Source organism: Convolutriloba macropyga, chromosome 4, assembly GCF_964194025.1.
Source record: "Convolutriloba macropyga chromosome 4, txConMacr16.3, whole genome shotgun sequence".
NCBI lineage: Eukaryota > Metazoa > Xenacoelomorpha > Acoela > Convolutidae > Convolutriloba > Convolutriloba macropyga.
The window spans coordinates 74,836,536-74,958,747 of NC_134471.1; the positions used below are offsets into that span (position 1 = coordinate 74,836,536).

General features: G+C 36.7%; 3 protein-coding genes across 3 annotated transcripts; all 3 read left to right on the top strand.

The window, feature by feature from the left end:
* The first annotated feature begins 21,442 nt into the window (after positions 1–21,442).
* On the top strand, positions 21,443–23,231 carry LOC142338676 (universal stress protein YxiE-like). Its single transcript, XM_075388542.1, has 2 exons — positions 21,443–21,615; positions 22,707–23,231. Exons 1-2 carry the CDS (start codon positions 21,540–21,542, stop codon positions 23,126–23,128), a joined length of 498 nt encoding a protein of 165 aa, XP_075244657.1. The 5' UTR covers positions 21,443–21,539; the 3' UTR covers positions 23,129–23,231.
* Positions 23,232–24,839: 1,608 nt separating this feature from the next.
* LOC142338171 (synaptotagmin 2-like) lies at positions 24,840–26,287 on the top strand. Its single transcript, XM_075387808.1, has one exon. It carries the CDS (start codon positions 24,840–24,842, stop codon positions 26,205–26,207), a length of 1,368 nt encoding a protein of 455 aa, XP_075243923.1. The 3' UTR covers positions 26,208–26,287.
* Positions 26,288–45,501: 19,214 nt separating this feature from the next.
* On the top strand, positions 45,502–119,840 carry LOC142338677 (uncharacterized). Its single transcript, XM_075388543.1, has 5 exons — positions 45,502–45,667; positions 61,959–62,088; positions 69,925–70,076; positions 98,233–98,360; positions 119,443–119,840. The coding sequence occupies exons 1-5, from the start codon at positions 45,637–45,639 to the stop codon at positions 119,695–119,697; spliced, it is 696 nt and encodes a 231-aa protein (XP_075244658.1). The 5' UTR covers positions 45,502–45,636; the 3' UTR covers positions 119,698–119,840.
* The last annotated feature ends 2,372 nt before the right edge of the window (positions 119,841–122,212 follow it).

Here is a 122,212-nt window from a genome sequence, read left to right on the forward strand (position 1 = left end):
GAACAAAACAGAAGTAACAGTTCGGCCGAATACCCGCTTTGATTTCAACCTTGAAAGTAATGAAGATAGGCGTTTTACACAGTTTTTAAACTCTCAGGATCGACCATCATCTGTTGAAGAATGCAATTTTGAGGACACGGTTGCAAGAAACAGGCACGCGGACAAGCATTGGAAATTCAATCAGTAGCTGTTTACCAAAGTTTAAGTTGAAAAAGTTTTCAAGGAGGCACGCTGCAGAGCCCTGAATGGTCTAGCATGTTATCGCAACAGTCAATAAACGCATGGTTCTCAAATCTGACAAATTGAGCGATCTGCAGACGCTGCTAAACGACAAAGCAAAATCCAAAATCTCGGCAAGGAGATTTTTGGGATAGTTTTACATTGCTTCTTGGAGCATTCTAGAAAAAAAATTTGGATGATCACAAGTAGATATAGATGCGGAACTCACAAGCTTGCAAAAAACAAATCGAGTGAAACCTTATGAGTAAGCATGCTTTATTCAGTTTTCTCTTATTTTTTCAAACTTTGGTGGACGTACTTAATGAGTGCGAACAGATTGGTCCTCTGCAATCAAGTTCTACATTGTGCATGTCAGTTGATAGGCTGCCACGGATACTCAAAGATAATCGGTTATTCCATAATGATGAAAAAAATGACGACTGCTTTGACCTAATCATGTTTGAAAATGACTAGCAGGAAAAGTCTCTGTGTATGAAAGATTCTCAGATTTCAAAACTGACTGCAAACAAGAAGAAAGACGCAATAAAAAGGAGGAAAAGGATTTTTGAGGACATCAATTTTCAGTGCAATTTCAAATTGAAAGATGCGGAGCCAACACAAGGCAACCCATGTCCTCTAACTTATTGCACTTGTCGTATTTTGACTACCCCATTATATGAAAAGGAGTTTTTACAATCGATATGAAGCAGTATAGAAGCAACGCTAATATTATGTGTGTCTGGGGACAAGACATGCAAAGAAAAATTGCAAAATCAACGTTTGAGGCATCAACTGACGTACCAGAAATTACAACCAATTGATACACTCAGGAACGTTAACGGACGAGCGCAATCATGGGCTCAAAATAGGCGCAGCAAAAAAGAGAAAAGTAACGGAATAAAATCTTTCTTCAAAATTTCTTGTCTCAATTCAGAGGGGTACGAGCCAACTGCACACATACGTTTTCTTCGATAGCGGATCATCTCATAAACTTTTTTAGATGAGTTGGAATGAAAACGCTTTTTGAAACTATTTACAGTTGAAAACTATTTCGAATCTCACAAAGCTTTTGAAAAGAAATAGGGTGTCGCTGCGAAGAAAAGGATTTTGGTCATTACAAACGAATGTAACGCCAGACAGTTTTTGAAGATTGCGTTTATTGTCTGCTTGACATGTAATGGATGGAGAATCAAATTTTATTCCCAAAATAACCACCCCTGGTTTTGACAAAATTGGTGTTGTTCAGCAAAATGAGTTAGATCTTAAACATTTTTTAGAACTGTTTGCAGTTTTAATTTTTTATTTCGAATATAAGTTTCCGTATACTTTCTTTTCTTTTCTTGAACATGATTTTCATCTTACAGAGTTTTTTGTTTTTATCTTCCAGTAATAGAGAGTTAGCAAATTGGTTTTCAAATTTCGGAAAAAATTTTGACAAAGATCTAATATTTTGATGTCAATTCCTGTTTTCGGGGTCAATGCGCGTATTTAATTGTGGTGTCAAATCATTGATAAAGATCTCTCTGGGAAATAGAGCGCAAATTAGGGTGCAAATTTCAAATCACAGTGGTTCAATTCAAACATGAGAAAGGTTAGAAATGTTTACGAACTGAATCCTATTGCTACGGTAAGACCATAGCGGATATACAATTATAAAAACGAACTTTAAAAACAAAAAATCCGGTCTTAATTTGAACCCTTGATACAAACAAGGCAGCGTAGAGTTTTTCTCCTCGTAACCTACTGAAAAAAGCAGCTGCATTTGGTCCGCCAACTTCAACAGTGAAATACAAATTGCTGTCCTGTATTTTTAAGAGATTACGAAGTTCACTGCTCTTGTACCCGCGACTATCTCCAAAGAGTCATGCTGCTGCATCGACTACAAAAAAAAGATTTCAATAACCGATTTGCAGTAACTTGGAAAATCAGTATATGCAGAGCAACGTTCAACAATCAATCACTCGAGATGGCTACGACATATATCAAAACGATGACCAAGCCAACAAACTCAAAACAACCTATCAACAAATACAAGCGCATGACAACAAATTTGAAAAACTTTGTAATAATTAAAACAACATGAGTTTCTGGAAACTTAAAATTGGAACAACAAATGTTGGTCAAAATTCTAATTGACGATTGATTTCCAAGTTTTTACGGACAAGAAATATGTCAAATCAACAAAAAATTCAACTGTTCAAATATTTGAAGCCAAAACGGCCCGTTTTTGATTCATTGCCGGCAGATAAAAAAACTCTGCGTCTCAGATTGAATTGATAACACAATTTGAAAAAAATTTGCAACTCAAAAATAGAAAATTTGACAGAAGTAGGCTGAAGCTGGAAACGCGGACAAAAATAATGGATATGCAGCATTAGCTTTTGGAATGAGAACTAGAGCTAGAGCGCAAATTGAAAATAACAACATCGGAGAAGAGTGGTTACCATTCTCAGTAAACGAAATCTCCTTACAAGTCACCTTTCAATTTGACCCCAAGAAATAAAGACTTCACGGAGGGGACCAGTGCAATGAAGGAAACAGAAGCAATAAATCTGCCGAATAACTGACCTGATGTCAACTTTGAACGGAATAACCATATACGTTATACACAGTGTATAAACTGTCGGGATCGACCATCAACTGTTGAAGAAAGCAATGTTGAGGACAGGGTTGCAAAAAAACAGGCACACGGACAAGCATTGAAAATTCAAGCAGTAGCAGTGTACCAAAATTGAACTTGAAAAGTTTTCAAGGAGGCACGCTGCATTGCCCTGAATGGTGTTGCATGTTATCGCAACAGTCAATTAGCTTATGGTTCTCGAGTCAGAAAAAATGAGCGATCTGCAGTCGCTGCTAACAGAAAAAGCAAAATCCAAACACACGGCATGGAAAATTATTGGATAGTTTTACATTGCTTCATGGAGCTTTCTAGAAAGAAAGTTTGGATGATCGCAAGTAGATATAGATGCGCAATTCAAAAGTTTGCAAAAACAAATCGAGAGAAAACTTATGATTAAGCATGCTTAATTCAGTTTTCTCTTATTTTTTCAAACTTTGGTGGACGTACTTATTGAGTGCGAACAAATTGGTCCTCTGCAATCAAGTTCTACTTTGTGTAAGTCAGTTGATAGGCTACCACAGATACTCACTTTTAAATGATAATTCTAGGTTGATGAACAGAATGAAATTTTGTTTGACCAAATCATGTTTTAAATTGGCTAGCAAGAAAAATCTTTGTACATGAAAGATTCTCAGCTTTTAAAACTGAGCGCAAACAAGAAGTAAGCCGCAATAAAAAGTAGGAAAACAATTTTCGAGGACATCAAACTTTAGTGGAATTCCAACGTAAAACTGAGCCAACAAAAAGCGACCAATGTTAGCTAGTTGATGGCACCCATGTACATGGATTTGCCCATTGTTAACAAAGTGGATACTGACGATCGATCTGTAGCGGTAAGGAAGTAACGTTTATGTTTTGGATGTCTTGGAAAAAAGTGCAAATAAGAAATGCATGATCAAAGTGAGCGTTAAACCTGGTGTACCAAAACGTTTAACCAAATGATACACTCAGAAAGCAAAACGGATACGCGGTCAACGTAAGCGCAGCAACAATAGATCAAAGTAACATTCTTACAAGCAATTTTCAATAGTTCCTGTCCAGAGTGGCAGCAACCGACTTAAAAGATATGTTTTCCCCAATAGTGGACGAACGAAATCATTTCTCGGTCAAAGCGTCCAACAGAATTTGCAGACTCGAAGCAATGATGTTACGCTTCCGTTAGCTGGCATTCACGGAACAAAGAATCTGAGCAACAAAGAAACTTCCTCTTAAGAGTAAAGTAACCGCATTTAAAAGTGCTTTGGTTTAGAACGTTTTTACACTGAATTTAATTGGGAAATACAAACTATTACAACAAAATGTTGAAACACAGTTTCCAAGATTTTTGCGTTTTCCTAAGTTGAGAAAATTTTCGGCCAATATGCCTTTGAATTACGATAGACATTAGATTTCAAGATAGGTACACAAAGTGATGCTGTCGGTATCCTGCTTGAATAAGGGTAGGTAGTATATGGGCCTATGAGGGGCATGAGAAGCAAATGTGATTTCATTTGGCTTGCACAGATTAGGTGAAAAAACGGAGCAAAATCAATCCTGGTGGGACACAGATATGTATGCTTCTAAAATAACCGTTGTCAGTCAGTCCATGAAAGCTTTTCAAGCAAAAAAGCTGATAGATCTTTTGGATGTGAGCGGTATGAAGTGGGAAGAATGTGGGGCGAAACAGAACCAACAATATTAAACAATTACAACTCAGAATTGTGTCAGTTTTACTCATCGCAGCGAAAATTCCAAAAGAGAACAAAACCTAAAAGAGTGTATGAGCAGTCAATAGGTACGGACGTTGAAAAATTAAAAGTGAGGAAATTTAACCAATCAGATAGCAAAGGGACTTTCGGGGAAAAAAGGGTATTTGCCACATAATCCAGTGCTAAGTCCAAACAAACCCGGTAAAGTTTGATCCATTCTATGCTGCATTGAAATAAAACAAAGTATAACTGAACAACAAACTACTGGCTGGACCCGATTTACTGAAAGACTTTACTGTAAAAAATTTGGGATTTCTTGATGGAAAAGTTGCCTTTAGAGCGGATATTCTACCAATGTTTCTGCCCGTACAATTTCCTGAACAAGACAAGAGTTGTCTTAGTTTTTTTTAATGAAAACCTTTTATTAGAAACCAGTCAAATTTAGAAGTACCATCGCCTAACTTCTGTAGCGAAAAGCTCACTAGCATGCGCAAACTGCGCCCTCGAATTTTTCGCAATCAATAAAGAAGATGGGTTTCCTTTAGCAGCAAAAATAATCCGCAATCGACTTCCAGATTGACCATTTGATCAAATCAGTAAAAAAACTGAAAGAAGCTATGGAAGCAACCAATGAACTTCAATCTTTTTTTTCTCAACACATGGAGTTAAGTTGAAAAAATGGCCAGCAACAGTGATGAATTAAATGCAGTGATACCAAAAGATTAAAAATTAAATTGAAAGACAAGCAAGACAGACAGGCCAGCCATATATAGTGGGATAATTGGTACTTGGACTTTAATGGAATGCTCAGGCTTGCAGAGGTAACATCAAGTAACTTGAGGCTCCCATAACCAAAAGGAAGATCTTGTCTCGTGTTTCTTCTGTGTTTGACTCCATTGGGTTATTTGCTCTGCTCAGCCTTCGCTTGAGACAATCACTGAAGAACATCTGTTTATGATCATGTGTTCATCTTGGACAAAATATGGACAAAAAATGAAATGAAGCCGGTGATGAAGCAGATTTCCTGAGGAGCAAAATTGAACTTCATTTACCTTTTAATGCATCTGAAGACACAATGTGCTCAATGGCTGATCGAAGTTCTTTGCAAATTTAATTCTCCTTAGAATTAGAATTTTTAATTGGAGAATGCAGAGTAGGACCGATGAGGCATCTTTCAATTCCACGCTTGGAATTGCAAGAAGCGTCAAGGCAGTGACATCTAAAGAAATGATCGTCAGAAAACGAGACTTCCAGATTCAAAGTTGCTTTTCTTGGTCTGACTCATGTACCGTACAACAATCGATACATAGTTCTCACCTAAGTATATAGTTCTCAAGTAGTGTTTTTGGCCGACTGAGTGACTGAGAGACTGGATACAACTAATGTTTCATAGTGCAAACTTTTAAGCAGCTGATGATGGTAGCGGACAAATTACAGTTCAGGAACTCAAGAGAAGCAAGTGGATTACCGGGCCAGCCTAGTAAAAGCAACCCAAAAGAGAATGGCTGGAAAGAGTCAAACTTGTCGTTGCTTATGACGTAGATATCATATCGGCCTCAGACTTCATGACGAAGGCTGAAGAAGAAAAATTTTACTAAGTAAGAGCTATCCAAAAAATTGAACTGACTGGTAAATACAATGGCATTTGTCCAGCGAGCATTACACCAAAAGCAACCAGCGACAAAGGTAATTGTCAATGGCAGAAAGAAAATGCTATGGAATCCATCTTGAAGTTAATATCGCAAGAACAGTTTGCTGAAGATCTGAAATCTCTCAATGCTGAAAAGACAATTCTAAAATGCCGCAAATTTTTGCAGTTTTCACCCTTCAGTGTATTGCTTGAGAATGGCTTGTGCGATTCAAACTTGTCTTTGCCTATGACGCAGATATTATACCAGCCTCAATCTTCATGACCTAGGCTGACAAAAAAAACATTATTAAGTGTGAGCTATGTAAAAATTTCAACCAACTGGTGAATACAAGGGCATATGTTCAGCGAGCATTACACCAAAGGCAACCAGTGACAAAGGTAATTGTCAATGGCAGAAACAAAATGCTATGGCATCCATCTTGAAGTTACTACTGCAAGAACACTTTGATGAAGATCTGAAATCTCTGAATGCTGAAAAGACAATTCTAAAATGCCGCAAATAATTGCAGTTCTCACCCCTCAGTGCATGGCTTGAGAATGGCTTGAGCAATTTAAACTTGTTTTTGCCTATGATGAAGATGTCATACCCGCCTCAATCTTCATGATGAAAGTTGAAGAAAAAAATATTATTTTTGCCAGCTATGTGAGAAATTGGACCGACTGGTAACTACAATGGCATATGTTCAGCGAGCATCGCACCAAAAGCAACCAGCGACAAAGGTAATTGGCATTGGGAGAAATAAAATTCTATGGCATCCATCTTCAAGTTACAACTGCAAGAACAATTTGATGAAGATCCGAAATCTCTCAATGCTGAAAGGACAATTCTAAAAGGCCGCAAATTATTGCAGTTTTCACCCTTCAGTGAGAAAATTGGTCTTTCTCGCTCCAGAAGACGAATGGGCAACAAAAATTGAACTTCAATTTCAATTACAAAGCATTGCATTTTGTTACATTGGAAACATCACGTGGTCATATTAGTCTTGCAGTACGAGCACAAGGAAAACCACTATGAGGGCAATAAAGATGTGAGATTCATTGTTCAGCAACGCTGGTTTTTCGGTGTGAGAAATGCCCTACGTTCAAAAACAAATGAAAGCATCAATTCCTTGACAACTAATGGCTCTGGTGATAGCGGCGCTACTTATTGAATGTTTTAACAGCCTTTGTATATCTTGGTGTAGACTACTTTTGCCCTTTTACAGTAAACGTTGGGCGTAGAACTAAAAAATGATAATGTTGTTTGTTTAAATGTCTCACAGTACGAGCCGTGCATTTAAAGATACTTTCAAAAGTTACTGCTGACACCGTAAAAAGTCTTATCGGAAATATGGTGTTCATAGTTTGAAGAGGCAAACAAACATCAAGGATCTGAAACAATGAGACAAAATTGTTGTGGGCAGACTGAGAGCTCAAAGAATTTTTTGCAGCATGAAAAAAAGAAAGAATTGAGCAATGTCTTATACAACAATTGATCGGATGGATGTTAAATTCACCTTCATCTCCTCATTTTGGAATGGTGTGGGAGATACGGGTCGGAAATTGCAAGAACGCAATGTATGCAAGTTTGAAGAATTGAGCAATTACGGAAGATGCCCTCCGATTGACAATGTGTCCGGTTGAGCAAGTTTTGAAAGAAGTATCACTGAAGAGACAGTCAGTTCTGATGCCAGTCAATTGTAAGCTAGTAATAATAGTAGTAGCAGTGAGAGGCCCAATTCGTGTTTAGGGAAAACATAACGCGTAAAATTGAACACAATGACAAATTTGCGAAAACAAATGTAGGACAAAAAACTAAAGACCTGCAAAAATTTATATAATAAGAGCACGATGATGAGGGAGAGATTGATCAGAAGATGCACAATACCACAAAACTACAAATCATCTCCAGCTAGGCAAAAAAAACTTGTCTACCATACATGTCAAGCGCAGAAGATTTTGTGAACCATCGAAAGCTCTTCGACAATCAAAATCGTACTCCAAATTCTTTTGGGAGAGATTCTGAAAAGAGTACTTTCCAATTATAAACATGCCAAAATACAGAAAACATCAAAAGTTCTGAGCGAGCATTTTGAACCTCAAAGACTCTATCAAAATTCGAGTCTACTAGATAGGAGCATTAAACAGAGAAGGAAAAATCTATATTATTAGTTATTCAAATTTATCCACCTCCTCTTGTCATAGCAAATGTTTAGTCATAGTATGGTCTCCGTTCCATTTACACGTACAGCAATAGACAGGTGCTATGAGGAGTGAAAGGGAAAAAACAATAGCAACCCAACTTCCACTCATCTAAAGAAGCCGCAGAAAACGGCTTTCTGTCTATAACTCTTCAAAAAATTGCAAGGAATAATTATTGAACAGTAAGCAAAGTGTTACTGAACCTTGCTTTTTAAACATTTTAGAAGAAACCAATTTGTCAAATTAAAAATTAAATATGATATTTCAAATAAACGTTTTTTTATTTTTACGTTATTCAGGTTAACTCTTTCAACAATTGTTGAAGGATAAAAAAATTTATATACTTTTGTGTGAGACCACAATTTGGAAAAATCCAAAACCGATTTGAAAAAACAAAATACAAAAGGTTTTCATAAATATAAAATTTAGCCCATTCACAACTCATATCTACTTCTGTTATCAATTTCCTTAATACATTCCTATTCAGGGTTTTTTTTGAACCTGAACGTGCTTTTGAATTTCTTAGTTAATTCTGAGTTTCCTCTAGACCTAAGTACCCCTCTTGTAGATGTTTTTTAAATTTGGTTTTGTCAAGCACAAACAGATTGTTCGCACTATTTTTATATCCCAAGTCAAAATTTTGATTTGAACTAATATTTAAGCGTGTGTTGCCGCCACCTATATTTATTGCGTGTGTTTATTCCCGACTTCAACTTGCTGATTTATATAGCTTCAGTGGTCGTATTTTCTCTACTGAGCGACAGGCATCCGCAGTTTTCCATTCAATGTCTTTCGTGGAGCCACAACATTCACTAATATGTTTTGCCACGTGTGAATAATTCTTTTGTTTTTCTGACATCCTAGTGGTAAGAAGTTGGCTTGTCTGCCAACATAGATGAATCCGCAATCATTACTTATTATCTCAAATACCACAAGGGATTTCAGGTCTCTATCAAAAAAAATTTTTAGGGTGGGGAGGCTCGATCTTAATTTTCACGTTATGATTACCACTTACAAGTCGCAAAGTTTCTTCAATTTGCGTAAAAATGTTCGCGTAAAGTTGCCATTGTATTATATAAAAGTTGCTGGTTTATCATGAGATATAGTCTTGCTTTTTTATGACTTTTTGGTTTTGCATCAACGATCTCTACTCTCAATTATTATCTTTTCTAGTGTCTGGTTCACTATTTTTGATGATCGTTCATTTGGATACCGCTTTTTTTTCGGAATGTCTCGTACTTTTCAAGAGTCTCTTTGCAGGCCAACCAGTTAAATTTTGCATTAAAAACCCTGTGAACCGTTCGATGAATCACATTTTTCTAAAAATGTTGCAAAATTGCAAAAATTCAGCATTAATCCTGTGTCAATTGGTTTTTGATACAACTGACAGGTGATAATAAAATTTGCTGTTCACAGTTACGTTGGTATCATGAAAGGCAAATTTCCCTTCCAAGTTCACTTTTTCTAAGGTAATTTGCAAGATTTTACGTCATGAATTTGAAAATTTTAGATACTCGTCCGGGTCACCACGAACTGTGCAGATCATGTCATCCAAATACTGGATCCATTCTATTCCCCCCAGCTTAGTGAGCATAATTCTTTTTATGACTTCTAGACGCACGTGCTATTTTTTAAATTAGAACGTTCTATATAACAATATAGAATTTGTACCTCGGGGCCATAAATGGCGGAGCTACTTACTGAATGTTTTAACAGCCTTTGTATATCTTGGTGTAGACTACTTTTGCCCTTTTACAGTAAACATTGGGCGCAGAACTAAAAAAAGATTATGTTGTTTTTTTAAATGTCTAACAATACGAGCCGTGCATTTAAAGTTAGTTTCAAAAGTTACTGCTGACGCCGCAAAATGTCTTAACGAAAATATGCTGTTCATAGTTTGAAGAGGCAAACCAAAATCAAGGATCTGAAACAACGGGACAAAATTTTTGTGGGCAGACCGCGGGCTCAAAAAAAATTTTTGCAGCATGAAAAAAAAGAAAGAATTGAGCAACATCTTAGTCAACAATTGATCGGATGGATGTTCAATCCACCTTCATCTCCTCATTTTGGAATGGTGTGGGAGATACTGGTCAAAAATTGCAAGAACGCAATGTATGCAAGTTTGAAGAACTGAGTAATTACGGAAGATGCCCTCCGATTGACAATGTGTGCGGTTGAGCAAACTTTGAAAGAAGTACCACTGAGGACAATCATTGGTGATGCCAGTGAAATGTAAGCTAGTAATAATAGTAGTATCAATGAGAGGCCCAATTTGTGATTAGGGAAAACATAACGCATACAAACTGAACACAATGACAAATTTGCGATAACAAATGTAGGAGAAAAACATAAGACCTGCAAAGTTTTATATAATAAGAGCACGATGATGAGGGAGAGATTGATCAGAAGATGCATAATACCACAAATCATCTCCAGCTTGGCAAAAAAACTTGTCTATCATACCAAGCGCAGAAGATTTTGTGAATCATCGAAAGCTCTTCGACAATCAGAATCATACTCCAGATTCTTTTGGGAGAGTTACTGAAAAGAGTACTTTCCAATTAAAAACATGCCAAAATACAGGAAACATCAAATGTTTTGACTCAGAATTTCAATCCTCAAAGACTCTATCAAAATTCAAGTCTTCTAGATAGGAGCATTAAACAGAAAAGGAAAAATCTATGTTACTAGTTATTCAATTTTATCCACCTCCTCTTGTCATAGCAAATGTTTATTCATAGTATAGTCTCCGTTTCATTTACACGTACAGCAATAGACAGGTGATATGAGGATTGAAAGGGAAACATCAATAGCAACCCAACTGCTACTCATCTAAAGAAGCCGCAGAAAACGGCTTTGTGTCTATAACTCTTCAAAGAATTGCAAAGAATAATCAATGAACAGTAAATAACGTGTTGTTGAACCTTGCTTTTTAAACATTTTAGAAGAAACCAATTTGTCTTATTAAAAATTAAATCTGATATTTCAAACAGACGTTTTTGATTTTTACGTTATTCTTCAGGTGAACTCTTTCACCAATTGTTGAAGGAAAAAAAATATGTATTTACTTTTGTGTGAGACCACTTTTTGGAAAATTTTGAAAATTATTTGAAAAAAATTTAAATACAAGATCTTTTCATAAAAACAAAATTTAGCCCATTCACAACTCATATCTATCTCTGTTATCAATTTCCTTAATATATTCCTATTCAGGGGTTTTTTGAATCTGACCGTGCTTTTGTATTTCTTAGTTAGTTCTGAATTTCCTCTAGACCTGAGTACCCTCTTGTGGAGGTTTTGTAAATCTTGTTTTGTCATGCTCAAACAGATTTTTTGCACTATTTTCATTTCCCTAGTCAAAAATTGATTTGAACTAATTTTTAAGCGTGTGTTGCCGCCACCTATATTCAATGCGTGTGTTTATTCCCTACTTCAACTTGCTAATTTATATAGCTTCAGTGGTCGTAATTTTCTCTACTGAGCGACAAGCATCCGCAGTTTTCCATTCAATATCATTTTTGGAGCCGCTACATTCAACAATATGTTTTGCCACGTGTGAATAATTCTTTTGTTTTTCTGATATCCTAGAGGTAAGATGCCGGCTTGTCTGCCAACATAGATGAATCCGCATCCATTACATGATATTGCACATACCACGAGGGATTTCAGGTCTCTATCGAAAGAAAATTTTAGGGTGGGGAGGCTCGACCTTAATTTTCACGTTATGATAACCACTTACAAGTCGCATAGTTTCTTCAATTTGCGTAAAAATGATTGTGTAAAATTGCCATTGTTTTGTAAAAAACTTTCTGACTTATTATGAGATGTGGTCTTGCTTTTATATGCTTTTTTGGTTTTGCATCAACTGATCTCCACTCTAAATTATTATCTTTTCTAGGGTCTAGTTCACTGTTTTTGAAGATCATTCATTTGGACACCGATTTTTTGTTTGGCATGTCTTGTTCTTTTTAAGGGCCTCTTTGCAGGCCAACCAGTTAAATGTTGCGTTAAAAACCCTGTGAACCGTCACATGAATCACATTTTTCTTATTATGTAAAATTGCAAAATTTCAGCATTAACCCTGTGTCAGTTGGTTTTTGATACAACCGACAGGTGATAATAAATTTTGCTGCTCACAGTTACGTTGGTATCATGAAAGGCAAATTTCCTTTCCAAGTTCACTTTTTCTAAGGTAATTTGCAAGATTTTACGTCATGAATTTGAAAATTTTAGATACTCGTCCGGGTCACCACGAACTGTGCAGATCATGTCCTCCAAATACTGGATCTATTCTATTCCCCCCAGCTTAGTGAGCATAATTCTTTTTATGACTTCCAGACGCACGTGCTATTTTTTAAATTAGAACGTTCTATATAACAACCTAGAATTTGTACCTCGGGGTCATAAATGGCGGAGCTACTTACTGAATGTTTTAACAGCCTTTGTATATCTTGGTGTAGACTACTTTTGCCCTTTTACAGTAAACATTGGGTGCAGAACTAAAAAAAGATTATGTTGTTTCTTTAAATGTCTAACAATACGAGCTGTGCATTTAAAGTTAGTTTCAAAAGTTACTGCTGACGCCGCAAAATGTCTTAACGAAAATATGCTGTTCATAGTTTGAAGAGGCAAACCAAAATCAAGGATCTGAAACAACGGGACAAAATTTTTGTGGGCAGACCGCGGGCTCAAAAAAAATTTTTGCAGCATGAAAAAAAGAAAGAATTGAGCAACATCTTAGTCAACAATTGATCGGATGGATGTTCAATCCACCTTCATCTCCTCATTTTGGAATGGTGTGGGAGATACTGGTCAAAAATTGAAAGAACGCAATGTATGCAAGTTTGAAGAACTGAGTAATTACGGAAGATGCCCTCCGATTGACAATGTGTGCGGTTGAGCAAACTTTGAAAGAAGTACCACTGAGGACAATCATTGGTGATGCCAGTGAAATGTAAGCTAGTAATAATAGTAGTATCAGTGAGAGGCCCAATTTGTGTTTAGGGAAAACATAACGCATACAAACTGAACACAATGACAAATTTGCGATAACAAATGTAGGAGAAAAACAAAGGGCCTCTTTGCAGGCCAACCAGTTGAATGTTGCGTTAAAAACCCTGTGAACCGTCACATGAATCACATTTTTCTTATTATGTAAAATTGCAAAATTTCAGCATTAACCCTGTGTCAGTTGGTTTTTGATACAACCGACAGGTGATAATAAATTTTGCTGCTCACATTTACGTTGATATCATGAAAGGCAAAATTCCCCTCCAAGTTCACTTTTTCTAAGGTAATTTGCAAGTTTTTATGTCATGAATTTGAAAGTTTTAAATACTCGAACGTGTCACCACGAACTGTGCAGATAATGTCATCCGAATACTGGATCTGTACTGTTCCCCCCAGCTTAGTGAGCATAATTTTATGACCCCCAGACGCACGTGCTATTTTTTATATAGGAACGTTCGATATAACAACATAGAATTTGTACCTGGGGGTCATAAAATCACTGGGGGGCCGAAACAATAGGTGCCAAATACCTTTTGAACAAAATCAGCATCCAAGTGAATGGTGTTCAAAACTAGTGAACCAGACCCCTGAAAAGATGTTAATTGGCATTAAAGATCAATTGAAAGCAACACCGGAAGCATCAAAGAAGCAAGACTTGATCTCATGATTCAGCAACATTTTTTTTACAACAGAAAGGCAGCCTTACAATGGTCCTCTGATAGAGACCTGAAATCCCACGTGGTATATGAGATAAAATGTAAAGGATGCGGCTGCATCTATTTTGGACAGACAAGCTAGCATGTTGCCACTAGGATATCAGAACAAAAGAAGGATTAACAGGGTGGTTCAACATCTTGTTGTTTGTAGTGGCTCCACGAATGGAAAATTGTGGATGCCTGTCGCTCAGTAGAGAAAGTTATGACCATTAAAGCTATATAAATCAGCAAGTTGAATCCGGAACTAAACACACGCGATGAATACAGGTGGCGGCAACGCATGCTTAAGTTTTAGTTTCAATCAAAATTTTGACTTGGGAAAAGAAAAGTAGGGCAAAAAATGTTTTGTTCACGACAGAACGAAATTTACAAAACCTCCACAAGAGGGTTACTTAGGGTAAGATCAATTTCAGAATAAACCTAGAAATACAAAAACACGGTCAAATTCAAAAACCCGGAATAGGATTATTTTAATGAAATTGATAAGAGCTCTAAATATGAGTTGTGAATGGGCTAAAATTTGTGTTTATGAAAACATTTTGTTTTTAATTTTTTCAAATAGTTCCTAGAACTGTTCAAATTGTGGTTTCACATAAATGTAATTACATATTCATTTTATCCTTCAACAGCCCCCCAAATGGTGGGAAATATACCATAATGGGAATTTAATTTTGTGGGCGGGGGATTAAGGCCATCTGACAGAAGAGCCATACAGAAAAACAAATGGAGACTAGGGTAAAGTAGTTGTTTTTCTTCACAGAAATTGTAAATAGAACATTTTGCTTCGAAGAGGTAAATTTGTGTTTAATTTTGGCTGGTTTCACGTCAATGTGACGCTACTAATTCATTGCTCGGTACTTAAAAATCGAGGTCTTAAGTAATATGAACATGTTCAAATTCATTCCCACCAACATTTAGGAGCTGGGCTTTGTCGTATTTAAAGGATGAAAATTTTTGCTCTTAGACGGATGGAAAATTGAGAGACCATTGATTTTAGCCATAAGATATCTTTAATCACCACTGGACTGCAATGTAAAGATCATCAGTGCTTAAGAAATAAGAGCCGTAAGCGGGGACATCAGATCTGTTAGAGTCGTGCTATTTATCAGTCGATTATGCTGCTCATACATTTTGAAAAGGTTGTAAAACTCAAGGTCTTTTATTAGTTTTATCAGGAATAAACTTGTTACTGAGCAAGTTATCGTTTGATGCATCTTTTTTTTTGATATAAGGACGTAGCCATTTTAACACGTAGCATTCATCTCATTGTGCATAATTAATTGCTCTCGAATGAAGTTTGCGGTAATTTTTGTAAACATGTGGGTGTCTTTTTGGTTTTTTGATATCCTAGTGGTAAGATGCCGGCTTGTCTGCCAACATAGATGAATCCGCATCCATTACATGATATTTCACATACCACGAGGGATTTCAGGTCTCTATCGAAAGAAAATTTTAGGGTGGGGAGGCTCGACCTTAATTTTCACGTTATGATAACCACTTACAAGTCGCATAGTTTCTTCAATTTGCGTAAAAATGATTGTGTAAAATTGCCATTGTTTTGTAAAAAACTTTCTGACTTATTATGAGATGTGGTCTTGCTTTTATATGCTTTTTTGGTTTTGCATCAACTGATCTCCACTCTAAATTATTATCTTTTCTAGGGTCTAGTTCACTGTTTTTGAAGATCATTCATTTGGACACCGATTTTTTGTTTGGCATGTCTTGTTCTTTTTAAGGGCCTCTTTGCAGGCCAACCAGTTAAATGTTGCGTTAAAAACCCTGTGAACCGTCACATGAATCACATTTTTCTTATTATGTAAAATTGCAAAATTTCAGCATTAACCCTGTGTCAGTTGGTTTTTGATACAACCGACAGGTGATAATAAATTTTGCTGCTCACAGTTACGTTGGTATCATGAAAGGCAAATTTCCTTTCCAAGTTCACTTTTTCTAAGGTAATTTGCAAGATTTTACGTCATGAATTTGAAAATTTTAGATACTCGTCCGGGTCACCACGAACTGTGCAGATCATGTCATCCAAATACTGGATCCATTCTATTCCCCCAGCTTAGTGAGCATAATTCTTTTTATGACTTCCAGACGCACGTGCTATTTTTTAAATTAGAACGTTCTATATAACAACATAGAATTTGTACCTCGGGGTCATAAATGGCGGAGCTACTTACTGAATGTTTTAACAGCCTTTGTATATCTTGGTGTAGACTACTTTTGCCCTTTTACAGTAAACATTGGGCGCAGAACTAAAAAAAGATTATGTTGTTTTTTTAAATGTCTAACAATACGAGCCGTGCATTTAAAGTTAGTTTCAAAAGTTACTGCTGACGCCGCAAAATGTCTTAACGAAAATATGCTGTTCATAGTTTGAAGAGGCAAACCAAAATCAAGGATCTGAAACAACGGGACAAAATTTTTGTGGGCAGACCGCGGGCTCAAAAAAAATTTTTGCAGCATGAAAAAAAGAAAGAATTGAGCAACATCTTAGTCATTAATTGATCGGATGGATGTTCAATCCACCTTCATCTCCTCATTTTGGAATGGTGTGGGAGATACTGGTCAAAAATTGCAAGAACGCAATGTATGCAAGTTTGAAGAACTGAGTAATTACGGAAGATGCCCTCCGATTGACAATGTGTGCGGTTGAGCAAACTTTGAAAGAAGTACCACTGAGGACAATCATTGGTGATGCCAGTGAAATGTAAGCTAGTAATAATAGTAGTATCAGTGAGAGGCCTAATTTGTGTTTAGGGAAAACATAACGCATACAAACTGAACACAATGACAAATTTGCGATAACAAATGTAGGAGAAAAACAAAGGGCCTCTTTGCAGGCCAACCAGTTAAATGTTGCGTTAAAAACCCTGTGAACCGTCACATGAATCACATTTTTCTTATTATGTAAAATTGCAAAATTTCAGCATTAACCCTGTGTCAGTTGGTTTTTGATACAACCGACAGAAGATAATAAATTTTGCTGCTCACATTTACGTTGATATCATGAAAGGCAAAATTCCCCTCCAAGTTCACTTTTTCTAAGGTAATTTGCAAGTTTTTATGTCATGAATTTGAAAGTTTTAAATACTCGAACGTGTCACCACGAACTGTGCAAATAATGTCATCCGAATACTGGATCTGTACTGTTCCCCCCAGCTTAGTGAGCATAATTTTATGACCCCCAGACGCACGTGCTATTTTTTATATAGGAACGTTCGATATAACAACATAGAATTTGTACCTGGGGGTCATAAAATCACTGGGGGGCCGAAACAATAGGTGCCAAATACCTTTTGAACAAAATCAGCATCCAAGTGAATGGTGTTCAAAACTAGTGAACCAGACCCCTGAAAAGATGTTAATTGGCTTTAAAGATCAATTGAAAGCAACACCGGAAGCATCAAAGAAGCAAGACTTGATCTCATGATTCAGCAACATTTTTTTTACAACAGAAAGGCAGCCTTACAATAGTCCTCTGATAGAGACCTGAAATCCCACGTGGTATATGAGATAAAATGTAAAGGATGCGGCTGCATCTATTTTGGACAGACAAGCTAGCATGTTGCCACTAGGATATCAGAACAAAAGAAGGATTAACAGGGTGGTTCAACATCTTGTTGTTTGTAGTGGCTCCACGAATGGAAAATTGTGGATGCCTGTCGCTCAGTAGAGAAAGTTATGACCATTAAAGCTATATAAATCAGCAAGTTGAATCCGGGACTAAACACACGCGATGAATACAGGTGGCGGCAACGCATGCTTAAGTTTTAGTTTCAATCAAAATTTTGACTTGGGAAAAGAAAAGTAGGGCAAAAAATGTTTTGTTCACGACAGAACGAAATTTACAAAACCTCCACAAGAGGGTTAATTAGGGTAAGATCAAATTCAGAATAAACCTAGAAATACAAAAACACGGTCAAATTCAAAAACCCGGAATAGGATTATTTTAATGAAATTGATAAGAGCTCTAAATATGAGTTGTGAATGGGCTAAAATTTGTGTTTATGAAAACATTTTGTTTTTAATTTTTTCAAATAGTTCCTAGAACTGTTCAAATTGTGGTTTCACATAAATGTAATTACATATTCATTTTATCCTTCAACAGCCCCCCAAATGATGGGAAATATACCATAATGGGAATTTAATTTTGTGGGCGGGGGATTAAGGCCATCTGACAGAAGAGCCATACAGAAAAACAAATGGAGACTAGGGTAAAGTAGTTGTTTTTCTTCATAGAAATTGTAAATAGAACATTTTGCTTCGAAGAGGTAAATTTGTGTTTAATTTTGGCTGGTTTCACGTCAATGTGACGCTACTAATTCATTGCTCGGTACTTAAAAATCGAGGTCTTAAGTAATATGAACATGTTCAAATTCATTCCCACCAACATTTAGGAGCTGGGCTTTGTCGTATTTAAAGGATGAAAATTTTTGCTCTTAGACGGATGGAAAATTGAGAGACCATTGATTTTAGCCATAAGATATCTTTAATCACCACTGGACTGCAATGTAAAGATCATCAGTGCTTAAGAAATAAGAGCCGTAAGTGGGGACATCAGATCTGTTAGAGTCGTGCTATTTATCAGTCGATTATGCTGCTCATACATTTTGAAAAGGTTGTAAAACTCAAGGTCTTTTATTAGTTTTATCAGGAATAAACTTGTTACTGAGCAAGTTATCGTTTGATGCATCTTTTTTTTTGATATAAGGACGTAGCCATTTTAACACGTAGCATTCATCTCATTGTGCATAATTAATTGCTCTCGAATGAAGTTTGCGGTAATTTTTGTAAACATGTGGGTGTCTTTTTGGCAAATTTTTTACTTGACCATTTTTTGTCGAACATTCTTTCGATAGCATTTCTCGATTGACTATTTCACGCCTGACTTGATTTTTGCGTGACCTAAATTGCGCTTATTCAGAAATTAAGTTTGTTATAATCTAGGCTATCACGAGGCACTACTAGCCGGGGTGCATATTATACCGGTAGGTCTATTATGTTAATTCTGTCAATAATGCCTTAAGACAGGGCTCGAAACCATTCTAGGTCGGAAATTTATGCGCCCATAATAAATTTTTTAGGCTGCGGCCCCCTCTTAATTAAATTGCCCCGCCTGTGGTTTGAGAGCAATTTGCCGAACGTTAGTTGGTTTTATCTTTATCTGGATCTTTTCCGTTTGTGATCACCGTACGATATGCCCCCCCCCCCGTTATGGCACGTGCTCTTGGGAGGTCCAGATAATATGCACCCACTAGGCTGGGCACAAACCGCAAAGTTTTTTTATTTTTTACTTTTTTAGAAGTTATGTTAATTGCACTTTTTGTTCATTCTCTTCAGCTTTATCCTACGAACAACTTGCTGGCCATTATTCTAGAAATAAGCTCATGTAACACCTGTTCACAAGAAGGGATTAAAGTCAGACATTGAAAATTATCGCCCTCTATTTATCCTGCCACGACTTTCCCTTGTATTTGAGAGAATTATTGTTAATTATTTGTATTCGAAGATCCGACACAAAATTAATTCAAATCAGCACGGTTTTCAACAGGGTCACTCAACAATCACGCAACTCGCTCTCTTCGTAGACGAATTGTATGCCAATTTTGACAATAATTGGGAGCAAATTGTACTATCTTGACTTCAGTGAAGCATTTGATACTGTCAATCATGCAACCCTGATTAAAAAACTGCCCTATTTTGGATTAGACCTCGAGTTTAGAAACTTAATTAGATCATATTTGGTTGATAGAACGTAACGAGTTTGTATCCATGGAAACCTTTCTGACATTGTATCTATAGGTAGTGGTGATCCCCAAGGAACTGTTCTGGGACCACTGTTGTTTTTGTTTTATATAGACGATATGCTGTCACTTCATAAAAATTCCAATTGTTACTGCTTTGCGGATGATACCAAGTTGGTATGCTCTTCAACAAATGTTTTTAGTGATAGTCAAGAGGACATCAATCGATTGTATAATTGGTCAAATTTTAACAGCTTGTAGTTCAATACTTCAAAATATTCTTGTATCCATATTTCAAAGAAAACTACTGGTGATTTGTTCTTAAAAAACGAAAAACTGCGAAGAGTGGAATCAACGACCGATCTTGGCATTGAAAAAACTAGCTGTCTAAAATGGGACTTTCGCATTCGATCGAAGCTAAACAAAGCAAACCAGAACTTCAATTACTTCAGACACAATGTCACATACAGTTTGCCCAACAAATTTATGTTCAACCTGTATTGGGCTTGTGTTTTGCCTGTCTTACTGTATGGTTATCCTGCCTGGCATGCCGGTTTAACTCACGTGCGATTACTCGAGAAGTTTAACGAAAATTGTTTGCGTTGGTGTTTTGGTAAAAAGAGCTATAGATTTATTGTTGGCTGCGGATACGATTCCCATTGCATACCAGCTTCTAAACATTGATCTGAACCTTTTTGCTACCATTGCTGCAGGAAAGAATTGTATTACGTTCGAAAAATTTTTCATTCTTAAAAAAAGAACAGATCTCCCGCAGTGAGAACAAACAGTACTTGGTTTCTAAATGCCCACGCAAATCGTTCACTGAAACATCATTTTTGAACAGAGTAACTCTTTTGGTCAACGATTTTATTGATTCTAGTGATATAAACATTTTATTTCCCCCTACAAATATTACATCGCTCTTAAAAGGTTTCTTCGTCAGTCTACGTGATTAAAAATACCATTTATCAAGAACCTGTACACGGTTAATCAAATGTCGCTGTGCCGTTTGCAGACCTTGAACGTATCTTCTCAGCTCATATTTTTTTACCGCTACCTTCTGTAAAGATCTTTTGTTTAGTACTGTCAAAACTCCTTCAATGGTAAATTCCAGTCTTTTTACTACCTACTACTAAATTTATTGCCTTAGAATCACCTTAGATTTGGAAATGCGGATTTTTTGCAGATGATAAATTAAGAGGACCCCGGACCAGTTAACATTTGCGCAGTGCTGGCGTGGGTCGTTTTTAATTTGAATTGTTGTTACAAGTATACAGTGGAATAAAGGACAGGTAGCTTAGTGGATGGACATGTTATTCCTCTATAAGTCTATCTCAATTACACGTTAAAGAAATCCACTTTTCTCGCTGCTTCGTCATGATGCGCCCCATCTTTGCCCGTCTTATTTGGAGAACGGTTAATACAACCAGTCGCGGCTGTACCAGCCACTTGAGGAAAGACAGACAAACCTAGTAATTTTCCTAGTTTGAAAAATAATAATGCTTCACGTTGATCAGTTATTTAAAAGGGGGCAATGGACCATGTCCCACCAATCCTACCTGTTAATTGTAGCTCCGATAGGCATCCACTACTGCATTCAATATAACCTTGCTCAATGTTTTTAGGTTGGGTATGTTCAACGGAAAATTAATCACTTAATTTGAAATTTTGCTTTATTAACCCGCATCACCCGTTCTGAAGATGGCTACGCAGCGTAAAATACTTGTCTGCATCGATGGATCAGATTGCAGTGTCAACGCCTTGGAATGGTACTTAGGTAAGTTTTGTTTGACTAAAGTTTTGTTTGATTAATCGTTCTCAAACGAAGTTCAGGTCCTTTGGTCTTCTGAATGCAATTTCTGCCTGTCTTTTTGTCCTCGGAAAGGGGATAAAATGTTAAAGCATGCGAGCAATCTAAGTTGCTTTCAATTCACTTAGAACTTTGCTACTGTCTTAGTATACGGCTCACAAAAACTGCCAAAGAGGAACATTCAAAGTAAAACATTCAAGTAAAAGTTGTTGGTTGAAATCCAATTATGGTCCATTTTTACAGCAGTTGAGCCTGTTTAGACCCCTAACACTGTTCTGTAATGCCATTCTATTTGGAAGGTTAATGCATTTCAAACGTTTTCTAAGGAATATTAAAACACTCACGTGCACATTTTAAAATGCCGAAAGTCTGCAGTGCCAGAAGTTAAAAAGCCCGAAGTTGCTACTTAGCCAGAAGTTGAATTTCGTTGACTTCCGTCATTTTAAAACGTGCGCGTTTCTTGTTTTAAGCATGGTGAAGTGACCCGGGAGAAGTCACTTCGAAATTCTGACTTAATATCTCGAACCGTTTCGCGGTTCTCGATAAACGCCAGAAGTTCTCAGTGGCTTCAAGAAGAGTCACTTAACCATTACTCTGAAGTCTTCTGAAGTCACTTAATGAACTTTTTTTATGAACATTTACTGGCATTTTAAATATATACCATTTAGCATGGCTTTTTCAAACAATTTTTGCAGGCACAGCTGAAGCTGTTTTGCCGTCAACGCCCCCTAGTAATGCAAATATCCACAACTTTGCGAGAAAAGGGCATGAAGTGTCTGTGTCTATATTAATTTTTCAACGTTGATTGAAATTCCTGCCCGCTATCGCGAATCTTTTATTTAGAGGGGTAGTACCGCCAGAAAACAGGTTTTAGTGCTTGATATTTGTCAGAAGTTAGGAACTTTTTTAATGCTATGAGATTGAGATTTTAGAGGTTGAGCTTGAAGGTAAGTATAGCGGTGACAACTATGGTATCAATTTAGTGGACTATTAGAAAGCTGTTTTATGTGACACGGTTTTGATTTTGAGTTTGGATAATTAACGGAGCATTATTTCAGGCAACTTGAGAAAACCCGACGACAAAGTGATGCTGCTTCAAGTCACATCCAAAGGCGTGGGAGGAATGTCTCTCCCCATCGATGCTCCAGTTGATGTGCCCCAAGGCAGCTTCGACCACATCGTAACTGGCAGCAGCTCCGGAAACGAAGACGTCTACATAGCAGAACTACGCGAGTCGTACTCGGGTATCTTAGAGGACTACAACTGTGACCCAAAAACAGCTGTGTTTGAGAACGTCAATGACTCTAATCCTGGCAGTGCTATATGTAAGTTTGCAAAGGCCCAGAATATCAATCACATAGTGATCGGCACTCGAGGATTGGGCAAGATCAAGCGGAAGATTCTGGGGTCAGTTAGTGATCACGTGATTCACAACAGCAACATCTCGGTCTCTATCGTGCCAAACTCGAATCCCACCTAAAGCTAATTAATAATTAATTATTCAACTCAATTGGCGGATCCGTTTCCTTTAACCCCCTAATAATAAAACCCAAACAATGTTTCGTTAGCCCGCTTATGATAAGCATAAGTTTTTACAACTGCTTTGATAAAAACCTGAGTTTGACCTAAGTTTCATATGAGTATCTTGCGTAAACTTTGTTTCATTAGCCGGCATTTGATGCAACGAACGCCAAAAACTTTTAGAACAAAAAAATTTTTGATCGACGACATTTTTGATCGAAGACGTGAACCAAGATATGTTAGTGACCCCAGTAGCAATGGAAAACGAACTGATTGTCTATGATATGAATGTGTTCGACTATTAAATCATTCAAGGAAAGAGGAAACGGATCCCAACATGCTGCTCGCAATAGTCTGTCACTCTTTTTTTAAAGCTTATTTAATTGATTTGATAATGCAATTAGTTTGTAACTTGGTTGTCAATTGTTCCGACCCCAATTATGGGGTAAAAAAACTTGATAATGGGGCCAGTTGTCGTATTTAGTCAAATTTGGTCTATCAGTCGCATTTTGAGATAATAATTGGTACAATTAAAACATGACAAAAGAGCGATTCGCAATTTTCAAATATTTTAAATGCTTAAGTGTGTTCAGCGGACAGGAAAAATAGTCATTCAAGAAGAGAATTGAAACTGAAAACTAGTTTTGGGGGATTAAAATATTAGAAATGTTATCTTTTTTCACCTCATTTTTGCTTTCATTAGTAAATTGGATTGCTTTTCGATGAAATTTTTAGGAAAATCACGCATGAACTGGTTTGTTACTCAAGGCAAGTAATTATAGTAATGAGGGTTTTTTGTAGTTTTTACCTTAATTTAAAAGTTGAATTTAGGGGTCGGAACTAGGTGTGCAAACGCACATACTTACAAGCCTCCTTATTTTACTTGTAGTTAACTTGAAATAGCTGCCAATGCACAATTTAATCTTTTTTTTTCATGCTTTTCCAGTTTTTGAAACAAGAACGGTTTGAGAGTTCGAGGAAATTTACCAAATATGATTATGCAATTTTTGGCAATGGCCTCCGAGGCTTCTTCGACAGTAAAATCCTGCTATTTATAGTTTGGTATATGAGTACCAATTGCTTAAATAATTGTATTAATGTCTGGTGTTGATAGAACAAGCCATGACAGGTCCAATGCAAGTTTTAACAGCGCACTTTAAGTATTCTCTATTTCCTAAGTTTAATTATACACGAGAACAGGAGCGATTAATATTTCTGGTTAATTATTTTTTGTTCAAATTATTGTTATTTTTGACCTTAGCGATTATCATGCTGAGTTAGTCTGGTGTGTAGTCATTAACAAATTGCCAAACAGATCAGATAAGGCCACCTTTACCACTATTACTAAAAAGCCAAGAGTTCGTTAAAGTTGATGTAAAATCTTCTTCTTTGACCAGCTGTTACATTATAAACTAATGCAACTCAATTTAACTGTGAATGTAATCTCACTTTGAAGAGATTTAGAATTTGAAAAACGCTGTTGTATTAGACTATTCTCTGATAGTAAAATGATACTTTAATAGACCAGGTTCAAAAAAGTTTATTCAATTAACGAAGGCAAGAAAGGCGAATTTAAATTTTATTGAAGACTTCAAGAATATTGTAAGTCTGTTTTGAGGTTAGTTAAGTTAGCTAGCTATTCATAACTTGACCGCTGCTTTTCACTGAAAATGAAAACAAAGCTCAGACTTAGAGACTTTCATAATTCTCATAGATCGTCTCCGAAACTTCCGCCCCAAGATAGAGTTTTCCCTTTTCCATACGCCCGGAAGTCCGTCCATTCCTTAAGTTTGCGCTCAAATGATGAACTCAGATTTTCGTCAACTTCACGACAAATCGAGAATTCGGAACTGTTGAATAGCACGTCCAACAATGGAACAGAAGATTCAGCTAATTCGACCTTTTCCTTATCCAGAAACAACAGTGCAACTTTGGGCTCTAACGCGGGGTTCGCTGCTCTGGAGAGCAACACTGGATTGCGACATGGGTCCAATTTGACCACCGATTCCGAGAGTTCGAGTGGGGGTATTCTGGACAAAGTTACTTCTGTACCTATTTACGTTTACATAGCTTTACTTGCATTGGCGCTTTTAGTCATAATTGGCCTCGTGTTATTTTTTGTCCGTCGATTTATAAGGAAAAGGCAGATGCGAAACACATTGCTGGAAAACTTTGAAAAAAGTGGGAAAGGAAAGAAAAAGACGGTGGGGGAAGTCCACTACGTTGTGCATTACAACTACATCGAGAAGGAATTAAAGATTGAAATTGTCCAAATAAAAGATATCACGATACTGCGGAAGAGAAAAAAGGAAGTCGACATGAAAGAATTTGCAGTCTATGTTAAGGTCTCGCTGATTCCGGGGTCAAAGCGAACGTTCGAAACTGAAGTGGTAAGTCAGACGTTAAATCCAAAATTTGACCAGAGTTTCAAGTTTAAGTGCTCGATTGAATCGTTGACTGAGAGCAAAGTTCTGTTTCGCCTTATCCAACACCACAAGTTTCTTCGTGACATGCCTATAGGTGACGGTGTCGTGGAACTGTTCGATGAAGACTTCAGATTAGGTCCAGGATCCGTTCCCATGACTTCGTATAATCCTGCCCTTGACGACCCCCTAGGCGAGGTATGCGTCACTCTTCGCTACAACCCATTGAATTGCAGGCTAAGTATCACCATCATCGAGTGCAAGCAGTTGAAACCTACGGATTTTCGAGGCAAGGCTGATCCATACGTGAAGATTATTGTCACTGTCAAAGATAAAATAATATTCAAGGATAAAACTGAAATTCAAAAGGGAACTTCAAATCCTTACTACAACGAGGCGTTTACAGTTCATATTGCGCCGAATCAACTTCCTTTAGTAGACTTGTTGATAATGGTGAAGGATTATGACATGTTAGGGACGAATGACGAGATAGGGTCGGTGCGAATGGGAATGGAACCGGATTCGGAGACGGCCGAGAAACAATGGGACCAAATGATTGAGAACCTGAAGAGACCTCAAACAGCCTGGCATCATTTGATGCCATCACAGCGCTGATCACTCTTTCACAAACTGGGTTTCGAAAATTTCGGTTAAAAACAATGGGTTGTGCTTTGTTATCGTTGTAAATGTTCATAAGCAATCTAGATACGTTTATTAATTTCTATTATGTATTAGAATATTACAATATTTATGAGAACATTTTTTAATCTAACCACAATTTTTGTCGAATATGACAGTTTTTGCCTGTACTGTTTGAGTCTGGACGAGTTCTTGAGTGTCTTTTTCACGCTTCGCTTCTTCATTTTGAGTGAGGTCGAGAGCTCTCATTTCGAAATGAAGTTTGCTGCTAATATAAAAGCGATTGTTAGCGGTTGATTCCCAAAGGAGTTGTAGCTTAGAGTTTAAGATGTCTTAATACTATCCGTGAGGTCTCAGGCTCGAAACCCTATGGTCTGAGTTTTTGCACCCATTAAAGAAATTTCTAAGCTACACCCCTAAATTAAATTGCCCCGCACCTGTCATCCGAAATGAACTCGTCCGACGTTAGTTGGCTCATGTTTAGTTAAAAAGCGTCGATCATCTAATTTCTTAAAACAAAGAAGATAATGATGTAAAATTTTTTGAAACTTATTAAAAAACGGACGAAGATTTTGAGAATTGGCCAGCTACAAGCGTTTTGGAGTTAATAGTTTCCCTGAACTCAATAATAGGTGATAATCAATATTTGGAAAGTGAGCTTATGAGATCCCTGTGAGAATAACTGCATTTCCTATAGAACCATAATTGTTGCTACCGCAATTGTGGGGGAGGAACTATATACTCAAATGGGTTTTTTTTGCTCAGACAATTTTGATCGATATATTCATGGTAGAGAAATGCAAGTGGTATCACTAAAAAGTTCGTCCAGCGTAGAGTTTGGAATTTAAAAGATTCCTTCGGATTCGAGGAGTTATCGAGGTTTAAAGTTTTGTGTGAACTTGTGATGTTTGGCCTGATTTTCTTCACTTTTAGCGTAAATTTTGTTCAAACTAAGATTTTTTTTCTAGAAAAATATTAATTCAAAATTACATTTTATAATACAAATGAAACAATTTTGTGTTTCTAACAGACGAAAGGACTTTTAAAAGGCTAGTTTTTGTCTCATAGGGAAGTTTACTAACAAGAAAATTCGATTTCTATTAAGAGCTGTTATTTTAAAAACCGGTTCATATTTTTCTTTAAGTCACTTAGAGACTGGTCACTTTTCAAATCAAGGTTCTGTTGATGACAAACCTCATTTACTGTCAAATGATGCCCAATGAACAGATGATCAGTTTTCAAGGATTCGCTCATGTTTATTATGGCTCCGACTATGCTGTTTCGCAATTTTTTATTTAAATTTAGATTTTTTTGAGATTTTAGTAAGTTGTTGTAGTCGTATGACACAGACTCGTTGACTAAAAGTGCAATAGGTTTCGTGATGAGCGTTAGGAGAACCTATCTAGAGCTTTGAGTAGACAGCTAATGGCTCTTAAGACTTTAAAAATAATTTATCGGAAAACATTAACAGATGTTAGACTTGTTTCTGTGAACTTTAAGTCAGTCTGACTATTGGCAGGGCCCACATCTCTCCTCCTTCAAACAAAATTAGTCTTTTTAGCGAATTTATCTTCTATTTTCCTTATGACTTCGATGTTACGACTTTTCATTTTTTTATTTTGGTTGTTTTCATAATCTTGGTTCCTTTTGAGATCTTATCACATTATCCTTCTATTGACGATTCCCATTGGCTTAGAGAAGATGTTCAATTGATCAAAGATAAATTTGTCAGAGAAAAACGTATGGTTTTTGCTTGTATTTTTTATCATAGTCATACGACTCTTTGTGAAGACTTATTGTTTTTTCGACATGATTTATTAAGAATGACAAATTATTACCTTCCCATCGAGGCGTAATTTATTATAACTAAGAGCGGAAAGAGCGTTTTTGAAACAGTATAATGTTCTGGTGTACCGATTGATTCGAGTTAATTGCTACTGTGGTCAGCTGGCTTCATCCTTAGAATGATGCTGGAATTAATCCGTCGTGCTAAACTTGAAAAATATTATTTCATTATTTCTATACGACTTTGTGGGGCGGAAAATTTATTTTGCGCCTAAAACGTGTTTTTCAAAATATTTTTGAGATTAAAAAATTACAGATCTGTTCTTCGCCCAGCTTAGTTGGCTTATGACTTTTAGTCCCCCGGCCCACGTGCTATGTTTACATGGTAATTTGCTATATAGCAATTTTCTAGTGGGAGACATAAAAATTCCGGGGTTGGTGGTGGGTGGACTGAATGGATGTAGGCGTGATTTTACGAAAGGTCGGAAAAAGTAACTTTCTTAACTTACTTCGTTTTTTTAGCCGTTACCTCATAGTATGACCACTAAAAGATGGATGCACGTTTGTTTAGAAGTGAGCAAATTCGAAAGTTTTTAAGATGAAGACCCTCAAACTACAGAAGGGACGGCATTATCAAAGTTGAACTCCTAATTTGACATTGTCGGTTTTGTTCTGTGCTTGGCCGAATTTGGCATTCGTTGTTGGCATTCGAGATTGTTTCTACAATCGTGACACTGATTTACGTTGTTATCGTAGTCAAATTAAGTGTACAAAAATTAAAAATAATGAGAATCAAGTACCGTTGAAGTTTTATCAGTCCAAATAAGCAGTTAGGTTGGACTTTTTGTTGAAAAACTGTAAAAAAAGTAACACTTTATTTATCCAAAAGACAATGTCAAGAGGTAACATTATCAATGGTAGTGTAGGGTAATATAATATTTAGTATATAGGTATATGCTTTTTTTTTGCATCAAGTAGGGATTTTTTTTTCATCACCGAAATTTTTGAACGAGTTATATAAGGGAACATTTGTATTAAAAAACAGTTCTGGATGTATTTAGTTTTTGGTATCAGTTTGCAGAAGTAGTTGTTTGTTCGTTTGTTTCTAGTTACTTCGAAGGTTGGGAACTTAATTTTCCGAAATGCTGGTAAATGACCGCTAAATTTTTTCCACACATATAGAAATTCCTTTTATATTTCAAAAATTTCGTTGCTGGCAAAATTTCAAACTTCAATTTCAAATCTCTCGATGATTCATAATTTTTTGCGATAAGTAATGGTCTTTAAAGCCCAATTAATTTGTTTATCAGGTGAAAGTATCGTTTTTTGACTTATTCCTGATAGTAGTACTGAAGAATAATGTAGATGGCTAACAACTAGTGACTGTAGAAAAAGTAGGCGAGTCTGAATGTCGAACGGTTTTTCAATTACGGCAATGGTTTTAATTCAGCATGAAATTTTCTTAAGAATTTTCTTAACTTCTTCTTGGAAATTTAAATGACTGTCAATCATGATCCCTTAATATTTTACTGAATCTTTGGATTCAATTATCTTACCGCCAATTTTAATTGACCCTCCGGTGGTGTTCTTATTTTTCTTTGTAATTACAACTAATTCAGTTTTTTCAGCACTAAGGTTTAGTAAATGTATATTGAAGTATTGATGAGCTAATTTGCAAGATTCTTGAGGATTTTGTAAGTGTTGCTTCAAATCCTTATGTTCTGTGAAAGGTAGAGTGTCATATGCGTACTGAACAATTTTATAGTTACTTGGTATGTTTTTTGAAAGGTCATTTATTTTTAAGATACTGTCACGTTATTTTTGAAGATACTACGCATTTAATATATCTTCAAAGATAAATGCTTGTATTTTTGGTCGAGTTTTTTCCTCCAATGCGAATGAATTGTTTTCACATTCGGGTTGGGGAAACTCTGATGCATCGTTGTATCCATATTTCTCTCGCTAGTAGTCTACGTCGTTTAAATTTTTGAGGTTTTATTGTAATCCAAATGAATCTCAAACAGAAATCCATTCCTCACTTTGTGGATTTCAATATCTTTACTTTTAAGATCGATATACATAATGTTAGACCGTTCACATTCAGGAAATTATCAGCGATTTGAAGTTATGTACTGCTTTTTATCGTTAATTTTTATACTTAATGTATGAATAAAACTATTGTTTAAATAAAAATTGCTTCCGACTCAAACCATTTGGTACAGTAAATAATGACGTTTTCGAGAGCTGCCGAGACCTGTCATTATGAAGACTACAGATAAGACTATCAACAAAATCAATTAACAACAAAGCACTTACATTCAAAACGAACACTTAATAATATAGTTAAAACAGCGTCAAATAGAACCTAATCGAAGCATTACGTTTGTTTTTCACTGAAAAAACTTGGAAACGTTTGTTAATGAGAATAAGTTACAAAAATAACTTACAAAAAGCATACAAAAAACCGAGAAGTAAAAATGTACGTTGTTCATTTTTGAAAACATAATTGCAGATAAAGAAAACCATTAAATATCAATTGAAATCTTTTAAAAGGTTTATGTTCTTTCATACCCCCATGTAAAGGTATTGAGATCTGTCCTTATCCAGAATATGTACGTCTCCAAGCGACAAATACAGACGAAAAAGAAAATTTTAATTACAGTTTGCGAGAAAACGGTGTCCTAACCGTCAATATTTTTGAATAAATTTATTTGATTTCAAAGTCATGAAAAACTTTAGCTATCGACTGAAAGCATTCAATAGGTTCTTTGTTCATCTATATGAATTGTTTTAGACCTTCAATTATCCAGGCTTTTTCACAAGACAAAAAGGAGAAATAGAGAAGCATAAATACTTCCGTTAAACCATGATTGAAGACGTTATCGAAGCCGTTAGAACCATAATCTATTCTCTGAGCATCAATATATTCTGTTGGGCCTTCATTTTGAAGGCCAATAAGTTGATATCTGGCCTGTCTAGAAACTGAGAAAACGATGGCAACGCTAAATAATCCATTGTTTTTTTGAAAACAAACTTTTTTAAAAAGTTAAATTGACCGTAAGCTTCGGACCACAAAATTAAATAGATTTCCCTGAAAACCCGAGCCAGTTTGACTTGTCATTCGAAAGCTTTGATTTGAAATTTTCTGTTTTATAGTTAACATCCTCAAAAAGAAAACATCGAGAATTACAAACCGATATATTTTTGGATTGTGAAAAACAACGATTAGATGAAAAGGAGCCGTGCTATTTCTGTTCGTTCATTAGGAGCATGTAATTGTTCCAATTAACTTTGTTATGCAAAATTTGACAAAAATATCAATGTATCAAAAGTAAATGATGCTCTTTGGATAATTATCGATTTAACTTAGCTGAAAATCTTCCTAAATTGAACTCAAGAACCTACTGAAAGAAAGCGCAATGGGAACTAGCCCTATTTGAAGTTTAACAAATATTAAATTCCCAGTTGTTAGGTGTGTTAATTCAGTATATTCAAACCATTGGATCAAAGAATCCTATTTTGTGCCATTTTTGATGAAAGGCCGAGTTTTGAAAAATTTACCCAAACTTTAAACAAAAATTAGATCAAACATTTCATCAAAACTCTTCTTTCGTTAGAGTTAAAACAAACAACATTATAATTAATAATTTTGTCATATTTTTCTGCAAAATTGGCAAAACTTTGCCTGAAAATACGGAAAATGTAAAAAAACGGAAATCAGTAAAATATTCACAAAAATTCAAACCTCGATAACTCCGTGGAAATTCGAAAAGATCTTTCCAATTTTAAATTCTACGCTGGATTGGCGTTTTAATGACAACACTTACAATCCTTTACGATGAATTTATCCATCAGCCAAAATTGACTCAACAAAAAGCACTCTTGAGTGTATAGTTCCTCCCCCATCAAAGTGGGTTGGAACAATAATTGCTACACAATGAACTCTCGCAGAAAATGTTCTAAAATTAAGTGTTGATTTTCTGGTCATTTTGAAGCCTGTTAACAAAAAAAAATTGCTTTAATACGAATTATACTTTCTAAGCAAAGTTGATTCATTGAGTTTGACTTATCTTTCAGTTGCGGTTTTTATTATTGCTCTTAAACAGTTCAAAATCCAATCCTGAAATGAACAAATTTAACAATGGTATCCGCGTTAAAGTTTTTTTTGTCATTTTTCAGGATTTGTAGTTTTGTTCGTTAGAGCAAAAAAATTTTTGGTGACGAGAAGATTGATCAAATTACGTAAAACATAGGTACAAATTTTTCAAAAAATGAAAAAATTGGTGTGATTTTTAAAGTGGGACCTAATATATAGTTTTGAAATGCGACTTTTGATTTACTTTTGAATTACACTATGTTTGAGACACATTAATTCAACTTATGAACTTGCAGATACTTAGCTCCTAAATGTTTTTAAATGTTCAAAAAGTGTGTACCTTTGAGCAGTTTTTGCTACCTATATTCTCGTTCTTTTCATCGCACTGGATTTCCGATTAATTAATTTCAAAAATTTTTCTTCAATTCTTCATTATGATCCACGTCAAGAGCTCAAAAAAGCTGTTGAACTAAATTGCTGGCTAACCTCAATGTGCAAAATGTTTGCATTTTTTTCAATAATTTTGCATTTTTAGGTTAACGCTGATGCAACATTAAAACTGCTTGCATTTTTTTTGCCCAAAACTGCAGACAAAAGGTTTTTTAAATTTGTAAGGGCTCTTTGAGTTTCAGCAATCTAATAGATTTTTGTCAATTTACAATTTAACGGAGTTTTAGCAACGCATTTGAGGAAGGACCAAACAGCACTGTCGGTATTGTGCATGTGGTTGTGAAGCGGGAGGTCAAAGGTTAGAATCCCGGTGGGTTCAAATCTTTTTGCACCCACCCGCATGTCGCTCGAGAGCAATTCTTCCGATATTAGTCGGTCTGTGTTCTTCGCAAGATTTTGCGTCAAACTAATAAGTTCTTTTGCTAACTCTGGCCCTTTTCTGAACAAAACTGCGTTATAATCGTTTAAGCAACTGTCATAAGTTAAACTTACTGCTAGCAAAATCACTATCATCTTAAGTCACTACATGATCTGCATCCTTCTGTCGGATAATTAGCTTAATTCAAATTAGAGTATCATCGTAATTTCATTATGAAATTTCAACAGTAAACATCGTCAAAAGTAAACATCGTCAGTCAACCACTAATTGTTTCCCTAGCTGATTGGTAGTAGTGTCCACGAGAAAAACTACATATTTCTATTTAAAGTGAAAAAAATTTAAACATCTGCAAACTTTGTCTCTCTTGCTCATCAACTACTATAATTTTAGTTACAGTAGATTCTAAAAAAGCAATTTAAAATCGGCGTTTTTATTAGTTTATTAGCGACCCGGGTCGAGGCCGAATGGTTATCTTGTAAGAACTGGCAAGTTTCTGGCAGAAACTTACAAGGCGATGCATCGCCTTGCAAGTGTTTCTTCCAAAAACTTGCAAGTTCTTACAAGTTAACCATTCGACTTACAAGGCTCTTACTAGTTAACCATTCGACTTATAAGGCTCTTACAGGTTAACCATTCGACTTACAAGTTACTTACAAGTTAACCATTCACACACACACACCACACACACCACGCACGCTCATACACGCGCGCGCACACACAAACACACGCACATACACACACACACGCACAAACACATACCCACACATACGCACTAAACCTTAATTAAACGTTGCAAGACATGAGTGTAAACGGACGTTTGGAGAAAATAGAATCTGGAAAAGTGTGATTTAAATTATACAAAAGGGTATAAAAATGAAGGGCCACTCAGTTATTTTGAGAAAATACTGACATATGAGTTTGAAAATTCAATCAAAATCAGTATTTTGGGAACAGTTTTAAAAAAGCAATCGTGAAGAAGCTAATTGAGATCTACAGTTTTTTAAGGAATTGCATAAGGAACTCTCTTGAGTTGATAAAATTCAAAAAGTAACCATTTTGTCTACTTAGGTCGAATATTATGTTATCCAAACAGAGCAGCTAACTACGCATTCAGCTAACTACGTATCCCACGCGCTTTCTACGGTAAATGACTGAATGTTTAATTGAACTAACCAATGAGAATTGTGCTCGACCGGAACGAACTTGCAAGAAACTTGCAAGTTAGCCATTCACCTTGCAAGATCTTACAAGTTAACCATTCGACGTACAAGTTCTTACAAATTAACCATTCGACTTGCAAGTTCTTACAAGTTAACCATCTTTTGCAAGAAACTTATAAAACCTTACAAGTTAACCATCTTTTGCAAGAAACTTGCAAGTTCTTACAAGTTAACCATTCGGTTTCGACCCGGGGAGTTATTAGTTTAGTTGAGAAAAAAAGACGCAACAGTTTAATTTTAGAAAAAAATGGTCGAATTTTTACCCACGTATGTAATTTTATGTACGAGCAGCTTTGTTTCAAATGAGACTGGCATTTATAAAATTATAAATAAAACCAAATTTATATTTTCAATTCCACTATAATTTCAGGGCATCAATTTTGAATGTACTTGTTTCTGCAATGACAGAAATATAATATTCGTTTGTTCTGAATAAGTGTTTTAGATTAATGAAGGCTAATTTATCATATGAAAACTTTTTCATAGTTTTCTACCGTTTTCATTTTGAAAGTCCGTGTTATTCTTGTGATTATTCTTTTATTACAGTTGCTGGAACGGCCAAACAAGAGTTTTGAAAACAGAGTGTAAGAAAAAGCAAAAAAGATTAAAAGTATTTCAAATTTTTTGGAGTTTTCACTTCTGCGCCATATTTGCTGATAGCAGCTTTAAGGACTAACTGCGCTAGAGAAAAGCAATTTAGATTTGCTTCCTCTTTGTTTGAGAGACAAAACAAAAACTATTCAAAAATTACTTCAAAAAGAACCAAAGAAGGATAATCTTCTAACTCTGTCAAGTGAGAGAACTTCTTAAAAGAGTTTTTGAAAAATTTTGGAAAATTTGTTTTTTTTTCTATGAATAGAATTTTGTTTTTGGTTCCGACCACACACGACAACAACTCAATGCAGAGCAATTTTTCTCAATTTTCAAATATTTTCATTCATCATACATATCCTTAATATTTTTAATGCGTTTAATATTTTGCGGCAAACAGTAGGAAAAAAAAGATCTTCAGTCACATCCAAGGTAAAATACAACGAATTGTTCTATAAACAAAACATTTGTTTCTAATTGACTGAAAGTCATTTTGAAATGTTAATTTCCAGGAAGATAGGTTTAATTAAGTACAATGGGAAGGTCAACCCTTTTTTTGTTAATTTGCTTAGACATAATTCTATTTAGTTCGCTTTCAGTTTCGTTACCCAAAAAGAATATCAAATGGTTCTCTATTAACAGGCAAAAAAATTGTTCACACATTTCTTGAAAAAGTGGCAGAACTTTCTGCTAGCCAACATTTATTTTGTTGACAAATTTTGACTTTTTAGGGTATCTCAGACCAACAGTTTAACTAACAGTTTTTACCCACTATGTAATGCAATATAGCCCCATTTTTGATCAATTTTAGCTGAAAATTGGTCCAAATACAATCATTTCAGACAACTAGCGGTTTTTTAAATAGCATTTTGAGAAATATTTCACTATAATCTCAATGTTTCGATCTGGTAGAAAAACGCAGAAAATTGCACAAAAACAATATTGTGAGAAATGTTCAGTCAACATTCAGTAATTTTTCTGACTTTTTGACCGTTTCTTGCCCCTTTTAAACTAATTTTCGTCCCATGTTCCTTCTATTTGGAAACTTGCAAAAGTCCAGAGAATCATCAGGAAAAATTTGTATGATATTTGTCTATTGCTGGCAAATGTTACTGAGAGTTTTTGAAATAACAAAAAATTGATTTAATTTCAGTTCGGACCTGGAAAAAAATTATTGAAAGTTAAATTTTAGAAAAATACGCACTCTTTCCGAATTCAGCATAATCCGAAAATGACCATCAATGACTGATCTGCATTGCGTTTTTTGTTGAACTGAACTGATTTGAATAAGAAGCACCCAAAGGTTTTTAAATATTTTTTGAATATTTTGGTTGCATTTTAGACCACTTTTAATTTTTTTTCATATTTATGTCAATCATTAGAAGAGCAGTCAATATCACTAGTTAGGAGCCGTTTCTTGTTCTGAGTCAGCTTTTACTGATTTCTGATTTTTTATTTTTTATTTTATATTCGTATGCCAAATTTTTAGAGAACTCTATACATTTTAATGACTTTGAGGTCAATTGAATGTGAATTTTGCGGCTTGATCTTATTTGCATTGGGCGTAAAAAGGTAGCGAAAAACAAGCAACTATAGGCCCGAAAAGTTGTTTTCGCAGTTCTTGAGAGAAAGAGAGAGTGTTCGCGAGTTTTTGTTGATGTGTGGTGCTATGTCTGCGGCTTTTACTATTATCCCAAATTAATGAGCAAAGTATTTCACTTCTAAAGTACAATATTTTTGTATTCAAAACCTGATAGGTCTCAATTGCTGCCTAATAATAAGCATGGTCTCGTTTTTGATACCTCCTGTACGTAGCTTATGTTTCTTTCTGATTTTATGATACTCTCTTTGAATTGAGAATTTTTTTAATTCCTCTAGCAAAATAATAATTAAAAAGTTATTCATGGAGTATTGAATCTAAAAGTACACCAAAGACCGCCTACTCCAGTTCTTTAAGCTGCCTCAGAGAACAGCTTTTATTGAACTTCAGATGTATGTAGGCTGCAGAATTTTTTTTAATAATTCAGTGTGTTCAGAATTTAGTCTAATGCGCGCTTTTGTATGCTTTTATTTCTTATTTCTTGTTTTCTTTGAAGATTTCAAAATTTACTCGAGAAAAATGGGAACGCCACGTGTCTTCGAAATCCAAGTCGAATTCCCTATTCTGCGCCTCTTTTTGGTGGCCAAATTTATGTTTACCGTTGAAACAGCAATTAATATCAGTAAATACGGGCAGCCTTTTGTACTGCGTCTGCTAATACTGAATTCGCATTTCAAATAATTTATGTTGTTTTTGAGCGCCAAATTTTTAAAGAACTCTTCATACATTTTATTGATTTTGAAGTCAGTTGAATGTGAATTTGGCGGCTTGATTTTATTTGCACTGGGTATGAAAAGGTAGACAAAAAACAAACAACGATAGGCCTGAAGGGTTAGTTTCGCAGTTTGAGAGAAAACAGTATGCGAAATTTGGTTGATGTTCGGTGCTATGACTGCGGCTTTTGCTGTCTCAAATTAATCAACAAATTAATTCACATGTAATGTACAATATGTCGTTATGTTCAAAAAATGATAGGTTTCAACGGCTCACTAATAATAAGTATGGTCTTGTTTTTGATGCTTTTCGTACGTAGCTTATTATTCTCTCAAATTTTTAATATCTTTTTCTAATTGATAATTTTTTTGTTTATCTAACAGCATAATAATGAAAACGTTTGTCATGGAGCTTCGAAACTCAAAGTACAACGGAGACCACCGACTCCAGTTTTCTAAGTCGCCTCAAAAAACAGCGTTCATTTAACATCAGAGGAAAATGTTGGGTTATGGACTTTCGCAAGCGGAATAAAAAGCGTTTTTAACTAAGTAAAAGAATTAATTTCTCAAAAATGAGAGAATAACAAAATGATATTTTACAGTAGAATTTAGAGATTTACAGGAGAGATCTGATTATTTGATCAAGATGGTGATTTGAATTTGGGGATGAAAAAGGACTCAAAAATCAGCTGTATATATACCCATTATCAGTGTGAAAAAGTCAAGATACAAAACTAATCTTAGCACCGTGATTTATAGTGGGGGTCGCAAAGGTTACCCAATATGGTTTGCTTCTGCAAATCAGTCGCAAAGGGAACCATAAATGGAATGCATTTGCACTTTTCTGAGAATTCATTCACACTTCCGGAGATATCATCATCATTTAATACATGCTGGGAAGATTTTACATCAATTAATCTAACTCTAATAATAGTTATCTAGATTCACCAATTTGAACCGAATATTGATTCTCAGCACCATTTCTTGACGATTCATTTATATAATTTTTTGATCAAAATCAAATTGCTTGTCTTTCTAATCTGGTAAGTCAAACTTTCTTTCTAATTCTCACTAAATTTAAGACTATAGTTTGATCGAAATTCTAACACCCCCACTCAGACTTGAGCTGATTGCGTAGAGTCTGTTCCCATCAAAACTGCTCTGAATGTTTCCACTTTCGAAACGGGTAAGGACTTTGTGAAGATGTCCGCTGCCATTTTGTCTGTAAGAACGTAATGAATTGAAATAGTCCCATCCTCCGTTTTGTCCCAGATGAAGTGAAACTTTGTTTCGATGTGCTTGCTCCTTTTGTGCATGACTGGGTTTCGGCAGAGTCTGATACAACTTTGGTTGTCTTCTCCAATTGCTATTGGACGTTTCTGTTGGTTGCCAAAATCCTCTAGAAGTTGTTTCAGGTAGAGTGCTTCCTGAACTGCTGCTGCCATGCCCTGATATTCTGCTTCTGATGAAGAAAGAGCAACTGTGGCCTGCTTCTTGACACCCCAGCTGAGTGCTGCGCCACGTCCGTTGAGCTTGAAGTAATAGCCCGTTGTTGATTTTCTGTCGTTCACGTCTCCAGACCAGTCTGCATCACTTTCCCCCACTAAATCATAACTAGCCTCTTTTGTGTAAGTAAGTTTTAAACCTTTTGAACCTTGAAGATATCGCAGAAGTCGTTTTCCGCACATCCAGTGTTGATTGGTAGGTGCATTCATGTGTCTGGACAGAATGTTGACTGTGAACATGATGTCTGGCCTCGTCTGTTTGGCCAGATACAGAAGTGATCCAACCAAGCTTCTGTAGATCCTCGAAGTTTCAAATTCAAATCAGCTGGAGTTCTTGAGGGTTTGCATTGATCCATTTGAAACCGCTCAAGCATTGTTTCTATGTAGCGTTCTTGGTCGACTGTGACTTTGCCCTCTTCTCGTCTGATTCTTAGACCCAGAAACCAGTGTAGTCTCCCTCTGTCTTCCATGTGAAAGGTTGCTTCTAGTGCCTTCTTGACATCAGAGACCACTGTCATACTTCTTGATGCTACTATGATGTCGTCAACCCAGACCAAGATGAAGGTGTGATCCTCTGCTTCTGATCTTGCGAACAAGCAGTGATCGTTCCTGCTTCTGGTGAACCCCTGTCTCAGTAGGAAGTTTGCCAGCTCTTTGTACCAGTTGTTAGCAGCCTGTTTCAAACCATAAATTGATTTATTTAGTCGACATACTAACTTCTCCCCATCTGATCCGCGTTTTACAAACTCCTGTGGCTGTTCCAGATACACTTCTTCCTCGATTGGTGAGTGCAGGAAAGCAGTCTTGACATCAAATTGGTGCATCACATGGCCTTGCTTCGCTGATAGCTGAAGTAGAATCCTGAATGTCTCTGGCTTACAGGTAGGAGCAAAAGTCTCAAAGTAGTCCAGTCCTTCCACTTGTTTGAAGCCTTTCGCCACATAGCGCGCTTTGTATTTGTCCACTTGACCACTGGGTCCCAATTTCACTTTGTAAACCCATTTGCCCGGTATGACGTCCCTGTCTGTGGGTGGTCTCACTAGGTTCCAAGTCTCGTTGTCTTGGAGTGCCTTGACCTCGTCCTTCTTTGCCCGGTGCCACTGGTCCCAATCGTCACCTTGCTTGGCTTCGTAGACTGTTTTGGGTTCCACATAGTCGCCCTCAGTCACAGCAAGATGGGTCCTGACTTCTCCAAAAAATTGCGGAACATTCCTTGCTCGTGTCCCTCGTCTGGGCTCTGCTCTGTCCGCGTGTTCCAGTGCATCTTCATTGAAGCCAACTGTCTCTAACTGTGAGAAGTCTTCTGTGTCACTGTCTTCTAGTGACTCTGAGTCTCTGTGACTCCCTCTTGTTGCAGTAGATCCTTCATCTAGTGCTGTTTCTCCAACATCCGAGGCCTCTTGTCTCAGTGTTGTTTCTTGAGTATTCACGCTCCCTGCGTCATGCCACTCCTCCTTTATTGCAGTAGATGTGTCCTGTCGTTCTCTGTTGTCATCGTCTTGATGACCATCATCTGGGTGGCAGATTCCCAGTTCCGACCCATCATCTAGTAGGTCCGCCGTTTCTTTGTTGTCAAGGATTGAGCCCACTTCAGACTCCTTGATGATCACATCTCGAACTGCCATCACCTTGCGTGTGTTGGGTATGTACACCAGGTATCCGTTTTCTCCTTCAGTATAACCCACAAACTTTCCTTCCAGTGCCTTGGGTTCAAGTTTGCTGACTTCTCTGTCCCTCTTCCTCATGAAGACTGTGCAACCAAAAATAGATAATTTACTAATTGGAAGCTTAGGTTTTACACCTCTCATCAGCTCTGCTGGGCATTTTTCTTCTCCTCGTCTCACAACCAAGTTTCTGATCCTTGCTGCGTGAAAAATTGCTGCTCCCCACATCATCGTGGGAAGTCCTGAGTCAATGAGCAAACATCTTGCCATCTCCAGCAGTGTCCTGTTGCACCTCTCAGCTAACCCATTCTGTTGTGGTGTCTCTGGTATGGTCTTCTCCTGTAGAATGCCTGCATCTAAGCAGTACGTCTCGAACTGCTCTGAGAGAAACTCCTTCGCATTGTCCTGCCTCAGCTTCTTGGGCGTCCCCACACTGAGAACAAATTTCTTCAGGCTGGCCAGTGCTTCACTCTTTGCCTTAAGCAAGTCCACAAACACAAACTTCGTGTATTGGTCTGCAAACACTATGCAGAACTGGAACCCTGACAGTGACTCTACTCTGAAAGGTCCCATCACGTCTGTGAACACCCTCTCCAGCTTCTCTTCTGCTTGGGTCTCTGCCACTCTTGGTACTGGAGTCTTTGTGATCTTGGCCAATGCACACACATTGCATACATCATCGAGTTCCCCCACTGTCTCTGGTGCATTCCTGACCACATCCGCTTGATTCAAATGACCCAATCGTCTGTGCCACTTCCTTGCACTGTCAAGTTTCACGCTGTTGGAACTCATCTTGAATTCTAGAACGCTGCAGGGTAAGTAAAACAAATTATTTTCTTGTGTTAGTTTTACCCGAGTTCCCTTCTGGAGTTTCATGCAGCTGTTTCCTCTCTCGAAAGTGAAGCTATGTCCCCACTCCGTGCATCTTGAGACTGATAGGAGGTTTGAAGAATAGTCCGGCACACACAGAACATTTTTGAGTTCGCATTGGAATTCCCCTTTGTTTGAGGGTATGCTGATCCTCACACAGCCTCTGCCACCACTCTGGAAACCTCTCCGTTGGGATTTCTGACCACTGATTGAATGGGCACAAAGTCCAGAAACGCATCGATGTTCGTCACTATGTGATCTGTACAACCACTGTCCACTAGCATGCCTGCTGTCTTCCACTGGGTAAGAGCTGCCCAGCATTCCTCGTCTGGTGTAGCCAATGTTGGACCCATTGCCACTGACTCATGTTTGCCTCCATCTCTTTGTCTCTTGCATGCCCTGTCTAGGTGACCCTTCTCACCACACTTGCTGCATTGTGCTGTCTCCTTCTTCCTGCAGTCCTTGGCAAAGTGTCCAGGGATCCCACACACAAAGCAGTTTCCTTTCTTGGGTCCCTTCTTGAAGTCACGCTTCACTGCCAGTGCCACTGAACCACTTTGTCCCTTGTGTCTCTGCACCGTGCTCTCATGAAAATTCTGCAGCCTTTTCCTCAACTCTGTGAAGTTCGTTGCCGGGTTGCAGCTTTCCTGTATTACAAAACTTTCATACCTCATTGGCAGACCATTGAGGACCAAGGCGTTGAAGAGGGTCTCTGAGACTGCTTTCCCTGCTTCTTGTAGCCTTGTGAGCAAATCTTGTCCTCTGATGAAGAAGCTGTCCAAATCCTCAGAATCCTCGAGCTGCAGTCGAGCAAGCTGTGCCACTAAAGTCACCACTGTCGGCGTCTCCACACTCTGAAATCTCTCTTGCAAAAGCTTCCAAGCCTTTGCTCCATCTCCAATGCCGTCATCTCCCACACAGTCATGTCTCATCAGCATGAGGGTTGTTGCATCTAGAGTCAGTGCCAGATGGCACCACACATTGTTCCGTTTCTCCTTTATGTCTGCAACTTCCTTCTCATATGCATCCTTCAGCACCTTGTGGTTCTTCTTTTCATCATTGGTTGCCCCATTGGCCAGTGGCGCAGGCTCATTGGGTTGCTCCTCTGTCCCCAGTAGTGATTTGTAGAGTCCCTTCGTCTGCATCATCGCCACAAATCTTGTGCTCCAGATTGGAAAGTCCTGTGCCTTTCCTGTGTAGGTCAGCAGCTTCACTGTCTGTTGATCCATTGAAGTTTGAGCAGGCAAAACAGTTGTGAAAAGAAAAGGTACTAAGCAGAAAAGGATTATGACTGTCAACAACAAATTAGTTTTGTTTTGGAAATTAATTTTATGACTTAAAAAATTGCTGGGCCCATAACCTGTTGGGTTATGGACTTTCGCAAGCGGAATAAAAAGCGTTTTTAACTAAGTAAAAGAATTAATTTCTCAAAAATGAGAGAATAACAAAATGATATTTTACAGTAGAATTTAGGGATTTACAGGAGAGATCTGATTATTTGATCAAGATGGTGATTTGAATTTGGGGATGAAAAAGGACTCAAAAATCAGCTGTATATATACCCATTATCAGTGTGAAAAAGTCAAGATACAAAACTAATCTTAGCACCGTGATTTATAGTGGGGGTCGCAAAGGTTACCCAATATGGTTTGCTTCTGCAAATCAGTCGCAAAGGGAACCATAAATGGAATGCATTTTCACTTTTCTGAGAATTCATTCACACTTCCGGAGATATCATCATCATTTAATACATGCTGGGAAGATTTTACATCAATTAATCTAACTCTAATAATAGTTATCTAGATTAACCAATTTGAACCGAATATTGATTCTCAGCACCATTTCTTGACGATTCATTTATATAATTTCTTTGATCAAAATCAAATTGCTTGTCTTTCTAATCTGGTAAGTCAAACTTTCTTTCTAATTCTCACTAAGTTTAAGACTATAGTTTGATCGAAATTCTAACAGAAAATAGGCTGCATATTCTTATTTACTAATTCTTTGTTTCCACATAGAAAAACATCTCTCAGGAGGTGAATAAGGTAGTGGAACTTCTATCTGTTTATTTGGTTTCTTGAATCAAAAATTTTCTCTAAGACATTGCCAATATTTAATTTCACCCGCGTTTTTGTATGATTTATAAATTTGTCCCTTGTTTTCTTGAAAGAAAACAAAACAATTTTAAAAAAAAAATGGGACGCCACCTTTTTAAAATCCAAATCCATTTATCTATTTTGCACCTCATTTATGTTGTTTATTTTTTTACTAAAACTTTTTGATGGAAAGCTTCATTAGGGTGAATTTATTGGGTGTCCTAAGTTGTATTTGGATTTTTTGAAACAGCAGGAAGTTGGAGATGGTTTTATTCCTAGGCATTCTTCTCAGCTCTGTGACTTCAATTGCTTTAACGATAAAAAACATCAGAACTTGTGAATTCAACCAGGTAGTTAGAATTGCGTTTTTTGTTGTTTTTGCTTAAATTGTTTTTCAGGGCTCATATTTTTTTCCGTTTGTGCTCCCACTAAGTTTTGAGCTCCATTTAACTAGCCTGTGCTTTTACATTGTAAATTTGTTTTTGAGAAATATTGCACTTGCTTCTGTGGGTTCAAAAAAAACCTTCAAGTAAGCTGGGGGCTCAAACGGCTTGACGTAAAATTCCCAACTGCCTCAAATCATTTTGGTTTTTGAAAGTTATTTATTTCCATTGCTTAACCAAAAAGAAACATCACTGGGAATAAGTTGAGGAAAAGTGTGATAATTTTGTCTTTTTGATATTGTAAGCCAACTGAATAAATTACAATAGCAATTATTACAACGACTATGGTTTCAGCTTCTAGTATTGTGTTTTTCTGAAACAAGATCTCTTGGCTACGAGTAACTTGAAATGAGAATTGTTTCATGGGTTACAGGTGATCACAAATTTTTTTTCTGTTAATGATTTTGGGCTCGTCTTCGATTGTCTGGAAAAAGATTGCAAGCCTTTTTTAATTAAAATTTTTGGTGACTTCTACAGCTAGATTTGCCAATCTTTTTGTACATCAAGATCGTCCTGAGAAAAGTAAGAGCGTTTTAACGGAAGCCAGGATTCAATTTCATTATGAAATATGGACAAACACTTTTGAAGCAAAATGGAAACAATGAAGCTTTATTTTACAGTAACAACTTGTTTGAGGAAAAATCTTTTGATAATTTTTATCAAGTTAAGTGGATTAAGTATTTTTTTGAAAATTATAGTAACTCAGGCTTCTGGTTTCTCTGAAAAAACTCAGATATTTTTATTTATGTTGTCTTGTTTTCATGCTACAGGTTAATAATCTTGACCGCTTTCGTAGCAGCTTTGTAAAATCATTTTTGGTGTTGAAACAAATGTTTAGGTGACACTAATTCAGATGTATTGATAAATCTTATGCTTCCAAATGCAAATGTTGGAATATTTTTGAGCCACGCACAGAACAAGTGAGCCTTCTTGTTTGAATTTAGGGTAATCATTCTCAGCACAAATATATAATTAAAGAATCGCTCTTTGGCGGATGCAGAGAATATTTAACAAATTTAAAAATCTCGAACAATTTAAATTTGAAATCATACGGCAAATACATTATTTCCCAGGTTTCTATATACCCAATTACTGACAAGCAGTGAGAATGTAATAATATCGTGAGAATTTTTTCAGGCATTAGTTTGATGTTGAGTTTCTAAAGTTCTTTTGAAACAAATATCAGTTTAACTTGTTTGAACTGATATTAGTTTGAGAAATCAGTTTTATTTCTCAAACATTGAACATAATTTTATTGGTTTTGTTCTTGAAGGATCGGGGCATTATGTGCGAATGAACATTGCCGGTACAAATTATATAGTGTAATATCGTGTATAAATTTGATCGCATAAGAGATAATACGATGTCTTGCAAAAACTGGGTCAGGCAATGCATTAAGTGCATGTAAAAATTCTCAAGGCCTACAAAATCACCCTTCAAAAATTTTCAAGCCAGGGGTGATATTTTTTTCATTTTTCTTCGTGTTTTACTTTAATTTTGAGAAATACTTAACATGAGTTGGCTATTTTTATCGCTCTCTGTGCTAGTTGTGGAAAACATTTTTTGCCTCTTATGTTTTTCCTTCCAAAAAAGTTGAAATTATTTGTACAAATCTCAAACTGATTCCTTCATATGATTCCTGGTTTTGGACGTGTATGTTCACTATGTTCACAGGGGTTAGCTTTGTCTTAAAATTTTTGAAATTTTAGTATAGCGGCGAATATAATAACCAATTTGTCTCTAATTTTTGTGCTTTTAATGGTTTCTTTGATTAATTTGTAGTTTGAATTTAAAGCAAGCTTTATTTGCGTGATCATTTAAGTCCATTGAAATGCTAACATTCAGCAAAATTAGTAAATATTGACATTGTCATGTTAATTACGTAATCAACTATCATCAAATTTCATGCAACCAATACACCAATTAGCCAAACATAGTAATATAGTTTTTGGTAAACTGAACTGTTGAATTTTGTTTCGAATACTTTCGAATTATGGAAGCCACAAGAACCTTCACTTTTTCATGTGAGTAACAATAATTCGCTGAAGACTGCTTCGTTTTTCAAGTTATAAATTTATTGGAGCAAATAACTAGGGTTATCATGTTCGTCACGCGAATAAGACACCACATGTCAATCCATCAGTCATCGCGAAATACAACGGTGTCTGAAAGGACACTTTTGGAACTTAGAATTGAAAAGGAACGGCTGTGTTTTTTTTAAAGAAAAAAAAACAAAAAATGCTAAAAATCAACCCAAAACCAGATTTTCATTTCAATAGTTTTTCCTCGTTTTTCATGAATACTGCGACCATTCTTTCTAATTTTTTCTGAGACTGTGGAATTGGGACTGCGTTTTGTACTCAGACATGCAATAGTGTTATCGAAGTTTACACGAAAAATATGAAGCATACGTTGGTGTTTAAAAGTTTGGACCTATTGATTCGTCCCCGCAGCTTGGTAGGCATATAGCTATAGCTTTTACACCTCCCATGCAAGCGTGCTTTCCTTTCGAAAAAAAAGCTAAATAACAACATTTAATTTGCAAGCAGGTGTCTTTAAAAACACGGCAGGGGGAGAGCCAACAAAATAGATACAAAATCTTTCGGTGACCAGTGTCATACATCATAAATTAATTCAGTGCAGTAAATTTATCATACGATGTACTTAATTTATTTAGTGTACTTATTCCTGAGGGGCATGTGTATAAGTCAATGTTAATTCACATGCTAGTCTGTTGTTCCCATCTCCCATAGCGGGAAATTATTGTTCACGTTTGTTATGACTTCTGGAATACCAGTTGCCTTAATTTTTAATTCTCTTAGTTTTGCACTTCGCGTACAGTTGCTCAATTTAACTTATTCTTCATTAACTGTCTTTACAAATCGAGTAAAGTAAACGAATAATCATTACGCGATTCGCTTAGCGGATTCATTTAGAAATTGTGTAAAGCGCACTCGCCGCGCAAGTAGGACATAAAACATAAACGCAACTCACGACTCAAGAACAAAAACGCAATCTCACTTGCGTACGACATGGCGCAGTCAGCAGCTCAGAAGCGGACCCCACTTGGCATTGAGCCATTTTGGGATAAACCTAGTGTAGACCCGCCGCTGAAATGGGAAAAGTGGCAGATGCAGGCCAAGTTAGCTCTTCTTGCGAAGGAAAATATTACAATAGACACTTTGTTGGAACCAAAACCCGAAACAGTGCAACTACCACTTGAACCGATCTATGAGGATACGATAACAGGATCATCGGCACAATCGGAGAGGGAAAGATTGGCGAGGAACGCTCAATCAAAAATGAACTGGGAAAATCGGTGTCAGAGACAACTGGAGATAGGAATAATGTGCGGAGACAAACCATGGGCCCAGGCCGATCGAAAGACTGTGTCAATGCTATACCTCAGTTTGGGCACCGAAGGACGTCGAATTGTTTGTAGCCAAAACCCACACCTCAAGATGGACAGTCTCTCAACAGCAGATCTTTGGACAATCATGGAAGCAGCATTTATTCGTCAGCGCAATATCACATTTGATAGGTATGTACTTCTCACCACAAAACAGACAATCCATCGAACATTTCTTCGGAAAATTGAAAGAACTTCCTGAAAATTGTGAGCTCGGGAGTCAAGAAGATACCCTCATCAGAGACTTATTTATTGCAAATATGTTAGATCCGGAAATTCAACGGGAATTGTTGCGCGAAACTTTAGAACCAGCCCAAGCATTACGTTTGGCCATAAATATGGAATTAGATCAAAGAAACCAACTACAAATTACAAACTCGCAATCTGCTCCGCAAGTTAATGCAATAATTCCTCAACGATCTTTTCGACCACCGAATCAACGGCCGACTACATCTAGCTTTACTCGATCACCAAACCAACTCTGCAGGAACTGTGGCTTAACTTGGTCAGCTAATCATAAAGTCAAGTGTATTGCGAGAGGCAAGACTTGCAATAATTGTGGCCTCCAAAACCATTTTTCGCGAGTGTGCAGGAAACCGAAGTCATCATCAAATAAATCTACCCGATCTAATGTTAACTCCGTTGAAGAAACTACAACTGACCAAACGGTAAGCGCTATACAAAATATGAATTATAACCCGCAATGCGAATCAGACTACGATAGCTCAGATGACAATATGGTCGCTAGCATCGCAAGTAACGCAATACAGATCGAACCAAAGAACACCATCTTACAAATTGGTAATACCCACGTTGGACTTCTCATTGATTCATGCAGTGTATGCAGTATTTTACCCGAGTCTCTTGCTTCGGAGATTGTGGAAAATTCTCCCCTTGCTCGTTGGCTGATGATAGCGCCTCCCCAGGAACTCAAAACATTTTCAAACGATCCCATAAACGTGACGGGTATGATACAGGCACCAATTGCGAGCAATGGATGGCGACTTGAAGAAGCTGAATTTGTAGTAGTCCGTGACGGGCTAAAACCACTAGTGGGTAGAGATCTATTTGACGCTCTCGGAATCTCAGTAACTCAAACCCCAAAAATGAAGGTAGTATGGTCAACACTATCACATCTCAATGTCCATTTAAAACACGTATTGCAAAACAATTTCCTCAACTTATTACACGTATTGGTCGCTCAAAAATACACATTGTTAAATCTAAATTCCATCGAATTTTTCAGCCAAAACACCAAAAGGGTAGAAGAGTACCCATTAATTTACAAGAACGAGTAAATAATGAAATTAAAAAACTTCTTGAAGAGGGACATATAGAAAAACTGAATAACTGTTCTGACCAATATTTTATTTCACCTATTGTAATCACAGTCAAACGAGATCAAACCATAAAGTTAGCACTAGATTCTAAAACTCTTAACAAAACAATACACAAGAACAAATATCAGATGCCAAATATTGAAACACTTATGGATTCCATATCACAAATAATAACAAACTACAAAACAGAACCAGCGGAACAAATATATTTCTCTACTATAGATCTTAAGTAGGCATACAGCCAACTAATCTTACACCCTGAAACTGCTAAACATTGTAATTTTAAAATTGTAAGTGGTGACATGACAGGCACATATCGATTCAAGACGGGATTTTACGGTCTTACAGACATGCCTGCCGAGTTTCAGAAGGCAATGGATTACACCTTGATTGGACTTAAAAATACATTTTGTTTCTTAGACGACATCTTAATTGTTAGCAAAGGTTCAGAAGATGATCACCTCCAACTTGTATTAGATTGTCTTAAAAAATTGGACGCAGATAACCTTCGAATTAACCTTCCTAAATGCCACTTTGCGAAACAACAAATTTCCTGGTTAGGATATAATATAACTCAATCTGGGATATTGCCACTCGAATCAAAAACATCCTCTATTTTGTCATTACAACCACCTAATACACTTAAAAAAATTACGCTCAATTCTCGGCTCAGTCCACTATATTAGTAAATTTATTCCCAATTTAGCTCAACTCTGCCATCCTTTAAGACCTCTACTTCGTAAGTCCACTAAATACATTTGGACTGACGCTCATACGCTACATTTTAATGCCATTAAAACTCGCATAGCAAATCTTACAGAAATCATTCACTATAACCCCCAACTTGAAACACGAATCAAATGTGATGCTTCTCGCTCCGGATTGGGAGCAGCACTAGAACAACTAACAGTTGACGGTTGGAAGCCGATCTCTTTTGCATCAAGATTTTTAAACAGTAGTGAAGAACGTTATAGTATTAACGAATTAGAACTTGTTGGGGTAGTATGGTCCATAGAATATTTTAAAAATTATTTGTATGGTAAAGAATTCACTGTTATCACTGATCACCGCGCATTACTTTCCATTTTAAAAGAACATCGATCAAATAAAAGTAACAATAGTAGATTATCACGATGGGTTGATCGTCTTTTGCTTTATCAATTCTCAATAGAGCATCTACCTGGCGCGAAAATGGGACTAGTTGATTACATATCTCGAAATCCATATCAACCAGCAAAAAGTGTTTCCGAATATGACGAGGAATTTTTAGTTGCAACGTTATCAAGCATACATTCTGACGCTCAATTACTTCAACAAAAACACAACCTCTCAGCTCATTCACTTCATAAATTATATATTGATATTGATTGTGAAAATAAAAATTCCACCACTAATACAGAACAAGTTTGAACCATAAATTACGTAACACCAAACCCTCAAACAAAAATTCATGATTTACTCGCCCCGCGAAACAATAGTTCAAAATTCTGTTCAAAACAAACTTCCAATTTAGACATAAATTCCGCCCAGCGTGTACGCTTAAGAAATGTTAGTTCAAATCTCGCGGCGCGAAAATAGAACTCTAATGTAACCTCCCTTAAATTCAATCATCAGTATAGTACACACGCCCCGCGCGTACATTTAACTGATAATACTAAATCATTCGCGGATCAAAAACATAACTCATTTCTTCATTCCACTAATAGTATTAATTGTACTAGTGCACATGATCAGCGAGTACATTCAACTCAAAATGATTCCGTATTCGCACATACATATCCTACTTCAAAAGTTAACACTTCTAAATTAATTAATACCACCTCCGATCTCGCATCGCGAGTACGTTTTTCCTTTAACATTTTAACACCCGCCAGGCATAATACTTTATTATTTACTCAAAAGACTAGAATGCATTCCTCGGATGACTCTTTTGCAAAGCAAGTTACTAAATACCCAATTCATTCTAAATTTGCGTTACATAGTCTACCATTTACAACTAATCCTGTACAAATTGAGCCTCAAATGCTTGTAAACACAAGAAAAGCGTCACTTGCTTACCAAAATACTTCCAAATTTACTCCAATAAGTCATTCTCACGTGTCAATCCAAAATCAGCCTCAAATTCCTACCTTTTTTAGTAAGCCACACTCAATTATTTTAAATAACTCACGTGCTCAATTAACAAACAACAAACAAGTGCTTTTTGCCCAAACTCAACCTGAAATTCAGTTGTCTTCCTCTTTGTCAATTAACTTAATTGAAAAAACTCAACTCTCATCAACAATGAGTCAACAAGCTTCATCTCTCAATGGAAAATCAATCTCCTCCCGAACAACAGGAGCTTCGCCTCGCGTATCGTTCACAGACAATGCAACCACAAGTACGCCACGCAGATCCTCCTCGCTTTCAAATTTAAGCACCCCACCTACAGATAGTCCCCAAGTAATGTCTTTTGAAAGAGTGGTGGGAAAAGTATTAAGCAAAGGTCTAATTGCATCACTCACAAGCAAGGACGCAGTTCTGAAAGAGGTTCGGGACTGTATAATACGGGGAGATGAAGAAAGACTAAAGGCCCTCAACCCGTATCTCCACAGCTATTGGCGGGACCTTCATGTGACTGGCGGGTGTGTTTGTATGGACGAGAAGGTGGCCATTCCGAATGCACTCAAAGATGCCCTCATTGACGATTTGCATGAGAGTCACCCAGGTAGCTGGGGGATGGTTTGTATGGCTCAGCACTGCTGGTGGCCATACATGAATCGTGATTTGCTTGTCAAAGCAATAGAGTGCAAATCTTGCACTGTTATCGGTAAAAATTTAAAATCTGTTATTCCCGCAAAACAATTTAAAGCACATACACCATGTATAGTTCCAAACCAAGAAATACAAATAGACTTTGCAGGGCCCATTAATAACGAAAAAGAACATGAAATATACATTTTAACATGCATTGATAGATTTTCAAAATACCCTTCTGCAGAATTGGTTGATAATGCAAAGTCCTCGAATGTCATAAAATTCTTAGATAACTATATACAAATTCATGGAGTTCCTCGTTCTTTAAGAATAGACCAAGCTGGTTGTCTTGTAACCAAGTAAAAAATTTTTGTACAAAAAATAATATCACACTAATACCAGCTCCGGCAAACGATCATCGTGCAATAGGTTTAGTTGAAAGACTTATTGGTACTATTAAACAACGCTTGGCATGTATAAAAGAAGCAAATAAAGAAGTAAATTCGTTCACCATTTAAGCAGCATTAAAATCAGTTATATACCAGCTTCGCATATGTAAACATAGAACAACTAAGCTTTCGCCATTCGAATCTCACTTTGGGCGTTAAGCCAATACACCACTTAGTAATATAAGTACTCAAACAAAATCATCTGATTTACGTTATGAAAAATTTTGAATCATTATTTAGATGAAGAAACTGTAACCCCTAATAAATTGCTGCCGGAGGAACACTGGGGAAACAGCCGGATTGACGACAAAATTGGACGCAATATGTGTAAAGCGACAAAGGATGCCACTACTCGCGAACGGCTAGCAACTGATAATGAATCCCGTTTCCTTCGCACCACGCAAGCGCATCGTCCACTTCCGCTGAAAGAACACGCCGTACAATTAAACATTGCCCGAAAGAAACAGCTTCATAAAAGATCCAAGAAAAATCTGGACGGTTTGTATGAGGTATTGGCCCCAGGATCGGTATTACAAAAGACCGATCAATACACTTCTGTCATTCGCGAGCCGGGGAAGATGGAAGTAACAGTGCGCAATAGTCATATTGCAAAATTTGGCACTCGGAAAGAACGAAAAACCAAATTAACCGAAAACATAAACCGTCAAGGACCCCGCACGCAAGAGAAGACAACTGAGGCTAAGATACTTAGCCACATCAAAGAGTGTACCCGCATACAAAAAGGAGACCGAAAAGTGAAGCATCGCAAAAGAGAAACTGGTAGCGGTGTATCCTCAAACAAATCCAACATTGCTCGCGCAATGCGAGTACGCATGCCTAAAGTACCGGACAATTTCGCTCCCCAAGTAATACCCGAAATTCCAGAGGCTGCTCCCGAACAGCAAATTATAACTGGAGAAGTATTAATTGCACCCCCTCCTACAAATACTCAACAAGAAGTACTCTTATCATCTCGTTCAGTTCCAACAACAACATTACCCCATACTCTGACAAGAGCATTAAAACGGACTAGAAAAAGTCCTAAATATTATGGATATGATAAAGAAGATTCATCTGGTGACTCCACTAATTCGTGTCCTCCGAACTTTGCTCCACCTCGTAGGAAGCGACGCGTAGGAGACATCGAATCGATACAACCTTCGGTTGTACAAACAATTGTTGATATAGCTACGCGGGTTGAACCTATCGCAAACGACTTTCCCTCGCCTATCATAGGACAGGTGTCACCGACGGACCCCCGTAAACGACCAGCAGATCACAGTACTTCAAATGAGCAAATCACTGATGAAGAAGTTATGTGAAAAATCTGATTAACTAAAACTTGATACATTATTATTTATGACTAGCTATGATAACCAGTAAATATATTGTTGATACTATTTAACCGGTGAATAAGTATTATTATTATTATTCATATTGTTATTAAAATTTTACTTTATGCAATTTTAATTTTCATTGAAGCGGTAGAAATGTCATATATCATAAATTAATTCCGTGCAGTAAATTTATCATACGATGTACTTAATTTATTTAGTGTACTTATTCCTGAGGGGCATGTGTATAAGTCAATGTTAATTCACATGCTAGTCTGTTGTTCCCATCTCCCATAGCGGGAAATTATTGTTCACGTTTGTTATGACTTCTGGAATACCAGTTGCCTTAATTTTTAATTCTCTTAGTTTTGCACTTCGCGTACAGTTGCTCAATTTAACTTATTCTTCATTAACTGTCTTTACAAATCGAGTAAAGTAAACGAATAATCATTACGCGATTCGCTAAGCGGATTCATTTAGAAATTGTGTAAAGCGCACTCGCCGCGCAAGTAGGACATAAAACATAAACGCAACTCACGACTCAAGAACAAAAACGCAATCTCACTTGCGTACGACATGGCGCAGTCAGCAGCTCAGAAGCGGACCCCACTTGGCATTGAGCCATTTTGGGATAAACCTAGTGTAGACCCGCCGCTGAAATGGGAAAAGTGGCAGATGCAGGCCAAGTTAGCTCTTCTTGCGAAGGAAAATATTACAATAGACACTTTGTTGGAACCAAAACCCGAAACAGTGCAACTACCACTTGAACCGATCTATGAGGATACGATAACAGGATCATCGGCACAATCGGAGAGGGAAAGATTGGCGAGGAACGCTCAATCAAAAATGAACTGGGAAAATCAGTGTTAGAGACAACTGGAGATAAGAATAATGTGCGGAGACAAACCATGGGCCCAGGCCGATCGAAAGACTGTGTCAATGCTATACCTCAGTTTGGGCACTGAAGGACGTCGAATTGTTTGGAGCCAAAACCCACACCTCAAGATGGACAGTCTCTCAACAGCAGAACTTTGGACAATCATGGAAGCAGCATTTATTCGTCAGCGCAATATCACATTTGATAGGTATGTACTTCTCACCACAAAACAGACAAGAGGAGAGTCCATCGAACATTTCTTCGGAAAATTGAAAGAACTTTCTGAAAATTGTGAGCTCGGGAGTCAAGAAGATACCCTCATCAGAGACTTATTTATTGCAAATATGTTAGATCCGGAAATTCAATGGGAATTGTTGCGCGAAACTTTAGAACCAGCCCAAGCATTACGTTTGGCCATAAATATGGAATTAGGTCAAAGAAACCAACTACAAATTACAAACTCGCAATCTGCTCCGCAAGTTAATGCAATAATTCCTCAACGATCTTTTCGACCACCGAATCAAAGGCCGACTACATCTAGCTTTACTCGATCACCAAACCAACTCTGCAGGAACTGTGGCTTAACTTGGTCAGCTAATCATAAAGTCAAGTGTATTGCGAGAGGCAAGACTTGCAATAATTGTGGCCTCCAAAACCATTTTTCGCGAGTGTGCAGGAAACCGAAGTCATCATCAAATAAATCTACCCGATCTAATGTTAACTCCGTTGAAGAAACTACAACTGACCAAACGGTAAGCGCTATACAAAATATGAATTATAACCCGCAATGCGAATCAGACTACGATAGCTCAGATGACAATATGGTCGCTAGCATCGCAAGTAACGCAATACAGATCGAACCAAAGAACACCATCTTACAAATTGGTAATACCCACGTTGGACTTCTCATTGATTCATGCAGTGTATGCAGTATTTTACCCGAGTCTCTTGCTTCGGAGATTGTGGAAAATTCTCCCCTTGCTCGTTGGCTGATGATAGCGCCTCCCCAGGAACTCAAAACATTTTCAAACGAACCCATAAACGTGACGGGTATGATACAGGCACCAATTGCGAGCAATGGATGGCGACTTGAAGAAGCTGAATTTGTAGTAGTCCGTGACGGGCTAAAACCACTAGTGGGTAGAGATCTATTTGACGCTCTCGGAATCTCAGTAACTCAAACCCCAAAAAATGAAGGTAGTATGGTCAACACTATCACATCTCAATGTCCATTTAAAACAAGTATTGCAAAACAATTTCCTCAACTTATTACACGTATTGGTCGCTCAAAAATACACATTGTTAAATCTAAATTCCATCGAAATTTTCAGCCAAAACACCAAAAGGGTAGAAGAGTACCCATTAATTTACAAGAACGAGTAAATAATGAAATTAAAAAACTTCTTGAAGAGGGACATATAGAAAAACTGAATAACTGTTCTGACCAATATTTTATTTCACCTATTGTAATCACAGTCAAACGAGATCAAACCATAAAGTTAGCACTAGATTCTAAAACTCTTAACAAAACAATACACAAGAACAAATATCAGATGCCAAATATTGAAACACTTATGGATTCCATATCACAAATAATAACAAACTACAAAACAGAACCAGCGGAACAAATATATTTCTCTACTATAGATCTTAAGTAGGCATACAGCCAACTAATCTTACACCCTGAAACTGCTAAACATTGTAATTTTAAAATTGTAAGTGGTGACATGACAGGCACATATCGATTCAAGACGGGATTTTACGGTCTTACAGACATGCCTGCCGAGTTTCAGAAGGCAATGGATTACACCTTGATTGGACTTAAAAATACATTTTGTTTCTTAGACGACATCTTAATTGTTAGCAAAGGTTCAGAAGATGATCACCTCCACCTTGTATTAGATTGTCTTAAAAAATTGGACGCAGATAACCTTCGAATTAACCTTCCTAAATGCCACTTTGCGAAACAACAAATTTCCTGGTTAGGATATAATATAACTCAATCTGGGATATCGCCACTCGAATTAAAAACATCCTCTATTTTGTCATTACAACCACCTAATACACTTAAAAAATTACGCTCAATTCTCGGCTCAGTCCACTATATTAGTAAATTTATTCCCAATTTAGCTCAACTCTGCCATCCTTTAAGAGCTGTACTTCGTAAGTCCACTAAATACATTTGGACTGACGCTCATACGCTACATTTTAATGCCATTAAAACTCGCATAGCAAATCATACAGAAAACATTCACTATAACCCCCAACTTGAAACACGAATCAAATGTGATGCTTCTCGCTCCGGATTGGGAGCAGCACTAGAAAAACTAACAGTTGACGGTTGGAAGCCGATCTCTTTTGCATCATGATTTTTAAACAGTAGTGAAGAACGTTATAGTATTAACGAATTATAACTTGTTGGGGTAGTATGGTCCATAGAATATTTTAAAAATTATTTGTATGGTAAAGAATTCACTGTTATCACTGATCACCGCGCATTACTTTCCATTTTAAAAGAACATCGGTCAAATAATAGTAACAATAGTAGATTATCACGATGGGTTGATCGTCTTTTGCCTTATCAGTTCTCAATAGAGCATCTACCTGGCGCGAAAATGGGACTAGTTGATTACATATCTCGAAAGCCATATCAACCAGCAAAAAGTGTTTCCAAATATGACGAGGAATTTTTAGTTGCAACGTTATCAAGCATACATTCTGACGCTCAATTACTTCAACAAAAACACAACCTCTCAGCTCATTCACTTCATAAATTATATATTGATATTGATTGTGAAAATAAAAATTCCACCACTAATACAGAACAAGTTTTAACCATAAATTACGTAACACCAAACCCTCAAACAAAAATTCATGATTTACTCGCCCCGCGAAACAATAGTTCAAAATTCTGTTCAAAACAAACTTCCAATTTAGACATAAATTCCGCCCAGCGTGTACGCCTAAACCTCCCTTAAATTCAATCATCAGTATAGTACACACGCCCCGCGCGTACATTTAACTGATAATACTAAATCATTCGCGGATCAAAAATATAACTCATTTCTTCATTCCACTAATAGTATTAATTGTACTAGTGCACATGATCAGCGAGTACATTCAACTCAAAATGATTCCGTATTCGCACATACATATCCTACTTCAAAAGTTAACACTTCTAAATTAATTAATACCACCTCCGATCTCGCATCGCGAGTACGTTTTTCCTTTAACATTTTAACACCCGCCAGGCATAATACTTTATTATTTACTCAAAAGACTAGAATGCATTCCTCGGATGACTCTTTTGCAAAGCAAGTTACTAAATACCCAATTCATTCTAAATTTGCGTTACATAGTCTACCATTTACAACTAATCCTGTACAAATTGAGCCTCAAATGCTTGTAAACACAAGAAAAGCGTCACTTGCTTACCAAAATACTTCCAAATTTACTCCAATAAGTCATTCTCACGTGTCAATCCAAAATCAGCCTCAAATTCCTACCTTTTTTAGTAAGCCACACTCAATTATTTTAAATAACTCACGTGCTCAATTAACAAACAACAAACAAGTGCTTTTTGCCCAAACTCAACCTGAAATTCAGTTGTCTTCCTCTTTGTCAATTAACTTAATTGAAAAAACTCAACTCTCATCAACAATGAGTCAACAAGCTTCATCTCTCAATAGACAATCAATCTCCTCCCGAACAACAAGAGCTTCGCCTCGCGTATCGTTCACAGACAATGCAACCACAAGTACGCCACGCAGATCCTCCTCGCATTCAAATTTAAGCACCCCACCTACGGATAGTCCCCAAGTAATGTCTTTTGAAAGAGTGGTGGGAAAAGTATTAAGCAAAGGTCTAATTGCATCACTTACAAGCAAGGACGCAATTCTGAAAGAGGTTCGGGACTGTATAATACGGGGAGATGAAGAAAGACTAAAGGCCCTCAACCCGTATCTCCACAGCTATTGGCGGGACCTTCATGTGACTGGCGGGTGTGTTTGTATGGACGAGAAGGTGGCCATTCCGAATGCACTCAAAGATGCCCTCATTGACGATTTGCATGAGAGTCACCCAGGTAGCTGGGGGATGGTATGTATGGCTCAGCACTGCTGGTGGCCATACATGAATCGTGATTTGCTTGTCAAAGCAATAGAGTGCAAATCTTGCACTGCTATCGGCAAAAATTTAAAATCTGTTATTCCAGCAAAACAATTTAAAGCACATACACCATGTATAGTTCCAAACCAAGAAATACAAATAGACTTTGCAGGGCCCATTACTAACGAAAAAGAACATGAAATATACATTTTAACATGCATTGATAGATTTTCAAAATACCCTTCTGCAGAATTGGTTGATAATGCAAATTCCTCGAATGTCATAAAATTCTTAGATAATTATATACAAATTCATGGAGTTCCTCGTTCTTTAAGAATAGACCAAGCTCGTTGTCTTGTAACCAAGTAAAAAATTTTTGTACAAAAAATAATATCACACTAATACCAGCTCCGGCAAACGATCATCGTGCAATAGGTTTAGTTGAAAGACTTATTGGTACTATTAAACAACGCTTGGCATGTATAAAAGAAGCAAATAAAGAAGTAAATTCGTTCACCATTAAAGCAGCATTAAAATCAATTATATACCAGCTTCGCATATGTAAACATAGAACAACTAAGCTTTCGAATCTCACTTTGGGCGTCAAGCCAATACATCACCTAGTAATATAAGTACTCAAACAAAATCATCTGATTTAAGTTATGAAAAAATTTCGAATCATTATTTAGATGAAGAAACTGTAACCCCTAATGAATTGCTGCCGGAGGAACACTGGGGAAACAGCCGGATTGACGACGAAATTGGACGCAATATGTGTAAAGCGACAAAGGATGCCACTACTCGCGAACGGCTAGCAACTGATAATGAACCCCATTTCCTTCGCAGCACGCAAGCGCATCGTCCACTTCCGCTGAAAGAACACGACGTACAGTTAAACATTGCCCGAAAGAAACATCTTCATAAAAGATCCAAGAAAAATCTGGACGGTTTGTATGAGGTATTGGCCCCAGGATCGGTATTACAAAAGACCGATCAATACACTTCTGTCATTCGCGAGCCGGGGAAGATGGAAGTAACAGTGCGCAATAGTCATATTGCAAAATTTGGTACTCAGGAAGAACGAAAAACCAAATTAACCGAATACATAAACCGTCGAGGACCCCGCACGCACGAGAAGACAACTGAGGCTAAGATACTTAGCCACATCAAAGAGTGTACCCGCATACAAAAAGGAGACCGAAAAATGAAGCATCGCAAAAGAGAAACTGGTAGCGGTGTATCCTCAAACAAATCCAACATTGCTCGCGCAATGCGAGTACGCATGCCTAAAGTACCGGACAATTTCGCTCCCCAAGTAATACCCGAAATTCCAGAGGCTGCTCCCGAACAGCAAATTATAACTGGAGAAGTATTAATTGCACCCCCTCTTACAAATACTCAACAAGAAGTACTCTTATCATCTCCTTCAGTTCCAACAACAACATTACCCCATACTCTGACAAGAGCAACAAAACGGACTAGAAAAAGTCCTAAATATTATGGATATGATAAAGAAGATTCATCTGGTGACTCCACTAATTCGTGTCCTCTGAACTTTGCTCCACCTCGTAGGAAGCGACGCGTAGGAGACATCGAATCGATACAACCTTCGGTTGTACAAACAATTGTCGATACAGCTACGCGGGTTGAACCTATCGCAAACGACTTTCCCTCGCCTATCATAGGACAGGTGTCACCGACGGACCCCCGTAAACGACCAGCAGATCACAGTACTTCAAATGAGCTAATCACTGATGAAGAAGTTATGTGAAAACTCTGATTAACTAAAATTGATACATTATTATTTATGACTAGCTATGATAACCAGTAAATATATTGTTGATACTATTTAACCGGTGAATAATTATTATTATTATTATTCATATTGTTATTAGAATTTTACTTTATGCAATTTTAATTTTCATTGAAGCGGTAGAAATGTCATACATCATAAATTAATTCCGTGCAGTAAATTTATCATACGATGTACTTAATTTATTTAGTGTACTTATTTCTGAGGGGCATGTGTATAAGTCAATGTTATTTCACATGCTAGTCTGTTGTTCCCATCTCCCGTAGCGGGAAATTATTGTTCACGTTTGTTATGACTTCTGGAATACCAGTTGCCTTAATTTTTCATTCTCTTAGTTTTGCACTTCGCGTACAGTTGCTCAATTTAACTTATTCTTCATTAACTGTCTTTACAAATCGAGTAAAGTAAACGAATAATCATTACGCGATTCGCTAAGCGGATTCATTTAGAAATTGTGTAAAGCGCACTCGCCGCGCAAGTAGGACATAAAACATGAACGCAACTCGCGACTCAAGAACAAGTACGCAATCTCACTTGCGTACAACAACCAGCTTTCACGTTATTATTTTGCGTTACTATATTAAGTTATATGTTGCCAACTTAAGATTTTTAACTAATGAATTGTAATTAGTAAGTAGTTTGCTGAAACTTTTGACGGACAGGTACGTATTTTTCATAATACAGTCATAGTTTTGAAATGGCCCTAATTTTCTCTGTTTGTTTTCAATTAAAATTTATGTTAAAATATTGAGAAATGATTGACTGCCCTGGAATCTTTCCAATTAAGCGAAATTTTTTTATAATATTTAAAAATATCATTTAAAAATACAATACAGTATCAGAAACAATTAATAGCAGAAACAATTAATTCCTGCAGTCAGATTGGTATCAATTTTGAATGGGTCTAGGAAATAAGCCCCCACAGAAAAAAAACCCCACTTAACATTAGATAGGAAATAAACCCCCACAGAAAATAATTCCCACGGAAATAAAACCCCACGGAAATCGACCCTTATTTTAAAATTGAATTTCGGTCGTGATAATTTGTTCGGTTCTGATAGTTTCATATCAAGTCCCACAGGGCGCTGAGGCATGGCCATGGCCCGCGAGGCATGGCCAAACGCGCTAAATGCGCAGCTCTTTATTAGTAAAGTGGGGGTTTATTTCCGTGGGGGTTTATTTCCATTGGGGTTTATTTCCGTGGGGGTTTATTCCCTATCTAAAATGAAGTCAGGGTTTTTTTCCGTGGGGTTTATTCCCTATCTAAAATGAAGTGAGGGTTTTTTTTCCGTGGGGGTTTCTTTCCGCAACTGATTTTGAATTGAGTTTTTTTAGAAGAATAGTAAAATTAAATCCAAATGTTGTTTATTTTTCTCTGCATATTCCTATAGTTTATTTCGAGTGTTTGGAGAAGAAATTGATTGAAAAGATTTTTAATTTTCATTTCTAAACATTTCGAACAGGTTTATGATGCTTTGAAGCAAAGAAATATACTTTGAAAAACAAACCGCTGATACATTAAATTTATTTTCCGAAAAAGAAAGTATACAAGACAGCGTCCTATAAAAGACTGCATCACGAGATAAGAGCGTTTTACCAAAGTCAAGAGCGCGAGTATGAGATGAATTCATCACTGTTTAAATTGTTATAAAATTCGAATAGTTTGCTTGACTTGAGATAATAGTCGCTGACTTTATCAAGGATAGTCAGTTTGCAAACATTGAAAATTTATTGCCTAATGTTAATTGTTTTATAAATGAGCTATTGAACTTTATATTTTGTACAAAAATATTTCCCTTAAACTTTGCCCAAAATTTCTCGACGATCTTGTAAGATCTCGCGAAAGACTTTTGCATAACTTCGAAAAATACGAGGCTATGCCAATTCCTTTCCAAAAAATTTTGCAAATTGAAAGTCTCTGCATAAGATACTAGATATCTTGTAATACTCTTGCATGCTAGTTGAGATATCTTGCAAGATTAACCACCTATATTGTACGAGACCTGTAAGAGAAAACGTCTATTTTGAAACAGATCGTGCAAAAAAAAGAATTTTGTCCGCAAGTTCCTTTAGGTTAGTTCCTTTTTGGTTGCAATTCTTCTGAAATTTAGTGGATCCGTGAAGAGAACTTTATCATATCCACAATTTTCATTGTTGGTAATAAAAAATTATACATGAGTGGAGTTCAAAAAATGTGAAAAACTGCAATGTGCTCTGAAAATTTTTATTAAAGATAAATCCTGGTTTTAGTTATACTGTTTGCGTGTTGTCTCTGCGTGTTGGTGAATATATCAGTTGTTGCGGGGGAATGGGGGTCCCTTGTTTTCATTCTTCCAGACCCAGAAGGCAATCAACTCAGCAGGAACTGTGCTACCAAAAGGTAAGACCACGTAAAGTGCTTATACGCGCAATCGTGCTTACGTAGCATGCTTAGGTTAGGAAAAAAGTTTGGTGAAAGCGGTGATAAAAATTGATTGCTGTTCAACGGTGACTCAACTAAAATTCTTTGCATTTTCTGCCAGCGATTAAAAACTATTGTAAAAAAAAATTGAAAATTGTTTCAAACAAAATTTGAAAATTAACATTAAATAACAAAACATAGCAGGACAAGTCCGGACGTACAATTCAAAATATTTTCATTGACTAAACAGAAAACCAGACCAAGAACGGCCTATGAATGGATTGGGAAAACCATTTAGAAAAAAAATCGGTCCAAAAAATCGAAAAAACTGTAAAAATCAAAGTGAAATTGCCGGATGTGAACAAAAAACCACTAGCGAGATAGCGAATTTTTGTTCAAACACCATTTTCTCACTCTACTTTAAAATTAGAGCGGAAAAATTTCACGCCTCAAAACCATTCGCTTTTATGCTCCATTTCCTGTTTCGGCGTGACCAAAATCACTACTCAAATTTGACTTCAAAAATCATGAGAAGGTGTGAACAGATCTTAAAAAAAACATAGCCGGAAGAATTCCGGAAACGACTGAAAGAGAAAATTGCCCATAATAATGACTTAACAACTAGAACAACTATCATGAAGCCTAAACCTTCCAAATTCCATAATAAAGTGAGCAAGAATAGAAACGGAATTCAAAAACAAATTGAAAAAAAAACTAGAAAAATTTAATGAGTTTTTTTTAATAGTACAAGGAAATATAAAGCCGAATAAAGTCCCTCTGCAATTAGAGCAATGAAAAGCTCGAAAAGCGGGCAAGTCATAATAGGCTAAGAAACTTGTCTAAGATTAAAAAAAGAAAAATTGCCAAAAAAATAGGAAAAATGGTTTAAAATTTCTGAATTTTTCTGTCATTTTTCCTAAGCAAAAAAATGTTTTATGCCAACAATTCTTTAATCAATTGGTATCTGAAAATTTCTTAAGTAACAAGCTGCTAATCAAATCCCACCAAAAGCAGTTAAACAAAAAAAACATGTCAAAAATCATTAAATTTTGTCTAAAAATCAGCAAAACTGATCAAAAATCTCCAAATTAGCATTAAACTCAAATTAACTACTTGAAACCTTCAATTCCTATCAAAGCGAGGCTAAAACTAATTTAATATCATAATCAAACCTCATAACCATCAAAAGTTGCAAAAAACTGCTTTTAAAAGCCGCACGTGAACAAAAAATTTCGCTCGCTTAGAGAAAATTTTTTCACACATCAATCTCTCGCTCTCTCAAAAACAGCACTATGAACGAAAACCACTCTTTTTTCGCTCCGCTCTTCACTTTTGTTCAGCTCCAAAATCACCAAATTTTTTCACGCGTTTCATTTCCCCCTTCAAAAATCACTCCAATAAAATTGATTTAAAAAGGGACTTCTCCAATACTCCTCTTCGAGTCGTAAAAAGACAGCGCCCCAATACAATTCAATTTCTTTGAATTGTAAAAATTCTTTGAATTGTAAAAAAAATAAATTATTCAGTACGCATCAATAATCATGTGAACGAAAAAATGTTCCGATTCTGATCAGACCCAACTGCACGCGAAATCTTTTCTGATAAGACTAGTGTGCGCTCGAAACCGCCTCTGATCATAAAAGTTCTAGAGCTTCGTCCAAACTACAGTAAGCTCGAAGGTTTTTCCAGACCATGTACAAGCCATGCGCAGGTGTGCGCTCGAAGATGATATGATTAGCGGTCTAGTCCGTCTTGACACCTCAACCTGTGTAATGACGACGACCATTTTTCACATTTGGGTTTGGTCTGTAAGGGCCTGCGGACGTTTGTGACAGTAAGCGAACTATAAGTATCTGTCTCCGTCAAGTACAATTTTTACGTGTAAGCATCAAACAATATCTCTTTCTCAAACAAGGTATTTTGATAAAATGTTGTAAAAATTGAGCAAAAATGTTGGCTGCATATTAAAATTGAGTTTGCGTTTGAGCCAATAACTGCTCACTAAACTGGCGGAGAGTTTCTGATTGAAAGATGTGTCACCCAGTGAGTGAGTACAACTTTTGGGGGATTTGAATTTTCGTACTTTGATGTTTCAGCCGATGAGCGGAGAGCTGAAACAGTCAAGAATAATCTTGAAGAGGAATTATTTATGCAGGAAAAATGGTTTTCTACCCGGAATATCTTATTTATTTTCAGCTCAAGAATGATCCGGTATTTGATTTGACCAGAGATTGCGATGACAACCATTGTATATTCAGTAACTACTTTTTCCATTTCAGTAAAAAATACATAATTGTTGAAAAATTGGCTAGTATTCGAGCCTTGTATCCGACAATAAACTCGAATGTAACAAAACGGAAGACAGGAAATCTTTATTCAACGATTACAAGTCGAATAAGACTCAAGAAACGGCTTTTTATACCAACTATAGCTTGTGTACATAACATACGACACATAAGAAGTTCACTTAACAACGTTAACAAAAGTTATTCAAAGTAACACTGGCGGCAAAAAGGCTAGCCACTAACTGTTAGCCTTTTGCTAGCCAATATTTGTCAATTCAGTTCATGTATGACGTAATTTGGCCTTGCATTGGCCTTAAAGTTAAACCATTCAAAGCGTTTTGTTACTCTAATAATTTTATATCTTAGTCATCTTAGTCTAAATCGGGCTGGTCCGGCCCAAAACCGCTCTCTAACAGTCCGTTGCTCAAGGTACATGTATTAGAATACTGATTTTGCTTTGCCAATTTGGTCGTAGTTGGGGGCTCGAACAAGCGACCCTTTGATCCGGAGTCCAGAGCTTTACCGTCTGCGCTATGCCGCCTTGATTTCTTGCTTTTCAATTCAAATATATACGCCTACACGCTTACAAACATATGCTGCTTAGTTTATATATATATACGCTTACTTTGCATTCGCAACATCCTCCGGCCCCGAAAGTGTTGTTTCTAAAACAGGTATTTGTTTTACAACCGGTCGGATATACTTACCAGCATTTTTCCTTATCTCAGCCGAACGGGCAATGCCATCGCTGCCATAACGGAGGTTTTCATTGCGACCCATGGGGAAGTGTCCACGGGGGCTCAATTCGTCGGCCACCCGTACCAGATCCCCAGATTTAAGCTCTGTGTTTGCCGGTGTGGACCATTTACTGCGACCATTCAGGTTTGGGACATATTCAGCTAGCCACCTTTTCCAAATTGAGTCCGCGTAGCGCTGAGCTCGCACGTATCTCTTGCGGTGGTCGAAGTCCTCTTCTGACAAAAGCGAAGGCACAGTGCTTGACCTGTTTCCGAGAAGGAAGTTATTAGGTGTTATGGCATCAAGTTCCGTAGGGTCAGAGCTTACAGGGGTAAGTGGCCGGTTATTTAAAGTTGATTCAACTAAACAAATGTCGTTTGTAAGACTCCGTCAGTAAGACGTCGGTTGCCAAGAACTGCATAGAAAGTGCGTTTAACACTCCTCACCATTCGTTCCCATGAGCCACCATGATGTGGGGCAGATGGTGGATTGAAGTGCCACAAGATTCCCCCTTCAGACATTCGACTCGCAATGAATTTTTGATTCCAACTCTGTATACACAATGATAGTTCCTTCTCGGTAGCAAGGAAGTTGGTTCCATTATCCGACCAAAGGACGCGGGCTTTTCCTCTCCGGGCAATGAACCTTTCAATTCCCATAACGCAGGAATTTATGTCCATCGATGGCACAACCTCAATGTGCAAGGCGCGTGTTGTGAGGCACGTGAAAAGGAAACCCCGACGCTTTTCACTTGAGCGTTTCACTGATACATAAAATGGGCCGAAATAATCCATTCCTGTATTGAAGAAGGGAGGAGAACCGTAGAGAAAGACGTTCGGCTGGTAAGTCGGCCATCATTGGCTGAACAGATTTTTTGCTACGCTTACGGCATAATACGCAGTTAAATTTGATAGATCGTAATGCGGAACGCAATTTCAGGACTGCGTAGCGTCGTTGTATGCAAGCTCGCAAAAAGTCAATGCCCTCGTTGTGGTTAACTAAATGCTCTTTTTTCAGAAAGAGCCTTACAGCGGGGTGACGGCTATCAAGTATGATAGGGTGTTTAATGTCATAGTCGGCTTCAACTAATCGTTTGATGCGACCACTAGATCTGTTCAGAGCATTGGGACCAATGAAAGGGGTATACGGTGAGAATGGGTTTTTTTCTGGTAAGGTGCTTTTCATCCAGAAGTTGTTTTTTCTCGAACGGGAATGATTCAGATTGAACGAGGAACTGAAGTTTTGCTTCAGCAACTTGGAGTTCATCGGGCCTAAAAATTGAAGCATCTGATGACCAGAAATGGGCGTGCTTCGGGAGGATGCGGAGGAGATAAGCGGTTATCCTAACCAGCTTAAATTAGGAGCTAAATTTTGTGTAATCGAACAGTTTTTCTTCGTAGGAAACGTTGCTCGCAAGACTGCTTTCTTGTTTTTCAATTGGATCGCCCAAAGGACTTGTTAACGGTTTTTCAGGTTCCCTAATATCTCGTTATTTGGCTGGAAAGGAAAATTTGATGTAAACAGGAAAGTTGGACCTTTCAACCAACTACTGGCACACAGGCCATCGGCTGAAATTCCCCTTGTACCAGCGCCTACAGGATTGTCCGCCGATGGTACATGAAACCATTGGTCGACTGCTGTTGACTCCAATATTTCCGAAACCCTATTGGCAACAAAGATGGGCTGTTTTTTGAAGGATCTCAGCCACTGCAGCACAGTCGTGCTATCTGTCCACATGAACGTTTCACTAAGAGGTATTGTTAAAGCTTTATATATGTCTACCTTTAGGTGCCTTGCTAGGAGGGCTGCTTGAATTTCGAGTTTGGGTACGGTCAAACATTTCATAGGTGCAACTCTTGTTTTTCCTAAAATAAAGGCAATTTCGGTATGCGTAGTGGGTCCTGACCTTACTTTTGCTCTCAGGAAGGCAACAGCGCTGAAGACTTCCTGGGAACTATCCCCGAAAACATGAAGCTCGGTTGAGTCGAACTCGCCAGAGAAAAAACTCCTGGCGACTGTAAGGTTTCCTAATTTGGGTAAACCTAAACTCCATTTACTGAACCTATCAATCATGTCATCGGGCAGCACCTTATCCCAGTTTTGACCACTCAACCTCCATATATCTTTCAGCAACAGTCGGGCGGTAACTGTGAAGGGGGCTACTAACCCAATTGGGTCAAAGACTTTTGAAACTAAACTAAGTACTAGGCGTTGAGTTACGTTTTTGTTGTCCACGTACTTCGTTCCACGGCTGACAACTAGTGTGTCTTTCTTGTGGTCCCATTTCAGAACCAATACGTGTGATGAGGCTTCTTCCTCAGAACTTCCAATAACTTTTGGCTCTTCTTGGTCACTGGTTTTGAAGCTGTTGTCGAGTTCATCGACCAGGTGTGGAACGCTGCTTACAAATTTTGTTATTTTAAATCCTCCCAACATAAGTAGTTCTGCGAGTTCCTTGGCTCTCTTCAGTGCTTTCTCTGGTTCGTCTAAGGAGTCGAGGTAGTCGTCCATATAAAACTTTTCCAACACAGCTTGCGATGCATCTGGGTACTGACGGCTATTGTCCTTGGATGTTCGTTGGAGGGCATAATTCGCGCATGTGGGCGAGTCTTTTGCACCAAAGATATGCCTGGTGTACTGATATACCATCACATCAGTTGATGGATCCTCCCGCCACAAAAATCTAAGTCACGGTTGATCATCAAGAAGCACTCCAACCTGGAAGAACATGACTTCTATATCAGCAGAGACGGCGTACTGATACTGGCGGAAGCGGATAAGAGTATGAATCAAACGCTGAAGTAAATCGGGACCTGTCAACATTGATTTATTTAATGATGTTCCATGAAATTTTGCCGCACCATTTAACACCCTTCTCATCTTGTTTGGCTTAATGGGATTAACGACGGGGTGATGAGGCAAGTACCATTCGCGTCTAGACCGTTCACTGGGGTCTTTAGAGTTAAGCACTTGAACCACATAGCCTTTGTCTACGTCGTCCTTAATGCTCTTTTCGTACTTCACTCGGAGGTCTTGGTCCGTGAAAAGTCTTTTTTCAAGGACTTCAGTTGAACGAGTGCTGAGTAGTAGTTACTAGGTAGATGAAGATCGTCTTTTGACCACGGCATACCAACTTGATACCGTGTCCCGTCATTAAAAATGTCTTTTCTAGTATTTCAACTGCTCTACGGTCTGAAGACGACCTGGGGTCAACCTCTTTTACAGCTCCGTATGACTCGATGTCATACCATGACTTCAGTTGTTCGGCTAGATCTGTTTCCGGTTCAGTGACAATTTTGAAACAGGAGGATATGAAACTAGAAGTGGCAGGCAGAGGTCCACTTGGAACCCACCCAATTGGAAGATGGACGGCAACGGGCGCACATTTTGAATAGCAGATTGCATGGTAAACGTGTTGGCCTAGAATCATTTCAACATTTGAGTAACTGTACTGAACGGGATCTAGCACACTTAAATACGGATATGTTTCCTGTAGTTGAGGTACATTGATAATATCAGAACCAACATTTAGCGTGTCTCTTGTGTATGGACTTACGTCGAAACTTTCACAGGTGTTATCACCTAATGGTTTAACTGTCACGTCTGTAATAAGTGTGTCAATAACTTGTTTTGCATTTATTCCGCAAACAGTCAGTCTGGGTCGGTGGACCAAATATTCGAGCCTTGTATTCGACAATAAACTCGAATGTAACAAAACGGAAGACGGGAAATCTTTATTCAACGATTACGAATCGAATAAGACTCGAGAAACGGCCTTTTATGCCAACTATAGCTTGTGTACATAACATACGACACATAAAAAGTTCGCTTAACAACGTTAACAAAAGTTATTCAAAGTAACACTGGCGGCAAAAAGGCTAGCCACTACCTGTTAGCTTTTTGCTAGCCAAAATCGGTCGATTCATGTATGACGTAATTTGGCCTTGCATTGGCCTTAAAGTTAAACCATTCAAAGCGTTTTGTTACTCTAATAATTTTATATCTTAGTCATCTTAGTCTAAATCGGGCTGGTCCGGCCCAAAACCGCTCTCTAACAGTCCGTTGCTCAAGGTACATGTATTAGAATACTGATTTTTCTTTGCCAATTTGGGCGTAGTTGGGGGCTCGAACCAGCGACCCTTCGATCCGGAGTCCAGAGCTTTACCGTCTGCGCTATGCCGCCTTGATTTCTTGCTTTTCAATTCAAATATATACGCTTACACGCTTACAAACATACGCTGCTTAGTTTATATGTATACGCTTACTATGCATTCACAACAGCTAGACAATGGTCTGGCCATGGTTGGAGCCAGTTCGGCGCAACAGTCTGAAGATTTGGCTGAAAAAAAAGGTCTGGGACGGTCAGTAAAAGCAGAGATTTTTTTGAGCGCATAAAAAGCTGCCCGTGGTCTTGGCCTGGTTGGCTCGACAGTCTGGACAATAATCTGCAATTTTCTGATCAGAGTTCTTTCGGTCTGCGACATCAACATGGGATGAGCTGTAACTTTCCATGATTATGAAGCGTAACTACAGCACTGTTGAACTACAGCACTGTTGAAGTTAAAACATTATAGGAGAATTTTATTTATCAGTTTCTAAAAATAAGCAGTCTATGTTTGGAGCAATCGTTGTAGATGAAAACGTTCAGAATCTAAACGGCTAATCCCCCCATTAGATGCCCACATTAACAGCGCTATATTTCTCTTAATAATTCTATTCTCATCAAGTTTTAATTTTGTAATTTATACTTTGAAAACGAACACTTGATTATGTACGATGCAATTTTTTGTAGTCGTAATTTCTGCCTGTACGGCTACGTGTCTGACCCGCGACCTAACCAACCTCCATTACAGTGGAACGACAAATACGATCACGTGTTTGAGATCCTTGTCAACAACGACTACAAATCTCTCAACTGGTTTTCACTCGAAGACAACGGGCTAGGTGAGGAAAAACCAATTCCACGCCAATCTAAATCCAACCCCCCCAGGTCGAAGTGTCACCGCTAACAATCGCTAAAAGATGTAAGATTTGTGGTGAATTTTATTAAAAGTGTAAGACTTGCGTTTAATGCGATGAATGCGGTGCAAAAAACTTTTGAGCGGTGAAATTTTTTCTCACCGTTTATGCGGTGAAAAAAAACTTTCACCACTACCAGCAGAACGCGGTAAAAAACAATTTTAACCGCTAACGTCGCTAATCTTACAAATATTCACCGCGCTAATTTCAACGCTTATCTTAAATTAACACAACATTTCATTGAAGTACGTGACAGATGTCGCAGTGGAAAAAGGAATTGTATCCTTGCAGGAGGTGAGAGGTTCGAAACCGTGTATGGCAGTTTCTTTTTTGTAAGGAATGCGGTGAAAAAAATTTTTCACCGCTAAAAGCCACAAAATTTCACCGCATTCAACGCTAAAATTTCACCGCATTCAACGCAATTTTTTTCACCGTTATTCACCGCTAATCTTGCGTTATTTTTTGACCAATCCTCTACCCGGCTTTGTTTCCAATAGATATGGTTGTCAAACGTGTTTGGAACCTAATTGGGATCTTTTGCCGTTTGTGCCCCTACCCCTCAGCATAGTGGGTGCATATTATGTGCAACTCCCAGACGCACGTGCTCTTTTTATGCCATTCAAAAGCTTTGAAATTCACGTTGCTTTATTATCAAAATGGCCAACCAAGAGAACTTTACTACAGGAAACATTTCCGAACTGAAACAAATTATTGAAAAATTTACAAATACTCTAACAAAGCAAAACCTAGTCAGACAAAATCTTACGGATCGTCTCGAAAAACTTGAGAATAACCAAATTACTTCAGAAAACAGCATTTATCAGTTAGAAAAACGATTAACAGCAGTAGAAAGATATCAAAACAGACCGTTTCTTATTTTTACTAACATCGACATCCCAGCTGATGGTAATGTACTCGCACCAATTTTACAAATAGTAAACAACATCTTACAGGTTAGTTTGAATCCCGACGAAATCTCGATTGCCCACCCACTAAAAAATGGAAACATTGCGCCTATTATTGTTCAATTTTTGTATTTGCAACAAAGGGACATAATTCTGAGCGTGCTTCATGGTTAAGAGGTCTGAGAAATTCGATGGGGAATCCTATTTTCATTCATGAACGACTGGCGAAAAAGGATGTTATCATTGAAAAAAAGCTCGAGAACTGGACATTCACTATAAGATTAAGAAATCACACTTATGGGTTTTTGATGGTGAAAGATATCAACCAGTTGATGACATCAGCGAGCTCCCGGATTATCAAAGGAGACAACAAAAGAGTTTGCAAACTGTACAAAATGGTTCCATTTATGAATAACAAAAGAACCTATGCTTTTTCGCCTGACATGGACGCAACAAACAATGGAAATTATATACCAATGAACAAAAAACGAAATATGTACTGTGTTTCATTTCAGCAAAACAAAAGTTATGCATCAAAAAACTAACATACCTTGAGGAACTTCAGGTTTTTTTGCAAACATTTGAGTCCCTACCAACTGTGATTTCTCTTGTTGAAACTTGGATACAAGAGGGTTCTCATGAAGAACACTTCAATATATCAGGTTATCAGAAAATAATTGCTAAAAACAGGTTGGGAATTGGTTGAAGAGTAGCCATGTTTTGCAGGGAAGATATTCTTCTGTTAGATAGCTTTCCAACGAACTATGATGAGAAACTAGGTATAAAAATTAGAACAAATAACGAAAACTATACTTTCATTACATACTATGTTCCCCTGGGTTCAATAAAAATCAGTTCTTGACTGAATTTGACAGCTATCTTAAGACTATGTGGATGCGAACCAAAATCTTATTATATGTGGAGACTTCAATATAGATCAGCTATCTCTGACTCCAATAAAAAAGCGATTTGGAGATGTTATCTCTAGTAACGGTATAAACCTAATGGATTCGGGTATAACTAGACAAACGTCGACAACAAAATCATCCCTCGATTTATTTCTGACAAATATCAACAAAAATCAATGCATAGTAAATTCTATCAGTTACGACATGACAGATCATTATCCAGTTTTTTTCAGTCTGACAAAAAGTATGGTTAAACCCAAGATAAAAGCATCTAAACGTCGCAGTATGTCTGCCTTCAACAACAAAATACTGTTTGAAAAATACAAAAAAGAACTGGAAAACAATTTAATCATATTTCAGAACAACAATACGGATCAATTTTTCAACGCAACTTGTAACTGTTTACATTTTGTAGTCGACAAACACCAGCCTTTGGTTGAAATAAAACAAAAGAAAAAAAGGAGTCAATGGGTCACAAATCGAACAAAAAATCTTTTTGCGAAGAGAAACAATGCAAGAACAAAATGGTTGAGAACACAAAACAATATCAATAAAAATAGAACATCTTCAACTGAAAAGCAAGAGCACTCAAATCATGAACGACACAAAAAAACTTTTGATACAAAACAAAATTCAAAATTGTGGTAGGGACTCAAGGAAAATGTACAAAATCATAAACAAATTGATAAGCAGGAACAGAAGAAGTGATGTGAGTTATAACCTTGTTTTCAATAATATTGGAACTGATGACCCCAGTAGCATAGCTGATTCTTTCAATGAACATTTTGTAAATGTTGCAGATGAAATAGTAAGCAAATTACCTCAAATAAGCTTTCCTTCATCTAATTATGCTGAAGAACAATCCATGATGCTACATGAAACAAATTTAGTAGAAGTGTTTTCACAAATAGCCAGCCTACAAAATTCTTTTGCGCATGGTGTGGATCTGATCACTAACACCTTCATTAAGAGATTTGACAGAACTTTAGCCCCATTTTTAGTTAATTATATCAACGAATTTTTTTGAGCGGAGTTTTCCCAAATAGCCTAAAACGAGCAACTATCCAACCGCATTTCAAAACGGGATCAAAAACTGATGCCAATAACTATCGACCAATTTCGATTTTGCCGTCTTTTGGAAAAGTATTTGAAAAAATATGAAAATAAAAATTCTCAACTACATAGAGAAATTCAAAATTCTTGGTGAAAATCAGTTTGGTTTCCGTAATCGGAGATCAACAGTTGATGCACTCGTAAATGTAGTGGAAAACATAAGGTTGGAAAAAGAAAATGGGAACAATAGCACCACGGTCTTCCTAGATTTGAAAAAGGCATTCGACACTGTTAATCACTCGCTGCTGTTGAAAAAATTAGAAAACTTTGGAATTAGGGGTCAGGTTTTAAGCTGGTTTTCTTCATATCTCAAATCAAGAACACAGTTTGTTATATGGAAAAATAGAATATCGAAAGAACTAATAGTAAAAAATGGAAATTCTCAAGGTTCTGTTCTGGGTCCTGTATTATTTATACTGTACTTTAATGACTTTGTGTCCGCTTGTAAATTATCCACTCCGTATTTTTTTGCCGATGATACCAGCCTCCTTTTCAAAAGCAGACCAAGTTCTGAAGAATTAATTACTGAAATTCATTCAGTTTCACATTGGCTACATCAAAATAAATTGGATTTAAACGAGTCAAAAACTTTTGTAATGAATTTTTTTGAAACTAAAGCTAACAAAAACATTCAGAACTGCCCAGTTCAGAAGTGCAATACCTACAAATATCTAGGAGTAATTTTAGACGCGAATTTAACTTTCAAAAAACATGTGGAATCCATTTGTTTAAAATTAAAGAAGTGGATCCGAATAATTGCAAGGCTAAGGAGAACTTGCAGTCGCAACACCGTTTTGATGTTCTACAAAACTACAGTGGTACCAATTGTTGAGTATGGACTTCTTATTTATGGTGGAACAACGCTGAATAAGCTTCAAAAAATTGAACGGTTACAAAAGAAAATTTTGAGAACTGTCTTTAGAAAGAAACCAAGTGACTCCATCTTTAATACTTTATTCGAGTTCAAAATTTTGACAATTTGTGAATTGTACATAAAACACCTGCTTTCATTCAGCGTTAAATCATACTTTGGGTTACATTCAAACAAAATGATGAATGAGATTTTGACCGCAAATCAAAATTTTTCGTACAATACTCGCTCGAAAACCACTCGCATTATACAAAAAAAACGTCAAAAAGAATTTCATCTCGGACATCTCTGGGTTATCGCGGTAGAATTTTGATAAATTTTCTACTGAAACAAAAAATACTACCTCAGCTTGAACAAGAGACCATGTCCTGTATAAAAGTTAAAAAACTAGTCAATGCACTTCAATATAGCTTGATCATTCAAAACGATACGTTAAAAAATTTGTTATTAAATAAAATCTGGGCGCTTAGTTAAGATACGTTAGTATTTGCAAGCGTCCACTCCTGATGAAATTTTGGATTTATGGATTTTTCATAGTGGATTCTGCTGTGTCCACAACTTCTGCGTGCTTTATAAATTAACAGGAGGAATTCAAATTCAAAAATTCAAATTCTTTTGTCATAAAGGTTTACTTTGTAATGACGCGTGCTCTGAAACAGGGGGGGGGGGGGGTGCACAAACGTACAGCATAACGTACTGGGGGCACAAACGGAAAAGATCACTCTTATTTTGATTATCAAATGATTATCAAAAAATGAAATGAAAATGAACTTGTCCATGAATAGCCGATCAATCCTGCCCCGAGATGTAACTTTTGCTTTTTATGTCAAGAGTGATAAATTATCAATTTTGCTCAATTCAGTTTTCTGCCGTCGAGAAGACCGTTATAAGCAATTAGTTTCTTTTGTTCAGAAGTCACCTTATAGTAGAAATTTCATCTGCAAGTTGTTTCTTCATGCGTGCCTGCTTAACAAAACATATCTGGAAGGCTCCGCAGCCTACGGATTCAAAAAATCTGTGAATCATAGCGTCTTAAAATATAACCATTCGGAGTTGTACCGGGACCTCATAACTTAATAAGATTCAGATCGAAAATAGAAAAAGAAGAAAAATTGGAAGGAACAAAAAGCAGAAAATGAAATCTGAAAGCCTTTTGAAAATTCGCTACAAGTTGAAACTCAAAACAACTAGACTCAACATCATAACATCTGATACCTTTCTCAGATCAATGGAGGGCAACCCACATGACAGGTAAAACTAAAGGAAAACATCAAGAAACTAAAGGAGAAAAACAGAACGAAATTTGTTAAATAAAGAAAGCAAGATTCGTTAACATTTTTCACAGAGTTCTCTACAAGTTGCCAGCTCATATTCATTGATCTAAAGAGATATTGTGGTTTTGTTTGAGGTGGCAAAACTTGATGTAACAAATGAAAGTTGAAACACTCTTGCCGCTAAGTAACGTCAAAGTTTGAGAATGTAAAGAATAGAAAAATATGTCTTAATGTCTAATAAATGCAAATTTGGTCCGAAACGATCCCAAGCCCGCAAATTTCTATAAACATATTTCAGGATACTTTGTATTAAAACCAATAAACTTGTTTTGAAAATTCCGCTTTCACTCAGAAAAATCAAAGTGATAATTTTAGTTTCAGAAGACATTTAGAAGTTCTTCAACAACCCATATCACGGCGCATAGAAATAATTAGGTATCTTAATTGGGCCTCACCTCAAGATCTTACGTACTGTTTTATTAATCTCAAGCTATGCAAATATAGGCTCACTGAAAAAAATAAATGCTCAAATTTGAGATTGCATAAATACTATTTGGTGAATGCATGGCATTTACATTTGAATCAGAAAAAACTAGGGAACACAATAAACATGAAATTTTTGGCAATAAAGTAATCGAATTATCTCTTTCGCTCAAAATTTTTTTATTGTGCAAGGCAGAAAACAATTTGTCCACAGATTTGAAAAACTTTGCTTTCATGAGGATGTCTGAATAATTTTTCATTTTCTCTGTACCAGGGTCAAAGTTTGGCGGCGATTTTTCGTAAGAATTGCGGTGAAGAAAAAATGTCTGCATGTTTCTTACATCTTTTTGTGGTGAATTTCGGTGAATTATTTATTTTCACCGCATTCTTTCGTACACGGGCTTGAACCTCTCATCTCCTGCATGTCTTCAACTTCTTATTCCACATTGCCAACTGTCACTCTCTTGTATGCTTTTTCTTGTGAATTTAAATCAGATTCAATAAACTTTGGATACGAAGTTTTTGTAGTGGAATACGGTGAATTGCGGTAATTTTTTTTGTTTTCACCGCATTTACGTCAATCATCGCACTTCTTACAAAAATTCACTGCATTTATTAAAATAATTCACCCCAAAACCTCTACTCGGGTAATGTTCAAGTGCTTCATTATTTTGAGATTTCAGTTAAATTGTTGACTAAGGAGGAAGAGCTACTGCTGACAGAAAAACACTTTTTTTACTCCTCTCCCATATGAACTTTCCCTTGTTCTCACTATTACTTGAGATGCTTAAATATTTTTTCATATTAAAGAATTGAAAACCAGTAACTGAGGAGGGGCATGATAGGAAGACATCGTTATTTATTTTTTCGATCTATTATGAACTCTGATTAAGTTTTTTAAAAATTTTTTGAGCAGCCGATCTGTTAGTGTTGTACGGCTAAAACTCAATTTTTCAAATAAAAAAAATGCAACTTTAGATTGTTTTGCAAGTTAGCTAATCGTTCTTCTCTTTTTACCTTGTTAGAGTTTTTCAAGAAATAATAGAGTTGAGATAGGAGAATGGACGCCAGCATAGTTACAGAATCAAGATACCTATATCAGCCATGTTTTTCGCTCTTCCTTGACAATATATATGAAAGGCAACCTTTATAAATTTAAACAAACAATGAAGTTCTGCAATGTAGCTCATTTGAACATGATATTCCGAACCCACTCATCCACTTTTTTGAATTATCTGTCTTCCAAATGAATGAGATAGAAAACCTTCGGAAATTCACATTTTCAAAAATACGGTATATAAATTAAAAAAGCTTTGTACTCGAAACTTTCAAGAAACTTCCAACAAATTAAACAATTACGCAAAAGAAAGTCGATGAGATCTGCCATTAACAGTATTAAGAGACAAGATAAACAAAAAGTCAATTAAATCATTAAAGATCAATTGCGTCCAAAACTCAAAGCCTGTGTTGTTTTTTTAAAAATGATTGCTAAAAAAAAGTCAAAATTGAGTCGGATAATACTTAAATTAAAGAAATTAACTTGTATTTCGCTAAAAAGACACAGGGAGCAAGTAGATAAAAAGGAAGAACAAAATAGCAGTCATTCAAAGCTTTAGCTATCAACTGAAATCATTAAATAGATTCATTTGTACCTCCATTGGCAGCCGTTGAAAACTGTCATTACAATGATTGTGTGGTACAACTTATAAAAGAAAAACAAATACTGTTAACAATAAAGATTCAAACAAAATAAACTAAAAATGCATGTCAGTCATTAAAGTTTCAAAATAGTAAACTGTAATCTTGAATGAAAACACTGCCATTTGTACCTGCATTTATTTTGTTAAATTGACAAGACCAAAAACTGAACTCATCTCTTGTCAAATGTTCAAAATTAACAAATCTTTTATGACAGATCGTATTTAGAAAGCCAGAAATACATAAGTTTATGCATATAACCGCTTCGTATATTAATTGCTGTATCACAAGGATCAGTTTGCAATCTGTCCTTCATGATACTAAGCTCAATGTTGACAGAAAAAGATTTAAAAAGGAGGCAAAGTTCAAAAATTAAGCAATATTTTTTTGAATCAGTTATGTTCAAACTAAGGAAAACAATTAGCTCTCATCTGAAAAAATTGTTTAGTTTAATTGATGACCTCATATGCATGCTCAAAGATCTCTAAAAGTCCGCAATTTGTCATACTTTCAGAAAAATAAGAATTTTAGACAAAAATTCTTATATTCTTATAAAAAATTCTTATAAAAATAAATTAAACGAAGCCGTTAAAACAGTCAGTTAATCACTAAAAACATTGGCAATGTTCAATTGCGCACTTTTTCACAACCATTAATGTTTTATGTGACTTGATATTGGTTTTATAATGTGACAAGGCAACAACTTCGGAAATGGTCAATTGACCATAAAACAAGAAAAGATCTATCAAAACTTTTAGTATCAATCCAAAAAAACCGTTTCGTAATTATGAAAAACGCAATGAAGACCAAATTGTGGTTTTTTTTAACGAAGATGTGTTCTCTTTTCTGCTTTCAAGATAATTTTAAACTATGAAGTCGATGAATTGTTGGAACCATAAGAATTGTGAGTGTTAAATCGAAAATATAATGTACGTTCTTCGGGCTTCATCTACACTTAAATGGAATTTGTCATGAGTTGAGTTTCGAATTTTGAAATCATTTTGGTCTTTAATTAACAAAAAAGGCTAATACTAGTTTTAAAAAAGAAGCGCTGCTATGCCATTCCATTAAATTTTCGTATAAAAGTCCACAGAAAATTATCGTTGATGTTGGTGCTCGTCCACTAAAAACACGTAACTATTCCATATAATAGCAAACTAAATAATTTGAAAAAAAGTCAGCAAATCATACATAAATAATGATTTTCGGGTTATTATCGAGTTGAATCATCAAAAAACCGATAAAGAGCTAGTTAGAGAACACTTTCATGGAAAATCTAAGTACAACTAGCTCTCTTTTGGTTTTGAGAAATTTATGTCAACAGTTCATACGTTTGTGTTCCCGTCAAATTTAAATAGTTGGTTTAAGAAGCATATTTTGTTGCGTTTATGAGGAAAAGGTTGAGTTTGGAGAATTTTAGCCAAATTATCATCCGAAAGCTTGGATCAAACAGTTCAGCAGCTAAACCAATAATATTATTTTTAACTTCTTGAATATATTTTTAGCAAAATTGGCAAAACCTTAGAGCAAACATTGTACTGAAGTGTGCTACACTCAGTAACACTATTTGATAATCTTAGTGCTATTTTGAGAATTTACGTTATAGTGCGTGAAGCACAAACTTGATTTGGACAAAGTCCATTTTGTCGTGTGAACAAATTACTAAGTAGTTTTGAATAAGCTACTATTTTAAGATCACTAACTAAAACTGAGAATACTATGACATGATATTATCACGCCACACAGATAACACCAAGTTAACCTTGGTAACACTGTCGACACTCGTTATCTCTATCCAATAGGATACTAGATAACCACGTGTCCGCAAGTATAAAAGGAGCTTGCACGCTCAACTACCAACACTTTTTGGTCCCTGATAACTTCTGATTTAAAATCATACTCCCGTATTGCTCCCTTGCTCAATCTCAGCTTACTTGAGATATTTTTCTAACTTAGAATATTTTGTGACTTGTTCTTAACTAAGAACTCTCTAAGTCATAAAATATTAACTTAGCACAAATTTGGAAATCAGGTAAGTTCAGCTTAACTTCTCTAAGTTATAATTTAACATCTCTCAAACTCTATCTAAGTTACAAGTTAACTTAGAATAGTTCAATCTGTGCTATTTCAATCTTATAACTTTAATTATTCTATCCCTTAATGCTCGGTTCATATTTGATGCTGTTTAACATAACTTATTAATTCATATTTGCATTTAACTTTATTTAATATTTAACTATATACCAAGAGTAGAACTAGGGGTTGAACTCTCAAGTTATACATGTGGTCCCGCGATTAACCCCGTCGTTTAAGTATCTAATGTACGGACCAGCAGTATAAATGGTGGTCCCAGAGAGGCTACTTCAATTTAACTTGTTCATTTAATAGAGAGAGGCAACTTAATTTAACTTGTTCTTTTAATATAGAAAAGGCATTCTCAATTTAACTTGTTCAATTAAACTATCAGAGAAGCCTGCCTAAATTTAACTTGTTCACTTATTGTAGCAAAGCCATTAAATTAACTTGTGTAAGTTAACTAGTCAAAGGGCTTCTCACTAAAATCCTTTTTTGATTTTGATTCAAACTATTCCTCTGTTCTTGATAGTTTTAATACAAAAACTTCAGTCCTTTAAACAATGACCAGTACTGGTGGTAGTACTCCTCCACCTGCCGTTACTCCCCCACCTGAAACTCCCATAACACATCCAAATCTTTCACTTGTATCTTTTTCAGGCAATGATCCTAATCAGGATGCCACTTCTTTTTGTAATTCTGTCGAAAACAAAATACTCTTTTCACTAGGAACTAGGCCTACAGCACCCGTTGCACAAACTAGCTATGATAAAAGGCAACAATCCTTATTCGGCTCACTTTTAACTGATACAGCACTAGAATGGTTTGAAAGTGAAGTCACAGATGCTACAGATTGGAATACTTTAAAAGATGAATTTATAAAAAGATTCACAGACGGTAGAGACCAATTTAGATTTAGACTTTAGGTTGAGAACACATTCAGGCAAGAAGGAGAATTAATAAAGAATTATCTACATAGAATAAAGAGTGGAGTTGATAAAGGTTGGCCAGAAAAGATACCAACAAGTATTGAAGGTGATGACAATATCAGGAAAGAGAAAGAAATCCAACAAAGACAACGAAGTCAGAAATACATAGATTTTGCTATAAGAGGACTAAGGCCACAAGGTTTAAAACGCAAAGCGCACGAGAAACTTATTGAGAATCCTTCAATAACTTGGACACAGTTTGTCGATCACTTAGTTGTAAAAGACTTAACATTTTCTGTAACAACAGAATCTAGTGGAGCTACAGGCATAGATAAACTTAAAACACTCGAGAGCAAAATTAACGATTTAACCAGTCTTTTCAAAAGCAACGAAGTGAATGCTATAGATACTCCTAGGCCTAGAGACCCAAACATAAAAGGCAGACCTAACAGTACTAGATTCTGTGATTATTGCAGAAGCAATGGTCATTCCATCTCTAGATGCACAAAGAAACAGATAGATGATAGTGTTAACAAATTGAGAAAGGAACTTGTTGAACCAAGAAGGCCAAATATAACTTTCTCTAATGATTACAGAAAGAATAACCAAGGCAATACAAGATTCAATGGTCCTAGAAACCAAGGCTATCAACCAAGAGGTGGCCACTCAAACTATAATCCTAGGTTCAGCAAGCCTAACTATCAACAACAAAATACATCGTTTAGCAGTTATGGCAATAGATTCACTCAACCATACGAACAAACCTTCCCTCAGCAAAACACCTATAGAAATAATGAACCAAATCTTGAACAACAATCACCATCACCACAACAACAGCAACAGCCACAACAAAGTGCTAGCTTCTATACACCAAGTAGAAATAACAATCTACAACAAAGACAATCAAAACCCAACAATATTCAACAACAACCAAATCAAATAAGTTTCGTTGAAGGCGACGATGACTACGTAAATGCTATAACGGACTTCTTTCCTTTAAACTTTTGAAGTCTCCGAACGCTACTAAAGAAAGTAGTACTAAGTCAAGAATTTATCTCAATTTATATCACTTTGCCACCGGAGACACTAAAAATAATAGTGGTTTAGAAGTAGAATTCATGATTGATCCAGGATCAACTTGCACTATCATCAACCATCCTACATACCTTGCTTTAGTAAACCTTGGACAAAATTTGCATTTACAAAATACAAATTGTGATTCAAAAACATATACTGGTTCATCAATCAGAATGCTTGGCTGCACAACTATTCAATCTAGCTTCGAAACTGACGGTAAATATACAGTCCCCCATAAAGTATTCGTTACTAAAGAACAGAGACAGAACATAATAGGTATTGATTTTTGTCATTTGTTTTTAAAAGCACTTCACTTCGATATCCCCGCAGTAGAATTAAAAACTGAGAGAAATCTAATTTGCTACGGCTCACTCAACAATGAGAAAGATTACCCATACAAAACTGAGATGACTGCTTTAAACATATCTCAACCAATCTTTCTACAACAGAAAAGTACACAATTGCACAAGCAAAAGCACCCCAGTCAAGCCTTATTTCCACCATTAACATATTTCATGCCCCATATTAACGTTGCAAAAACTGACCTAGTCTTTGTGAACACACTTTGTCCACAACCTGAAGAATTTCTACCCATATTTATGGAGAATCAAAAGAATCACCCAATACAGATAAATAGAGGAATAATAGGTTATGCTATGTGTGATATAACTGACAAACCTATACAGAGATACAATATCAAAAACTGTGCCGAATTTACGAGTACAATACTAAACGAAAGTGAGGACTATAACAGTTGCTTCATACTGAACACAGTAGTAAACAATTTACAAGAAGGACAGCAAGTTCAAACAAATTCTTGCATTAGATATGTAGATTTTCGTACCCAATCTATATTTGACTCTAATATGCCTATAGCGCACACGATATCCTCAGATGCAGAAATGAGAAAAGGTTTTGCTAACACAATCTCCAAAAGAATACCCTTATTAAAGGACTACTGTAAGAGTAGAAACTGTGATATAGGTGACATAATAACTTTCAGAGCAGATAATAACTTAGTATATAATCTCATCACTAAGGCTAATCATTATGAAAAGCCAACAATTAATACAATCAAAACAACACTACTTGCTATGAGAGATCATGCACTAGGACTAAATTTACGCTGTATAGTGATGCCAAAAATAGCTTGTGGTTTAGACGGAATGGATTGGAGAGAGATATCTTCTCTAATTGAACAAACATTTAAGAATTCAGGAATAACTATCTATGTGTATACAAGCAAAGATGATATTGATAAACTACAAAAAGTAGAAACCAATACACTAGAACAGGAAGAGGTGCTCGAAATTATTGAGAGTGAGTTAATAGAAAAATGCAAAGAAGATGAGATAGAACTAGCCACAGACTTCTCTACCGAAGCAAAAGAGTTATGTAGACCTAAAGTCAACGAACAGTTTCCTAAGTTTAGAGATAAACTACAAAGCAACCGAATCATAAATAAGGCAGTTAGCGATTTTGTAATTAAGCAAAATAGAAATACCGTTCAAGACATAGAGTATCTAGAAAGGTTCTTAGATAATATTGATTTCACGCAAAGTGATTTGACTGATGATGAATTGTTTGAGTTGCTAGAAATAATACTTCAAGATAATGATGTCTATTCACATCATAAGTATGATATTGGCAAAACTAAACATAAATTCCATTTACCCCTAAAGAAAGACGCAACCTTTAAAAAGCAACGACCAAGCAAAATACCCATTCATCTCAGAGATAAATTAGAAAAACTAATGGACGAATTAATTCAAGCAGGGATAATCAGAGAACTCAATGAGAACGATGATATGAATAGTTGGTTTGTCAATCCCGTCATCATATTACCTAAGAAGGATTATGTAAAACTAGTCATTGATGCTAGATACCTAAACTCTATAACTGATACAAGTAATTCTAGTTGGCCACTCGAACCACTAAATGTTCTAATGACAAGGATAACCGGAACTATATTTACAAGTAGTGATTTGTCATCGGCTTATAATCAAGTACCACTAACTGAAGATACACAGAAGGTTACAAGTTTTATTGTAGGAGGCAGACAATACACCTATCAAGTAGGATTTTATGGTCTTAAGCCATTACCCAGTTTCTTTAGCAAACTAATGCGTTATGCATTTGGACCCCTTATAAAACGTAAACAAGCCATAACATATATAGACGATACTTTATTACAAGCTAAAGATAAACAAGAAATGTTCACAATAGTAAAAGAGTATCACTCTTTGCTTCGAAAGGCAAACCTTAAAGCAGCCCCCGATAAAACAATGTTTTTCTTACGAAAAGTGAGATTTCTAGGACATGTTAAATCTAAGAACGGACTATCGCCTATTGCTTCGCGCATAGATGATATTAGAAACCTAAAAACACCAGAATCGAAAACAGAAGTTTTAAGAGTTTTAGGAATGATGGGTTTCTATCATACCTATATTTTGAACTTTCACATAGATGCAAAACCTCTATATGACTTAACTAAAGATACAACACTATTCAAGTGGTTACCAGAACACGAAAAGGTATTCACAGACCTTAAACAAAGATTCTGTCACGATATTTCTAACGCATTTCCTTCTAATGACTATCCCTTTCATATACATGCTGATTCATCTAATTTAGGAACAGGTTGTGTTCTTATACAAGATTTTCCTGATAGAAAACGTATGATTTCAGCAAACTCGAGAGTATTTGATAAAGCTGAACAAAAGATGTCCCCTCAACATAGAGAACTATGCGGAATAATATCTGCCTTACAAACATATGAATTTTATGTGATTGGATCCCCTTTTCCAATTTACCTATATTGTGATCACAGACCAATTCTATTTCTTTGGTCACGACGAGGACAAATGTCACATCGTTTCTTTAAGTATCAAGTTGTAATAACTAAGTTCCAAAACTTGCAAATTATATACACTGAAGGCAAAAACTTAGCGTTCCCTGACATTCTTAGCCGAAACGTATCTTTAGCAGATGCTAAACTTTATCAACTAGAACACAAAGTGATACCTAAAGATATAAAGTTTCATATTAACGGCAAAGAAGTTAACTATTCTGTATTGCATCAAGACGATAAGGACGCAACCGCTAACGACTGTTATCCAATTATTGCTCAAGTCAAAGGCGAAAGAAGGAAACTTATTAATATAAATGATGAAGGTGACTTTAGCGTAGATGATGCACCAGATTACATAAATGAACACTGTAATGCTATACAGAGTTTCTCTGATTGTTTTCGCTACGGCACACAAATAAATCAAATAAAGAAATTAACTTCAGAACTAACTAGCGAGTATGATAATCACTACTATTCCGAGATAGAAGAAGTAGCTGAAATAAGTGATGACCGAGAAGGTTATGATGACCAAGATTGGTTAGACTTAGTAGAAGGTAATATTGAAAACTCACTTATTGAACAATTAGAATCTGCTAAAGCTGACTATATCAGACGGACAAAATTTAAGAAGCTTATTGAACCAGAAGTTTTTCAAAACATCTCAGAAAAGGATGTCCACACAGATACATTAGATTTAATAGCTAAAGTTACAGATTTTGCAAAAAACGCTAATCTTGACACCGATAATATTCTTGAAGAACAAGTAAACGATTCCGTGATAAATAAAGTTAGAGATTGGCTAAAAGTAGGCAAAGCTCCAGAAAAGGACTACATTATTAAACAATCTAAAGCACTACAAACCTATAGAAATAATTTCAACTTGTTGATTTTAGAAAGTCAATATGATTTACTCTGTTATTCCGAACCTTGTGAAGACGGCTCTTTTGACGTTAGGATATGTGCACCACTTTCACTATTTATAAAGATATTCGAAGTCGCACATACGCATGAACTTAGTGGTCATAGAGCAGAAAACACAACTTACAATAGAGTTAAGCGATATTTCTATTGGCCCGGTATGTTTAAATGGATTGAAATGTTAATGTTAGATTGCTTAAGTTGCCAAACTAATAAGTCAGCACGCAAAGACTTGAACGAAGCACCCTTAGAACCATGGGGACAATTAGAAGCTATACCCCTACATACACTTCATATTGATCATAAAGGTCCACTACGACCACTTAGCAAAGGAAATAGATTTTGTCTTGTAATAGTAGACGCTTTCTCTAGATTTATACAAGTATATCCTAGCAAGAATGCTGAAGCTCTTGAAACAGTAAATCAACTAGAGAAATTTATAACTACATTTGGTATACCGCAACAAATAGTACATGATAACGGCAATGCTTTTATTAGTAATGATTTCGTTCACTACACAAACGAAATGGGGAATTACACTATGCCCCCGAACTGCATATTCACCGTGGACTAACGGCAAAGTAGAAGTACAAAATAAACATTTGACTAATTACCTAAGACATTTTATTAGTAAAAGTGGATCTAATTGGTCCGAGTACACTAGTAAATTTGCATTTTCACACAATACTGCATTAAACTACAGTACGGGATATACCCCTTATGAAATACTATTCGGAACGAAACCGCAAATACCCTTATCACTAAAGTTAGGACTACTACGAGATAATCAAAAGAAATGCACATCAGAGTATTGTAGTAATCTACCACCACACTCACATAGTGAAGAAACATGTAATAACAAAAAGATAGAGAAATTGTTACAAAACAGATTATCTAACGAAATGTTAAAGCGAGAGAATACATTTAAAACAATATACTCGAATACCTACACTAAATGTAGACAAACTACGAATAAAGCGCACAAGTATAGAAATAGATTTAAACTCGGAAAGCCTATACCTGAAGGTAGAAAAGTACTACTAGAAAATCACTCTAAAGGACTACTAAAGTCTAAAAAGCTACAAGAGCTACGCTCAGGCCCTTACACTGTGCAACGAATGCTAACTAATACAACATATGAAATACAACATGATAAAACAAATGAGAAGAAAACCGTGCATAGAAATCATATAGTACCTTATTACCCGAAAGAAGAAAAAATACAAGAGTTAGTTGAGAACTATATAGTCCCAGACGATACGGATGATTATTATACTCAATATAATAAGCATAATATATCCAAATCAAATGCCTATAGAGGCGCACAACATATTGCTATTTCGCAGTGGCCCTTAGTAGAAACACAACCTACTATAAATCCTAATACTACACTACAGCCACCTTATAATGTTGCGGCTACCCCAACAAAGGACTCAGGCTTAGAATCGCTACAAACACGAGTAGATAACACTACACACATTCAAGGCACAAGCTCTTCTAATTTTCTACCCCCACGCATTTCAACCCCCTACCCTATGCAAAATATGTATTCACCTAATAGCCCACAGCAAGAAAATTTTTCTACACCACCTGATAATACTAGTAAATTTAAAGCTACACGCAAATTATTCCCCCAAGCAACGCATAATAGCCCCACATCATCACCTTATAATCCTACACCTACAGCATCACCTAATATATCTAATTTACCTGACGCAAATGAAGTATTAAGCAGACCTCAACGTAATAGAAAAGCACCTACATTCTTTGGTGAACCTATTCCTTCTGACTTGCTACAAAAACTCAAAAAGAAATAGAGACACAAAATCTCTTTTCAAATAATAACTTTTATATTAAAAGCGTTTTTACGCACAAAACCAAATAAAAAGTAGATAACAGCATAAATGCGAAAAAGAAAAGCTCTATATATAAAACACACAAGCAGTTAGTAGTTATTCGATTACCAGAAATTTTTGTACAAGGCCGTTCATTACTGAATGTTTTAGACCCCCAGGCTTGAAGAGAAGGAATTCTTGATAATTCCAGGCCTTTAACATCTTATATGCATCCTGCAATACTGGGCCTACTTCTGGATCCCACCACGCCTGTTGTAACGCCCATAAGTGGTTTTCTAACTTTTCGTGAGCCTCATATTCCCATTCTACCTTGTGGCCCACGTTAAACTCCTTGAAGAACTAAACACAAAACTTTACCCTATACCAAACTTTAGTTTAAAACTTTTTTACTCCTTCCCCTTTTCCTCATATGCAAGCTTCATATTCCAACATTTGGTCTCAATACACAATTTTTCTCCAACAGCCAGGCTGAAGGCCTCTAGATTACACAAATTTAAATCTAGAAGTACTCACATTCCTCCCCAAGAAGAACTCAATCACATCCACTGTCCTGCTAGAGACAGTGCGAGTTTCTCGCTTGTCCCACGGATTGAGCATGGTACTGGCCCGACAGATTCCCAATACTTCTTCATGCCCCAAAATGATGTTAAGGTGCTTGTATGAAGTTGATAAGTAAAACAGAAAATCAGAAGCTTCCAAACCCCCGATATTTTCATTAATATAGTTTTTATAAAGGTACTGACGCACCTTTAGCCTGAAATCAGAAACAGGAACTAGAACTATGCCCTGTTGTTCAAGAAGATATTCAGCCTCACATAACAAGTTTTGAAGCTCCTCACCCGGCTCCAAGAAATTCATATCCCAGAAAGACATAATGAAGATTTTAAAGTTTAAGATTAAATCGAGAACAGAAAGATTAAAATAATGAAAAGAAATAAGAAATGAACAGAAAAGGAAATAAAGAAGATACAAATTAAAGAAGAAACAAAAATTAAAAATAAACTAAAAGAAAGAAGAAAGTCTAAAAGAACTAAAATTGAAGTTAACAGGCGAAGAAAGAAATAAAGTTTTGGAAATTAATAGTCAAGAGAGATCAACTGTATAATAGAAACGTTTAAGGCAAAAAGCAAATAGCCCACTCAACACAAATCTTACATAAAGCAAGCAATTAATCACCGTTGCAAGCTGTTACACACATAAACTTCTATACATGTTCAAGACTCATACACTTTCACAATTTACGCATACCTCTTATTGCAAACTAACGCTGAAAACACATGTTGCCCAAAGCAAAACTATGTAAAATTCAGCCCCCATGAACAAATACCTTATCTAAGTTAAATACATTAAATACAAAAATTTGTCCCATGCAAACTATTCAGCCGCGTTACATCACATTTTAGTCAGGAGATGCATATTTAAGCAACCCACATAGTCAATAAATAGAGCTAACTTTACTAGCTTAAGGACCCAAGGAATGTTTAAAATAAACATTAGATCACTTAAGAACAAATAACTAACCGCAAATATAAATTCCGCACGTAAGAATTATGTCGCCTAAGCGCAAACTTTACACGTTTGTCAGGAAGAGCTATAACTTGATGAATTTATCCGCTCAACAACTCAGACCATATAGTTGCGCAAAAGCATGCTTGCTTTAATAGTTCACAAAAGTTTACAACACACAAATTAGAAATACCGTAGTATAAATCCCAAAAAAGTTTAAGTTATTGAATTTATTTCTGTTCGCTCTTTTTATTAGCAATTACGATTCTGTTCAAACTTTAACGTTTCGAAAGTAAAAATCTGTGATTAGTAGATTTACCCTGAAATACCAACTGACTTTTGAAAAGAAAGAGAGTTAGCAAAAGTTTTAAAGGAAAAATGAAACTTTTCTATATCGTTACCTTACAATCTTTAAAGTGTTCCCCTTTAGAGGCTTTACGCGATAGACAAGTGAAAGTTCGTTGTAGAACATACAAAGTATTAGTAGTTAATGTGTTCAGAGTAGAATTTTCATTTTCGTCCAAAAAGTTGTCACAATTTCATAACAAGCACATGAAATTGGTGAAATTATAATTTTTGTGTAGAAAAACCCAGATAAAATGAGTTAAACTGAAAACAAATTGTTTTCCGCTGTCTCATACACGTAATAGTTGCCCATACAATGATCAGTTAAGCGATTAGTAAATCTGAAGCTTTAGCTTTAGAACAACAACAATTTTTAATTTTTCCCCATGTATTAAGATTTGGTATAGAATAAAAAGGGTAGCCCTAGAAAGTCTCAATTGTTTTTGACGCCTATTTTTGGTTCAAATAACGTGTCTATACAACAGCTATTGCACTGCCAAGTTTGCTCAATTTTGAAAATCGTGTCAGAAAGTACTGACCAAATCGAATTTTCTCCCATGTATTAAGATTGGGTATAGAATAAAAAAGGTAGCCCTAGAAAGTCTCAATTGTTTTTCCCGCTTATTTTAGGTTCAAATAACGTGTCGGCACAGCAGCTATTGCACTGCCAAGTTTGCTCAAATTTGAAGCTTTTTTCATAAAGTAATGACCAAATCAAATTTTCCCCCATGTATTAAGATTGGCTATAGACAAAAAAAGGTAGCCCAAAGAAATTAGCAAACTTTTTGTTAATTATTTCTATATCACACGACGTTCTGATGCACAAACTACCTTCAGCCCAAAAATCATCAACCTTGCTATCTTAGTTATGCATAAATTCAACTTTCACGATTCGACCATGTATTAAGATTGGTTATAGACTAAATACCTAACTTCATGAAATAAAGGACAATATAAGATATATTCAAATTAATATTATGCCACCTTGTGACTTAGCTAATATTGACAGACAACACTTGATACACTGTTTGTTTTCATTTTACAGGAATGGTCAAAAACACACATAATTTGTACCCAAAAATCTGCTAATAAACGCAATTCTGTGCTAAAAATAGAGAACTTAGCGCAACATTTCAATCATATCACAGTTTAACACCATGCTATATGGTACTAGTCACGGCTAGTAATTGGCCAATCAGAAATGAGCACACATATTTTGGTAACTTAACCCTGAAAACCACTATTTAAGAGCCTTACCCAAATTCAAAATCACTTTTCTCAGTTACCTTCTGAAATCAATCACTTCTTTCTCTCACAATTCAGCTCTACCTTGAACATCTCTCTCTCTCTCTCTCTCTCTCTCTCTCTCTCTCTCTCTCCCCTTTCTTTCTCTCTGTCCCAAATTCTATCTTTCACATTTTGCCTCTTTCATCTAATAAACTTAGAAAACTTAGCAAAGTTTTCAAGCATTTCAATTTGTGAACACCAAATATTTGCAACAACTCATCTCCACAACACATATACCAGGTACCTCAGTTCAATATTGATTCTCAATTCAATTCTCAGTCACTAACTATAGCAGGAGTTCATAACTCTTTAGAGACTGACAATTCAGAAAGTTTCTAAATCCCGACAAACACTACCTACACTAAACACTTTCATCACCAGTTAAACACACCACAATACACCAACACCGTAAAAACAATCAATCCTAATATATGACCGAAGTCTCATTCGACCAAAACGATTTTCTTATTTCTCTTTCTATCAACCCTGATACACTTGTGAAAGTTTCCATTAAGGCAAATCAAAAGCTGAAATTTAATAGTGAATTTAACACCTTAACCAGTTGTCAAATTTCTAACGAAGTAAGAACTGTAGTATTCTTTGCTACTAACTCTAACGAAGACCCTATTACTGTCTTCTGGGGAAATTACAATCCTCAACAACTTAACAGTCTATTACTTCAAATTCATTCTTCAAGCCTAGTTGACTTAGACATTTTAAATGTCCCTTGTTTGGTTTTAGAACCACCAACTGATCAATGAATATTCCGCTAAACGATTATTGGGTTATAGCTTCAAGAACAACTTTCTCAACTTCCTACAGTCCTTATAACATCCCCCATAAAATTCTGAAATATAATAACAAGTCAGCAAAAATTGATCGATCATATATTTCATATAAAGAAAACATTGTTATTTTCTTCGTTAAAGACCAGTTTGTAAACTTAGAAATAATTGTTTGTTGGAACCCTAACAAACCAGAGCACATTGAACGCTTTCATTTCCTATTGAACAACAGAGACGAAATAGACCTTGATATCATCGAAGCTCCCTTTACTGTGGACCCTTAATCTATGTTACCACCTTCCCTTGAAACACAAGTTCTTACTGCCCTTGCATTCAACCCGCTATCATACATTAGAATATTCCTCTTACAGAAAATATTGAAATTCGGAAATAAAACTGTAACACTTGACAAGTGTTTTGTTTCTAATCAACAGAGAACAGTTGCATTCTTCGTAACATCAGAAAATAACGCAAAGTTTGTCATATTTTGGGTACCCTATAACCCCGCTCACGTTCACGAGCTAAAATATCAGATTGCTTTCACGGATAATATTAACTTGAATCTGTTAGACTCACCTTATACTGTCTTCGTTTATTAAATGGAAGACGGCGAAATCAAGAAATCACCAGCAATAGACGAAGTAATAAACGTAAGTTACAAAATGCTTATTTTTATATTACTTTGCTTAACTCTGTTCCTACCTGTAACAACTGATATTGAATCTGAAATTGCTCAGCATATTGCAGAATTAAAACTCCTAGTTGAATATAACGATTCTCATCCACACTTCATAGAATGTGTCGTAAGTAGAGATAATTGTCTACCTGAAGAAATTCCGTACCTTAGATTTCTAGACCCTCCTGAAAAGCTATTAATTTGGTCAAAACGTAACGTCCATATGCCACTATCACTGATTAAAGACCAGTTCTTTAAAGAAAAATTAACTGATAAGAAAGCGTTTCTTTCAAAAGTAGAATATTTTTTAACCTACATCGTAAACCAAATTCGTTCTGCTCAGTTTCTTAAGATTATTGCTATAATACCTCTCGCACTTCTCTGTGTTATAACTGCTTGCTCTGCAAAATATTTGATCTTTGTTATATTTCTTGCATTATTACTCTTAACGTCTTTCACTGACGCCAGAACAATTGAAAAGATGAGTATCTATGAAAACACAGCTCCTAACCTTCATGTTAACCACTTTGATTGCTCAAAAATGATCTCAAACCAGATGTATTCTCTCAACAAAGTAGCACCCTGCGAAATTCGCCCTGATAAAATTAGCACTAATCAAGCACGAGTCACTCTCTACCAAAGAAATTATAAAGTTTAACTAGAAGCAACTATGTGTAAAGCAACCCAACAGCAATTACGTTGGTTTTGCGATTCTTTTGACTCTAGCGGCTTAGATGCCAGACATAATACTATTGCTACTTCAGTTAAGCTTGATGCTCAGAAATGCAAACTTGCAAAGGAAAGAAAAAAGATAAAGCTTTCCCCTTCTTCTAATTCAGTAGAATTCGATTTTGACAAATCTTTATTCTCAAACTTTAACTCAGGCGATGTTGGAACTGGAAACAATGAATGTAACTCCCGAGGTTGGATTACACATTACACTTATGAAACATATATGCAAAATGTTAGCCTGAATGTAAACCTTAGAGATGGCACAGTTAATAACTGGCAAAATATACCTCTACCTTGTCCTTTATCAGCCGGAGGCTGCGATTCTACATCTACTGATCCATTTGCATACACTTGGGATGAACCCAATAATTGTCTTTTCACTATAATTCGTACTTTTGACGCTCAAATGATTAAAGCTAATGACAAATACTACATAGTAAAGGATCCTAAATTTACTTCAGCTCAGTCAGATTTCGACTTACAAAGCTTTATGTTGCAAGTTTATAATAAACCACAGTCTTTATGTAGTCATCCACGAATAGTATATCCTACACCATATGATTCTCTATACATTAGTCTTCGTGACGGATTTGATATGAACACTGGAGAACCCATTCACAAATTTAAACCCGATACTTGTGCTATAACTCTGAAAAAAAAATTCTATTCCAGTGACAATAAAACAGTTGATACAACATATTCTCAAGTTTATGAAAATATTGATTTCGAAGCACATCTTGGAACAAAAATTGACTATTTGCACTTTAATAATCTTCGGCAACTTCAAACTTCTACTCTAGAGCTATTAAGAAATGACTGTGAATTAGAGCGCTCAACTATTCTTAACACTTTAATGATTTCTCATGAAAATCCGCGTTTAGCTGGATATACCTTAACAAGAAACAGATCTATGTTTCTCAAAACAAATGGCAATGTTGCCTGGCTATATAATTGTCCTGAATTTCATTCACCCTTACAGATTCTTAATAAGTGCTATAATCGAATACCAATTCTTTATGAAGATGAAATTCATTTCGTTAATCCGATTTCTAGGCAAACTTTCACTGAAGCCGAAGAACAATTGTGCTCTGATAAACATTCCAACTTATTTCAACTAGATGTTGACGATGATAATTCATGGGTTGAACTAACCCCACAAATCACAAAAGTAAGAGGCCCTGCACTCTTCAAACCACATATAGTTATTCAACAAATTGCAAATGTTATTACTGCAAGTATTTATGCTTCTATCTACACATATAAAGAAATGATGTCATTCTGGAATTCAATAACTTTCAACTCCAATATGAAAGGAGTTCTCAAACACTTTACTAAGTCATTAATAGATAGCAGAGAATCATTTTCAAATATTTCAGGCACGAATTATTATAACTCTAGAACTATTTATCTAGATTCATTCATTTCACCGGACTTCTTTAATAATCAATTTGTTGAAACCTTTGGTAAAATACAATATATAATTGAGCGATGCGGAATATTCTTTGCCGCTTTCTTATTCATTAAGCTACTCATCGACATAGTCTTATGCTTAATTCGAGCAATGCAAATTAACAAAATTACAGATGCATCTATTCACTTTGGTAAGGCACTCTTTGCTGCCACATTTGACTTAATGTCAGTTCCAATTTTGACTTCGATCTATCAAGCAACTAATTCTGATAATAATAACACTGATGAAAATAGAGAACGGACAATGCAAGTTCCAAAAACCGAAAATATTAATATTAGAGAACGAGTTATTCAAACTCCACCTTATGCAGAGAATATAGGCTTACAAGCTTTAAGATTTGAGAATAAAAGTGGTTACCCAAACCTACATGATGAGAATAATAAAGACGAAAATAGAAACGATCACAACGTTCCTACGTCTCCAGTATAGGATTAATTCCTCTATTACTTTAATATCATCAAACTATATGATTATAATACAGACTGACTTCAAAATTACTACTGATTTACTTTGAAAGAGAATACAAAAAAATAAGAAAAAGAGAATACTTGCAAAATAATTTCAAAAAATATACTCTTAGAATAGAATAAGAGTAGAGAATACTTGATATTTCAGGAACTTTCTTCAATCCCTAACGAACTGATACCAGTCTTTCAGAAGGAACCTTCAAGTGGTTGGCCCGAATACAACACACAATCAACTTCTAAACCCCAATCTGGAGTTAAACAACTTGACAGACTAGTACAACCCACAACTCACGTTACCCCATCTACAACTTTTCTCTCAGCTATCAAGATTTCAGCAGTACAAACTCAAGCAACTAGTGCAAATTCATCAACAACAGTTACATCATCATCTACATCATCCAAAAAGAGAACTAAAACTGCAGATACAATTGCAAAGAAACAACCACGTAAACAATTCATTAGAGAGACATTCAACCCAGCGACACCGCTAGAAGTAAATATACCCAAGACAAACAGTACGGCGCCCAACGTCTTAGCAAACACTACAACTACTCAATTGTCACGACCAAACTTTCCTAATCTTCATCATTACACAACTACTCCCCTGCAAGACCGCCTACAAAAACAACATCAAGCTGAGATACAAGCTAAAACCCCCGGTTTTAATGGACACCCGAACTACGATACAAATTTAATCTACCAGTTGCAACCCAACATCAATAGATTCAATCTCATTGGTTATTTGTCAAACAAAAATTCTTATCTAGTAACTAATCACAACCTACAAGGACAAACAATACAAGTCCCGTTTGATAATATTACAGCAAACCTCACTCCTCAGCTTGATACCTTCACTTATCAGGTACAGCAAAACTTTCTAACAGAGAGACAACGCTCTCAACAGCTCGAACAACGGATTACTGAGCTCCAGCTGGAGATCGCAAATCTGAAACACCAACTCCACATCCTCCGCTCATCACGCTGAGCACTCACGGAATGGAATAGATAAATTTGGGGTTGTTGATGTTCAGTACTTCCTTCATTACTTCTCCCGCGGTGAGGAAAATTATTCGTTAGTTTAAACAAACGCCTAATTATTAGCCATTTTGATTACCTTACTCTCCTTTATTACATTACTTACATCAAGTAAAATAATCCGCATTTCTTCAATCTTCATTGATTACACTTAGCGCAATTTATGGTGAAAAATGAGTCCATTCCTATCTTCAGATTGCAGATTTGATTTGTTCTCGCTTCTCTAATAAAATCTATTCTTTATCTTTACGATTTATCTTGCTTACGACATCATTCGATTGTTCCTTTGAATTCCATAATTTAATTAATGTCTTACAACCTTTCAGTAGACGTTAAATATTTCAAAACATATTGTGATCTCGCTGAATTTATTCAATCGCAAGTTATTAAAACTTCGAAAACATTCTTAGTTGGAAATAAATTCTATACACCATTGTCAGTTCATTGGACATTTGAGTTACAAGAGATTATCTTATTCTTACAAGATAACAATTCTAATGAAATTGTAGTTTATTTTCATCAAGTTCCTGAGTACGATTTATTTGAAATTCTAAAACTTATTCATACAGAAGAAATTCTTAACATCAATAATCTAAACTTTCGACCTCTCACTTATTTCAATTAATATGTTAATCTTCAATATTTTGGTGATCACGGATATAGAAATGTTACAACCTTTCGTTAACAGGTCTGCATTCATCGCCATCCGCCATTTATAGTCTAAGTACTATTTGGATCTTCTTGTCAATTCCTTTCAAAGATTAATGGGTCTTCCATTCTCCCCATTGACATTAAAATTGAATTAATGCATTATTCAAAATGAACACATATTTTGAAGGAGGTGTTGATATCGAATGGTTTAAAGATTATTGTCAACTCTCTGATCATGTTGAATCCGCTTGGGTTAACTTTTCTAAACAGATTATTTTTAACGATAAAGTTTTCAGAATCTCCGAATTATATTATTCTGAATTTCAATGCGAAGTCATTTTATTTCTTGAAGACTTTGAACAAAAAGAAATTGTTATTTACTTTGAATCAATGACGAAAAGCAAGAATAATTATTTCATGAAGCTAATTCATAATGATCAACCAAGTCTAAATATTAATTCCTTAAACTATAGCTACAAGGCTTACTTCAATTGATTTATTCTTCAACAATACTCAAACAAAGATGAATTACGAAACGGAATTCTTTATTTGGGGAGTCATTGCGGCAACTCTAGCCTTTATGGTGTTGTGCGCAGTAATTTTAATTTCCCTATTCATTTACCTCGCTTGTCATTATAGACCATTAAGTTAACCAGTATATTCTTCAAATTATATTATTCTATTATTCAACGTCAGATGTACTAGCAGCACAATTTTATAGAAAAACTTCAAAAGGTCTATTATAACGACCAGCCAAAAAAATTGGATCTATTATTTTGTACAGCCCTGTATCTTAGGACATCGTCAACCCTTCTTCAAGAGAGAACTCAAAAACAAGAAGCTACGATGAACTTTAGAACTTTAACCAAGTAATCTACCTCACAAACTTTAAATGCTTAATTATTATAAAATTAAGCTAAATAATTTATTCGATTATGTAAAATTTGATGTTTTGATTTAATACCTATGGACCGGGATGGGATGTACTGAAGTGTGCTACACTCAGTAACACTATTTGATAATCTTAGTGCTATTTTGAGAATTTACGTTATAGTGCGTGAAGCACAAACTTGATTTGGACAAAGTCCATTTTGTCGTGTGAACAAAATACTAAGTAGTTTTGAATAAGCTACTATTTTAAGATCACTAACTAAAACTGAGAATACTATGACGTGATATTATCACGCCACACAGATAACACCAAGTTAACCTTGGTAACACTGTCGACACTCGTTATCTCTATCCAATAGGATACTAGATAACCACGTGTCCGCAAGTATAAAAGGAGCTTGCACGCTCAACTACCAACACTTTTTGGTCCCTGATAACTTCTGATTTAAAATCATACTCCCGTATTGCTCCCTTGCTCAATCTCAGCTTACTTGAGATATTTTTCTAACTTAGAATATTTTGTGACTTGTTCTTAACTAAGAACTCTCTAAGTCATAAAATATTAACTTAGCACAAATTTGGAAATCAGGTAAGTTCAGCTTAACTTCTCTAAGTTATAATTTAACATCTCTCAAACTCTATCTAAGTTACAAGTTAACTTAGAATAGTTCAATCTGTGCTATTTCAATCTTATAACTTTAATTATTCTATCCCTTAATGCTCGGTTCATATTTGATGCTGTTTAACATAACTTATTAATTCATATTTGCATTTAACTTTATTTAATATTTAACTATATACCAAGAGTAGAACTAGGGGTTGAACTCTCAAGTTATACATGTGGTCCCGCGATTAACCCCGTCGTTTAAGTATCTAATGTACGGACCAGCAGTATAACATGAGCAACTTTTAACTCCGTGGAAAAAAAAAACGAAATTCAAAATTGACTGAACAAAAAACCCAGTTGAGTGGATTGGAACAATTTAGTCGGGTGAGCAACAAACATGAAACTTTTTTGCTTCTCCGCGTTCTAAGAGGCTTTTAAATACGCGACAATTAACTGTTTTTGTTTTAGAAATCCAATAAATAGTTTCGGAAGTTTGCGATGAAAAGTCGCATTTTGTTTGTTCTGCTTGCAAAAATATCCCCAAATTTTACCCTCTGTCCTGTAGTTGACCAAAAGTTGATCGGAGGTTGGGAATTAGAGAGGTCGGACTAGCGGTTTGGCCGGATTGGGCATGGCTGTAGTCAAGGTTGTTGATTTGTTTGTATACTTCAGGAGGGTGTTGTTACTTCCAAATGAACATGTTTCAAACAGAGGGCATTGAGAAGGGCATTTCTCCTCCTGAGTATTATGGAAAAATACACAACTTCACTTCAGCTGGAAAACACCTCAACTACATCAGTGTAAGTCATATTTATCCCTTTATAAAAGACCTCAATTGACGTCCATAAAAGAAACTTACCGATCATAAAACGTCAGTAAGATTGGGATTTTATGGAAACTTACTAACCATAAAATGAACCATGTTAGTAACTAAATAGATTTAAAGCGAGAGATTATTAGCCAATCAGAATCCAGTATTTAAATAAGCAATCGAATTGAATAAAATACGTTCCAATTTACGTACAAAGCTCGGAAAAAGTGCAATTAACATAATTTCAAGTAAATCTAATCATAAGACCTATCAAATAAGACGTGATTCGGCTCAATAATTTTCGGGTTTTTGGATTCATTGGCACAAAATGGTGACTGGCATTGAACTAATGCGTTATTAGACAAAATACCGGCCAAATGAGCATCAAAAATTGCCGTCTAAAAAACCACTTGTTGCTATGATCGTCGTAATCTTAATACGTTAATGATGCTTATACGTTGTTGGATTACTATACGTTTGAATAAATTGAAACTTCGAAAGTCTGATTTTGTTAGCTTTATTTTGGTGCCGCTCCCGGTTTATTAAATAGACGAGTAATGGCCCTATTATGAACATCAGAAAGTTTACTACCAAAAGTACAGGTCACACTAATGGCAATTAATTCAATGCGAGCATACAGCTGATTATGTACAAAATCTTATTAAGTGGTCTCTACTTGTTTAAATGACGAAACAATTTTCATTGTTTAATTGTAACTTCTGTCCCTCTTCGACAGTTTGCCCTCAAAATGCCTGGTCAATTATTAATTAATGCATCAGTTGGGAGTTGGGACAAAGCCCGGCACATCAGAATACATACCCTTGTTATTCATATACTTAAAATCACGCGGATCCGGGTTCCAGAATTATGGAAGAGATGCCAAAACGCTGAATGGGGAGATGTACGAAGCGAGGAACAACGCAAGATCGGGGCATTTGAACAAGAAGACCACCAATATGTTTTTGGAGAACAAATATGTTTTTGGTAATGTTACTCAACAACAGCAAAACTGCCAACAACATCAAAGGAAACACCAATGTGAACTGTAAGACAAATTTTTCGAAAAACCTATTAGCTGCAATAAATTTATAGTTTTAGACGGCAAGAAACCCAACCCCTAACGGAAATTGTGATAAATCTTTAGAGATATAGTGCGTTAACAAGATCTCTTACGGTACTGGCTTAATTTATGGATAATCGGTCACCATTTACCACCACACAAACCTAATTTTGAGACGAAAAAACATCGATTTTGAAAATTTTTGGTCAAATTGCCAAAAATTCGAAAAAATTGATACAGTCGGTTCGTTTATCAACAATAACTTCTGATATAGAGAAATTTGATAGAAAATAATGCTAAATTGTTCAATTCGGAAAATTTTTGGTCAATTTTGAGGCAATTCTAAAATTTTTAAAAAATCAATACCGAATATTGATAAACCGTATATTCAAGCTTAAAACCGTCCAGTTTACTGGATTACCGTTCCGTAATCAAGAATTTGCAAAAACTTGACCAAAATTTGAAAAAAAAATGGACAAATGCATCAAATTTTGACAAATTTGTCAAAAAAAAAAATATTCCAGCAAGAAGTTTCGTTAATTGAGTGAAACTCATAACACAAAAAGTTGTGAAAATTTTCACAACCTCCGGCCTACAAAAAATTATCGAATTCCCATAATTCTTTTTCGTCGCTCGTTTATATACCGTTTTTCGTCCGCGTTCTTTTCGTTCTTCAACTTTACAATTCTCCGTTTTCCGTTTTTTTTCAATAACGTCGCTCTCCCAAAACTTCGCTTTTCGTTTTCTTCACTACTTTTCCGATTTTCGATGTAGTATGTCATATGTGATGAAGTATGTTATTGTTTTTGCTGTAGTATGTTGATTAGGCTAGTATGGTGGTTTGTTGTTTAGGTCTTATAGCTTTCTAGGGTGTGACTTAAGTTTATTCTCGAGTTACGGCTGGATTGTCCTTTGACTTTTCGACTTTACTAATTTACTAGCCTTCCTGTTGTAGTACATTAATTTTTGCTGCTGTATGTTTGCGTGTAACTGTATGCTTGTTAGTTGGTTTGGTCTTTTGACTTCTAGGGTGTGACTTAAGTTTATTCTCGAGTTACGGCTAGATTGTTTCTTCACTTTTCCAGCTCTCATAGACTACAAAAGCGCTGCATATTAATTAATATTTGCTGTAGTTTGTTTAATATTGTTGGTATGCTGATCGGTTGTTTAGGTTTGATTTTTGCTAGGGTGTGACTTAAGTTTGTTCTGGAGTTACGGCTAGTAATTTTCTTGCTCTTTTCATCCATTTAGTATACTACAGCTTTGCCGTAAATTAGTTCGTTATTTGTATATATTAAGCCCCATAATGACTTGTGCTAGTTTGCCTCTTACAGTAGCATCTCTCCTCCTTCCTAGGTTGTGACTTAAGTTTGTTCTGGAGTTACGGCTAGTTTGTTTGGTTGAGTTTGTTGCTGCGGTCTGCTAGCATAGTGGTTCCCGACCTCCCCGCTCGCTGCGTAATCGTCTCCCGCCCGTTCCGACCCGCCTTTCCGTTTCGTTGCGTGCTACTCGCTCAACGCCCCGTTCTGTCCGTCTCGTTTCCCGTTTCTTCGTGCGTCGCTCGTTCAGCGGTTCCGTCCCGTCCGTCGCGTCGCCCATTTACTACACGCGTTTTCGCCAGTTCCGTTCCGTTCCCTGTTGCGTTGCGCGCCGTTCGTCCGTCCTTCCCGCCCCGTCCGCTTCGTTTCCCGTTTCGTCGTGCTTCGTCCACCCAGTCCTCTTTCCCCGGTTGCCTGTGTTCCTGTTTAGTCTGACGTTGCTTTCAAGCACGTTAGACGCACCCTATAATTTCTTACTCATTTTCGCCGAGTAATTCATTACTCGGTAACTTCTTTTCTGCTCTTCGACGTCTTGATTATCATATCGTCGTCATTTGGGTTCGGTATAACCCGCATTCCACGTGGTTGGTTGAAGGTTACTCTACCTTGATAAACTAGCCATTTCAATATCATGGCCGAACAACAGGATAAATTGAAAAAGCTCTTTAATGCAAGATCTAATTTAGAATCTGAGTTATATAACATCCACAAGGACATCACAGATGCCATAGATCGTCAAGACAGGAGGGTTAAAGTTGAACGCTTGGTTTCTAAGTTGAAGGATGTCTTCAGTAAACTGGTGGAGAAAAATGAAGAACTATTTGACTTGGCCAGTAAAGCCGAGAACCCAGAATCAATTTACCTTGTCCTTGAGCAATGGTTGGATGATGTAACTAAGAACAATGATAATTTCTTGCTTGCGGCTAGAAGCTATATTGACTCAGCTACTCACCGAGACACCGTATATGAGGGCGTTAACCCTCAAGGGCAGTCGAAGAGAAGTTCACGTCAAACAGCATCGTCAATGTCTAGCCAGCGCAAGCATGACTTTCTAATGGCAAAACTAAAACGCGAAGAGGCCGAGAAACAAGAACAAGCTGCCATGCGCCTCGCTAAACAAAAACACGAAATTGCAATGAGAAAAAAGGAGCTTGAGATACAAATGGAGCATATGGCACTTCAAGAATTGGAGGAAGATCACCGCCAGCGTGTTGCTGCAGCTAAATTAGATGAGGCTGAATTAATGGATAACCAATCATTGTTTAGTCACCACTCAAGTGAACTGAATTTGCTTAAAGATAGGGGATCAGATAGAAGTCAGAGACTTGTTCAGGATTGGGTAAATTCTGTTCCAGCAGGTAATTCATTGACTGCTACAAGTGAGTTAAATTTTTCTCGTCCTGGTTCAGCAACCGCTGACCCCCCTGTTCAAGATACTGCCCATAGTAATCCTCCAGAAAACACAAATAATGTTGCCGGTAACTTGAATCACCTTGAAATACTTTCACAGTACACACGGCCAGGAGTTGCAATTTCTGTTGCTCAGCAAGAAGCGTTGTATCGGGAATACCTCCAGGCTCAACTGCAGCAACCACCCAGTGATCAAAGGGCACATAGTCCCTCAAGCAGTGATAAGGTGAACCAAGCGAACCAAGTACCAGTCGACGTACAAAATGTCGCACTCCCACCACCCAAACCACCTATGCAACCTCCCCGGCCACCAACACCCGTTATGGAACCAAAGAACTCCATCTTTGTACCTGATTTTTCAACAAACCCACAGGTAAATCAATTCTTGGGTCCGAAAAGCTCCAGTGTGCCTTGTCAATTACATATGTCGATGCCTGTTGTTCAGCAACAACAGAATCCAACTCAAAGTAACATTCCACACCAAACACAAGTCCCTATTGCCCATTCCCCGCATATGGTCCCTCCACCTGTAAACCCACTCGCGAACCCGCCTCCCGTATTCCCGCCTCAACAATTATTTATTCCTCAGCCTCCCGTGATTCCGTCGCCCCCTCCAGCAAGCACAGCAACATACTTACCCGTCCCCAACATTCCACAACAAAACATTGTCCATTCACCTCAAGCCCGCCTGTTACCATGCCCAACCGCACCCAAACTTCCCCTTAATTGTAACCCCGATTTAAACTTGTGGAGATTTCCTCAGAATAACCCCACAAACGTAAATCAGGCGACAAATAATGCAACCGTCTTCAAAAACATTCAACCAAACCTACCCCCAACCACAGCTGACCCCACCATCATCCATCCCATCTTGCAAATGAATGCACAACAAAATCCTAATAGCAACCACGCAGCTAATTGTAGCATCCCTGTTAACCCCTTTAGTACAACTACTAACATCGGGCCACCTTTCGTCACGCCGATTATACATCCAACATACGGGCATACTGCTCCAATACCATTGTGCTGGGGTGGCCCACCGCATCCCACGCCTCCAACGTCAGTATCTGAAAATGCAAGCTTGATTAAGGCATTCACTGACGCCTTAACTAGCAAGAGGAATGACCCGCTACCCGAATGGAAGTTGTCCCAATACAATGGGGATCCCCTACAGTGGCACGAATGGTATGGTCAATTTAAAAGCGCAATTGACTCTCAGTCCTTAACTGATGATGTAAAACTGACATACCTTAAGACCCTCGTAACAGGTAAAGCTAAAACAGCTATAGCTGAGTTCGCCTACTGCGGCGCAATGTACAAAGACGCACTGAGGACCTTAGAACGTAAATTTGGCCAACCACAGGCGGTCGTAAGTGCACATTTGGACAAACTCAACAGCTTTCCACCATTGAAGATGCACAATAGCGATAACATCATTAACTACTCGGGGTGCATTTCAAGTCTTGTCGGGGTATTTAAATCACTGTCATATGATTCGGATTTAAAGAGTGCTGCGCTTCTCAACACTGCCGTACAGAAGCTACCACCCAATATGAAGGAGTCATGGTCCCTCTTCACGGTCAAAAAGCATTGGGTGAAACCTACTCTTCTTGATTTCAACGATTGGTTAAAAGAGAAGGCCGAAGCGCACGATTTAATGAAGAATACCGCACTTAAAGCAAGGACTGAGGATACCAACAACTCAGTAATCAGATCAAAAGTTGCTTCAAAGGCATTTGCTGCAAATACGCAACAGAAGAGTAACCTTAAGCCGCAACAGAGATCTCCGTCAACATCATTCTCTAGTTGCATTGTATGCAAAGGCAGCCACCGGTTGTGGGAATGCCGTGTCTTTAAGGAAAAGACCCCCACGCAGAGAGCCAAGGTCGTGGCTGAGGCAAAGCTCTGTTTCTCTTGTTTGCGTGATAAACACATGTTTAGGCAATGCCCAAGTCCCCGTAAGTGTAGGAAAGATGGTTGCAACAGCTCCCATAACACCTTACTTCATGGAGCTGAAAGGGTTTTTCCAGCTAAACCCTCAACAAACAACAACATCGATACTTCGAAGTCGAACGCAGGTACAAGTAGGCCATCCTATGGTCAACAACAACCAAGCAAAACAACCACTTTGTCTTCCGTGACGGATGTCAAAGGCCTCCTTCAGGTCACGGAGCTGAAACTTACTAATTCTTCTGGCACTAGTACTACGGCGTTGGTTTTATGCGATACCGCTTGCAGTAACTCTTGGGTGTCCGATAGTCTCGCAGCTAGACTCGGTTTACAGGGTACCGCATTAAAACTGACCGTCAAGGGTATAAACACGGAAGAACTCATAGACACAAAGGTGGTTCAATTGACCGTGACGCCTCATAAAGATCAAGACTTTGAAGCATTCACAGTGCGTCCCTACGTGAGGGAAACATTAAATGTAGGTTCCGACATCATTGACGTCAAGTCCATGCAAGAAATTTACCCACATTTGGCAGTTCTGGATCCAGTAAGATATAGCTATGGAGAAATTGAGATGATACTTGGACAGGATGTCTACCATGCCATCCGCCCGTTGGAGTATTTTTCAGCCGACGAAAAGTGCTCACCGTTCGCTGTCCGCTTGCCCATAGGTTGGGTTTTAAGTGGCCCACTCCCGTCAAGTTCAAGTTTAGTCTCGGTGTGTTTCAATGCCAATATTGAACAGGATTTTGAATTAGCTTGTAAGGTTAAATCTTGGTACGATATGGAATCGTACGGCGCGTTGAAGCAAGTTGACCCACGATCCGCAGCGGATGCTCGCGCGCAGGAAATACTTGAAGCAACAACTTTCCATAACGGCCAAAGATACGATGTCGGTATGTTATGGGCTGATGACAACATCCAGCTCCCGAATAACTACTTTTCGTCACTAGTACAGCTCAAGTCTCTCGAAAAGCGGCTATCGAGAGATACATCATTGAAAGAAACTTATACTAATACCATCCGTGAAGACTTGGAAAAAGGTTACTTGATCACAGTCCCTGATGCTCACAAAGTAGAGCAGCGGTCGGATAGAGAGTGGTACCTACCACATCATCCCGTAATCAATCCGAACAAACCGGGGAAAGTGCGTAGGGTATTAAATGGTGCAGCAAAGTTCCACGGTACTTCTTTGAATAAATCTTTGCTCACTGGGCCCGACCTCCTCCAAAACCTAATCCACGTACTACTTAGATTCCGTCAGCACCAGTTTGCCGTGTCCGCAGATATCGAGGGTATGTTCCTTCAAGTGGGTGTCCCTGATTGGGACCAGCCATCACTGCGTTTTTTGTGGCGGGAGGACCCCACAACAAATGTTGTAGTGTATCAATACACGCGCCATATATTCGGGGCTAAAGACTCGCCCACATGCGCTAACTATGCACTGCAACGCACGGCCCGAGACAATGCCAGTCAGTACCCGGAAGCAACCAAAGCCGTCCTAGAAAACTTCTACATGGACGATTACTTGGATTCGGTGGAGTCACCTGAGAGGGCTCTCAAAAGATCGAAGGAGTTGGTGCATCTTCTCCATCTCGGTGGGTTCAAGCTTACTAAGTTTGTAAGCAATGTACCAGATCTGGCTGATCGAATTGATGGGTCACCTCAGTCCACCGAACCAAAAGTAATTGCCTCATCTAAGGAGGAATCTTCGCACGTGCTTGGGTTGAAATGGGATCACAACAATGATACTCTAGTTGTCAGTCGGGGTACCTCCAGTACAGTAACTAAGTCTTTAACACAACGCTTGGTATTGAGCCTAGTGTCTAAGGTGTTTGATCCCATCGGCCTAGTAGCACCATTTACTGTTGGTGCCCGATTGTTACTAAAGGACATCTGGCGTGTCAGCGGGCAGCACTGGGATGAAGAATTACCAAAAGACACTGTTGAAAGGTTCCTCGAATGGAGTGTAGAACTACCCAAGCTTGCCGCAATCACTATACCAAGGAGCTACTTTTCCGGAAACTTTGAACACCTGGAACTACACATGTTTGGCGATAGTTCACAAGAAGTTTTCAGTGCCGTTGCATTTCTCCGAGCTCAAGTAACTACTTCGAGTGGGCCCCAAACGGAGCTTGCGTTTGTCCTGGGTAAAGCTCGCGTAGCACCTATGAAGTTCATGGCTGTTCCAAAGCTGGAATTACAGGCAGCGCTTCTGGCAGCTCGATTGAAACAAGATATCTGTCGAGCTCTCACAGTAAACGTCAACAGGGTTTTCATGTGGACCGACAGCACTACTGTCTTGCAATGGCTTAACTCTGCAACCAAGCACCCAATATTTATTGCAAACCGTGTTTGCGAAATCTTAGAACACACTAGCGTTGACGAATGGAACCACGTTGCCTCAAGCGATAATCCGGCAGATGCTGGCACTCGTGGTATGTCCGCTGAGGTTTTGCAATCAAGTAGTTGGGTGAGAGGTCCAGATTTCTTAAGAACCAAGCAATTCCCGTTCGAACCAAGCACTGAAGTAGTTAATAACATCAAACTCGGTATAGTAACAAAGGAAACTGATGAAACAAATACATCATTGGCCGCATCCGTAACCAAGTCAACTAAGGAACCGCCCCCGCAACTAATTCCCTTCGATAAGTACAGTTCTTATCAGAAGTTGTTACGGATAACAGCGTACGTACTCCGCTTGTTACCTTCTCACGAATGTTACCGTAATGTCGATGGTAGCATCATAGACCCCACGGAGCTTGACGAAGCCGAGCGTCATCTCCACTATCTTGTGCAAGGGGAGTCATTCAATGCAGAGAGAAAAGATCTTCTCGAAAACAAACCCGTTAAACGGAGTAGCCGTATTGCCCCGTTTTCTCCCTTTATTGGGCCAAATCGTCTAATCCGATCGGCAGGCCGCATCAAGCGGTTGGTCGAAGTTGACTTTGATGTAAAACATCCTATCGTTCTGGACGCACGCCATGCATTTGTAAAATTGTTTCTCAGGCACACGCACGTTAAACATCATCATCAGGGTATTGATTACCTGCGGGCAAAAGTACAAGAACGTTATACCATCCTTAAATTGCGTTCCTCACTACGTTCCATTAAATCAAACTGCCTTACGTGCAGGATGTTCCGCGCTGCCACTATTCAACCCATCATGGCTGACCTCCCAGTAGAAAGACTCGCATACCAGTCTCCTCCCTTCACGAACACCGGGGTCGACTACTTCGGCCCGTTTTACGTTACTGTACGTAGGACTACCGAGAAGAGGTGGGGTTTCCTCTTCACATGCTTAACTACTCGTGCCGTTCATGTTGAAATCGTTCCGTCCATGGACGCCAGTTCGTGTGTAATGGGAGTGGAGCGGTTCGTCTCCCGTCGGGGTACACCAGCCATTATTTGGTCAGACAATGGCACTAACTTTGTTGGCGCGGAAAAAGAACTACGCGAGAACATCGAAAAGTGGAACACCATCAACATCGCTGTAGAACTTGCCCACAAAGGCATCAAGTGGAGGTTCAACCCGCCCAGTGCGCCACACCAAGGTGGCATCTGGGAGAGGCTAGTACGTAGTTTCAAGCGCGTACTTTACATAATCCTTGGAACACGTCGCCTCACGGATGAGGTTTTAAGTACCACTTTTTGTCTGGTCGAACATGCACTTAATTCACGTCCGCTAACGCCCGTAAGCGCCGACCCGTCCGACCTAGGAGCATTAACACCTAATCACTTTCTCCTCGGTAACCAAGCACGTAGTCTCCCGTCCATCATTGGCGTAGATGAGTTCGATCACCGTAAACGTTACGCCCGCGCGCAGTCTTACGCTAACGCTATTTGGTCTCGTTGGATCAAAGAATACGTACCGGCGCTGAACCGACGTTCCAAGTGGCAGACGCCTGCCGAGCATCACCTTAAGACCGGTGATTTGGTTTGGGTAGTTGAAGAGACCAACCCAAGGGGTTACTACCCCACTGCTCGGATCACTGAACTTCGTTACGGTTCCGACAGCGTCGCACGCTCCGCCGTATTGCGCACGTCCTCCGGATCGCTCGTTCGCCCGCTTGTGAAATTAGTACCCATTCTCCCAGCATCTTCTTCTGGGCCGGAGGATGTTAGTAACTAAATAGATTTAAAGCGAGAGATTATTAGCCAATCAGAATCCAGTATTTAAATAAGCAATCGAATTGAATAAAATACGTTCCAATTTACGTACAAAGCTCGGAAAAAGTGCAATTAACATAATTTCAAGTAAATCTAATCATAAGACCTATCAAATAAGACGTGATTCGGCTCAATAATTTTCGGGTTTTTGGATTCATTGGCACAAAATGGTGACTGGCATTGAACTAATGCGTTATTAGACAAAATACCGGCCAAATGAGCATCAAAAATTGCCGTCTAAAAAACCACTTGTTGCTATGATCGTCGTAATCTTAATACGTTAATGATGCTTATACGTTGTTGGATTACTATACGTTTGAATAAATTGAAACTTCGAAAGTCTGATTTTGTTAGCTTTAAACCATCATTGAAACTTTACGAATCATAAGAATTTCATGGTATTGAATGTGATTTGGACTTTTAGGATCCATTATGGTCCGTTTTACGGTTGGTAAATGTGGTCATCAAGGGTCTGTTTTTTATTGGCCTTGAGCGACCACAAAATAACCTGTGGGGTTATAGTAAGTCCACAATGACGTCACAGGCGGGCAAATAAGATTTTACTCGTCGACTAATTTTGTCCATGAATGAATTTAGCTGGACTATGTATTAAATTTTGGATTTGTTCCGTTTGTGCCCCCCACCTAGCTTAGTGGGTGCATATTCTTTTCACCCCCACAGACGTGCGTGTCAAATGTTTAGATAATTATTTACTATGTAATGGCACGTGCTCTGTAACGGGGGGATGCATAACGTACTGGGGGCGGGCATAAACGGAGAAGATTCTAAATTTTTCATAAAATTTTCCTCGAGGCTAGGAGGAAGATAAATAAAAACTGTTCCAATAAAATTCTTCTACTTAAAATCTGCCAAATGTGGGAAAAACTTTTGTCATGCAAGGTATGATAACAAAAGACATGATTCCTCAATCCCTTCAAAAGTATTAATCTTGCTTTTAACTCAAGATTAATATGGTAAGGACCAAAACAACAACAATAATAATATGATGCCAGAAGAGCCGCTCTGTCAAGTTGATTCCATCAGCAGTAGAATCAACTGGAATCCAGGGTGAATATTGTCGAAACAGTTAGAAAAAATAGCAGAATCGGCTAAAAGAGTTGTGTTTAAAGCCAAAAGATTTTCTGTACTTAATTTATTCCAACAAGACAGACGATATGAGTGGCGTGGACAGAAAAGAGACGGGAATAGCGTGAATAACTGAGCCAAATGGATTGAATGGCTATCATAAATGTGCTGCTGGTAAATTTGATTCATGACAATTTTTTGAGCCAACAATGAAGTCCTCTATTTTTTTAATTTATATTTCTCAGAATAAAACCCTAAGGTTAGATATCTACATGCTTTAAAATGTAGAGCTCTGCATTCCAACAATGAAATCGAGGGGCAATTTTAATGTCACATATTTTTTTAATGAAATTTCCATGGTGATCTATCAAGCCACAAAGCACTTTTTTCACTAATTTAGGCGAACTTTTAGCTAATACTTGTGCATTTCGTCCTATGTAATTGATCTCGAACTAAGTTGGAATGAATTATTGTACTCGTGTGTGTATTTTTGTTTTTAAGCAAAAATTTTGCGCGACAGTTTTCGTTCTAGAATGTTCTTTTGCTCCCCTGAAAAGTTTCACTTTCGTTACAATTATCAACTAAAGTTGTAACAACCGAGAACATTAATTACTTTTTATAATAATATTAGACTTTGTTTCTGCGTAATCGCACCGGAGCAACGATTTTAGCATATGATTTTAGTCTGCACTGCATTAATGGGAACTTTTTTTCAGCTGTCCTTTTCAGCCATTCCCTACATTTCAGACTGCTCATTTTGTGAGCATAAATGGTCTTTTTTGGTGAATACAGCCAGATTTTTGCGTCTGAAACTATCACGTGGTGCCTTCTGTTCAGCCAAGGGTTGTCAGATTATAGTCAACGTGAAGCAATGATTAAATGAGAGCTCATCCTTACACAGAAATCTTCACGGATTCTTGTAGCATTCTTAGGGCCTTATTTACCAGCTTCTAAGTGTCTGTTCGCCGAAGCTGGGAAAGCAAAACTTCATATGATGTGAAAGGCAATTGTGATTTGCTACCTCACTTTTTAAACCCCCCTTCAGATTTAGCTGGCTGCGACCAAAACCAACCCCTCAACAGTCGTTCGAGAGCAATTCATCAATGCAGTCGGTTTTGCTTTTATGATCATATCAAAGTAACTGTACCTATTTTTAAACTGAAAGCTTAGTAAACAACAGCGTTTTGAAAAATACTATTATGCTGCTGGGCTCTAGAGTTGTTGAGGCAACAAATTTTGATTTTGAAAAAAAAATTTTACTGAACTTGAAATATTTGCTCATACGTCATTCTAGTTCTTTCTCAGTTTTTCAGAGCATTTTTGGAATCGCAAGTTCAAGAAATATATTTTAGTTGTTTTGGCAGTCTTTCAGCTGTTTGATGAACGAATCAGACGGATTGTTCTAATTTTTGTGTTTTGACTGGTTAATCTTTCAAGAAGTTTTTCTTTGGTAGAATCAAGAGTTTTAAAATAGCAATATTTGTATGCGCGCCAACATTACAAAAATTTTCAAGATGTATAATTTTTTGTTGACATTTTTTCGTTGAATAGAGGTATATCATAAGTTTACATAGGCAAATTCAATTACTTTTTAGAAGGAATTCATACATTTTAAGTCATACTTGTAAAATGATCAAGTTTTGTGTGCTTCACAATCAAATTTTGCAATTTTTGTTTTTTTTAAAGCAATCCGAAGTGTTGTCACCAAAATTGATTAAAATCAAAACACTTGGGGACATAAAAGATAGAAAGCTTTTTTAAAGCAAATTGAAATTCTCAATGAACGACTCTGTAAAATTAGGTCAAAAAAGATTTTAAAAAATTAATAACCTCAGTGTTCAAACTAAATATCTGCTTGCGCTTTATTTGCTCAATTCAATAGTATGCATCCTATTCGGTTACTCCATGAAATGTTGCCATCATTCCACTTTTTTTCCTTGAAGACACTAACTTACTTTGTTTAACCGTTATCATTTATGGTCTTCATTTCACTCAAAATTTTCAATTTCAGTCTTTTTTGAAAATGATACAAACACTTGACTTTCAGGAATAAAAAATAGATGCGTTAAATTGAGCTTTTAGTTCTTCAAATTTTAATTTGATTAAAAAATCATTTTTACAACATAAACCACACAAGTGATAAATACAAAAGTTGAATTATGTGTTTTTTAGACTGGCTTTAATTTATCTAAAGGTTTTTTTTTTACAAAAATCATGTTTTCTGAGAGCTTTAATGAGTTTTGAAGGTTTACTATCACTGTTTGACGTCATTTTTTATTTCTTTTTGACCGGTATCCTTAAATAATCGGAAATTGCCCATTTTATTACAAGGGTCATATGTTTAATATTATTGATGAGTTTTTTTGAAACTGTCAATTCCGTTTTCGTAAAAATCATTAAAAAGTATTTGCGTAAAAAATGTTTGCTGTTTTTTATGTACGGAAAATATCTGTCCATAAATTTTTTCAAATTGCATCGCTCAATCTCTATTTATTTTTTTATGATTCAGTTCATTCATGACTGATCATGTCCTCTGATTGCTTTCCAGTTGCTCAATCTGTTCAATTTGTTCTGTTCCTTTGCCTTCACCTCCCCTTAACCGCTTCAGAAAAGTCTTTGACCGGATTTCGCTCAGCATTTCACTCAAATCCCGTTTTTGTTCCTAAAAATTTTAAAGAAATCCTGGTGATTATTTGGGTAGTGTTAAGTTGGAACTGGTCTTCGTGACATGTCACAAGCGTCCAATATATTCGTCACAAGCGTATGGTAGTCACAAGTGTACAAAAAATATTTAGAATTATATTTGACAGCTAAATCCTGACGCAGGGAATGAAAACATTAAAAACGACCATCAAAAGCAAAAGTGCTGACTTCAGAAATTTGCATTCTTAAATGAGTCGACACAATTTTCACAATTTTTCAGTTTTGGTAGTATGCTACCAAAACCGAATACCGTCGACGTCCAACCAGCATTTCCAACTATTAATCTAACTGACCTTTGACACTGGCCATTTCTGGCCTGTTGATTACAACAATGCCGACGTATAAGAGTGCAGAATATAAGAGTGAGGAAAATATATTCAATTTTTCTACCGATAAATTTCTAAAACAATATCATGAGTTCGACTGAAATGTGCGCCGAAATTCTGAACCAATCACAATGAAGTGGTGAGATTTTGGATTTTATTATTTAGTAGGACAAGATAATTATAGCGAGATAAATTTAAAGCAAACAATAATAATTGCGGACCATGGCCATGCCTCAGAGGGCCGTGATTGACATGAATCTTGATATGAATCTTTCACGAGCGAACGATTGATTGCTTTGAAAATAAATTAAGCGTGCACTGTTTGCTTTGAAAATAATTTCAGCGAGCATTTATTGATAATTAATTGGTATTGGCATTTTCATCACTTTTAAAATCAGTTCCAGTTTCGGCACTTTTAAACGTCGGCATAGTATAACGTCCGCATAGTTGTACGTAATCTTCAGGCCTACAGAAGTGCGTGTGATTTATGTGTTTGTGTGAGACTTTTGCATCTGTACTTTGTAACAAACTACCAGTGGTAATGCAGCAGTAGAATACTACTACAGCATTACCGTTGCTAGTTTGTTACAAAATGCAGATACAAAAGTCTCACACAGATACATAAATCACACATATCTGTGAACTCCACTCAGAAACGTGAAGATATGTGTCATTGTAGTTTTATCGCTTGATAATTAAATTCAATCTCCGAGCCAAAGAGAAAATTTTATTAAAAACTTTTTTATGGCTGATAGCCCAACACACGTAAAGTCAATTTTGACAGACTTTTTAAAAAAGTATCTGTTGTATTCTTAAGCAGTAGCTAAAATTTAACGAATAGCATAGCGTCAGTTTCAACTGATAACAGAAATTTTTAAGGTAGCGGATGTTTCAAATAGAGTGCTAACTTCTTGAAGTGATGCAGGTGATTGAAAAACAAAGTTTGGCCGAAGTTCTCCGAATTATTTTTGTTCATCCACTTCTTTATATGACTTGCGTGGTTTGATAGTTTGGGCTAATTGTTGACATCAGGATGATAGAGAGATGAAGAAGTAATGGTTATGTGACTCTGCTTGAAATAATTGAGAACTTCTGGCGTTTACCGAGAACCGCGAAGCGGTTCGAGATAGTAAGTCAGAATTTCGAAGTGACATCTGCAGAGTTACCATAATGACGAAAGTCAACAAAATTCAACTTCTGGCTAAGTAGCAACTTCTAGCATTTTAACTTCTGTCATTGCAGACTTTCGGCATTTTAAAATGTGCACGTGAGTGTTTTAATTGAACTTCAAATTTTCCAACGTATATCACACACTGCACCTCTCTGAAATCTCCCATTAAGGGAGCATAGTAATGATCCATCGATACTTTTTCATGATCATACAAAAATTCAGTTGTGAAATTTTTTGGCATTCCCACGCGTGAAGATTTCGAAACCAATTGAAGTTGCGCCATTTTGAAATTATTGTTCCAATTGTTTTTACTTACCCAGTCCTAGGCGCCGACTTATGAAAAGACTTTAAAAATTTAGTAGAGGGGCAATATTGGCTATAATTACACGGTCGAGCTTCCTAGTTAAAGTCGATCTAATGTCCTTTCATGTGTCGAGATAAAGTCTTTTCATAACGAAGAAAGTCCCGCTAACGCCTTTTCATGGGTCGACCATAAGTCATTTCATAATCAGCAAAGTCAAATTAAGGTCTTTTCATCAATCTGTTTATATGGCGTTAAATCCTCCAGAATATTAACCACAACAATATAAAGCATAAAGCACTGCGAAAGCAATAAGGTAACCCGGGTCGAGAAAAAAATGCAAAAATATGTAAGATAAGCGGTGAAAAGTTAGTTTTTTCACCGCAAATTTCGTACATAATTTTGCGGTGAAATGCGGTGAATGCGTTGAAATTATGTAAGTTCACCGCTAGATTAAGCGGTGATCTTACAAAAACCCACCATAATTCACCGCTAAAATATGTAATTTCACCGCCCTTACAAGGGTCCGAACCTCTCACCTCCTGCATGTCATCCACTTTTTCTTCCACTGCGCCATCTCTCACTAAATTTTATTATTTTTTGTTTGATTATAAATCGAATTCACTCGATGAATTCACTCGGTGAATTTTTGTAAGATTTTCAATTTTTAGCGGTCAAATTACATATTTTAGCGGTGAAATGTGGTGAATTTTTGTAAGTTCACCGCTTACTCTAGTGGTGAAATTACATAAATTCACCGCTTAGAAAAAGTGTCAGAAAGATGTAAGATTAAGGGGTAGTTTTAGTGGGAAGGCAAATCTAACAATTCCTACCACACTCACCATTAGTTTCAACGCATTCTTTGCTGATCTCAAACAATTTTTTCTAAGCGGTGAATTTATGTAAGTTCACCACTAATTTGAGCGGTGAATTTATGTAATTTCACCGCATTCACCGCTTATCTTACATAATTTGGACACTTTTTTCGAAGTGGTGAATTTATGTAATTTCACCGCTAAATTCAGCGGTTAAATTATGTAATTTCAGCGCTACCAGCCGATAAAGTTTTTTTCACCGCATTCACCGCCTTATTTATGTAACTTCACCGCATTCACCGCTTATCTTACAGAAATTTCCGCATTAACCGCTTATCTTACATAATTTTGCGTTGAATGGCGGTGACACCTCGACCCGGGAAGTTTATATATGACAGCTGACCCACCGAGTTATAAATTGGTTCAATAGAAGCTGCAGGCTGACTGGCGCTTTGAATTATGAGTGTTGAGAGAAGTAGTCCTGAATGCGCTGAATTTAGATGTCTGTTTTTTGCATGCGTTAACATGGCTGTGTTGCAAACAAAACTTCCAAAAATTTCATTGATGCTATACATTACACTAAACAGTGGCCCTATAATAGCACCTAGTATTAAACAGTTTAAGTAACCAGCCAGTTTTTTTGCACAATTGACGAAGTAGGCAGTAGCATTATTGAACTTTTGACGTATTATTTCGTGTTAATGATTAGTTTGCTCCTAGTACTGCTGTATTAATGGATAAAAAACCTCGTACATCCGCAAATTAACATAATTTCATGTATAATCAGTTGGATGCATCCAATTGAGCTCTTTATTAGAGTATCTTTCAAAAAACCCACAATTCGTATCTTTTTGTCCAAAAAATTAAAAAACAGCAATTCTTATTGTTTGCTGTATCAAAAAAAATTAGTTTTTTTCATCTGTTCTTCACCTTTTCATCTGTTCATCACCTATTATTAAACAGTTTAAGTAACAGCCAGTGTTTTGTACAATTGACGTAATAGGCAGTAGCATTATTGAACTTTTGACGTATTATTTCGTGTTAATGATTAGTTTGCTCCTAGTACTGCTGTATTAACCCTTCAAAAAACCCACAATTCGTATCTTTTTATCCAAAAAATTAAAAAACAGCAATTCTTATTGTTTGCTGTATCAAACAAAATTAGTTTTTTTTATCTGTTCTTCACCTTTTCATCTGTTCATCACCTATTATTAAACAGTTTAAGTAACAGCCAGTGTTTTGTACAATTGACGTAATAGGCAGTAGCATTATTGAACTTTTGACGTATTATTTCGTGTTAATGATTAGTTTGCTCCTAGTACTGCTGTATTAACGGATAAAAAACCTCGTACATCCGCAAATTAACATAATTTCATGTATAATCAGTTGGATGCATCCAATTGAGCTCTTTATTAGAGTATCTTTCAAAAAACCCACAATTCGTATCTTTTTATCCAAAAAATTAAAAAACAGCAATTCTTATTGTTTGCTGTATCAAACAAAATTAGTTTTTTTTATCTGTTCTTCACCTTTTCATCTGTTCATCACCTATTATTAAACAGTTTAAGTAACAGCCAGTGTTTTGTACAATTGACGTAATAGGCAGTAGCATTATTGAACTTTTGACGTATTATTTCGTGTTAATGATTAGTTTGCTCCTAGTACTGCTGTATTAACGGATAAAAAACCTCGTACATCCGCAAATTAACATAATTTCATGTATAATCAGTTGGATGCATCCAATTGAGCTCTTTATTAGAGTATCTTTCAAAAAACCCACAATTCGTATCTTTTTATCCAAAAAATTAAAAAACAGCAATTCTTATTGTTTGCTGTATCAAACAAAATTAGTTTTTTTCATCTGTTCTTCACCTTTTCATCTGTTCATCACCTATTATTAAACAGTTTAAGTAACAGCCAGTGTTTTGTACAATTGACGTAATAGGCAGTAGCATTATTGAACTTTTGACGTATTATTTCGTGTTAATTATTAGTTTGCTCCTAGTACTGCTGTATTAACGGATAAAAAACCTCGTACATCCGCAAATTAACATAATTCCATGTATAATCAGTTGGATGCATCCAATTGAGCTCTTTGTTAGAGTATCTTTCAAAAAACCCACAATTCGTATCTTTTTATCAAAAAAATTAAAAAACAGCAATTCTTATTGTTTGCTGTATCAAACAAAATTAGTTTTTTTCATCTGTTCTTTGGGTAAGGAGTAATGGAATCTATGTTGTTTTCATTCTAGAACCTGATGTCATTTTCATCGGGAATTTCATCAAAAAAGGCTTTAAAAAGCTACCTCTAATTGTACAGCATTAGACTTCTGTTGCGTTGCAAATCGAACACAACAATTTTATTCTCTGATTCGAAATAAAAAGTTTGACCTTTTTATTCCCGCTGTCTTTTCAATGGAAATTAATATTAGATTTCCCGTGGTTTGATTCATTACTCTTAGAGAAAAATAATACTTCTTCCTATTGACATTTTTTAATTCTGAAAAATATTCACAGATTTTTTATTTGCTGACAACAAGATCAAAGCGGACTCTATAGTAGTGAAAATGGAAACTCTGTAGTAGAGAAAATTCACCTTATTATCTACATTTTTTTATTACATGTCATCTTCTCAGTGGATGGAAAAAATTTTACACCCACAGCAGAAGCACAGAAACAAACTAATAACATAATCATTGGAGATCAAAAAAAAAAAACCGGAAATGAAGATTATGAGCGCGGGAGCTTGTTTGAAGGCTGGTTACCTTGGTCGACTAAAATTATATTTTGCAACATCAAGCGAATAATGTCTTTCTTACAATTATAAAAATTTGAGATCTGAAGTGACCAGGTGTGAGATTGATCGCCATAAGAAATTAATATGGTTTTTAAAGTTTCCTAAGTTTAAAAATATATTTATGAACTGCCACAAAAAGATTTTGAAAAAAGAATGAAATGAAATCAACAAGCCATCAATTTCACGAGAACACGAAAAAAACTATAAAAAGATTAAAATTTTTTTTAATTGCTCTACTTTAATTGCTCTATTTATGCTGCTAAGGCTTTTAAACAAAGTACACATTTGAGTAAAACTTTTCAAAAATATACAGAAATCAGGTTCCAGAAGTTAATTAGTTTTGGTTCCTGCGTAGTCACAGCTGAACATCACTAGTCCACAGGGGACTGTTCTCAGCTGCCCTTTTTCATATTGCTTCCCACATTTCAGACTGTTCTTGTTATGAGAACTGACTGTTCATTTACAGCAGTCTGTATTCCTTTTTTCCGACCGAAATATAATTAAAGGAATGAAATAAGTTCTAGATTTTTATAACCGAAATGCATAAGGTTGGGGAGTTGGTATGATGTTTAGCAATTTTGGTTTTTCAATTTCCCTCATTGCACATAAACCGCGCAACTATTGCCGACTCGTTTTCTGCTCTGCTCTCAATAATGCAACAAAAATTTAGTTCCCGAAAGATAAATATTTATCGTTGCAAGACCTTATCGTTGCAAGATAACCATTTATTGCAAAAACTTTGCTAGGTGCTGCATGATAGACTCCCGTACCTTTCTCTCGGCCGAATTCAATCCTGAGTCAGAGTCTAAATCATGTCACTTTTTGCACTGAAGTGGTCTGATTCAGAGCTAATTCAGAGATTCATTATGAATTATTTTTTGACTCAGAGGAATACAGAATATATTCTCTGAATTTTGCTATGATTCAGAGAAATTCAGAAATCATTTCACAGTTGGTTCTGAAATCCTTCTGAATCAATACTAAAACTTAAATTTTCCCTGAAATCATTCTGAATCAGTACTGATTGTCACTGAACTGTAGGTACGGGCTGCCACTTTTGACTGGGGTATATGACTTTTTCGAAAAGCATCACATTTAATCATAAATGGTCACTCATTTAAAAAATGGAGTCAAAGTCTTCATGGATTTCTTGTAGTTAAAGGGAAAATTGAAAATAGACGAAAACAGAACTTTACTATAGTTGTCTTAACACGCATCTTGTTTATGCAAGCTTATAGTTGGCCATGTTACACCAACCGGTCTTGAGATCTTGAGTTTAGGCATATTATTATATCGCCTATGTTCTTTCTTGTTGTTCGCGGCTTCATATCTGTTGACAAATTTTCGCTGAGAAAGTAGTTTCTTAGCAAGATGAGTCAAATCATTTGATCTGCTTTGATCTGTTTTGTGCGCAATTTAAATCTCGATGTTATCTCAACCTAAAATTTTCCATTTCGGGATAAGATTATGGAAAGTACCAAATTCCTTTTGACTGCCTGACAAATTCCTGTAAAGCTTCATACAGAAAAAAAAAGACGTACCCAGGTCGAGGTTTGAGTTTTTTCTCGTTTATGACACAGACGAGTTTTGAACGTCACGGGGGCACGATACGTTCAAACTTACACAGGCGAGGATTTTTTTAACAAGCAACATAAACGCACCAAGTACTCCTTGTCGAGACAAAGTCAAGCCCCATAGACGAGCCAAAGTCTGCCTCTTAGACGCACCAACTCTGCAACATAAATAAACAAGCCATGTTTGTCGACCCATAAAACAGAAAAATAAACTCCAGGAAGATCAGCAATACGATAATTAAGATTTCCAGCGAATCTATAGGTTTTCTGGAAACCTTAATTTTCGAGCTGTTTTGTATTTTATGTTTCGATGACAATCTCTTTATCTTTCTCCGAGTTTTGAAATTGCATTCGTTTTTTTATCAAATTGGAGCCAGCCGAATTTACAGGTCCGATCAACAAATGCAAATGGTTGTCACCGCTCCAACACAATAAGTGCTCTTGGATTTGGGGATTGGTCTGGACCTGGAGTGATTCGGGAAGTCATCGAGGACCGCAGGGTGAATGTGAACAACTTCTACCATCTACCGGGCAAAATGTATTTCCTGAAACGTCATCTGCTTCAAGCACACTTGAATTTTAACCTCTTCAAACGCACAGTCATTTGCAAAGATCACCCCTGGATTTGCGCAACATATCGCTAGCTTCTGCAAAAAAACTAATAAAAACTGCGCCATAGTTTAACTGTATGTTTTTCATGGCACCACAATTTGGATCTTTTCTGTTCGTTTATTTAAATATTATTTTCACCCCTCACCCTAAGCTTAGTTGGTGCATATTATTTGCAACAACCCCACGTGTCATATTTTTATAGTATTAACAAGTAATATGTAATGACGCGTGCTGCGTAATCTGGGGTGCATAAAGTACTGAGGACAGGGGCGCAAAATGAAAAGGTCCTAATAATTATTTAATCTTGAATTTATCTTAATTATTTAATCTAATAAAATTATGATTAGCACTTACGAGTTGCACGAAATTAACCTCCAAAACATTGCTTTTCCCCACTCACATTTTGGTCTATTTTAGGCAAGTACTTCGAAACTTCATGTTGAAGAGATTTTTTGAGCTGAATCTTCTAATTTTTTATTTTTTTCCTTAAACAATTTTCTGAGCGCGTTTGTTTTATATACTTTTTGTCTTTATAGTGTAATTTGTTGTTAACGTTATGCTCAATTTTTTTGGATAGAATTTTGAAGCAAGTGGCGAAATTCAAAAGTCAACAGATCTTCTCACGACAAAAATTGTCTCAAGACAAAACAGATTTTCTTCAGAGAAAAATTTCCTTCAAATACATAGAAGCCATTAGGTGTCAACTGAAAGCATTATATAAGTTCAAATATGGCATTTAGGGGAGCCAATTGAATCTTGATTAATTGATACTCAGTCGTGAGACTGCAAAGAGGACAGCAAATGCGGGAAAAACACAAAATTTTGATACGAATTTGAGAAAACACATTGTTGAGGGCATCGATACCACGAAAATCTCTAACAAATCATAATATATGATCATGGGGCCTCATTATGTTAGAAAAATAGAGTGCTTAGTAGTTTCATTTTTATTGGAATGTTTTCTGGTCTCTAATAAACAGAAAAATAATAAAAATGTTGCCAGGTAAATTTTTAAGAAACACATAGCCTCAATGGAAACATAATTTTGTTTATTGTCAAAAATCACGAAGAGAACAAAGCTAGCCGAGATAATGCGATGCGTTCAGTTTTAGCTGCTAATTGTTCTATTGGTAACCAAAATAGAAACTTTGGCATCAAAATCTGAATATATCAAAATTGAAAGATTCGTTTTGCATCAAACAAGGAGGCTCGGTAATGTGCGTTTGCACATTAGGTTCCGACCTCGCTCATCTACATTTTTCACTTAATTGTCTACCAATTAAGGAGAGATTAACATATCAACATATCGTTCAACAAACTACTAATAGATTAAAACAATCTACTCTAGAGGGCCTATGACACCTGTGGCGACCATAATATGACTACCAGAAAAGACGGCAATAAAAATCAAATAGTTACAAATATTAATTACGACCAAAACTCCTTGTCCATTTTTTGAAAACCACTAATAACCAAATCAATATGGCATCAGAAAAATTTATACTAAGAAGATTAACAGTACTTTTTGGAACAAAATATGGGACTTTTCCTCAATGCGACTTGACAACAAGTCGACTAGAAATGAGCAAAAGCGGCAAAATTTTACTAAAACATTGCTTTTTTTAAAAAAAGAATTAAATTCGAACTGATTAGAATCAGGACGCATCAAATGAAATCTTTGAGAGAGTATTTTATACCCCAATAGACATCGACTGAGACCTTTCATTATCCAGGAGGTGTCATACGGCTACAAAAAGAACGTCAAATACAGGCAAAAACAAAAAATTTGCACGAAAATTTATGTACGAAAACGATGGCTCCCCAATCAATTAAACTTTGAGCTGAGCACTGAAAACAAAAAAAAATTGATTAGCCTTTTTTGCAGGTGACAACATTTTTAAGTCAAATGGCGCCCTTTATTGTGATAGGTGAAAAGAAAACAAAAACCTGCAAAAAGAGGTCAAATTTGCAATAATCACGAAAAATGGTTTTATGAAAACTGGTCGTTCCAAGAAAAAAGAGCATTCGAGGAAAATAAAAGCGTTTCGAAGAGCAATTTGTATTACAAAAGATAAATGTTGTGATTTGTATATAGAGATGCTTAGCTACAATTTAACAGAAGCAAAAATTGGCAGAACTCAAAAATGTCTTTTTTTTTTAAAAACAAATTTTTTCAAAATTCATAGCGAACAAAAGCTTTCGACTAAACGAGTAGACAGTTTCTCTTGCAACTACTTGAAAAGTAGTTGCGACTGTTATCAATGAGACTAAATTATAAGACTATAAAAAACATTAAATACAAGCTGAACAAAAAAGTTTCACAAACAACTTTACGAAACCACAGTTTTGAAGCCATTAAATTTATAAGATATTAACCGCGAGAATACAACATCTTCATTTGCGTCTCCTTTGATCACCATAACATCCTTTTGTAAGACGACTATCACAAAATGACAACAAAAAAACCACAAAAACTGAAAATTATCTAAACTTCACAAATATCTTCTGAAACAAATTGTCTAAGCCCAGAAGACATCATTTAAAAAG

Coding starts and splice junctions, on each gene's coding strand:
- LOC142338676 (XM_075388542.1), top strand. CDS start 21,540: ATGGCTACGCAGCGTAAAATACTTGTCTGCATCGATGGATCAGATTGC. Junction 21,616..22,706: donor CGCCTTGGAATGGTACTTAG/GTAAGTTTTGTT, acceptor GCATTATTTCAG/GCAACTTGAGAAAACCCGAC.
- LOC142338171 (XM_075387808.1), top strand. CDS start 24,840: ATGAAAACAAAGCTCAGACTTAGAGACTTTCATAATTCTCATAGATCG.
- LOC142338677 (XM_075388543.1), top strand. CDS start 45,637: ATGGAAGCCACAAGAACCTTCACTTTTTCAT. Junction 62,089..69,924: donor AGGAACTGTGCTACCAAAAG/GTAAGACCACGT, acceptor AATTTTTTGTAG/TCGTAATTTCTGCCTGTACG. Junction 98,361..119,442: donor AACACCTCAACTACATCAGT/GTAAGTCATATT, acceptor CCGAATTTACAG/GTCCGATCAACAAATGCAAA.